The sequence below is a fragment of the Lagopus leucura genome, unplaced genomic scaffold, assembly GCF_019238085.1.
Source record: "Lagopus leucura isolate 7727_CA_CO unplaced genomic scaffold, USGS_WTPT01 Super-Scaffold_739, whole genome shotgun sequence".
Taxonomy (NCBI): Eukaryota; Metazoa; Chordata; class Aves; order Galliformes; family Phasianidae; genus Lagopus; species Lagopus leucura.
The window spans coordinates 20,476,936-20,616,653 of NW_024962255.1; the positions used below are offsets into that span (position 1 = coordinate 20,476,936).

Genomic DNA, 139,718 nt, shown 5'->3' on the forward strand with positions numbered 1-139,718 from the left:
CCTGTGTCTTCGTCCTTTTTTTTCTTTTGTATTGGCAATACCAAATGCAACATCAAAACACCCATCACTTCACCTCCATTTACATCACCTTTGTTTTCTTATGCAGCCAGGAGAAACCCCTTCCCGATGCCAGTGACTGTTCTGTCACCTAAACCAATCCAGACTGAAACTGGTGTTGCGTAAACAGGGCATACAGTGACATTCTCTGGACAAAACAACTACTTCAACGAGTTATTGATGGCCTTTTAGACTAACTTACGCCAGTGTTAGAGTGGCTCATCCATAACTTGTGGAAAGAAGCTGTCCGGAGTCGGTCTATCGTGTATCCTCTGTGTGTTCAGTTCTGTAAGTAATGTATAGACTAGATCAAATAGTGAAGTAAAATTTAGACTCAAATTAGGTACTACTGGTTGGAATGTACGCAAATTGAAAACAAAGGAGATTAAGGAATGAAGAGGGAATAAATAATTCCTGCTAAGTGGTACAAAGTTTATGCTTATACTTCTGCCTACATGCTTGTATTTTATAGCCTGCTAGCAAGGCATGGGCTAAAACAAATTGTATTGCAAATATGCAGTTAGCAAATAACTTTGCTGATTTCACTGTTAGAGTAGTTTTAAAAAAAAAAAGAAAAAAAGAAAAAAAAAGAATGGCGCTTAACTGGGAAAAGCTCCCATGTTAATATTTCAGTATTGTGACATCTCTACTTGCAAGGTATGAGTGAAAGATTAGTCACAGATATGTAGAAATGTCTCTTTCGTTTAATCTGGCTTGTATGTAGTTGCTTTTACGCTAGTTTGTATGATGTCAGCTAAACCCTTTTTCTTTCCCTTCCTTTCCTTTTCTCTCTTTTTCCTTTTTAAACAAACTTCTTATCTCTGCTGCTATAGTGTTCAGTCATACCACAGAGTATTTTATATTCATGTTAGTGACACTACTGTCTGTACCCCATATGGGTAGCTGGTCAGAAATCACATTGCTCACATAATTCTGGTACACTCAAATATAAATGAGAAAAAGTTTAGCAGTAAGTAAAAAACGAGGGTGCTAATAAGAGGTCATTTTGTTTAATTCCTTTTATTATTTTTTTTTCCTGGATGTAGTTCTGTTGGGGTATAAAGTATTAGATATTTGTACTTTTACTGTCAAAGTAATGGACATAACTTTTAGCGCATTCACAGCTAAGATCTCTGTACTTGTTTTTCAACTAATTTTAAATGTACTGTATCTTTTATTACATGTTCTCTTAGATTGTTTTGCTAGTAATTCTAACAAGGCTTCTTCCTTTCTGGCTTGGACTAATGCTTGTATGGAACTGCAGTACTGTGACTAAACATGGAGCTTAATGCTGCTATTGCTTACAACTGCTTAAACTTTGTAGTTTGGACTTTATTTTTTTCTGTAATAACTTATTAAATATAGTTGTATGAAGTACTGACACTTGTCATCCTTTGCATATGCTAAGGAAATCTTGGGGTATGTATTATGGGAATGCAAACAAGCTACAAAAAAACCCAAACACCAAATCCTCTACCTATTGTACAACTTTATACCAGATAAGGCTCAGCGCATACACACAGTACTCACTTCCCACATACACTTACACATGCACATTTCCCAATTACTTTGTGACTACATGGTCCACTTACAACAGTATTGAGTGCCTTTTCAATTACCTTTTCTGAATTTAACAGTTGCCACCTACCTTAGATAGTGCTTTCTAATTGGCAGTTTAATGATAGCTGCAAGCTAAATATTGGACCGATTGATTAAAAAATGAGAAAGAAGCACTACAATATTAGTTGCTAATGGTTTCTATGCTAAGAATAGGAGACAATCGACTCAGCAACATGGCTGTTTGGAACAACACAGAATGCTTCCATGAAAAAACTGTGACTTCTGCTATGTTGGGGTGAGAGGAGACACCACACGAATTATGTGTGTTTTATATCACTGCTTTCTTTTGTGTCTGCACAAAAACAGCTCAACAACCCTGCTGGAACGATCTGCACTAGAAATTACAGAGTGACTCCAATGCTATAAATTAAGTGCCCATTTGGAAAGTATATGAGAAGCTTATGAGGCAGTGTTCGCCAAACAAGTGTTGTGCACACTCCCTTAGCGTGCAGAGCCTTGCGACTTTGCAATATGTTGTTTTATCCTAACATTACCACCATTACCAACAGTAAGTTACTGTTAAGCACAGTAACTTACATACATGAAAGCAGAAAGCTCGGATGCTAGAGAGCAAATAATGTTCAGGCACTGACTTGTTTTGAAACAGGTAGTGAATGAGTACAGCTCTAAGGAGAACAGTCTGCCGACTGCTCTTCCAAAAGTGTTTTTAGAAGGCAGTGATCTGTAATAGGAATTCTAGTAAATAAATGTATGAAAACTTACAGATTTCTGGTTACTTCGTAGTTAAATTTGAGAAGGAAGCTCTTACAAATAGCTTCCAGTTAATGTGTGTTAAGCTGCTGTGTTGCAGCCTCTAGCTATAGAGTTCCTATGTAAGCAGCGCACTTCAAATTCTTCTGGACAAAACCAAATTTAGTTTTATTCCCATTCTCTACTACAGAAAAAGTTGCTGGAAGAATTGCAGCAGCCTCTCTGGAAATTTAATTCCCAGTCCTTCACTACTGCATTACTAATAGGACATCCCATGCTACTGGTGAGGTACTAATACCGTCAGTTTTCCCTCTTCAATTGATAGCATTTGACTCAGACAATGCAATGCTCATAATAAAAATGCTCTCACTAATTTAAATCAACGGACTTCAAAAGTATAGAAAACTGCATGACCCCTCCTGCTTCTTGTTTGTATGTGTTATTCTTGTTAGGTTTAAACTGAAGCAACTACCTGTATGACTACTGAAGCTTGTGTACTAAGCCTGGTTAGGTACCCTTCTAAGCTAAACCAGCAAAGCTTTTCTTAATCAAGGCAGCAAACCAAAAGCACAGACCTGTAGAAAAGGGAAAGCTTAGCTCTTAGAAGCCGTAAGCTGCTTTCCTCGTGATCCAAACAAACAATATCTAAGCAGCATGAGCACACAGAGAGACCTGCTGTACATTCTCCCAGGGAAATGGATTTTAAAACAAGTAACTATATTATTCTTGATAATTTATGTTACAGTCTATCTAAACATGTTCTATCTTAGGAAATGCCTACATCGATTTCTACCGGCCGGTTCATTTACTTCATTGCACCTAATGACCTGCAGGTGCATACTAGCAAAGCTGAGGTGAGGAGGAATGGGAAAAGGTTAAGCACTCCAGTTTTTCTCCATTTTAATCAACATTTTATCTAGAAAAAAATCAGTCTGGCAGAAATAAGTAGAAGTGTTTAACAGCCATTATAACAGATATTATGTAACTCAGAAATAGGGCTGAAACCACAACCAAGAGACCCTCTGTCCCTCTGACCCCCACAAGCACCTAAATCTTTCAATTACTGACTTATTTCTGCACCTTCACCCTCTCAGCCCAGAGAGCCTTGGTTTGAATACAAACATTCTTGGTTGGATGCAACAGCAGAAAGCAAGAGCCCTTCTCCAGTCTCAAGCAGTGTGAGCCAGTCAAGAGCACAAAACTCTGATATTTTACAATGAAAAGTAACCAGACTAGCCAGTACTAAAGCATCTTTCTTCTACTGTTTGAGCTGCTTTGGGTAATTCTACACCACATTTACTGTACAGGTGCCTAAAACTCAGAGGCATGCATTACACCCTGGTGCCCACAGTCTAAACAATTGGCCACAGTGACATTCAACTTCTTAATGCTACGTAATTCCACAGATTCAGCTTTGTGACCTTGACTTTTTTTTTTTTTTTTTTTTCATTTCTTGTAGATTTGTTTATCTGCTAAAACTTGTGTATTGTGTTCTTTTATTCAAAGATGATAAGTACCATTGGTTGACCAGAGCAGAAACAAAACACTCCAAAAAGCACTGAAAAAAGATCTGCTACACAGGAAAATGACAGTAAGGCCTCAAAATGCTGAAGAAACCTCACACAGTGAGATAAAATATGAAACAAATGATAACTCACACCACATGCATAAACCAAAAAAGGATAAAAAAGCAAATCCAGAGCTGGAACGCTGTAGTATTTTCCTGTTAACAGTTTGTAGGCAGAGAATGACCATTACTTTGTAGTTGTGCAATGAAAGCAGTAATCCCCACAGCACATACAATGTAGAAATGACAAACTTTTAGCAGTCTTGCTCTCTCTGATTAAAAAAAAAAAGTGAAAGTCCACAGTTGCTGTGTTAGGACACATTTTCCCAGTCATCAGTCAGCTGAATGGAAACAGTTCATTTGGAAGGGACCTACAAAGATCAGTGAGTCCTGTTGCCCAACCACTTTAGGGCTAACCATAATTTCAAGAACTTCAGTAAGTGCATTGTTCAAATGCTTTTTAAACACTGACAGGAATGTAACATCTGGAAAAACCCAAGAAAATCCAGTGCTAAAATTCCATCAGTCATACTATTTCAATTACTATTATGAAAAAAATTTTAATGTAGACCAAGTAGCCAGAATGACAAAAAACAAACACCACCCCCCATTCACAACCATACTATGAGCCTGAGCTCCACTGTACAGCATGTATGCAGTATAAAGAGTTAAGAGCAAGGGGAAAGATGAGTTTCCTGCAGTTTTGCCTTCTGTTAACACAGTATCTAAGATATAAAATAGGACTGTTTATAGAAACATCTTTTCATATGCCCTAAACCAAAGATGCCATTGCTGAAGAAAGAGGATTTAAGAGAAAATACCTTCTGTCTTGATCCTCATTTCATATTTCTGGATGACACATGAGATCAGGTGGGTGACAATGGCCTTAGTATTGAGAAGTGTTGCCAAAAACAAGACAGCACTTTTGCTCTTTTGCATAGTGTTTCAACTCCTGTATTTAAGTAGAATTTAGAACTATATTTATAGCAGCTTCTCTGCTCTGGAAACTGCTTTCACTTGCAGAAATGATGTTCTCTAGTAATTAAGTTGTATATTATAAGCTGCAGTGACAGCCACTAAGCAAAACAGTTTGGGCTAAGCCTGTCCGCTTTTAATCCCAATTTCTTGACTACTATGAATCAACCTCTCCACTTGTGCTCCTGTCAAGAGTGAAGAGTTCATGGGGATTGGCTGTGTCAGATCTTTTCACGGGGGAATTAAGCTGCATTCATAATGCCGCAGAAGCTACTGCAGAGTCAGCAAGCGGCAGTGCCTTTCTATCAGAGTCCTCTTAAATCACACTCTGAAGGAAGAGTGTAACAGAAATAGCATTAGCAAGAAGAGAGCACTTCGTATCAAGTATTCAAACAATCTATGCCCAGTTTTTGTGCCAATCTCAAAGGCATTGTCGGATTAAGAAGTCTGGAGGGTTTTGTTCTCCCATTTGATGGGAAACAGCTGTGAGAAGACATCCAGGAAAGGTAGTCAATACGCTGTACAGTCTGCTTCAATTTGCAAGTTCAGAAGACTTTGTCCCTGAGCTCAGGCTGTACTGCTGAGCCAGTGCCATGTGACAGCGAGCCTGCCCAGCTCCTGCTAAAAGGAGTTCTCCCTGGCTATCTCCAGCACACATGCTGTTCTCGCAGACTGAGCCTGTCATCACTAGCTGTACCACCTGCTTGGACTCCCGGGGCCCTTCTGCAACTCCTATTACTAAGCCATTCACTAGTTATAGATTCATCCTGGCAGTGAGACAAGGCAACCAGCAAAGACGCTATTTCTTTCTGGATGTGAAGAACATGATCTCCTTTCTGAGGTATCAGAAGGCAACTGGTGTCACCTCTCAATCCAACCCCTCCCCATGAGCAGTGTCTCAGCCATGCCCCAGACTCTTTCACCCCTCCATTCAGATCACCCTGATCTAACTCTGAAGAGTGAACAGAAGGCTTAACTGCAGGACTGCACAGCTGAGCAGAGAAAGAGGGCAGTATCAGGCTGCACTGCCTGGTAAAACCCAGAGCTACATGCTCCCATTTCTCCTACAGGAGCCATGAAAACCTGCCATAAACTGCATCCCACTTCTTGCTGTTTTGCAAGAGATGTGTGGGCTGCATCTGGGAGCAGCTGCGGATTTTATAACAGAGAAGACCAACAGCAGCTGACAATGTTCCTCAGCTGTGCATGGCTTTTCCTGCTTCCTGAAGGAAGTGCTGAAAATATGGCCTAGAGCTAGGAAAGAGTGACAAAGCTGGCTAGCATGTAGCAGGAGGGTGATGCCTGAGGTTATAAGGAGCTTATCTAGGCAGATCACCACTGATTTGAAGGTGCCTTCTATAGTTACAGAAAACTGAAAGGCCCATGCGATTCTTTACACACGTAGAGTTGTCTGCACAGATCTGCCAGTGACCCTTGTAATTCCATGTCCCACTTCAAAGAGTTACCAGTCTCAAATTCTTAAGCAAGATGTGAAAGAAATTCTGTTTTGTCAAATGTGGAGCAACTTGCCCCATAGAAGGATGATGCTGGAGTAAATTAGAAGTCCCAGAAGACAAGAAATAATTTTATATAATTTCTTTCTTTCCAGAAGCACGCAGGGTCTGTGGCTTGGAAAACCTAGCACTGCACAGGATTGTTGTAAAAGTGGGCTCTTGTCCCAGAACCTCAATGGTATGGGCAAAGCACATTTCAAAACAAGAAGGAATGAAATATATATTTAATGAAAATGCAAGTAAGTTTGCATAATGCACTTTTGTTAGGTAAACAGCGAAAGCACAGCTTCTTAGGAATAGCAAGCTTATTGTTAGTTTTGCCATTCTTCCACTGTGACCTGGGCCAGGCTGGACAATCTGTTCTTCAAGGGATAGATGTCATTAAAATACAAGGGAGGGCCTGCACCAGAATGCAGTAATTTCTCCCTTTTATAGGCTGATTCTTCCACAGTCAAGGACGGGGTGGAAGATGGCTTGTAGACATTTCCTAGCACAAGTGATTAAAAATAAATGATCTGATGCATCACTGCTCAGAGGAAGGGAGAAACTCCCTCACTCATCTAGCTTAGTGTGCAGTATAGCAAAGGACAGATTTTTAAAAATTCAAGACAAGGAACCCAAAGACACAAATACATTTCCCTACCTACCATTGTCCCAAACAGTCCTTCCTTTCCCTGAGGAGTTAAGCTGCTGTACCTTCTCCTTTGCAGTCCTGGGCTCTATTTATCTCTTATTTATAATGGAGCTGATGTAGCTCTATTTACTGTACTAATTCTTAGGGGAGCACATATCTTTTTCCCAATCCACATGCAAAAGCAATTCCATTTAGAATTATAGAATGCTTTGGGTTGGAAAGGACCCTTCAACTTCTAACACATCTTTGCATTGCCCACTTTGAGCTCTGTCTGCTTCTGAACCTTGTGGAAAAATGCACCCAAATTTAGAAAAGCTTGTGTAAACTCTCTGCCAACTAGCTATGTTGACCTGTGTTTCAGCTTTAGCAGTATACACTGCTTAGCCTCTTAGTTACCTCTAGGGTGTTTATCCCCATTAAATTATCTATGCAATGCATAAGTGATAGATTCTCACAGCTGAAGCAGATTTTCTGCCTGTGATTAGACAGCAAAGTAGGCTACCACCTTTCTACCACAAGGGAGTAAAGAAGAAATGCTGTTAAATTTGGTGAAAGACTTCTGGGAGCCACGATCTGAACAGCTATAGGAGCCAGAAATCCCCTAGTCAGCAATGCACTTAAATACAAGCCTGCCTGACTGGCTGGAATTACTTATGTACTTAAAATTATACACACACTGAAGTCATTGCCAAACTGGGGCCGATGGTTTGCTCTGGCATAGCGAGGTCAAAGAACCACTAACCTAGTGTGTACCAACTCCTATGGTTCTGTTGAAGTGCATAGGTATTCAGAAAGCTGATCTGATTTTCAAATAGATGTAACTGAACTGCTCGCTATCTATGTGCTTCAGTCTGCCCGAACCACACAAACGTTTTGAATATTTATAACATTTGCAAAAACTTTAGTTTCTTCATTTTGAAGAAAATATTAATTAGCAGATAGGGAAGAGCAGTAAGAATTCCTCCTTCTCAGGCCAGGCTATGACTTCCCACTCAAAGCTTGTGTCACTAATTGTTCTTGAAAATAGTTCTGTTTTATCATTGTATAAAGACCTCGGTACAAAGCAGAGTTCTGTTGACTTGGAATTACATAGAACACAGACACAGATCCTACCCTGAAGTGCTTTCAGTCTAATTAGGCAAACCAAACATATCACATAAGAGGAATGAAAGGACTGAAAATAAAAGACCATACAGGTCATTGTTACAAGCTAACTCAGCACAATCAGCTCCTACCTCTGTTTCCACTGTAGAAAACATTTATTGGTGTCTATTAATTCTGACACTTGACAACAACAAGGACTTTAAAATATTGGTTCTTTCCAACTGTTTAAAAATCTGAGGTTGAAAGCCTGATCCTTGTTGGAGTGACTGGGCCAGTTTGAGAGATTGTGCTTGTTTCACATGTAACTGGCTCCCTATCCTCAGCATTAGATTTTATTAGATCACTGCTTCAAAGACACGGCTATGATGTTCAATTAAGACTATGGCAGCATTCAAACAAACCTCGTACTCAGAAGTGCACAATACAAGAGGGTTCTTCTCAGAAATATCCCATTACATACACACTCATTTTCAACCGAGACTGAATTAGTCAAAACCTATTCAATGTACTTATGTTAACACTACAAATCCCTTTGGATTGCAAATCAGATTGGCAGAAACAGGAAGAAAAGGCTAGCTCAGACATGAGGAACAATTCAGGCATCCAAGCTCACAACAGTTATGACTCAATCGGGCTTGATTTCTGGCAGGCAGATTAAAATGCATTGTTTGTACCAAATAAAGCATGAATAACAGTATCGCCTTTGTCTGCCTCTTCATCATGCTGCTGTTACTAGAGCTGCTGGAGAAAATGCCCCCTGCTGGTAGTACTCGGGAAGAGACTTTACCTTCAGTTTGCTGCTTGCACGGGGTTTTATAGTGAGGCTGGTCTGGGAAGACTGCTCAAGTATCTCTGTGCTTCATTTTATCTGCCCAAGTCCTAAGGTATATATATGATGAGGTCACTGCTGGATTGCTCCTGTTCTTCAAGTTGCTCTGATCCAACCACTCCATCTGAAAAATGACAACAGACTTTTCTTAGTAGTGCAGTTGATGAATCAAAATCTAAAGGATGCATCTCCAACTCCTGCATTTACTATTCTTCATTGGCTTTATTCTTAGAAAAAGAGCTAATAAGGCTGCTATCCAGTAGGACAAATGGCCATAAGAATGCATTATCATTTCTTCAACCCACTAGGCAGGATGCTGTCATGCTTGTGAAATAATAGGGATATTCTCCATTTAGACTGAAAAGAAGCCTGACAGAATCAAGTGATGTAATTCGGGGATAACAATAACCTTTCTGTTTGTATTGTTTCTGTACCCACTAGAAAATCAAGAATAGATTTTTAAAGAAGCTGTAGGTAATTACTGTATATATTATTATATGCATTGTTACATATTACAGTTCATATTATAACAGTAGCACTTCTTTTTTAATTCAGCTTTTGCTCAGGTAAGACGAAGTACCGAACTATGCAGAAAGGAAAAGCTAAGAGGCATACAAGAACATTACTATTACATGTCCAGAAAACAAGTCGTGCTTGGTGAGAGACCAACCTGTATATTGAATTAGAACTGAGTAACTTGGTTACCTGCCTTAACTCTCAACGAATTCTGAAATCTCATGTCAAGTTTTTTATTCTTCTTTTCCTTTTTAATAAGCTGTGGATGACATACAGCAGGGCACTATTGTTTTGAGTAAAACTACCTCTATACTTGTTCCGGTGAACAAAGAAACTGAACAATCACAGGACTCATCCTTGCAGAGACCTGCTTTTCCCAAGCCCTGTATTGGTTTTCCTACTTTCCATTACTCATTACAGAAGGCTGAAAACTGTACCACCAATCACTGTATCACCTCAGCACTCCTCCTCCTCCTGGGAGGCACAATTTCAGCCTGTCTAGCTTCCAAAGTTTTATTTTAACAGAATCCACCTACTTCATTTTTTTTCCTACTTATGTCAGAAAGTCAGACTGCAGGAACCCATCATTTAGTAAATGTGGAATGCCTCCAGCAGTAACACAGCACACAAGGACTACTTTAGAAAATGTAATTATTGGGTTGGCATTTTCAACACATCTCTGAAAACATAACATGTTATAATTTGAGTCCTTCCTGTGCTACCACTTACCAATGCAGAAAAAGAGGCACTGCAGTGGAACTGCTCTTTAGTCTCACCACAATTAACACCTGCCACAGGAGATGTAAATTCCCTAGCAGATGGGTCCTTCCATTAGCACAAAGTCGAGGTTTCCTCAAACGAGGAGAAGAAATTAGAAGTAAAGACATAAGAGACAGTATCTTTTTCTACTTTTCTCTTTTTCTTTTCCCATTTCCCAAACACAGTAAGGTTTGTTTTGCTTGTTTGTTTTCAGGATTTACTTTTGAATCTTTTTGCTGATTGGGAAGTTTGTTACAACAAGTTTTAGACACAACTCCCTTCCAGTATTTTGTGTTTTCTATCACATTTATACAACCTTACTTACAAAGTCTGTGCCCTGTGCTGGTAGATGCCTCCTAAAATAGAATTCACATTTGATGAAACATTTGCTGTAGGTCTGCAGAGATCTGCCTGGTTACGTGATTGTAACAGCTTTTTGCTACTAAGCTGGCTAAGTATACAAAAGTAACTTCTTCCTTGATATCGCATTTCCAAACAAGTAATTCCACAAGAATTTTTATCAGTCATCCATAGGAAACAATAAGGTAGAACTCATTTCTGCCAACTCCCAAATGTTTCGGAGATTTTTTCCTTGCCCCACCACCCCCAAAATGCTCTCCAATAACATCTTCAGGTTTATACAAGGTATCCACTTTTCCAGATATGCTTCTAGTCCTCAAAATCCCAAAGAAAATGTTGAGAACTCAAGGTCTAATATTTTGTTTCTTCTTTGCTTAATTTTAAAATTGATGTCAGATTCTGGCAGAGGAATGGGTTGGACTATGAGGAAACAGCAGAAGTCTGTGCCAGCAGTGTAAGAAAACTTCTATCTATACTACAAAACATTCCAGTGAATACTGTAAGGTATGGAATTGTTATAGAGAGACCTTGGTGCTTCTCAGCTGCTTTGAACTTCTGTAAATGCCAGTGTACAAAGTCACAACACAAGAGCAAACATTCAGCAGAATCCTTCATTGGAGAGACCTACTGGTGTTATTGTGTCCTCAGCCTCAAATAAGTAATTAGCAGCTGCCCCCCATCTTTTAACGAGTCTGCAGCATGGGTCAGTGCCACAGCCACACGCTGCCCTGATAGCCCTTCCCATTTCCATGGCAGCCAAATTAGGGTTTAACTTTCACTCATCTCCCGTTTCTCAGCTGTGAATAATCCCGTGCTGCTCAGTCTCTGCTCCCTGCCCTAAGGCGTTTTACTGGGCCAGCTGACGACTGCCTAAAAACAAAACGAAAGAGAAAACAGCAAGAATGCTCCTGAGCTTAACAGTGCGGTGTGAGGAACAGGCTGCATCACCAGCCTTCGTCATCTGCAGAGATTAATTAAAGGATAACGTTTGCTGCAGAGTTTATGTGGTAATAAATAGCTTTTGTCGCTGATTAAATGCCAAACCAAAACCGATTAAGGCATTCGATAATTACAAATGCTGTTTATCGTCTTGAGTAAACCTGTGCCACAGATGCAAGTCCTAGCACACGAGAGCAACAGCACCTTACTCCCCGACTGCTCTGCAAGCAGCAAAGCAGCACCGTTAGCGATAGGCGAAAGGATTCACAGTCCAACCGCCCTGCGCTCAGTTTTGAGGCCGCTCTTTGGAAACCCACGGGCCCGCACGGCCGCGGTTCCGTTCGTGACAAACATCACCGTGCGCGCAGGGCTGCGCTGAGGCGGCGGCGGCTTCTGGAAGGCTCGGCGGGAAAGGCGCGTGCCGCCTAACTGCCCCGCGCCGGCCCGGCCCTTCTCTGAGCAGCCAAGGGGGCGCCCGAGAGCGGTGGTGCAACTTGGAGCTGTAGGGGGCGGCGGGGTACGGGCGCGCTCGCTGTGTTGAGGCCTTTCATGTTCTTTTTATTATTATCGTTTTTATTATTTTGGGCTTTCGCAGCCATCTGCCCGCTAAGCGTGTGTGTTCTCCCAAGCCTCGTGCTGGTCGCTGCTCAGGTGGGAAGGCTGAAGCAGAAGGTTCCCAGAGGTAAGGTGACGGCAACTGCTTTTCGTGTCCTTTGCTCCTCCTCATCGCTCCCTGACCCCTTACGAGCCCGTGTAAACCATCACAGTGTGATTTTGGGTGTTTTGCTTTATTTGTTGCCTTGATAAGTAACGGGCACAGCCAAAGAGTGATGTAACTTGTAGCTGCAGGAACACACAGTTCTACATTTTATAAACAATAATTAACTGCTGCTGACTGTACCAGCTGTGCAGAGCCTGAAATGCTGATCGCGTCTTGTAGCTTTTACAAGGGCAGCAAGGAAAGCAGAAGTACCAACTTGGAGTTCTGTGCCACATTGTGTTTTCTGGCTTGCAAATGAACTGATAATTTAACTGATCAGAAGCCTAGGGGTGAGCATTACATTCATTCCAAACAGTGGCAAACACCCGTGGGCAGGCGATGACCATTAGTTTGCCTGCTGTGCTCAATGCTTCTATGCACAGTCTGTTGTAAAGATAATGCTCTTGAATGTGGGTAGTATTTGGACTTTATCTTTACCCATACTGGTAAAGGTATTGAAGGCTCCAAAAGGAGCAGGAAATAGCACCTCAGTACTTGCAGTTTGGTTGACAAACCTGTGTTCTGTGAGTGATGATATTTGCAAGATGGAGGCACCAGGATGAACAGCTGCAGGTGTTCCTCAGCATTCAATAATTTGGAATGAGTGAGGATGTGGGTAGTGTGTAGAAACAAGGAAAAAGCTTTGAATTTTTCCTTGAAGTCACACTTATTTTCAGAGAGTAGCAGAAATGGTAAGTGACAACTCGAAGCAGTGATGGAGCACCTGGTGGGAAGGCAGGGCCAGGAGCTCAGGTGCATGCAATGTACCTGAATGACCGGAAGAGGTGGAGCCAGGATCCAGTCCTTGCCACACCTCATTTAAGGGTTGGCACTGGAAGTGAGGATACTTGTTGGAGATCCCTGCCTACCTGAGTCCTTCTAAAGGTAAGCAGCTCTTTGCCATCATTTTTCTAATCGTGGCTGCTGTTTAGCTGTGCTTGTCCTCATTTGTTGTACCAAAAACTTTGCCATCCTGCTGTTATTCCTGTACTTTCCATCACATCATAACATTACACAGTCAGATGTTTGGTTTTGCTCCTTAAATGAACTAATTCCAACACAGATTAGAGGTAGGAATCAGAATGTATTGCTTTCAGCGTGCTGATGTCTTCTTTACGTCCTTCTTCTCTGGCTATGGCAGAGATTGTATATGTTTCAACTGATATTTTTTAACTTGGAAGAGCATTTTATGTTGAAACATCAATGTCAGCTCTTCCCTTGGCTTGTTGTTACAGCTTGCTACTTGAATTCTTTATTTCTAGGAAGTTGCAACTGATAACTAAATCACCATAAATGTAGCATGAGTCACGTGAAATGGAGTCAGAATACTTAAGTGTATCTGGAGGGAATAATACTTATTCAAAGCGATATGCAGAAACAACAGCAAAAAGCAGAGCACTGCTAACTAGTTGATTCATATGCTGCTGGCACATTGATGAGAATTCCCGTTTTCTTAGTGGGCTATCTAAGCAGCCACTCTGCATAAACTATGGAGTGTAATTACTCTGACATATGGGAAGTTTCTGGCAGGCATAGAATTGGTATGGGCAGCAGCATAGCGTCGCCCTGTAAAGTCCCCTGGTACTGAAGACATGGCCAGCATGTTCTGCTAGCTTAGCTATTTCTGAGCTTCTGTGTGGCAGATTAGTTTTTCAGGGACAGTCCTTTGGCAGCGTGCAATGTAGCGCTCTTCCTTTCCCCCTGTTTCTGCTCTCCTTGCTTCCCTATAGTTCCTGTACTTTTTGTATGTGAGTTTGAATGTATGAATATGCTGTTCTCCTAGATCTGCTTCCTCCCCTGATTTATAAAAAAAGAAACTGAGCACTAAAAATTTTCCCTTAGCACATGGAATTATCTTAGAACTCAACATATCTGCACCTGAATTTTACTTTAGAACAAAGTTCTGCAAGTCATCGTATGTAAAAGTATGTGTTTGTTGATGACTTGCTAAATTAACAACAGGCATTGAACACTGAGTTTTCTTAGCCACACTTGTGCTGTAGCACTAAGAGAACAGCACAAGTTTTGAGTGTGTTACCTTTTAAAGATTTGGTGGAAGAAAGGAGAGAAAGAACCTAACAAAGTTTCTAAATTCAGGTTTGAGTTTCTTAATGTTACCTGGCTTTGAGTACTCTATTGCTTTGGCTATTCCTTCCTTCTATTTAAAGTCTTAAGGAATTGGTATAGTTGAGCATTAACATTAACATTAGTAATTATATACTAAATGAATTCAAGTGGCAATTTTTTAGTCAATATAAATTGAGTCTTAGCCCTGTTCGTTTAAGCAGCAAATCTGCTTATGTTTTCACAGAATTCCAAACTGCTCATCTATGCAGAGGCTTCAAATTTTGAAAAGCAGGTTCTTGTCCCACTCAGCTGCTGCTTTTAGTGCAATCAGTGGTGCACCAGTTCTGAATTATGGTGGTGTGTGGGGAGTTGACTCATTCAGCATGATGGTGGCTGAATGTGGCACCTGACTCAGTTGACTGGCACGGCAGTGTTAGCACTTTGAGAGGCAGCTGGAGTCATTGAACTGCAATGGAGTCTAACTGATAACAGAAAAATCTATCAGAATTGATAGAAATTATAGTCCTTGCAAAAAGTTTCTGCACTAGTATTTGAGATTTTTTTTTTCTTGACAGCTCTCTTCCCTTTACTTCCAAGTTACATACAAGTATGTAATTTTCAAGTGTGAAGTAAGAGGTAGATATACTTGTTGATTATCAGGATAAGTGCATCTTATTCCCAATTTCATGGAGGCAAGTAGCACAGTTGTGTGACTATGATTTTTTTGTTAACACCACAATTGTAATTTTATTTGTAATATCTTTGCTGGGTAAGGAGCTGTCTGGAGGGCCGGAGAGTGGTGGTGAATGGAGCTAAGTTCAGCTGGCGACTGGTCACCAGGGGTGTTCCCCAGGAGTTGGTGCTGGGGCCTGTCCTCTTCCATATCTTTATTGATGATCTGGATGAGGGTATTGAGTGCCCCCTCAGTAACTTTGCAGATGATGGCAAATTGGCAGGAAGTGTGATCTGCCTAGGGATAGGGAGGCCCCACATAGGGATCTGGACAGGCTGGATCGCTGGGCTGAAGCCAATGAAATGAGATTCAGTAAGACCAAGTAGCGGCTCCTGCACTTTGGCCACAATGACCTCAGGCAACACTACAGGCTTGAGGTAGAGTGGCTGGAAGACTGTGTAGAGGAAATGGACCTGGGGACATTGGTCGATGCTCAGCTGAAGATGAGCCAGCAGTATGTCCAGGTGGCCAAGAATGCCAATGGCATCCTGGCCTGTATCAGAAGTAGTGTTGCCAGCAGAAGCAGGGAAATAATTGTCCCCCTGTACTCAGCACTGGTGAGGCCACACCTCAAGTCCTGTGTTCAGTTTTGGGCCCCTCACTGCAAGAAAGACATTGAGGGCCTGGAGCGTGTGCCCAGAGAAGGGCAACGAAACCAGTGAGGGGTCTGAAGCACAGACCTTATGGAGAGCAGCTGAAGGAGCCGGGATTGTTCAGTCTGGAGAAGAGGAAGCTCACGGGAGACCTTATCACTCTCTGCAACTACCAGAAGGGAGGCTGTAGTGAGTTGGGGGTCAGACTCTTCTCTTGTGTAGCTAGTGATAGGACTAGAGGGAATGGCCTCAAGTTGCACCATGGGAGATTCAGGCTGGATGTTAGGAAATACTGCTTTTCTGAAAGAGTGGTCAGATGCTGGAATGGGCTGCCCAGGGAGGTGGTGGAATCACTGACACCCAAAGTGTTCAAGGAACATTAGGGCATGTTGAGGGACATGGTTTAGTGAGAACTGTTGGTAATTGGTGGATGGTTGGACTGGTGATCTTGTAGATCTTTTCCAACCTTGTTGATTCTGTGATTTTATTTGTACCTGGATTGTGCTAGGTAAAGTTGAATTTCATTTGGCTTCCTTGTGCTTATGATCACATGTGGTCCCTCCTTAATCCTGCTTGCTTAGTAAGGTCAGTATTAAGTGTCACCTCAAGTCTTTACCAAATGTTTTACTCCAAAGAATTCAAGCCTTGCTCTGACAATGTATTCCTCTGTCCCCATTTGCTTCTGCTGCCAATCATTAGAGTTTCTGAATTTCTCACTTATAAATCCCTTGTGAGATGAAGTGATACTACAGTGTTATGCCTTGGTCCTCCTCTGTAAAAGCAATGAAAAAAGAAATCTTTGTAACTTGATTTCCTGATATGAAGAGTCAGAAACCAGTTTTTGTACTCAGTACTCTGAAAATTAACAAATCATCCTTCTAAGAGACTTCAGTTTTAAACGATTGGCCTCATAGTTTTGACTTCTTCCAACCTCTGCCAATAGATTACATTTTACTGAAATTGTATTTAAAGTACTGTACCTGTTTAAAATTGCACAGTGGTACTGATAGGTGAAGCAAGGGATTACAAGCGATGTTCACGTGCATTGGTTTGTGCAGAGGCAGTGCTGACTGGGTACAACTTAAACTGAGATGTAAACTTGCATGTTTGTATCTCTTTGTGTTCAAGAAGCTTATGAAATGGCTTAACCTTAGCATTAGTCTGTTGTTGTCTTGCATAATTATTGCAGCTTTAGCATTAAAAAAAAAAAAAAGGAAAAAAAAAAAAAAGAAAAACAACACCAGGCTTCCAATGAGACTAGTATCCTTACTTGGAAAGACAAAAATCAACAGTCCTTATTCAGAGGGTGTTCACAGAACTGTCTGCTCAGAGAAGCTGTGGATGTCGCATTCCTTGGAAGTATTCAAGGCCAGGTTTGATGAGGATTCATCAGCCTGCTGTAGTGGGAGGTGATTCTGCCCATGGTGTGGAGGTTGGAACTGGAAGGTCTTTGAGGTCACTTCCAACCCAAACCATCTGGTGATTCCATGTGCTCCCTGCCTAAGTAACTTATAGAACCATGGAGTGGTAGTGAAATCAAGGATATTAGTAAGTTTAAGCATGTCCTTAAATCTAGTAGTTTTAAGGCAAAATGCAGGCTTATCTATAAATAATAGAAATCTGCTATGATGGACAAAAAGGATTAAGCATGAAGTAATTTCATTTAAACTGAATCATGAGCATACTCACCTTGGAATGTTAGCATCATCTTCAACAAATACTACACTGCAACAGGGGAAAAGCTGTAGAGCAAAATGTTTAGTGCTAAGAAGCTAACATATTTGAAGCTTTTATTTCTATTCTATCCTAGCTGTATACCCATTCAGCAGGTGGAGTGTAGTTAGAGGCATTCCAAAAACCTATTTCTTTAGTTTTGTTGTGAATCCAGTTTATACACTGTGAACCCTCTGCAGTCCAAACCAGGTAATGCTATACTTTTTTTTTTTTTTTAATATTGCATCCAAGAGAAACATTGTTAAGAGCATTATGATTGTATAGCAACTTCAGGAGGATAAATAACTATTTTACAGTCTTTTGTTGTCTTTTCCCCCAACAAGAACACTGCAGGAACCAGTTTACTTCTACTGCAACTAATAAAGTCCTGCTGAAAAACATGTAGTATTATGACTAAAAAGGAACCAAAAACCTTATTATTTCTGGGCACTGCCGTGAAATTACTGCACCAGTTTATCTTAAAGTACCTAGTATTCAGTTTCTCTACTTATAAAACACCAAGCCCTATCCTATCTCTCCTCCTTAAATTATTAGAGTTGGGAGCACAACAGAAATAGTGTGTGAAGCATTCAGTTAAAATGAATATAATGCTATGATTTCCAAAACCCTTAGTGTTTTGGCTTTTTTTTTTTGCCTATTCAGCCACAGTAAGAGTCATCCGTACAGAAAAAACAAACATGCACGTACACAACATACAAGTTACATATTCCCAGTTTTATTTTCATGGAATGCTAATTTAGTTACAGTATGGCAGTTCATAACTATTGAAATGTGACATTAATTCATCTCCAATGCTGCAGAACAGTCTTGATTTATATAGTTTTAAAACAATCTTATTTTACATAGTTGAGGTCTCTGGTGGTTTTTAAGCTCTGATGCTTAAGCACACAGCAAGCTACAAACCTTAGGTTTTATATTTATACATTTTTTTTTTGTTTGTTTTCAGACAACTGCTGTCTGCTGTAAGTTATCTATAATTTAATATTTATAAAAGTGCATATACTGGTACATATGCACATCTAGAAATGCACCTTTGCTACTGCCTCCCTTTTATAAAAAGCTGTTAAATGTACAGCCGTATTATTCTCACTCACTGCTATTAAGTCCTTTACTGTCTTTATTACATGATTTTAACTATTCAAGTCCCTCAAACTGGATGTAGGTATTTCTATGTATATGTTTTCCTAAAGAAAAAAATCTGTCCTATTCCTTTAAGAAGCTTTAAATCATGCATCAATTTAGTAAACAGTCACTTTAGCGTGGATTTTAAAATCCTAGACAGTGTAAAATCTACTTCTGGAAAATGTTTGTATATTTATTTTCTTTTTAGTTACAAAAAAATATATAGGATTGAAACATACTGAATACATGCATCTCTCCAAGTGGCTATATTCTAGCCTTATAGATAAATTAAAAAAAGTACACCCCTGCTAAAAGGATGCAAAAATGGCCTCAAATAGACCACTACCTGTAGTTAGTATAACTCATTACATTAAAAAGTTCAAGTTGGCTGTTCTCTCAAGATGGTGTCAAAAGACTGAAGAGTGTATTTATACTCAATATACAAAGGTGGGTGCACATACCTAGTGCCATTTAATTACTCTGTACTTTCAAGGCTTCTAGGCTTTGCCTCTGGTGATACAAGTTCTGAAATGATCTGAAGTGAAAGTTTAAGTTGAATTCTTTTAATACATGATAAAAGCAAGTTGTGTTTAAAAGAAAAATGTACACAGAGCAACCTAAAGTATTCACTGAAACAACTGTACAGAACTACTACAGATACAGAAAGAAATAGTGGACTTATTTCAAACAGAAATAACACTTGATAACATTTGTAAAAACCTGCTTTGTTTTATTCTTCTACCAAGTTAAGAATTTGCAGCCATTCAGAACAAGTAAAATTCAAACCACCTCACAATGTTTACATTTAAAGTTATTCTATACAGTGCAAATGTTTAAGACAGAATAACTCCCCGGTGAGACAGGTGACACTACTCAGTGTCAGCGTTTTGAAGATTCTTCAATAAGTATTTACACATTAAGCTAAAGGTTCACTATATATGCTTTGAAGTTTGCTGAATATCAGCAGAAAAAATTGTGAACTAGCAGCAGTTGTGTTACAAATATGATGGTTACTTTAATGAATGCATAAAGTTTTCGAGGCTGTATTCAGTGTCATACTGTTCTTGATCCCATAGTTCTCCAAGGTTTTCAAGCACTGATTTCATTGATGCTTTCCCAGAAGAGGTAGAGGTATCAGGTTTTTCATTTTTTCCATCCTTCCAAAAAAATAAGAGAGAAGAATGTTTTCAGGAATATTTACTGATCATAAGCATGCATTCTTAGTTTTCCTTTACAAATTATTCCTAAAAAGATTCTTTAACTCTGATGATTGGAAGTGTTGGAGCAATTCCAGAGGAGGTCCACAAAGATTAGAGTGCTGGAGTACCTTTCCTATCAAGAAAGGCTACAGGAGCTGGGCTTGGTTAACTTGGAGAAGTCTCCAGGGAGACCCTGCTGTGGTCTTCCAATACTTGATGGGAGCTTATAAGCAGGAGAGAAGCAATTTTTTTACGCAGTCTGATAGTGAATGGATAAGGGGGAATGGCTTTAAGCTAAAGGAGGGAAGATTTAAGTTAAATTTCAGACAGAAAGTCTTTATTCAGAGAGAGGTGAAAATTCAGAGGAACTGTGGATGCCTCATCTCTGGAAACATTCAAGGCTTGCAAGGATGAGGCCTTGGGCAGCCTGATCTAGTGGGTGGCAACCCAGCCCAGGGCAGGGAGGTTAGAACTGAGTGAACTATAAGGTCCCTTCCAACCTAAGCCATTCTATGATTAATTTGGGAAAATGCCTTCCTCCTGTCTTTCAGTTACCTGCTACTCATTATTGCACTTTAAGTGTTCATCTGAAGTTTTGCAATTCCAAGCTTTTCCCCAGCTTCTCTCTGGCTTTGGTAGCTATTTCTAGAAAACATTCCTTTACCTTGTCAAGAGTGAAGAGATCAAGAAGCTGTTCTGTTCCCATGCTCTGTAGGCTTGCATTTTCTTGGCTGATCACTGTGTTAGCAATGTTCATTTTGAACTTCTGAAGACCCATAATCTTCTCCTCTAGAGTTCCCCTGGTTATCAGGCGATAGACATTAACAACACGTTTCTGAAAGAGTAAAAACAACAGTTAGCTAAAAGAAAAAATAACAGCTTCAGTATTCAAGAAAGTGGGAAATAGTTTGGTTAACTCTTGGGTAACTTTATAAGTTTGACTGCTGTTAAGAGAAAAGAATGAGTACAGGGCTATGCTAGCACACAGTAGAGGCATCTGCAATATCTGTGCTGAGGAAGTTAGGAATTTTGCTGTTTGTCATAACTGTAAAGACTGTAACAACTAGTCACTTGTTCCCTGTCAGGCATCAGAAGGACAATTCTATGTGGCTTCCCTTCAGTACCTTGTTTTTGTTGCATTTGTTCCTCCACTAAAAGGTGATTCTTTCTCTGAATGCTTCTCAGTGACTCAGTATGGAAAAGGGAATCATACAGAGTTGGGGAAAAATAGACCCTTCAACATCTGACGTATGTAAGAAAGCAGTGACTGAAAACTAGGTGGAAATCCCTAGAAATCACTTTGGTATGTGCTATAATCTTAATCTTATCCAAATTTGAAGAGCTCAGCAAGAAAAAAATATGGGAAAATAAAGAGTTTTTCACCTGTCCAATACGGTGTGCCCGGTCCATGGCTTGCAGATCTCTCATTGGGTTCCAGTCATGTTCCACAAACACTACTGTATCTGCCCCTGTTAAGTTAAGTCCCAATCCACCAACATGAGTAGTGAGCAACAGAACATCTATAGATGGGTCATTATTAAACCTGAAAAAAAAAAAAGTTAAGCATGGTAAAATTCTTTTAAGGATGGAAATATGAACCTTAGCTGCCTGAGGTTCCTCTGTAGATCTAATACTGAATAAGTAGTATTAAAAAAAGGAGTACTTTATTACTAATTACTAATAAAACAAAATAAAGCTTGAAGTATCTAAGACTTCTATCCACTAGCAATAAAAGTATTTGTACTGTTGGACCTAGGCTAAATAAGTTGACTTGCAAGTCATGCAAGTAAATGCGGGCATAAGCATTATACAGTTCCTTAAAATTGTCTTCCAACTTCTATCCCTGATATTAAAATTAAGATAGACCTTTTTCCTATATTAACACATGCCAGTAATGTTGGGGTTTGGTTTTACTTCCATTAATACAGGAAAGAGTCATATTAAGTATGAAGTAAAAGATAGCTCTTACATTCCCATATCCCAAGTCTCTTAGGGTTCTTCACAGAACTGTAATAATCTCCAGGTGATATACAGAAAGGATAGCATAGAACACCAAGGTCATTTGCTAATTTATGCACTTGTTTTCATGTGCCAGATGTTATAAGGGTAACCACATACTTCTGTTTTGTCTGCAATTTGATGTCTTTACTCAGGTTATAGAGAAAAAGCAGATATTAGCAATTTTCTTCCTCAACATTGTTATTAAAAAGTCATCCAATTACTTTAAAGGCTTAAGTTCTGATGCAGACTCTTGCTATGAACATACACTTTCACAGGCAGAAGTGGGGCATTTTTATTTTTAATTTCTTTTAAATATAAGTTAGATAGTGATGGCCTGGCAGTACAATGAGGTGTCAGTTACAGACCATAAATAACTCACTGCAGTTGTCTGTATATCAGTCATGAATGACTATGCTTACCGTGAAACAATGGAATGCCTCTGGCCAGCAGGTATGCTACCATCTAATCGTAAGTAGGTGACTGAAGGTAACTGAGGTCTGAGAAGGTCATGCTCTACTATGTCCAGCATGCTCTTAAGTTGACAGAAGATAAGTATCCTGTGTTGGGCCACAACAGCTTCTGTACCACTCTCTGAAGATCCACCATTTCCCAAACCACAATCTAGCAGCAGCTTTAAGCAAAAGGGCATTAAATTAAAGCATACCAAACTGACAGTATATCTCATGTAAATTCTGATATGGATGGACTACCAAAAGTAGAAGGAAGAGAAACCCAATAAACTACAAAGGAAGTCTGCGACAGCCATTCAGATGACAGAGAAAAGTCTGATTCTACAGACAAACTACAAGTTTTCAAGATTCATCAGAATATTCATTTTCTTCATTTTTCTTTATTTACAGTAGAATTTGAAATCTTTGACACAACCTAATTTTATCAAACTAATAGTCTCCAGTATAGTAAATTGGAGTAAATCTGCAATGAGAAGGCCAAGAGTAAGAAACAGAAAATAACTACAGTTTCTTGCAAGGCAGCAAAATTTAATGTAAAACTCATTTTCTGTTCCACTTCCAATTTTGAGTTTTCTTGGCTAAACAGCAAAATAGGGCATAAACTTTAGAAGGAAACCCCTGGACTCTATTTGATCTGTTACTTAACTCACATTTTAAGACCAGTTTTCAGATTGATGGGATCTTAAAATCCTAAAGCATAGCATAGAGACACATTAAGGCACAATACACAAGTCTACTTACTTGTTTTAATGCAGAAAGCTTAGGTGCGTGTTGGATATCTCGAAGGGATGAATTATGAGCTGCAAGTTGCTCTGTAATTCTTTTATATTCTGGATGCTGGGTTGTTAGCACTAGTGCTGGATGGTTGCATAGCTTCCGTAAATATTGCAATGCCTTTAATTCAATTTAGTTCAAAGAAACTGTTAGTAACAATGTAGTTACAGCTGTATAGAAGCCACTTAGCCATATTCCACAAATTAGACTGGTATATTTCCATTTAATTAAATTTACCCTTTTTAATTAAGAAAACCTATATTTTACACTGAATCCGTTACTGTTAGGGCCATAATGATCTTGGTTTTTGTTACAGAGATGTAACATCCATGAGAGCAGAGAAAAGGTCAGAGGCATAGGAGCCGAGCAGAACCCTTTGAGAATTATTGCACCTACATAACTAAAGCTTAATTTGCAGTTCTGCAAGGCAGTGAACCTTCCCTTCTAACCTTAAGGTAACTGTTTGGTTCATGCTTTGCAATCTTAATTTTGCAGTGTAAATGATAAAACTGGAGGCTACTAAATTTAATCTTACTGTTTTGTACTCTTGATAATCATTTTTGGTTGATAGCATTATGTAAGATCCACAAAACCTGAATGCTAGTAAATATTAGTAAAAAAAAATTTGAAGTCATATTTACACCACTGTTAATACACTGTAACATAATTTAAGCATAACAGCTATACATCGCCTTCCAGGCAAATTAATAAAAAATTCTCAATATTTTACTTACATAACTGTAGGCTTACAGTCTAAGTTAACCATAATAATTTTTCAGTTATAATTAAACACAAATATAATTATCATAAATAAGTGAACAAGTTAGTGAAAATTGGGGAAGAAATTGTACCTGAAATACATGACCTGTAGCTTTAAGCTTTGGTTTTTCAGTTTCTTCACGTAGTGAAATTGAAGAAACTGTTTCATCAATGTCACATTTGGCACGAGACTTGGCAAAGTCTTCATAAAGCTGAACCTGTAGACCATGTTCCAGACAAAAGAATGAGTATGCATTTTCCTCACGAAAAAGGAAATAACATTTTTCCAAATTTAATTTCAAGTTCAGTTTCTAAACTAATGGAAAACAAGGAAAGCTATTTTATATGTAGCATAAGATCAAGATTAATAATATAATCACTTGCAAGTGAATTTCTTTCAGCTTGTGAAGTATTTGCTAAGAAAAATCTACAGATGCCAACAAATTTTTCTTGTAGAACTAAGCCAGAAATTAAGGTAAAGTGCAGTCTACTGGACTGCATGTAGATATTAATATTACTAGGATTTTTTTTTAGTCTTGTGGCCTCAGAGAATGTCAAGAGCTGATACAAAATTGACGTTGGAATACAGAACTGCTTGTTCTTATCTTTATGCTGTTAAAAAAAAAAAAAAACCTAAGCTTCCAGCTGACTTTTTAAACGTACCTGTAAAGGACTGAGAACACAGTAATAATCTTGAATAATTTTGGGTGGAAGATCTTGCAGTACATCCTCTTTCATTCTCCTTAGCAAGAATGGCAGAACTTGGCGGTGCAGTGCTTCCATTGCAAGAACCCCTAGTGAAGGGAAGGGAATGGAAACAAATTAAATTTTGTAGAAAAGAGAATCATAGAATGGCCTGAAAAGGACCATAATGATCATCTAGTTTCAACCCCCCTGCTATGGGCACGGTTGCCAACCACCAGACCAGGCTGCCCAGAGTCATCCAGCCTGGCTATGGATGCCTCCAACCTGAGCAATTCTATGATTCTATTTGTTTAAAACCATTCCCCCTTGTCCTGTCACTATTAGCCCATATAAACAGTTGTTAAATACAAATAATTCAAAACATTCAGAACACACAGAGAAAAACAAAAAAACCCACCCCGAAAAAACCAACACTCTTAACTTGGAATTGACTACTTTTTGAAAGGGGGAAAAAAACCCCAAACCCTGAAGACTTTGATTCTCACCAGCTTCTTGTTCACGACTGGAGCTTCGGGCATCTCTACTTGCCAGTATTGGTTTGCCATAACGAGCTGCAAATTGGCGTTCAGTACCCAAAAATCCTGGCATAAGGAAGTCAAACAATGACCACAACTCTAAGACGTTGTTCTGAACATAAAAGAAACATTTGTTAAATTCCTTTCAGAAATTAATTATTCCAAGTTATCAGGAACATTTCCATACATACTTAATGCTTCCAGGAGAATATTCCAAAGGTTCCAAACACAATTTTGAACTCCTGAAACCCAGGGGCTCTTCCATCAGTTTAAGTTACATACTCTTCAACAGCTAAGTGGATTTTCTACAGTATCTGATGTTTTAAGCCACACCCTCAGTTATGGACAACAAAATTCAGGAGATTCCACTGGTCTTAGTCTTGGATGGGATGGATACTCCAGACATAAATCATTAGGACAGAGCTCAAACTGTAGAGTTCTTTAAGTCAAGGTTCCTGTTAACTTCACTTGAAACATTAGGAAATACTCTTTTCCTGCCCACTACCTTAATAAGTGGTAGAGAGTCTTTGAGACCCACACTATCACGGCTCTATATGTAGGCATAATGGGAAAGAAGATTTACTTTTAAGCACTTACTAACAAAAAGCTTATTTTACAGCATGTACTTGGACCAAGAGAACTCTGATCAGCCGTAAATAAAACAGAATGCAAAATGCTCATTCTTCCTACTCACCAAGCTCCTTAGAAAAAAAAACAGCAGTTACCTGAATTGGTGTCCCAGAAAGAATTATCCTGTAATTGGCAGTCAGCTGTTTTACTGCTTTTGACAGTTTTGTTTTTCCATTTTTTATTACATGGCCTTCATCAAGAATACAGTAATTAAACTTAATATTTCTAGAAAATAAGAAAATAGACTTAAGTAGTATTTAAAATTTTAAGTTATTAAAACCTCAGAAAACAAAGCAATTCTTACCTGAAGAAATCAATGTCATTTCTCACAACATCATACGAAGCCACTATGAGATTGTGCCTTTTCACCTGATATTGTAATCTTCAGGAAAAAAAAGACATCGTAACTGAAGTGTCCCTTTATATTATTGCAGCCTTAAAAGTACCACCATATGTTTTACCATGATCACAAACTGTGAACTGCAGAATTCGGTATGATATTTTACTGTGCCTAAATCATAAACACAAAGTGCAAAATGTATTACCTTGCTCTCTCAGTAGGAGGTCCTGTATAGTGCAAAGGATTAAGATATTCTTTGGAGCAAAATTTTCCCACTTCATCCACCCAGTGTCCTGTGAGTGTAGGAGGGCATACCACCAACGAGGGAAGGGGGACACTGTCTACCAGTTTTGTTCTTGCATATTCTTGAGCCCTTTAAGAATATCAAAACAAAGTTTTGTTGTTGTTTTTCCACTCCTGGAGGTGGTGGAGGTTTTATTCTGTGATTTTTTGTTTTTTTGTTGTTGTATTTTAAAAAACAGAATCACAAAATAGTTGAGGTTGGAAGGAACCTCTAGAGGTCATCTGGTCCAACCCCCAGCTCAAGCCAGACCACCTACGCCAGGTTGCCCAGGACAACAAATCATACCCATAGATAAAACTTGTTCAAGTCCTTATGATAGAACATTTATTTAAGCTCACCTCAGGCAATGATCGCCTGCAAGAATACAAATGGACTGCAAAGTTTTCCCTAAGCCCATATCATCACAAAGAATTCCATGAAGTTTGTATTTATTGAGAAATGCCAGCCAGTTCACTCCATCCTGAAATCAGAAAATGAAGAAATACCTCAGAAGTAAAAAAAAAAACAAAATCAAAACCAAAAACTTTTGGCTAGCTAAGCTTCACTTGAAACAACTGTATTCCATTATTCATCACTGCAAAACTCCCAAGTGCAACTGGCTGGTGCATCTAACAGGTGCACAGTCTCCATAAGTCTAAAAAGAGATCCCCATAAATGCATCTGCTAGAGCCCATTCACTCAAATCAGAGGGGAAATAGACGTAAAAACATAAAGTAGCCAAATGTTATAATGAGGCCTGGCCTTGCAATAGCAAGCTGCTGCAGACAGCCTTAGCAAGGCAGAGACCTCATTGACCATTGGGAAAAATTACATGAGGAAAAAAAAAAAAAAGGAATTAGTATAAATTGAATGTATTACTTAATTTGGTCTTCCTCATCCAAGAGTCTAAAATGCACATTGCTCAGCTAATAAGAAAATAATTATGATTTAACAAAGCCATCAAAAAAACAAACAAACAAAAACACAAAGCAAAATACCTAACGCCCAAACAACCTTTCCATAAAACCCTACCAGACTGGAAATTACCGTTCTTGTTAAAGAAGTACAAGCTCTCACCTGCTGGTATTTTCTCAGCTCTGCTTTGATTGGTACTGGAATTTTATAGTTTTCCAGTTTTTTTCCATCTAACAATTGTTCCAGAAAGTGGCGTTCTTTAGCTTTCATTCGAATTAATTCTTCAGACATGTTTGGCGGATCTGGTATACCAGCCTAAAATAGCATTTTTAAAGCAGCAGTGTTAGGGCCATGGTACTTAACTCTCACACTGATGAAATAAAACCTCATACTAGCTTGGATATTTTAAATAAACAGATGGCAAACATCTGCAATCTTCTCAACTTTATATAAAATAAATCCAGGGAATTTTACAGCTCAGCAAAAGAAATTAAGTATTAAAAGCTAAGTGACAAACAAGAACAAGCATCTGCTAAAAGGAAGCCAACATATGTAAATAAAAAGAAAGGATAAAGAAAATTAAAGCAAGCACATCAACTTTGTTTATAAAACTCTACAATTACTGAACTTTTTTTCTGAGGTTAAATTAAGATTCCTCAAGTCAAATATCTCCCCATAAAAAAATGTACTTCCATATTTTACTCACTGCTCTGTTTCTGATTTCAACCCCTTACAGTTATTAATTTAAATTCCTTCTTTGGCCTCACATTTAAAATTATTAGCATTCAGAAGACTGCCCCTCAAAACATACCAGTATTTTCTCTCATTATTAATCTACTTCACATGACTAAGCTTGTATACTTAACACACAACATCTGATATCGAATCTCCTTATCTATCAATCAATTCATATTAAGGAAGTTCTTTATTTAAGTAAGTAATAAAACAAGTGTTCTACATTTTGAAGAGTTGCTTACTAAATTAACACAGCTTTAAAAAATGTAACCTACATGTATTCCAAAGTACAAGGATATGAAGAGAACTGTGTGCTGGAATGAACAGCAGCACACCAGTCAGATTGTTTCCCTAGAAATTCAGTTCTGCTGTGCTCATTTTCAATTTGAACATTTCAGTGTAAGCATACAGAAAGTGCTCCTTCCAAGGCAGTTGCTTATTATCAGATTTTAAAGGTTCTATTACACTAAATTAAAAATCAAGACAATAACACATCCTAAACCTATTAAGCTAGTAATATTTTTACATTTTAAAAAGGGCATATGAATTCTCAACTGTCTTCTGTTACCATCTGGTGGTGAAAATCAGTTACTTGGAAGCCTTGAAGTGCAATATTAAAACATGTTGGAGGTTTCAAGCTGCAGGAAGAGTGATAAACAGAAACAAATCTGTACTGCTTAATCACCACTGGATAATATTCATGATCTTGCCAGAAGCTGTGGAATTTGTTTTCTGAGTTTAGAAGAGCATCTTTGTTTCAGAGGGGATGGAATTATGTAGTTCAGCATGTCTGGTATGATGCTATATTTTTGGTTCTACGAGAAAAACAATGTTGATAACACACTGACGTTTACAGTTGCTGCTAAGCAGTGTTGTACAGAGCCAAGACCATCCCAGGGAGCTGGTAGAGAACAGAATTAGGACAGCTGACTTAAACTGGCCAAAGGGATATTCCATACCATCTGACATAGCGTGGAGAGTTTTGAAGAGGGTGAGAGTCCATCTGTGTCTTCCCTTGTTCGTGGGGCTAGCTGGGCATTGGTCAGGAGGTGGTGAGCAATTGCTTGTGCGTTACATATTTCATACATTCATTTATGTACACCTTCATATACATATACACCTTCATATATATATATACATGAACGTGTATAGTACATTCACATATATATATACACAAATGCATATATATATATATAAATGTGTACAGCATACGTATATAACATATACACACACATCTATAGTCATAACTATTATCCCTTTTTCTCTAGTAAATAGTTTTTACCTCAACCCATGATTCTACTTATTATTATTATTTTTTTTTTTTAATTCTCTCCCACATCACCCTGGCAGTCACCATACCCAGGAGAACAAACATACAACTTCTAAGCTGCTTTACACACCAAATTAACATATGCACTTTAACTTTGTGTACACAGTTGAACTAAACTTCCTATAAAGACAATTTTTATTTTAACACTGATTTATGAAATGCTAGCAAAGGGTTTCACTTTTCTCATTTTACATTATAAAGAATAAATCATCAGTTGCCTGATCTGGACTGAATTTCTAAAAGACAGTTATTTATTCAGCATTTAATGATCCAGAGGCTTGGGCTTTGTAGCTGATGTGAAGACAAAACGGTTCATATTCTCATTATACTTAGAACTTCAACTTACCTCAAGAGGCATTAGTCTAATTAGTGTTGCGAAGCACTGAGTAGCCATGAAACGTACACTGTCTGTCTGATCGCTCATTCTACCCAGAACTGGAACTACCAGAAGAACAATGTATGGAACAATACCTACATCGAGCTGTTCCATTACACCTGAATCATCTATTAAGGAAATAGTGTTTACACGTTCAGCATTATCTGACATTATCCACCTGGCAGTTTCACATACAAGTTATTAATACATTATTCAAATGAACAAGATTTCTACTAACAAAGGAATGAAAAAAAGTTGTCTGATCTACCCACTGATCACTTAGGGCCAACCCAGTGAATTCCACTACTTTGTGCATTTTGGTAACATTAAACATTAACTTCCTTATTATTTTTCAGTTTAGTTCATTTTTTTAAGCTTGTTCCCGGACAGTAATGTGGGTTTCCACATTCAGCATTCTTTAGAATATTGAACTGCTTCCACCAAAACTTCACTTGATAAATAATGAAGACTAATAGTAATAGAAACTAAAAATAACAAAGAATAAATAATGGAAATAAAGTTCTTATATTTGTTATCTACAGGAGACAATAACTTAACATTCTACCTCAGTCCCCTTCTCATTATTTTTAGGCAATGGTTTTTGTTCCTCCAAATTTTGCAGCTGAAGAGAGGCTTCTGCATTTTTGAGTACTCAATCAAGGATACATGCAAGCGCTTCAATTGCGCCTTCTTGTTTGGTGTTGTCATCTATTGCTCCCAGCCATGGTAGAACTTGCTCTAGAAATATATTCATTGTTTCCATGGTAGCTATTTTGCTCATAACACCTACACAGCGAGCAGCCATGTGTCTCACTGCAGTGCTAGGATGTTGAAGGCACATACAAAGATGAGGCAAATGCTCAATTAACTGAATAGAGGATAGGGGAGAAAAAAAAAAAAAGAAAAAAGGAGGTTACTATGACCTATTAGAAAAATATTGAATTAAAGTAAAAAATGTTTAAACCATTGTTGCATCCAAAAAGTGGAGTGCTTAAATTGGTTTCTTCACATGACCTCACTGTGCAGAACTGAAAAATTTTTTCAGAAGAAAAATACAATTCAGCTTTCAACAATTATTATTCCCTACTGCAATGAACATTCAGAATAACAAAATATTTATTACTTTAGTAAAAGTGCAAGTTAAAATAAAACTTAAATAAAAGACATGTTTAACCCTGGAAAAAATACAGTACTAAGCACTCAGAACTTTTTATAAAGAATCATTATAGATTACAGATGCAGATTAACAAGTCCTTCCAGCCTGCAAATTTGTCCCAGGCTGGTCCCATTTAGTAAACCTGTCCCATTTTAGAAAAACCCAAAAAGAAGCTGTACAAAACAAAGATCTAAAATGGTGTCAATGAACAGACTGAAGTGCTTCATACAAAAAGCTGTTTTTGAACTTCATTACCAGAGGATGAAGCTGAATATCCATTGAGGCTGCTGTTATTTCAAAAACCTGTAAAGAGTTTACCAACTCCTGGGCAGGAGCATCTCCTTTTTCCAGCAAAGACTTTCGATCTGTTAAAAACAGAAAAGGAGTTCAATAACATGATTAACATGCTGTCCCCATCCTTCTGGTCCCCCAACTCTAATTTTAAGTATAATTACCAAAATTATTTATGTGAATGTTGTTCCTTAATGAACCAACCATAGCATCCCAGAGATGAGGCAATCCCTTTGCCATTTCAGCACCAAAATGTTTAGCTATTGTAGATAAGGCAAATTCAGCTCCTCTTCTCTGAACAACATATGGTTTCTGAGCCTGGAATTGAAGAATTTTTAATGAAGTAGTGAGAACAGGATTAAGCTTAATTTACTAAACAAATGTAAACGAGGATGAAAACAAAGTTTCTGTGTTTTGTGAACAGACATACATAATATTCTATAGAAGTGCTGTCAGATTACTAATATAAGGTCAACTTATAGAAAGGTTATTTTCACATTCAGAAGTTGTATGAAAACTTGCTGTGCAGGCACTAAACTGTAAGATTACTTTGTTATTTATGTTAGACAACAACAAAAAAAACTCACAAAGCAAAACCATCACTCACAACTACAGTTTATTTCTCTGAATGATGATTATTTTTAAGGAGGCTCCCATCATTACCTAGGCATCTGATTTTGATGGTGGCTACTTCACACACATCTGCGTGTTTGTTTTTTTCTTTACAAATTATTTATTATTTTTTCAGGTTAAAAAAAGGCAAATCTTACGTAGCAGCTTATTTTCTATAAATTTGGGAATGTGGCTTTTACTGATAGGGCGTTTTAGCACTAAGTTTTCCAATTGGTTCCAATTTTAGAGCTAAAGGTATTGCCAATATAGAGGACACCAGTAACAGCAACGTGTCAGCACAACTTTCCAAAAGCAGTACTATATTTGTTATTAAGCCCTTCTCCTGCTCCCACCCTCTTCAGAGAGTGAAACTGTTATAAACACTAACAATTAAAAATAAAATCCACAGTGCTGTTCAGTGAGCACAGTTCTGACAAGCATCACATTAAATACTTTGGTAGCTTTTTAAGAATAAAAGGATAACAAAAAAGGTTTAGCACATCAAGCGTGGAAGTCAGGTGTACATCCTAAATGCAGATGAATTTTAAATAGTTTTTCATGCTTCAGAGTTTCCGTTGTGTATCAAAACTCAATGTAAGTAACAGGACACAGTCACAGCTCAGTTTAGGAAAATCCATTTGCATGGATTTATATTGAGACACTGATATCCTGTGCCAAATGTAAGGTTTTTCAGAAGAATTAATTTGCTTAACAACACGCAGAAGATTTAAGATGTTATCACCATCATTAATTAACATAGGCTGCTTGTCTCACAGAATCATATTTTGACTTAATTCTCTTGGGGTAAGGATCCTGGGCAACCTTTTTGTAGCACTGTTGATTTCAGTGTGTTCAAACCAATAAAGAGGAGGACTGAGCATACAAATTATAAACGCAAATTTTTCAACTTTACCTCATCAAGTTCTGTAGGAATGCTTCCACTGCTGCCAGTGGGGAGGTCTGCAATTGGGGCTTTGGGAGCTTTAGGAGCAGGACCTCTTCGACTTGTGATGGCAAAAGCAGCTTTCTGGTGTCTGTACAGTGTAATTATTCCCCTGTGCTTAGTAACTGTATGATGCATCCCATCTTTGTCAGAGTTGGGTCCTAAGGGAGAAGAGAGAATAGCTGGAAACAATTCAAGCTGTGGTTTAAAACATAGGTGGAAGTGATAGCCGCTTACAAATCATCTGCAGATCTCAAAGTGCTTTGAAAACCGTGGGTAAGTGTCACTGCTCTCAGGAATGGAAATAAGTATAGAGAAGAGTTACTTTGTTAAGAGTGTATTAGAGACTTGGCAAGGAAATCTAAAGTGCACTGCTAGATTAACTCTCATTCAACAAGAAAATCAAGTAAAAACCAGCATAATGTCCTAAAGACTAAAACTTTTTACCCTTTGAAAATAGTTTGAGAATTTTATCATGAAACAAAGAGCAGATGAGTATCTTTGAATTTCTTGATATTTCTACTTAGGCTAATCATCTTAATTTGTGATTAAATACGAATGTATTATTCTACTCTGAGATGAAGGAGAACACATTAGAAAGGAAGTAAAATCTCTAATGGCCAAACCTGAAAGTTGGCTGAATATTTTATAGATAGCAAGGTTTCAATTTGCACTGCTCATTAAATCCACACATTTTTAGCACTGGACAGTCACTTTAAGAAACTCCATGTCCACAGCAAGCACAATATTTTTTGTTAACTTCAAACACTGCCCTCATCTGTTGTCACCTTACAATTAGTCTACAGAACGTAACACAAATCAGACTTTTCCCCTTTCTTTCTGACAAGCTACTTCCTGGTTTCAAAACTGATTCCATTTCAATGAAAAGTTTCATGACATGGATTAGAAATTGATAGTGATAGGCAAATAACAGTAAGTAACTAAAAACTGGAACTAAGTTATATTACATTAATCTACACACCGTGTGGAACTGCAAGATACCTGAATGAAGTAATTACTAATATATAAAAGATTGTTGCTGGCATTTTAATATACTGAAAGCAAGATTCACTCAAGTATTACAAATACAAATTTTAGCAGTTCAGAGATAAGCACAGATCCTAGCAGTTCTACATAGCATACCTTTTGAATTTTCATTGCCACTCTGAGGCTGTGCAGGACACGCTGCTAATGGGGTGAGATGTGGGTCCACACAGAGGGAGTTGCAGAGATTTTTTATTATCTTGGAGTTGGGACAAGGAGACCTTGTTGTACACTGCTGAAGTAATTTTGCTATGCATGAAGCCACATAGTTTTGTACTAGCGTATTCTCCTCTTTTCTGATAGCTTCCATTAAAGGCTTTATAACAGGATTTAATTTTTCTGGCAGTTGCTGCAAATTCACAACTGCACACGCAGCAAAAGTATGGACTCGCAGATGCAGCACTTGCCACTCTTGATTTGTTTCTGTAACAGTCATTTGGACTTGCTGTCGTTTACTATCCAACTGTTGCAGAATTTCAGGATTCAGAGTAAAAGATGATGTCACTTCATTAAAAACAGAAGTAACCTAGTGAAGAAGAAGTTACAAATCATTTTATTTACTATAAAAAGGGAACAAATGCTGAACAACGTGGTTTTAGTGGCAGAACATGAGCCACTTCCAACATTCCATAGAAACCTCCATTTTTACCAGCAAATTACAGGAAGCGCTCCGAAACAGGCTCTGGAATCTTGAACTCCAGGTTAAGTGGAAAATTAGGCATATTAAGAGCATTTTAGTTCTGTAGTCCCAAATCTAGAAGAATTTAGATACTTCCCAAAAGATATCCTATGTTCACCAAACATATCCAGATATTTTAAGTCTACCTATAAGAAATCATAAGATACGAGTGAAGGAGTACATTACAAATACAATAGGCCAGAAAGGACGTGCAGGGTTCTGTGCATGAGCAAGTTCTATGATTTTCTTTTGAGATAGTGCAGGCTGATGTAAAATTTAAGGAAAAAGTCAACACAACATAAAGCTGGCAGCACTTGTGATATTTCCCATTTCCCCCCCCAAACCGCCAACTACTGCTGCTTAAATTTGTCACAGAAAACAGACTGCAAGCTACAAGAAATCATGGGAACACTGACCTTATTTTACAGATAGGATACATGACTCTGAAGTAGGTGAAAAATGTACATGAAAAACGGTAACTTTTGAGAGAGTGAAGGTGTTTTGGTGCTTTTTTGTGCTATTCTTATGCGCTTATTGAATTTATTTGCTTTTTACTTTTAAATGTTCCAGTCTTTCAACAATGAAGCGATACACATATGTCAAGTACTACACATGACCTTGATTAAGGGAATGACCAAGGGATGCAGAAATTGTATATAGGTAGAAGCAAAGCATTTTTACATCTAATGCATGGAGAACCATTCTACAAAAAGAGTATGATGTATTTTTAGAGGTGAAGATAGCCACAAAAGAAAGCAAATAGTTGTGGCATGCATCTTATGAAATCTTAAATTCAAAATGGGTATCTTTTGCGTAAGCATGCAACAGTCAAGCAACTGTATTACTAGACTGAAGAGTAAAAACTTGAGTTATATGAAAACTCCTTTAATCAGACAAAAGCTCTTATGATTCTGTCTAGCTTTTCCTTGGGAATCTAATCAATTTAGACTGGCTGCCAAAATCCCTTCAACCCCTATATGCAATCTTCTATAACTTTAAGGATATGTTGAGATTTCCAAGTTAAGCTACCACTAAAATATTACCATCTTAGACTCCGAATATTCAACATCTTTCTATTGTCTAATGGTGGCCATAGTGACACAAATCCAAACCTCCTCGTTCTTCTCAGCATACCTACACACCTCCTCTACACCAGTCACCTTTAATTTAAAGGTCTCACATAGAAAAGATCCCATCTTTTACACAGAATATTTTTTTAGAAAGCTCTTTGCATGAACTTACACATTTATTTGCAAGTCTTTTGATGGTTGTCTGAAGCATTTGCACTTGCATTCTTTTTTTCTTCTGCGTAGATTTCAGTAGTGCATCTACCACCAGGAATCAGAACAGTGAAAATTTTTTTTCTCTGCTAAGCACTTAGATTGGATTCTACTTCATTTTTTAAACAGTTGGTAAACATCATGGAGGGAGGTGGTGTGTGTATCTGTTACGCACCTCATGTCAAAGTATAAAGCTATCGCATGATTTCTGGGAGTTGCTGTCTGTGTAATAACTGCTGAATATGTATTGCAAGACAAGAACAGATCTGAATGAAGGGCAGGCATGCCTCTACTTACCAGATCATTGGCTTGATCTATTGTAAATACACTGCAGTTTATTCTGTTTCCAATGTCAATGTGCGCATCAGCTAACAATGAAATAAGCTGTTTACATTCATTCTGCATTCGTGTAAAAGGAACAGCAATTTCATCATAATAGAGGTGTTCAGAAAGCACCCCAAGTAAACAAGGTTGCACGCAAATCGCCACAGTTCTACATTCCTGTAAAAGAAAAGACAAAACACATAATTTGTATTTTTGAGTCATCAAGATTTCTTCTGTTCAGTTTTGAGTAATGAACAACAGAATCCAAATACAGAAGTTTAGGTACCAGAGAGCCCGTTAACATTTTAAACTCAAAACATTAAAGATTATGAACAAAATGTTCAGTCTGTCACTAAGAACTGGAATGACAGTAGAACACAGGGAACATGTTTATGCTAAAAGCAAAGTTGACACAGACAACATGCATCTTGAATAGATCAGTTTGTAGAAGAAATGTGAATGCATTTACTGATTCACAGTTCTGACAGTTGGCATTTAACTACTTGAATAGCATAATTTACTCCCCCATTGTCTAGCTATCAAGATTTTGGTATTTTAGCTTATCTACTGAAATTTTATTTCAAGCTGAAGTAGCAGATGATGAGCTATGGATTAAGTTAGTAAGTCAAATTTATTTTTGCTGCAGAAACATCCTACCTTTTGCAAGGCTGCCCACTCACAGATTACTAATGCAACACTAATCCTCTGCAAGGCAGATTTAGAATTCAAGTGGAAGAGCAGTAGCTGAGCTAATGATTCAGCTGGCTTTATTTCTTGAGTAACAGTATTTACACCGGGGTCACAAATACAACAACAAAGTGCTCCCAGCAACCTGACAAAAGGAGAAAGAACATTTGCTTCAGTGTTATGATCACTTGTCAATTAATGATTCAAACTGAAGATGACAAAGCACTTTACATAATTAGATTTTAACAGAAACACTTTAACAAAAAAGATAAGCTGCTTGTAAATATTTTTTCAGTTTTCCAGTAAACTGACTTTGCTGCCATCATCCGAGCTCGCATGACAACGTAATCCCTGGTTGCCGGATCTTCTGCAATGCTGTCTGCCCCAGCAATATATTCCTGAATTACTTCCTTGTTCTGGGTTTGACCTTGACGCAGTTTAGCAGCTGCCTTTTCCTAAGGAATGAAATTGAGAGAGGTTTAAAATAAATGTGTTTATAATAGAAGAGACGAATTTATATTCCATAACATTTCCAGTAACCATCTTTCCCTGAAAAAACTGGACTAACTCAAAATGTTTCTTTGATGGCAGACTCGTGAAAGCAGTTACCCATTCCAAGCCACCTCTCCAGTAATTCTCTATAGTGCAATTAAATGAAAGATATGGTTCCTTCACCTGAATATTAACTCTCAACATGTAGCTGAAAAAATTTCATTTTCAGTGAACACAAAGGAAAAATTAAATCTCTTCCAGAATCTTCAGAAATAAATTACTGTTTTTAGACTTGGTGCAATCCTACAACCAGATTCTGAGGAAATCGCTGCAGATACATAGAACCTCATAAATACTTGTGAAATACTAGATGCACATTGAGCATATACATGATAATACTCTGAATTCCAGCAGATAACTTCAGAAGAACTATTTTTCTCTACAGAATTGAGGTCTACAAGATAAGCAATATTTACCATTGTGAAACGCAATACTACTCCCTGTTAACACTTTCAGAACATGGCCATTACTGTAGCAGCTAATTACTTCCCTACTTTCCCCACAACACTTACCGAGATCATATTTCACTTACTTTTGATCTGGTTTTTACTTCTAGCAACATATTTAAATCAATTGGCAAATGAGATGGCTGCATCATTAAGCAGAGCCAAGCTCCCATCCATGGACAAGCAGCTGCAACCACATACTGAACAGATGCTTTGTTTAGCAGTTCCAGCCATACCTGGGGAAAGAAACAGGGTAAATCATGATTTATATGTGTTTTCACATAAAATCACATATGTAGAAACTATCCTGTTTCTTTTCAGTCTGTATTAATGCATCACATGGGCAGACTACAAAATGTGACACAAACAGATTATTCTTTATTGGTGCTAAAGCACAGAGGATATGAAGACATGAATACACAAACAGTATAAATCTAACTCACAAATACCTTATGAATAAGATCCAGAATTTCTTGGTTGCTTTCTAAGATACAGAACTGAAATATATGTCTCAACATGTCTTGCAGAATTGGAGTTAGCCACGTTGAAGAGCTCTGAAACAAGAATTATCACGATTGAAAAGATTCCAATATTCATCATAACAAAATGCTAGTAACTCCAATTCTCACCTGGTCTTGGGTAGAGAGCAGTGTGAATAATGTTTCCAGTGCTGCTTTTCGTACAGAGGATATAGTATGATGCAAGAACGGCCACACACGTGGGACCAACACTGTGAGCGACTGCTGAATACTTGTACATGAAGGGGTGATGGAGAGGCAGTGAGAAGAGGAAAAAATGAAAACAGTTAATTTTGTTTTATTCAGAAGAAAGAGACTAGCATATATTGGGTGATTTCAAGTGAAGGATCATATTACTACAACTTAAACATTTATAAATAATTTGAGTCAGGATCATTATTTTTCATGACAATACTGTTTTTTTCCTTATAGTATGAAGTGCTAGTTGATTTAAGCATGTATTTTTACTGTGTTGTTTCCTAAATTCTTCTTTCTCCTTTGTTACTTTGGAATTTATTATTAGGTATGAGTTACAATCCAAGCTTGTTTTTATTTATTATGCATGAACTTGGACGTCAACTGCTACTACATGATGAATTACAGATGGGGTTGCTGGTGGCAGAACTGCATTCTTAATTTTGTATTTGTGCTGAAACCAGCTTTGGCAGTGACAATCATTCAGAATGTGAAAGGCAAGGTGTGTTAAGCATAGCAGCTGTGAGTTTACCGTGTGTACGATGAAAGAACACGCTAACATGCATCCTTTACTTTGAAAATCCTGAATAGACAGAAGCTCAACACCGTCTTCAAACTTAAAGAAGGATTTGTTTTCCTGTTCTAAAAAGCTAACAATTACTGCTTTTAGCAATTACAAACTTATATTTTGAAAATAAAAAAAAGGCCTTTTAATACTAAGAGTTAGTAAGGAAGGAAAAAACTTGTCTTTGAAGAAGGGACAAACGTTATTCACTGCCATACATAATGAGAAATACTTAACATCTCCCCTTCGCTTTCTTCAGTGAATGTTCCAGTAACTTTATATGGCAATTTTTTCTCCTCTTTTTCATTTTGGAACAGAAATGTTTACCCACCACTTTATCTACCTTTATCAGTCACAGAATGACTGGTTGTACTATTGATTCAAGTTTTCATGTTCACACTTACTTTGAACTGTTTCCATAGTCAAGCTTTAACATCCAACAGTAATGTTATAATTGCTGTTTTGATGTAAATAGTTTGCATGCTTGTTTGGAATTTGTCAACGAGGAGCAGATAAGAAATTGTGGAAAGAATCACCATTTAAGTGCAGCTAATACATTTTACAAAATACCCAATACAATCAGTGGAGTTAGAAGCAGAGAAGCAAAAGACACATATAAACAACATCTACCTTTTAATTATTTTTGGGCCCACTACTAATGAAATGAAACTGGGAGCACTGTCCTAACCTTCCCTTTGAGGAAAAGCAAGAGTAAAATTAAAATACTGATTTAAATTAAGTATCTCCTTGGCATGTGATTTGAGCGCTATTTTGATTATTCCTATCTGAAAATAACTTGTGATTCATATTAAATAATGAAGTAATACAAATTAAAAAGTTACCTGCATTTGCGGACCTGAGGATAAGTCAGAAGAGAAGAAAGAAGGATCATGATACTGTTTGTCGAAGCTGTCAAGTCGTCCAACTCGAGGAGCGCGTCCCATAACGTATTAAGAATGAAAGGCACCTAGGACAAATAAACAGAAAAGGTTGTCAGACTGAAAGAGAAGATATTCACGTGCTAACTGTTATGTGTTACTTACTTTGCTCAGAATTTTGGATCAGAATTGATGGAAAACAGCTCAGTTACCTTCTGAGACTGAAGGTGGACCAGGCTTTCCACTACTGGTACTAAAGATGCTGCAGCAACAGCTCGGACATCATCATCCAAATCTTGGAGACCTTCAACTATTGCAGGCAACACTTTAGGCAATAATGTATCAATCATGTCCTGCCAAAAAGAGCAGAAGTATTTTTAAACTTAAACACAGCACACACCAAACAACTAAAAGGTATTTGTTATATAACAAGAGGCTACAAGTCCAATAATGTAATCTAAATATTAAAAGGTACCATTCATTAAGTAAAACCTAGGTTATAAATTTAAACATTAATTTAGCTCGGGTTTTGAATAAACAAGAACCCAATGTTTGCAGAATAATAACATGAGCTAAACTAAACCTCTCGCAGCACACAGCTTTGTAAACCTCACGCCTGAAAATATCAAAGCTAAAAAGGCACAGCCTCTATTTATAATTTTTTTGCAAGTAACTGTTAATGAGGTTACAATTGTACGACACTGCAAAACACCTGCTGATTTCTGCAGCCTGAATAATAAAGTTGCAGTCATACATCTTAACCCACATGAGATGCAGTGCAAGCAAGGTTCGTTTTCTCATATCTATCTGTTGTTCCAGCACATCCTCATCTTTGAGCAGAGCTTTCTGCTCCAAAGCTTGCTACAGTTTGTCTTGAGAGTTATTACCTGACGCACTGCCAAAGCATACTTAATTCCTAGGAGTCCACCATGTCTCACTTCCCATTGCTCCTGTGTAAGCAGCTTCAGGAGAACATCCACAGTTTTATGAACTCCAGTCTCGTTCATATGCTTTAGTACCACTCCCAAAGTCTGAGCACAAGTTTCACGTACTGGTGCTACCACCTAGGTGATGAAAGAGGCATTTCATTATGAACTTTGACTTATAAATTAATGAGTAGAATCTGACGAGCAAAATTGTTATACAAGGTGAAATATGTTTATCTGCTACTTTGTAGTAAGCATCTGTGAGCAGTTAGAGCAAGCACATGCAGTAGCACTGCACAAAGTGTAACGAATCTGCTGCAGTATCATCTCCTGCACAAGTCTGCTGATCTACCTGTTCACTCAGACAACTTACTTCATCTGAAACAAAGTCTCCAAATCTGTCTAATGCAAACACACAAAGAAGTCTAATAACCAAGTCTTCCAGCCACTCCTGATGCTGCTGAATCATCTGTAAAAGGAAAAAAATGAATATCTGGTCTGTATTTATTCATAAGGGATTTCCAACATTCTCGTGTTTGCTAAATTTATATTTGAAAAGGTATCACAATGTATGTTTAAATTGACTGAATGCAGTCATCTTGCACAATTAAGGCAGAAGAGTCAACACTGATTTAGCTCTGACCTGGCTTATCGCAAACATCACAATGGTACACATAGTACTTTCATCAAAAGGCTCCAAAGCATCATGTAAAGTACACCGACGACTTTATTCCTACGCAGCATGCAAAAGTAAAGTCACTCAATCTATCGTAATGTCGCTGTGTTCTAGGCAAATTACAGTGTGTTTGAAGAGTATTCAGAAATGAACACGAACTATGATGCAGTGCACTTCTCAGTCAAGTCTCCTCCAGATTTAGGTAATTACATCAAGCTTGTTTTGAGGCTCTAGCATCTTGTTAGAGTTCCAACAGCTTTGCGACTCTGAACCCCAGAGGAGAAACCCCGTAAAAGGAACTACTCACTACTACTCTGACACATCTTTCGCACCTCCACTGTTCATCTACTAGATTACCATTTCTCTTAAAAATTACGGGAGCTTCTGCTTTCTCTGTGCATAATGTATACTGAAGTAATACTGATCTACATGTGATATATATATCTCGCTATTCTTCAGCACTCTCTAAACCACAAGCTCTCTCTGCTGCTGTTACTGCCCTATCAATGTGAATGAGACTCACTGTTACTAATAAGCAAATCACTCTTAAGAAATACATTTTTTTAAATTTTCCTTTAAAATACATGGGAAGTATGTAAATACTTTTGTGTGTTTAATCAGTTGAGGTGGTGATTTGATCCAGATTGTTTTGAGTTGAAAGACCTCATGGTTTGTATTCCCTCAAAATGACCAATCTTCTGCAACGCTTAAGCATTTCAAGAAGTCAGTTTACTAAATCCAATTCAAGAAAGCTACATATTAAATTTACATGACCAGAAACTCACCTCTTCTAATGAGCTGTCTCCCATTTTACCACCACTTTTACCATGAGCTTTGAGTATCTCTCTCAGTCCAGTACCTGCACCATGTCGAACCTAGAAAAGTGAAATAAAATGTCAATTTCAGAAGATTTAGGAACAGAAGATTTTTAAAAAAAAAAAAAAAAAAAAAAAAAGCTCCACAGTGCAACTGGTTACACTAGGTAATTCAAACTTTTTTTTTCCCCTAATAGAGATATATGCAATGCCATAGAGTTAGTGGTACTTCATAGACTTGTGGACAAGAGTAGCATTTTATTAGATAAAATTAGATTGTTTTAGAACAGGGTAGTATTTATTAAATATTTGTCAGTTTATGGATAGAAGCAAGTAAGAATTGTTTCTGTTTTCTATCAGAAAAAATGCTGTTATCGTATTTGCACAAATGTACCCAACAAGGCACTTGCTACTATGTTATAAAACACTAATTTTTGGAGAAAGATCAACAATTACAAATACAGTCACCTCATATGAATCTCAGGTACTATATAAAACACTCTAGTTAGCTTCTAGATCACTGCAGTTTTTGGCTTTGGAGGAACTGAGTGACACAAGGAGCTGCTCAAAGATAAACCATTTTTACTAAGCTTCTAAGCTAAAGGAAAGCAGTGCTCTTAGTAGACTTCATATTTCTTATAAACTGATCCCCTCAGTGGATATTTTGGGATCCACAACACAAATTTCTGAGAATTACTGTTCAGCTTAGCTTGTAAACCTACCTTGCTTGGCCAAACATTAAGAGAAAAGTGAACAAATGTGGCAAAGCAAATTATGGCAACGTATATGCACCCACCAAATATAAAGAGTTGAATGTAGAAAGAGCTTTGGAGATTACAGAATACCAGCAGAAAGGTATGCTATGGCAATACCTGTTTCTCATACTTTTGATCCCTAGCTAGCTACAACTGGATAACCAAGAAAAACTAGCACAACAGCTGCACAAAAAGTTACAAAAGCAAAAATTTGAGCCTGGTTTTCACTGAGAGGCCTTTGCACAGGTTAGAGCAGAATCTACTGTGTTATTTTTATAAAGAGCACCTAATATACATGCTTGTTGATAGTATATTTCACGACAGTCACAACGAGAGCCAAGTGGCTGGTAGATTCTCCAAGTTATCTGAGAATTTTACGTGAAATATAAACAGAAATATGTACACCTCAAGGGCTGCTGGTGAAATCTGTAAGCCAGTAAAAAACAGCCAGAAAGCATAGTCTTAAAATCTTAAGTGTTCATTATACACCAATCACTTGTGTATACACTTGTTTACACTAGTTTTTACAAGCCAAAAGAACACTTTGTTGAGAATTTAACTTCTCAGCTTCTGAAAATAAAGAACAGCAGCAAGAAAGAAATGCATCAAGGAAATAGCAGTAGTAGGATTCAGCACATCCGACTTCAGCTGCTTATAAGCTAGACAAGCAGTCTGAACAAGTCATCCAGACTGCCTATAAACATGGCAAGAATATGCCAGAGGGCAATTTAAAAACATGCATTTTGAGATAGCTTAACCTGTTCTTCCATTGAGAACATATCATAAAAGTGAATCTGTAATGATCTACTTCCTTGTTTCAGGTCTGCACAGCCCATATCAAATGTACTAAGATGGCTATGAGAGTGTCTGTATTTCAGAAAACAAGTGGACTTCTGTTTCAGCTGTAAACAGTCTGCCCTGAAATAAAATGAGGCTTATTAGTTTAGATACAGTGATGTGCCACATGGATGTAGTTAACCTTTTTCTCAGGGCCCAAAATACTCATGCTGGCTGTGGATGATCTATCTCTGCTTTTCCAAGATTGAGGTCAGCATGGGCACAGCCAACCTGATATTGGTGAAACAGTGATACAGATAACACCTAAGAATATTACAGTTGGTGATAACATTTGAACTTTCAGAAAGGTAATTTTCTTTTTACAAAATTGAGGTTAGTTCACAGTAGCTATTCCCATCTTCTGCTCAAGAAAGAAAACCCTTTGTCAGTTACTTCATATTTTTGCTTGGAATTAATATGAAAGTTTGTGGAAAACAGTACAGGGATTGAGTAAATGTGTGAGCGTAACAACTGAATTTTGGAAATAAGCAGTCTCGAATACATAGTTTTTGTAGTTGGAACTTAATGTACTTCTTAAAAAAAAAAAAAAAAAAAAGTAAATTGCTTCTCATAAATGAAGAGGACAATGATTTGTAGCCTATCCACTGTTAAGGTGATTTCTCCCCTCTTCTAGATGAGAGTTAGATGGATATGCTACTGTTGTCAGCAGCACTTGCACACTATTCCTCAAAGTCTTGATAAGCCTGCTTTAATTACTTGATGTTGTTTTGCTCAAATTTCAATACTTCCGAAATTCTCATTTCATTTCCCTTTAAGTAAGTCTTAAAAAATGCTTAAGAAACTCTGTAAGACCAGGCTGGTCTCAACTACGTAATCTATATTTATGATTCATGTAAGTTTTGCTACCAAGCAAAATGCTCAAGTCCTAAGCATAGAATTTCTATGTCTAATTTCTAAGTCTACCTCTTATCAAGCTCATATAGCTACACCATAGATACTGTGTGCGTCTTACCTCCCAGGAAGGGTTAAAGAGATCATTGCACACCTCTTCACAAAAACTTTCCAGAGGCCATTCATTTGCCTAAATTCATAATAAATAGTTAAGTAAGTTAGTGATTCTTTAAATTTATGCATTGTCTTTGAAAAGCAAAATAGGCAAATCCCAGTTTGAAATTAGATAATGTAATTGGATCAATTAATCAAGCAATAAGCACCAACTCTTCAGTACACATTCTGCATTACTGAAAATAAGAAGCATATCTGTTATTCTAGAATTTCTTATAAGAAGGCTGACGTGGCAGTGGAAAAAAAAAATTCTGATACTAACATTAGGAAGTTTACAGCATCATAAGGACAAAGCAATTGGAAGGCTAGCAACCAGCAGCACCTCAATTTACAGTTGTCATTTGGTTATTAAGCTTTCATAAATTCATTTTCCAATCACTGTTTCACAAATAAGAATTCAACTACTAAGCTATGTTAAGAAAAACTTATTTTGAATTTAGTCAAGATAAAGTCACTGAAAAATAAACTTCTATGCAGTACTTGTATTCCTGTATAGCATTTCTTAAAATTTTTCAGCTTTTCATTCAATTGAAGCAAATGTATTTGCTACTAAATATAGAATCTAATTCTAAATCATGCCTAATTAAAGTCAAAAGATTAAATAAAATGTACATGAACATTTAGATCAAATTATGTATAGCTCAGTGTAATCTTCTATCCAAACATTTAGCATTTGACAGTTTAATACCCAGGTCCAACACCTGTAATCCACCTATTCAGGTTCACCTGGGTCGCAAACTAATACAGATGGATTAAATGTGTCTTCCTCTCAATGCTGCATACAGCTTGAAGCCCATTTGCTACACTACATACTAAGGGAAGCTGTCAACGTCATTCTTTCCTCTCACTCATTATCCTAAAATGACCTTATAGTTTGTGAGCATAAAGAATTTTTATTTTGTTACTCTGCTAAGCAACTGATCATTTTCACTAACAGCAGAACAGAGCATCATACCTCTTCTGAAGCATTTTCTACCAATGTTTTTGAGTCTGTGGCAGGTTGGTTGATGACAACACTTGCAACTTTCCTTCTCTTTTCTTCTGGTTCCCCATCCGTGCTATCATTGCTGAGAAGGAACAAGTATAAGTTTATAGACTGAAAGTATGCTGTATGAAAAGCAATTACTTCTACAGCTGAAGTCTCAGACACAGTCAAGCGTGGAAAGAATATGAACAAAAAAGTGTAACGCCTTCTGAAACATGCAAAATATGTACAAAGTTGCAGGTAACAGAATTGAGCCGGGAGGCCAAATTAAAATCTTTCTCAGCTTTACCCAAGAAATACAGAGATTCTTTAAATAAACCAAGGAAAAATAATTCTGCTTACTGCTCTTTATAAATACGGTAGGTACGATAACATGTCACTAAACGCCTGTGACAAGGAACATGCCATCATACACGGGAAAGTCGTATCTAATATTTTTACTGTATTAATTCCCCCATTTTCTTGTACTATTCTCAGTGTGCATTTAACAACAAGGACAAACCAGACATTTTAAACTGCAGCATGCCATTATTTCAAGATTTCAAGCCAGGTTTATAATAGTCTACCAGGAATAAGCACAGCAGCACCTTGCTTCTATCAATAAAATTAGCATGTAGAAGTTTAAGAGGCAAAGACTGTAGGAAGTTTTTCAACAGATCAATCAAATCACAATTCAAGCGTAACAGAAAAAGAGAGCAAAACAGTTTACTGTTATACCTCTTCTCGTTAGCTTCCACTGCATCTCTAGATCTTTGCTTTGCAAACAGCTTAGCCATTCTTTTGGCTTTATTCTTTTGTCTGCTGCTCATACCAGCTCTAAATTCTGAGTCAATTAACTCAGCGGCCTGAAGAGTCTGAAAGAGAAGCCATTCATTGTCAGCTCGTCTTACAACAAAGGTCCTGAAAAATCCCCAAACCCACATTGTTCTCAACTTCCCCAATTCTCCTTTAACTGAAACTCAGAGCAGCAGTTTGACATCAAATAATCCTAATGTGGAAGTATGGGGTTTAAGGGTTCAAGAAGCCAAAGCATATCATATTAGAAGTTGATCATGTTTAAAATATAAAAATGTTTTAACTGTGGAAGCTGAAATAAAGCAAACCCACTGTATTATTCTTTGCAGTGAAACAGCCCGAGGTTTTACCTACAGGTTGTTTGTTTACTAGTGAAACTGAAGAAGGAGAATAGTCCAGATCTTCATCATTGAACAGATCTTCCGTATTCATCCCAATTGCAGCACCCATATCTAAGCCAAGCTTCTTCTGTAACAGTTTCCTCTGTCGTGCTATCCGCTCTTTGGGATCAATTTCACCTTCAAAAAGTTTTTCAGAAAGGCAGATGTGTCAGATTTCCAACCAGATCTGTTAGTGAAGTCTTGCTCAGTGAAATAGCATAAAAACAGAAGTCACGGAACTAATCTAAACTGTATTTAGATAATATATCAATAAAACATTTTAAACCCAATCATACTGATTCCTAGGAAGAACCTTCTGATGTTAAAGCTACAGAACTACTTCAAGTGATTTTTGAACAGAAAATAGCTCCCATGCAATTCATCAAATTACATTTGGTCCACAGACAATAACAAAAAGAAAACAGCTTCTGAGAAAAAAAAAGAAGTTTTTTAGGAAATTGCACTTTGAAAAACATTAATGCTAAAATTAAATATAAATCCAGGAACTGATTTGAGAGCCTGCAATGCGTTAATCAGCATGTGCATCTCTGTGGAATGCTGTTCTTCAGGGTTGATTTTTCTTTTCTGCTTTATTTTGTTTCCTCAAAAGTTTTTCTTTTTTCTCCTGAAAGCAATGGACCCTGAAGCATAAGCACGATGTTCCCAGGGTGCTGGAGTCTGTTAAAAATCCAATCCTTAAGTCTTCATGTGTCAAGCAAGGCACACTTAGAAACTTAATTGAAACTACCTCAAGAACACTGAATCCTAAATATTTGCATTACTTAACATCTAGAAGACTTTAGAGTTTGTATAGAATTAACCTTCCAAATTAGTTTGCTTTGTATCCATTCATGCTGCCACCTGCTTGAAAAGGAAAGCTGCTACAAAACCCAGAACAGAAAGCAACCTTTATGAATTTTCCTGTCAGTTAAAAAAACATCAACTAAAGCAATTTTAAGTTACTTTAAGTCATTTTTAAAGATATTTTATATCAATTTCTTAATTTTTCATTTTCAATATTATTTACCATGTCATGTGATTATAAGGCAGCAGGATAAATAACATATCTGTGAAAAACCAAACTGTCCTATTCGATCAGTTTGATTACTTAACAAGTAGGTACACTGCACAGATTGCAGCATGCACAGGGGTAAGTAACTGACAGCTCTGCAGCCAGTCTGCCTTCCTATCTATGGCACCACTTCAGGTGGTGCAGAAACTGGAATCTGGACTGGAAATAGGAAAGTACAGTAAAAATACGTATGTATGTATAGAATCATAGAATGGTTTAGGTGGGAAAGGACCTTTAAGATCATCTCATTCTAGCCTGCTACTACCGGCAGGGACACCTCCCTCTAGACCAGGTTGCTCAAAGCCACATCCAGCCTGCTTTGAATGCTTCCAGGGAGGGGCATTCACAACGTTAGTGGACAACGTATCATACATATCTTCAAAATAATTTTATGGCCCTTTACAGATGTAAACTAATTCTCAGCTAAAAAGCTGCAGAAAGTTGTCAGACAATTCACTTGAAACAAAAGGTATCACAAAGTTACTAAACACATATTCCACATTTCTTACCCATACTCTGATGGAAAAGCAGCAAGAAGATCTCTAACAGAAGCCTTAAGTTAACTGATACTAGATAATTTCACTTGTTCCATACTCACTGCAGAGAAATATTATTATCCCTCTTTTCCACTAGGAGACCATGAAAACACTGATGTCTGTATAAACATTTAAGTGCCACAACAGTGTAAATCATAAGACCACCTGGATCATACTATGGTATTTAACAATTCTGAAATAGCACTGAATATTTGAAATATTTGACCTTCTGACCTCAACAGTGTTTTGTGAAGTCTCTCCTATATTTCAAATCTTAATGCTTTTCAGTTAGTCACATCCTACAAGCTATACTGAGAGCACTGTTTTAGCAAGGAACAAGAGATCATATCTCCTGAAGCTAAAAAAAATAATAATAATAATAATAATGCCACAGAAATGCTAGGAATCCGCTCTCCTCTCCCCCCTACATGTACATTAATTCTAGTGAGAGGAAACAATACACACACACCCTCTATAAAAACTAGTATATATAAAAAATAATTCAAGAAAGACAGTACAAACCAGTTATGTTAGAGCAGATTTTCTTCCTTGTATTTCCCCAGCATTCTGAGAAACCATGGATGAGTAGACTTAAAAGACAGCTACAACAAGCCTGTTCAGACCAACGTTTTCTAGCTTGCAAGTACAACATAGAGATATACCTGATTTATCATCCTGGACTTCAAATTCTGCACCAGCAGATCCAAGGAGAGATGCACCGTGTTTTAACAAGCGGCATATATCAAATCTGTCAAAACGCAACCGGTCTGTTGAAGGTGAATCTTCCATAGGACTTTCTGATCCTGGTTCTAAACAAACATTGAAAATAACATTAAGGAAAACGTGATGAAGACTGTTCTCAAAATTTTGGCAGAATAAGATAACAGTCAGAGAGGAAGAAATAATTTCACTCCCCATAAGAACTATCAGGTATACAGCATTTTCATTCACAAAACAAAGACTCCATTTCATAAACACAAATTTTAGTGTTTCTCCCTTTCTGAGTTTAGCTTTTTAAAATCTTGGACAATGACAGACACAGGATTTTCCACGTTCACATAAGGCCACCTTCAGTTTGAGATGCACATGGCTCACGCGTAGTTCAAGCCTAAGTATCATGCCAGCTCTGCCTCACGTAACCAAGCAGGCATCCCCGATAAGGGAGCAGGAGAGCAGACAAGCTGCAGATACTTGTCCAGTTCAACGGTGATAAGATGGTTGATCCTCATAAGGTGTCTTATCATTTCCTGGTCATGAATTCATTTCCGAAGTATTCCCTTGCCTCAAAACTTCAGTACTCATGCCTCGTGGCTTCCAGTCATGCATAACTTAGTGTCCATTCCTACACAGTCTGGTGTGCTCACATCCTGAATTAAATCAGCACTACAAATACCACTATTGCCTACAAGAAATGCAGCTTTTATTTTGGTAATTTGTCTCTTGCTTACTTACGAAAGTTTGTTCATTTACAGTAGAATAAATTTAATTGCATATTAAGCACCATACAAAATGAGTAATACCTACATTTCTTCAGACCTGAAGCAGGTAACATTTCATTATATATATATACACACATGGCAGAGTCTATAAATAAAGCTACTACGTATACAGATATACCAGGACAGAGTCAGCATAGCTCCTGAAAAAACCCTCTCATTAACATGATTATCAACATCCTTAAAGAGCTCTAATATGCAGATAGAGGAGATCTATGGTACTATGAAATCCTACAAGGACTCTTAAGAACAACAAGATAGCAGATAAAGTGCAACATTAAGAACTTAAGCTGTGACTACACAACACAGATGTGAGACCTGGCAGTTAACAGTGAACGAAGATTTTGGAGGCACTTGCTAGATTTCTGTAATTATCAGCTTATGAGGCAGTGACAGAATTGCCAACTGGGTACTGGGCTTCATCAGAAAGGACACTGAAAACATGACAAAGCACATCATTTTGCCACTACACATAAATACCAATACTCTAGAGATGCGAGTATACTATGGACAGGTGTGTGCATCTCAAGGAGAACACAAGTAAGAAAAAGCACTGAAATTTACAAATAAAGCTGTCTAAAAGATAAAGCAACTGTCTTCTGAGAAGAAACTGAAGACAGAGCAACTTCTCAAGGTGCAGAGAAGAAAACTGTTGAAGGAGTGCAAATATAGCAAACGTTTATAAAAATAACAAATGCAGTGAATAAAGCAAGTGCAGAAACTGCTTAGCAGATTCTATAGTAATGGAATAAGGAGGCACTGAATGCAAATAATGTGAGAGCAGCTCAAAGCACATAGGAATTTTGTTACAATGGAAGCAATGTCCCTAATACAACAACTCCAGATACAAAGTAAGCACAGATGGCAACAAGATGCCATGTCACCTCTCAGAAAGGTGCTTTCAGAAACTGCAAAATATGACAAAATTGACTGGTTAATGAAGTTTTCCTGTTTCACCAGTTAATCACAAGAATCACAAGAATCACAAGGTTGGAAACGACCTATAAGATCATCCAGTCCAACCGTCTCCTCATCACCATTGCCACCACTAGTACTAAACCATATCACGCAATATTATTCCTCTTATATCACGCAATAATATTCCTCTTAATTATATGGAGTCAAGCATTTTGAGGGTACAGAGCAGAAACACATGAATCTTAGAAGAAGCAAAGGTCATGCACAGTGCTGTAACTGAATATGAACATCTCGAGCTAAAGAGGTAACTACAGCCCATGAATACAAAATAAAAAAGCAGGTTCATCTTAAACAGAATTGCACAGCTGCCTTAAGACTTTTTATATCACAGTCAGTTTGCATCACTATACATAATTCATTTATGAAGCACCTTGCTTTGATCTTGGAGTTGGATTCCACTCAGGTACATTTTTCACTATTGCTTCAACAGCCTGGCCAGCTGCAATACGGGTATCCCAATTTGTGCTTCTTAAATACACTAACACCTTGAAAGAGAAATTAACAAATAAATTACATTTTGTTAAAAAAAAAACAAACATACTTTTAGAGCATCTATCAGTTATTACACTCTGGTATAACACTTTTACTGCTGTAGATCAAGACAAGATTCAAAACAATTACAACAAAGGGCAAAAAAAGCCTCACCAAACAAACCATAAGCGACCTTCGCTGTATCGTTCACACTGCTTAGCAGAGCCCTTGCCATAGCCAGCCCTTAAGAACTTGCAAGTTGCCTTCAGTTGGATCAGCCAAAGTTAGCCTTGTTTTATACTATGTAGACTTCCCTTTATACAATGTACCTCCAGCTACCAAACAAGGCTTGAAACTTTTTTTCTTTCTAAAATTGTTCCAAGAAGAACAATAGACTTCAAAATTTTACCAAAGAAGACCAAGATGGATCACCAGCTACAACATATGCTCCTCTACAGTGATTTCCCTTCATGCCTCAAAACTGGAAGAATTATTTCTTTCACTGATGGTAGTTTGATATTCATGATTCTCTGACCGTTCCGTTGGTACCATAAATTGTGGTGAGAGCACCTGTTCAATAAAAGCAGAACTGAGGCCGCTCAGCCATCTCCAGCTGCCAGAAACAAGACTATTTTTGGTGTTTTTACTGGACTTGGCCAGACTGCAGTCTCAAACTAATGGGAACCTGTTTCCATTTTCCAGCCTTTTTAAAGACATGCAGCTTCCTATAATATCAATCCTGTACCACACAAGCAACAGTCTTTGAAAGCAGCCGCAAAACATTTAAAGGGCAGTAGAGATTTGGATTTTCTATAGAAGAAAATCAGAACTTTCAGCAAATGCTGAATACCAATACTGTATGCAAAGTGAAACCTGACTTATGCAACCTTCTCAGAGACTACCAAAACAGCATGCTTTTAAAGACCCAGCCTCCTAATTTTCTTTTCCTTTTTGTCATAGAGCTCCACAAAAATACTATACTTTCAGCTGCCTCTATCCACAGAAACCACATCCTAGAAAACTCATTTTAGTTTTTTTAGTTATTTTTGTCCTGCAGTTATTTTAGTCCTGATAGCAGTCTCAAAAAACAAAACAGAAAGACAGAAAAAAACCAAGATGCTTACTTTAGATAAGAGATTGTTCAGTTCATGAGGGTGCAGTTTCACTACTTCCCCGAGTTGCTGTGCAGCTGCTTTTCTTGTCACTGGTGTTGTACCGGTGTCCAACAAAATAAAGAGACGATCAAGCCTGAATGATTGACAAAAAACGAAAATGTTACAGATTTATAGTTCAGTTGGCCATTTCTATTTATATTCCTCCAGATTTTCCAGTTTATCTAATGCAAATAGAAATGTTTGCCTGCCAACTGACAGACTGACAAATATACCTATTCCTAATAGAAACTGTTTTTGCTCCAAAAGCACACGTAATCTGGTAGGAAAAAAATAAATGATGGAGAAACTTTTAGAAACTTTAGTTCTAAAAAACCTGCAAGTTACAAGAAGAAAATGAAATAGGTTCCTTTTCTCTGAGACAGAACGTTTTTAATTTTGAAAGACCAGTATTGTTAGGATGTAAGCAATCTTCAGCAAATTCTGACAGGCAGAGAAAGCAAAGGGCTCAATCATCCATACTGTGAATTAACATTTATTTTGAAGACTCACATCTATAGTTATCCTCGGCTTTTTCAGGATACCAGGAATTTTTAAATTTTCACCAATGTTCCCTCTAATTACCTGAAACACACAAGATCTAACCTGTTCTTGTATTTACAAATTCAAAATACTCTGATACCTCCTGCCCTCCCATAAAATACAGGGACCAGACTTGTTTTCACAGTAACTTTGTGAAGTGAAAGAGACCCCAAACATCAACTCTTAAAACAATTACTATAGTTCTCTTTACAGAATGCTGAGATCCATGGGACACAATGCAGCATGAGGTCTCTACTGAATATAAGTCTGGATGTGGCACAATCAGAATTGTCCCTTCTATTCTTAAAGGTAATCATAAGAATTCTGTTCAAATATCACATCACCACAGACCTGGAATTTACACAACAGTGAAGCTCACGCAGGTCCACCTGATTAAATAATGCTACAGGTAACCTGACAACTCCCCTTCCTCAAACACATACCCCAGGTTTTTGCAAATACAGGAAAAGGATTAATGTAATGCGTGCTAGATTTTTCCTACTAATCACCTTTCACCAGAATTGCTTTTCACATTATTTCTAATAATAATAATAATTAAAAAAAAAAAAAAAAACAACAACCATGTACCTCACTGCCTTTTGTATTTTCTTTTACACACTTGAACTGTATCTATTCCTGAGAATACTTTATAATTTGATGCAACAGAACAGCAATGCAACAGGCTAAAATGTCATAGCAGTATAACAACTCCAAAACCCATGTGTTCTAACAACCAGAGATACTAGACTAGGTATCCATTAAAGAAAAGTTATTTTCTAATCAAATTATTTCAAATCATTTTAGTATTTTAGGCACACTTCTGCTATCCGTGAACTTTGAAATAATTCTCTTCCTACTACTATAAGAGACAAGCAGATTTCACTTTCTGTAGATAAAACTGAAGTTTCAATTGCTATAATTTAGTAGTTAGTAAATTGTTTTAATGCTACATAAAATCAAAATCTAAACATTTCTAAACCAGTGGATTTGTGCTATTACAGAAAGACGAAAACAAAAGCTTTAGGGATCACTTGTAGCACACTCGTCAGAAATAACACATCCTCAGGAACTTATTTATTTACTGGTATTTTTTTCTTTAATATGCTTGACAGTAATAACCCAATCTGATTTATGACAATCTGTATTATTTACTGCAAAACATGCTACCTTGCAGAGGAATCACAGCTTGATCTAGCTTGCTTGCGCCCTCATGCTTATACTCACCCTTTTTGGCCTTCAGCATTCCATGCTCAAGAACTTTGCCATTTAGTGCCACCCACTCCTTCAACTATCAGAGTTATCTTTTTTCATCTCCACATTCAAGCAGAATGAGCAAACTTAGACCACTTCCTCAGCAAACAACTCTTCACGTCTCAAAAGAGGAAATGACTGATGGCCTACCCTCAGAAAAGCTCAAGCTTAATTCCAGTTTTAGTTATAAAACTAAACAATCACTTGTAAGCCCCATAACTTTTGTAGCTGTATCACCTTTTTAACTGCAGCAGACTATGTTTGTAATCTGTGATTTTAGACTGTAATAAGTTCACTTTACATATAAAACTAAAACAAAGGTGCTAGGCATATGGAATTTGCAAGCAGACAACTACATCTCACCAAGAGGACAACAATGATACATGAACCTCTGTGAACTCATGCAGTATGAGCTCATTAGAAAGGAGGCACACATCTTTTTTTGTCTCAAATGAGAAATCTGAAACTTTTCTTATCATTGCTTAAATGCATCAGCAAGACAGAACTTGGAACAGAAATTCAAAGCTATTATTCAAAGATATTATTGTATTACATTCAAATACCTTCTAGGAAATTCAACTTGAGCTTTTACACTGACACAGAGTTCATCACACATACTTCTGAAACAGAGACTCAGCCCAAGTGCTTAAGAATAGGCATCTGGGACACTTCCAAACGAGTCCTGCACATGGGGTTTGCAGGCAGGATGTAGGGGCACCCTTGTCATTGTGTAGTGGACAAGGATACATTGACACTAGACATCTAGGCACATGAATCCTCCCCACAGAAATACTCCAAGTAATCAAAGCCAGAACTTTTCAATAGAACACACCAGCTCTGATAAAAGTTGAAATCTTAATTCCAGCACAGAGCCACCCAAGAGAGATACTCGAGAATAACTAGTAGGGCTGTAATCAACTGGGAATAGCCATCCCACATTGGATCAGACTCTTCCACTTCATGGCAGCTACCACTCCAACAGTTTACTGAATAATCCTAAAGGTAACAGAACTGTAACAGTGAACAGTCTCATTTGCAATACTGCTCACCAGAACAGCAGGTTGGCTGGGATTAAAGATGAATTTCCCCTTTATCAACACCGACACACAGAATGATCACACACGTGGGCTCAGTTCAATTAACTGAAGGGGGTTTTGTGAATAGAAGTACAGAGAAACTTTGTAACTGACTCCCATATCACTAAACCTAACAACCCTTTTACCCTTTCAGTCTTTATTGCAGCAAAGGCTACAAATAACAACCACAACAAAGGCCACAACAACTACCTCAGAGGCACTCCTCTGGTAGCACCGTCATTCCGTGACCCACACACAGTGAAGTTTTCTGTGAATTTGAAAGTCTGTCAGCTGTTGAGGTATTAGAAAGCTAATAGCAGGGTAGTTAATGACCAGATATCAACATTATCCCAAAACTTTTTTCCAAAAGATTTATGCAGCTGACTTGTGGAAGGATCCTGCTCAGCCCAGGGTAAATGCTCTGAAGTACCACGAGTACCCTGTCCGATCAGATGGGGAAACTTGAAATTTGTTGACCTCAAATGAGTTTAGGCTTTGAACAGACAGCAAACTGATCACTGCTGCCGATGAAGCCATTGGTTTGGACTCTACATCCGTTTTGTGCCAGTACAATTAACATCCAGGACACAGTCACTGACAAGGCCAACTGGTACAGAACAGCTCGTATCCATCCTAGCAAGCCTCCAACACATAGAAATTGTGTGACTGTACAAAAACCCTTGTAAGGTGATCCCTGAAATGCTCTACTTGGAGCTCTTGCAAGACTGCTAGCTGGCACCCACCAGAAAGGGAAGTTTCCAGTATAAACCACATTTTAGGATCCAGAAACTTCCCAGCCATTATTTCATAGCATGAAAGTAGCCCCAAACCTAGAAAACTTAAACCAAACTAAAAATTTAGACTTGATGGGTTTGACACTCATTGCAAAGTTCAACTTAAGCTGTATGCAGATACTTGAGTTCTTCCTGTTCTAATAATCAGGGCTTTATTTCATCATTTAGTCCCAGCTTGGTCTGCTTCACAGCTCAAAAACCTCATGCCACTGTTAAAGCATGTATAAACTGTTAAACAGTCAAGAAAACAACTTCCAGTATAGGCAGCAAGGAGAAAACCAGTGAATGAATTTCAGAACAAAGAAAGGAAAAATGAACTGTAAATAGTTGCGAAGGTAGGCATGCAGACACCAAAAATCCTCATTTCCTATAGAGCAGTGAAAGGCACACCTATATGAAATGAGAGCTCCATCATTACACTGGTCACAGTATTATGCATTGCGTATGGAGGCCAACTAAAAGCAGAAGTTAACGGTTTCTTATGGAACGTATATTTGATATAACATATGAACCAGCGTTAGGTTATACAAGCTTTATTTGTTAGCTGTTACATACATGCCTACATCCAAACTCAATACCAAGAAAATAACACAGGAAATCAGAAAGCTGTAAAGATATTCAAAACAACACAAGATGTGCATTACCAAGTGACATAGAGAACAGCTTGATAAAAATTCGTTTTAACTGCTGGAACAGGTTAGAATTCTTATCAGAGTGCAATCCTTGGTTTCCACTTTCATGTCAGTCTGTTATGTGTCTGAGAAATTCTACAGGTCTGTCTCATTTGGGCAGTAGTGCATAGCACCTCTGCTCACCCCCACGATGGCACAGATGCTCCCTCCTACAAACAGCAGCAGGAAGCAGATCCACGCTGGGCTGTTAGTCCCCGTTAGCATGAGCAGAGCTCCTCTCCTTTCAGCTAGAAGTCTGGTAATTACATCAGTTTATGCACCTGCTTGTTCTGGTTATTAGAGGGGAGAAGGTATGATGCAAACTGCAGAAATTCTGAAAGGAATATAACTATTCATCTTTCTTTAAGTCACAATGAAAGCACACTTCTTGATCAGCTTAGTTCTTGGTTTTCATGCACAAAATAATAGCTTCCAAGGGATCAGCAAAGTCCTTTCTCTAAGAAGAGTCAGTGATAAGCCCAATAGAACACTTCTAAAAGGTATACAGGATCCATAGCAGTTCTGGATAATTTTGCTATCTTCTAAGCATTTAAGTCCCCTATTAAACTTCAAATTTTAGATAAGTAATTTGTTATTAGGAAGACACTGCCCAACAGTTCAATAGCCAAGACCAATATATAAGGTCCATGTATTTTCCAGTGGCTTTACCACTACATCCTTCTGACATTTTTTTTTTTTCTTTTGAATTGAAAAGTATCTTTCCAGTCTACATGCTTCCAGTTATACACAAATCCAAGCAAACTAAGACCCTGGAAACTCCAAAAACTAGCATTAACATCATAGGGACCAAACACAGACCAGCTTGCAACAGCAAGTTGTCGTGCTCCCCCTTACTTGCTTAGAAAGTGTCTTGAAATTACTCTGAAAGGACTGTCTTCAAGAAGATATTGCAGGGTGAACTTAAGGGTATACCTTTTAATTTAAAATTGTTTAGCATTAGTGCATCTTACCAGCTTCATGCATTTAAAGATTTTGTTTTTTTTTCCCCTTCACACTGAAATAGCCCTCAAAAGTAGCCCTGATGATGATATATGAGCTGCCTTTAAACAAACTAAAGAAACTGAAAAGTTGTATATTAGATATTGAAAGGTACCATCAGCACTTAATCATCTACTGAAGCTCAACCACTGAGTAACCCAGGATTGTTGTCATTGTTGCTGTTCTTCCCCCAAAATTGGCAGTATTCGTTTTTCAGCTGAAGTATCTCAAAAGCTTATTCACAAGGCACTGGGTTTATTCACCTACACTTTGCAGGAATTGAGCTGAAGCAAAACTTTTCACTTCCTTTTTTTTTTTTTTTTTTTTTTTTTTTCCTCCTCAGTTCCACTGTCAAGATTTTTTTTATTGGTTATGCAAACATTACACTAATTCATTTATACTTTTAGACAGGAAAAGGGAGCGAATGTCTACACAAACTGGCTTTTGTGTAGAAAGAACACCACCTGCTCAAACATACTTCTGAGGTTCATTTGTCTTTTCAGCATAACACTACCAAAGAGATGAACATATATGAAGAACTACTCTGCAGATGTTCTGCTTTTAGGTGTATTTTCTAGTATCTCAGAATTAGAGTACATCTTCAGTTCATGTAACAGCAGATTGACAAAACAAGCATGTATATATAGAGAGAACGCAGATGAAAATGTCAGCAACTGTTTTGTCAGTGGATCACAAGTAAGTGGTATTTTCTGCTTGTAAGATGACCTTATTAACAGAAGAACTAGGCTGAAGATTTGCAGTTTTGCGGTATTTCAAAGCATCCCCCGGATTTACATAGATCACCCAGACTAAGGTTTTAAGGAAGGTTTCCAATTCACTAACCAGCAGAAACTGAACTGGACTGGAAGAAAAACCACTTGATAATTTGTTTTGAGCATGTTAAAACACTCCTCCCTCCGCTCCATTTCTTTTTTTATTTTTTTCTTTCAGGTGTCAATACAGAATTTACCCTCCTAGTTTAACCTCCTTGAAGTTTTTACGTTAAAGTTGATGTCTGGTAAACACGCAGTGACGTCTACAGTCTTTAAGGAAAGATGATCTTCTCCTTCACTCCCCACAGCTGTACATTTAGAATCATTCAACAGTGAAAGATGTTGGTCCTTTAAAATACAGAAGGGTAGCTATCTGGAGGAAAAATAATCCAGTCTCTACAGTTAAATGGAGCTAGTAGAGAAACTGGAACCACACCCTCTACAGAAACGTGGTTATGAAGCATACTACAAATAACTGTTTTGAACACTGTCTGAAAGGGAAGAATTTTAGAAATCCAATGTTCTGAAATAAAAGATGAATATAAGAATTGTTGAATTTACAAAACTAATTGATACTACAGTATCAGGTGCATTTGTCAAAAGCCATGTAATTATTAAGTTTTGCTGTATCTTAAAAAACAGTCTGAGATAGAAGGTATGCAGTATCATACCTGAAACGAGAGAAACTTAGGAGTTCCTCAGGAATCAGCAAGGTGCTACAGCATCCCAACGAGTAATTCTTTGACACGATTTGTATGTGGAATTGAAGCAGTTCTATACCAACTCACAAGTATCACAGCACTTTTATTAAAGCTCAACGCTTCATGTTCACTCGTGTCACATTTTGATCTTAAGACTACACACTGAAGCAATGCATCATATGACACAATTAATGCATCAACGTTTTTAGTACTTCCCAGGGAGGTTTAAGAACAAACCCTATCCAAACCAGAAATTTGCTTTCATATCAGTTACCAACCAAACAGACGTTACCGAAATCTTTGCAAACTTCACTGCTGTTTTTCACTGAAGCTGTGTAGTTTTACAGAAATACAGAGGCATTGTTAACTGGGTTTGTTACTAATCTTTGCAACTGACAGAGCCTCGGCATACAAACTTTTCGTTCCACCCCAGCATTCCAGTTAGCCCCCATATCTCACATAGCTCAGCACAGTTAATTAAGTTGACTGCCCCTCATCTAATTAAATTGTAATATTAGTCTATTTTACATAATTGCTTATAGTGTTAGATTACATAGTAGCCTTGTTACAGCAATCTCTTTCTATTCCAGGTTCTTGTGAAAAGCATTACAAAAAGTTCCCCAATACATAAAGGGCTGATAGAGATGCAAGTAGAACAAGATTAAGGCAATACTTTGAAGAAACTACTAAGACCCAGCTAAGGCACCTGCTATTGAAGCCTCAAAAGACACAGTGCTACTGAAAAGTTTGATTTATAACACATCTGATTTACAAGCACACACACCTTTACTCTGCTATACAGAGCTATATGCTTCTTCATGTACAGCTTCAGAAATAGAATTTACATTTGTTACAGGACCTCAGAAGTACACAGACACTACCAGCATGTGACTTTGGTCTAATCTATCACAAGGTTAATTTGGATTTATGTTTCCTTTCAACTGTTCAGTTTGGAAGCTTAACACGTCCATTTCACACACAGAGGAAAAAAAAAAAAAAAAAAGATGGCAGGAATTTAGGCTCAGCAGTTTTAGCAGAACAGCTCTATTAAGACATACCTCTATATCAGTGAGCAACTTTAAGAGCTGGCACACCCCAGCACACATGTGTGTAAGCAGATACTGCCCTACATCTTGAAGCTGGGCCAGAACACACCAGCCACTTTTCCCCATGAAGCCCCTTTCATTTCGGTTACTCTACAGCTGGGACTCGGAAGGCAGAACGCTTTATCCCCAGTTTTCGAGACTCGGCAGCGTCACCCCCGCTTCCCCCCGGTTCTACCCTGCAGCGGCGGGATGAAGGGAACCGGGGCAGAGCCCTGAGCCCGAGGGAAGGAGTGGGGGGGGGGAGGGGGGGCAGATATGAGAGAAGGAGGATTGGCCGGGCGCGGGACTCTCTGGGCCGGGCAGCACCCCAACGCCCGCCAGCCCCGAACCCAACGGGGCGGCCCCACGAGGCCTCCGCGGGCTCCGAGGGAAGCGGGGGGCAGCCCTCCTTAACGCCCCCACCCCCAGGCTGGGGCACACGGAGAGCCGCGGCGCCCGGGCCTCCTTCTCCCGCCCTTCCCGGCTCCTACCGACCTGGAGACGGCCATGGCCGCCCGGCGCGGTGCCCGGCGGGAGGCGAGCGGCGGGACGACGGGCGGGGGACCGGCGCCGCGGCGGCAGGGGGGAAGGCGTGGGGCCTAGCTGCGGGCCTCTCGTGCGCCGCGCCCGGCCTCGGCCCCGCCGGGGCTCCGCGGGCAGCGGCTGAGCGCGGCTGTGGTCGATAGCGGTCGGGGGCTCGCTCCGCCCGAAAAGGCGGCGGCGGTCCGGGCGACGGCGGCGCGCGGCCCTCGGAGAGCGGGTTAAAGCCTCAATTCCCCCATCGCCGGGGCGAAGCCCAATGCCTGGTTTTATACGAGCAGCCATCTTGTATTTATTCCCTTCCTCCATGATAGCCGCTTCCTGATTGGCAAGAGCGCCCGGCCGCAGCCAATGAAGAGAGCGCTTCCAAGAGCGGGGAGGGCGGGCGCACTCAGCACCCGGGCTGAGCAGGGCCGGCCGCGGAGCCCGCCGAGCCGGCTGGGAGCGGGGCGCCGGGCTCCGGCGGGCCGCGCCATCCGCGCGCGGGAGGAGGGAGGAGCGCGAGGGCGAGCTCCGCGGTCCCCATCCCCGAGGAGCGAAGAGGGGCGCGAGAAGGCGCAGACGCGCGTTTCCAGCTCGGCCCGCCGAGCGCCGGCGCGTCTCTGCCAGCGCGACGGGAAAGGGCGGCGCGAGCCCGGGGAGCTCATGCCGCGGCCCCCGCTCGCTGAGGTGCGCCGTTCCTCGGCCTTCGCCCCGGCGATGCGGCGCCGCCCAGGAGCCCCGCGCTGACTGCAACTCCCGGCGTGCAGCGCGCCCGCCGCCGCACCTGCGCAGCACGGCCTGGCGGGGCGGGTCGCTGCCGCTGCTTCGCGGCCCGTCGGCGCTGTGGAGCGGTCGTTCTGTCGGGGCCGAAAGCGGAGCTGGGTGCGGAGAGCCGCGTCCGGTGACCGGTTTCTCGGCCGTTCTTTTCGGTCGCGGCGGTTCTCGTCGCCATCGACCCGGCGCGGCCCGGTCACGGCGGCCCTCCCGCGCTCTGCCGTGCCCCGAGGCGCTGAGGGCCCCGCGCCGGGACGGCCGCCGAACTGAGCGGGCTGTGCCGTTACCTCAGGATCCAAGGGAAGAGAAATCTGGAAATCAGACGGAGGAAGAGTTTTGGAATTAATCTGCATTAATGAGCCCAGACTGGGATGTAAATAGAGCTGACACACGTAACCTTTCATTTGATGAATTGAAAACAATCATAGATTTCTTTTTTCCTATGAGTTATGCATAAACTTACATAAATGCACTGCATAGTGCCACTGGGTGAAGTCTTCATTTGCAGCCCCCTGCGGTATGCACAGCCTGATGAGCCCTTAGAGAGACGTTTCTGCTTGCCCCCAGCCTTCCTGAGGAGGGGTTTGCTTTTCTCTGTGGTAAACTCCCAATATGGAATCGTTCCTCAGTAATGCGCATATCTCACTTAGACACAATTCCATCTGCATCCTCGCCCTCTTTGTATAGTTCTTTAACAGAGACACAGCTACACGCTACCTCTGGCACATGGGTCCTGCCTGCACCTGAGTAACCCAGGAAGGTGCCCCTCCAGAGCACTGGGGAGCAGAACAGCTCTCCCTGCCTGTTCCCTCTCCTATTCTTTGGTGGGAGATCAATGGTAATGAGGAATGGATGCTGAAAGCAGCGAGTCCAGAAGTACCAACCACCAGCAACACGAATCAACTGGAGGCCTCACATCACAGAACGTGACCAGAGCAAACCCCAGGCTTCATTTTCTGTGGCAGAGACAGTTTTTGTCACAGTGCTGTGCTCAGTGACCCAGATAAAGTCTGTTTCGTCACACGGAGCTGAGGTAAGAACTACCTTTAGGTAGCACAGTACACATCCCATAGCAAAATATAAAGAAAAGTACCTGTAGCTTTAGATGGAGGTCAGAAAACTCTTACTGAAACACTTCTACTCCCAAACTACTCACACCTCCCCCCTGCCATCAAAGAACCAATAAATGCACTTCTCTGCTCCCAAAACTAAGGGGCCTCTCATGATGTGTGCGTGTGCCTGGGTCCCAATGCATGACCTGAGGTACATAACACCTCCTGTTCCCTGTGTATACATGACATCCAATGGTGGGTGCTTGCTTATTCAGCCACATGACTGGGAATAGCAAGGAGGAAGTAGGGCAGAGAATAGCAAGGGTAAGGGTGGATCTGTTTTCCTTCTATGTTAGATGCTATTGACAATGATGCATGTAGCAAACATCCTGAATAATATTTCTGCTTTTGTTTAGCCAGGAGCCAGCAACTGTTCTTTCCTGCCGTGCATGAAATGACCCTCAGGTGCTATTTCCAATATCTGTGCAATTCTAGCATCCCATTTCCAATTTCCATGTAACTCTAAGATCCAATGTCCTCTTAGGTTCCTTAAAAACATTTTGTGCACTGTTCCAACAGTACATAAGGTGAAGTACCCATCAAGAATGCTACAAAATTTGTTTTGAACAGCTCCATAGCAGTTATCTTACCTGATAAAAAGAAGTGCAGGGAAAATATTGGTGATGGATCTTACAGACTGAATACTTGCTGAAATGATGATAAACCAGAGTCCACGTGAAATAATCTGTAAGAGAAAGAATGATCTAAGCATTTTAGACTGAAACACAATTCATCCAAGTTTCACATTATATATTTTTATATTTTGATGGGGCATTTGTGAAAAGTAAACTTGTATTTAGCTGTTCACTTATATCTTCAGTAGTTCAATCTATATCCTACACTATGAAAACCAGTTCTTCTTTATCCATTCTTTATGTGAATTCTTTTTGCACATTTTATTTTCCCCCATTTTTTCTCAAGAAGTAGCTACGCATTCTCTCCTGTTTCTTTTTGTGTATATTAAGATTATCTCTCCTCTGTAGATCTGCTGTGTGCCAGTATACTCTCTGAAACCTCTTCCTAAATTAGATAAAACTTATTAATTTGTAGTTGGTTGGTGTGTTTTGGTCACCATTTCTTGCATTGATCTCAATTATTTTTAGTTTGTGTGTTCCTTCTCCAGCCAACTGTGTCCACTTGTGAACTTTTGTTGCTTTCTCTGCAAGTTGACAGTAATTGAAACTGTCTTATTTACCAGGTGCGCCCACAGAGCATGGGAAAAATATGCTGTGCAGACAGGAGCTGAAAGAAGCATAGTGTTGCTGGTGAAATCCCTCCAGATTAGGATCTGACAAACAATAATCTTCTATATATTCTAGACTCCTAATTTTACTTTTCCCGTTGACTTTTCTTGTCCTGAAAGTTTGTCTTGCTTAGGATCACAGCAACCTTTCTGTAACTGTAGGGATGACATTTGGTACCTCCTAGTCTGGTGAAAACACATAATTGCATAGAATCATAGAATCATAGGAGTTGGAAGGGACTCTTAAAGGCCATCTGGTCCAACTCTCCTGCAATGAACAAGGACATCTACAGTTCCATCAGGTGCTCAGAGCCCCCTCCAGCCTGACCTTGGGTGTGTCCAGGGATGGGGCACCCACCACCTCTCTGGACAACCCGTGCTGGTGCCTCGCCATTCTTGCTGTAAAACACTTCTTCCTTACCTTTAATTGTATCTCCTTTCTTTTAGTTTGAAACCATTTCCCCTCGTCCTGTAACAGCAGATCCTGCTAAAGAGTCTGTGCCTTTCTTTCCTACAGCAGCCCCTTAGATACTGGAAGGCTGCTCTCAGGTCTCCTGGAGCCTTCTCTTCTCCAGGCTGAACAGCCTCAGCTCTCTCAGCCTGTCCTCACAGGGGAGGCGTTCCACTCCTTGGATCATATTTGTGGCTTTCCTCTGGATGCACTACAACAGGTCCCTCCTGTACAAATTTCATAATTGTTTGCATGTATTTCAGTAACTTTCAATTTGATTTTTATAGTCTCTCGTAAATATTGTCTGAATAGAAGCTAGTATAGGATTTGTTGCACGGCCTTCTTCAAAACCTCCTCAAAAAGTAGCAATATGCACACAGCCTTCCTTTGAAGTCTTCACCATGAGTAAAGGCTTCATATCAGAGCATTGGTCTGCATTCAGAGACTGAATACTGACCAATAGCTCCTGCAGTCCAAAAGGTGCCTCAGAGATATCCATGAAATGATATCTGAGGGACATCCTGACCGGTATTTCAAATTAGGACGTTGCCACACACAGCTTTTGTGAAAAATGTTTGAGGCATTCCAGTTTCTCAAAATTAAACAGCATTAAAATCAATCATTTAGTTAAAACCAAACATCCAAAAGGTTCCAAACGTCACCACATTTACATTGTGAAATCCAATGAATTAACATTCATTTACACACTTCACATCTGTGAAAAGTCCTCATTTTAGCCTAGCTGATATCTGTGCCCCCGTTATAAACAAGCATTTAACATTTTGGATAGCTTCTTGTTCCTGTTGCTCCTGTTGCATGACTCTTAGGAGATAATATAACCATTTCATACAGTTGTTTTTCTTTTTTTCCCCAAAAGCCAAAGTTTTCCAGAAGTTTTATGTTTGCATTTAAATCCTCCCTGTTTTTACCTCTGTCTAAGCAGTGTTAGCAGTAGCTATAGCACCTCCTCTGTCAAGAAAGTGACTGAACTATATGCACATTCACTAAACATGGCTTATGAACTCTGAACTATTTCAGGGTTTGTTAACAATAGTAATTCACATAGATATTTAGGAGAGCAGTGAGCTCAATTTATATAAATAAGTGTATGTATACGCTTATAATACACACACATACATATATATAAATGATTCATATCCAGAAAGCTCCTCCCAAATATCTGTTGGTTTGTGGGATTTATTGAAAAAAAGCATCAGATAAAAATGAGAGCCATAGAGTCAAAGAGAAATGGAAATAATATGGTCAAACTCTTTCTGTAGATCTGCAGGTATACATAAGCCTGGGGAAAAACGCAACATGGAATAGAAAGAACACTAGAAAGAGACTTTTTATTACATTTTTCCATTGCATAAGCTTGTGTAGTTGCAAGTTTTGTTCATCTTATTAATCTAATCCCAGTAGTCAAATTTTCTCTTTTTTTTTTTTTCCCATTAGATAAGGCAAGAGGGACATTATCCTGTGCAGCCTGAAAACGAAAAACAAAAAGCATGTAATACCAGTGTGCACAAACTGAGTACAAACAACATAAATAGAAAAGCAGTGCTGTCATCAGGGATGTACGGATGTAGAAACACGCTGTAATGCTGACTGAACAGGAACAGAGGTTTCACACCCAGTCTAGCTCTTTCCAAAGCTGTTGCTTTATAAAGATAGAAAAGAAGGCTTATCTGTGGCCGTTATTACAAGCTCTGCTACAATTACTGAGCTTATATTAGATTGAAAAATAGGTTGGGTGAATACATCTTTACTGTACTGAATGACAGAAAACAATATTTTTAATTTGCAAACACTTCTCAGAATGTATTTTAGGCCTATTAAAGATTTATGATGTAACTACTGAAAATCAGAACTCACCACTGCTATTAAAAACTTCAGCATGATGTAGAAACACTCCACTTGAGGGGGGATTAACAGTTATCAACATTAGCTTGTAGCCTGTTATCTTCTCCTTAAGGAGTTAATTTTGTTTTATAGGCTTTAGCTTGGCAGTACAACTTTCAAAGTGAAAAAATCTCTGTATTTACGTTAAAAGAGGTTGTTTTGAGGAACTGCATGAAAGTCATCGTCGTCTGTGTCAGCTTTTAAGTATATTTATTTTGGGGGCTCTTTCATCTTCCTTTGTGGAACATTCAGGCTTGAACATTGCTTACAAAGGAAGAAAACGACTCTTGCTTCCAAGCGTGAGTGCACTGGCTTACTTCCTGTCTTTGGTGAAGCTGCTGCTTCAAATTTCTGTGTTACTCTAATTCATAACTGTAAGTTTAATGCAGTGGGCACAATTACAGTAAATTTATGATGCATTTTGATACTGGGAGCGTGCAAGAAGTCAGCTATGCACTTGTAATATGTAAGTTGGATTGGATTCTCAAATTCCTCAAACGATGGGATTGTTTTCAATGTGTGAAACAGATTTGTGGCATAGTTTCATATTTGATTGTCTGAAATTCTCATTGGATTCTGGAGGGTGTATCTTCAGGCTATTATACTACACCTAGATATTTAAAGCTTAAAGGAAAGCCTTAATTAGTTTTATCTGCCACGTGATTTTGTGGAAGGATTAGAGGCCTGAATGCTGCTGTATGTGCTTGGTAGCTTACACAAGCACAGTGCTCACACTGCTGGAAGACCCAGGTAAGAAGTTAGTAGGAATTCTTTCTCTAACCTGTGTCTGCTTTTTATACCCAGTAATCTTTGGCCAGCTTTTTACATGTACATCTTTTGCACATTTCTTCTCTCATGCTGGTAACTCTCCACCTCCTGACATTTTCCTTTTCACTCCTGTGATCATTTTTCTCGCTTATTTTCTGCCCTCCCTTTCCCCTCCCCGTTGCCTTTTCACCTCAAGAAAAAAGGGCAATATTGCGGTCTACAGCAAGTTTACTTCCTCACCTGCTTCTCTGGTGACTGGAGCTGAAAAGAAAGATCTGTGGGTTTGGTGCTTGCTAGCCACTGGAACAGGAAGGAACACTCCATTGACAGCTGAAGCAAATATGAATCAGCCTAGAGAGGAATCACATACCAGTAGTTGGTAACAACACGAAAGCAATTTCTTTTTTTATTCACCTGTATGCTTCACTGCCTGATGAAAATCAGCTGCCAATTGAATATCCACTTCAGGGCAGTAACAAAAGGAATTTTTATATGAACTCAGAGTTTAATAGTTACATATAATGAAACTCTTACAACTTCTATCTTTCTTCAAGATTTCACACTTGATGCCATAGGAAAACAACATTCTCCATAGAAGTCCTGCTCTTTATTGCTATGCCATATTACAGAGGTATTTCTAGGTTCACTGGGAAAAATCCATAAATGAGGTCAACAGGGTTTCATGATATTTTTGTAGAACTATGAAAGATATAAGAGAAGGAAACTTATTTTAGTCAGTGCCACTGAAATACAATATTCAGCTAAAAAGAACAAAAAGCATTCTATTTAATTCCATTTTCCACCATGTGGATCAATTAGTAATTGAATACTACAGAGACTAATATGCAGTAATGACTCAGCTGAGGAACGTGAGATAATTTTCAGTAACATTTTATGTGGGTTTAGCTCTGCCAAATTCTGTCAAGAACAATAGGGAGGGAAAGCCTTGTCCTAAGTTCTAAAAAAATATTTATAAAACCACCCTTGGCTATTTCCATATAGTCATCACAAAGCCATTTATGGAAACGTCATATCTATTAATTTTGCTTGAAAAGAGGAATCCAGCATAGTTATGAAAGTGGTATTTATTTTGTCAGACAGCAGAAACTGCACTGTGTGACTGCACTTATAACACTGGACTCTGGAGTGCTTTATCTTCCTAACATGCTAACTTTCAGTGGTGGCATAGGGAACATCTTAAATCCATTGCAGTCTTTATGATTGGTCTTGAAAGGGTGCTGCAGCCATCACTGATTCCATTACATTTGTCAGTGTGAACACGAGTACTCAGTATAAATCTCAATTTCCACCCACTTGGGGGAACCACCATAGGCTGACAGCTCATAGTTGGGTACTGGCAACAATCTACTGGCAACAATCATTTGCAAATGTGTGTGGCACAAACATCACCTGTTCATTATCATTAGCCTGCCTTATCAGAGCCCTGTTCAAGCTACAGCAAACTTCCATTGTGCTGTGAGTGACGAGCACAATTGTTAAGTAGTACACCAGGGATGCAAAAATGCCAGTATATCTTTACATCAATACTCAAACTATACCTACTTAGAAGATGCTCCCTGATTTCAGAGGTAAGTTGCTCAGGATCCTGCATGTCGTCTTCTACAAAACATCCCATAGTATACTCCTGCCAACTCTTCAAGAAAGTCCTCATTATTTATCTCTAGGGAAAATGACTGGAGTGAAAAATATCAAGCATCACTGTAGAATTACAGAACCACAGGTTTTTGCAGTATTTATAACTAAATCATTTTAGAGACTAAAATACTAACTCCTTATACCAACTACAGTCTAGAGAAAAAAAGGTGAGTTTATAAACAATTTTCTTTTACTTGCTACATAAAGCAGCCAAAAAAATGTAAATCCTAAATGGGATCATGCATTATTGTACTGAAGAGGAATATTATTATGGGTTACATTTTTAAGCCTCGTGCACCAATGGCTCTTAATCTGAAGAAGGCCATTCCATCAAATTATTAATATTCACAGTTTATTTTAACAGATAATCTTTACTGTCAGTGCTGTGGTTGCATTTCCAGCTGTTTTAGGCAGCCTGGGCCCTGCTGTTAGGGGCTATGGAGACAGTGTCATGGAGCTGGCTCCGTGTAGAGCCACTTCAGATACATTCACACATATATTTTCAAGATTTAGAGGACATAGCACATAATTTTCATAGAACTGAGCATCAGTTGTACTCCTGCCAAGCCACTAAGTTTTGACTGAAGGTAGCCAGTAGGAGGTCACTGGCTACTACCAACTGCTACGTGGTGAGCTGGGAGGCTTTCTGCATTGCAGCACCCCGCACACAGAACACGCACATTCGATGTAGCTTGCAATGGGTGCTGTGTTTGGATTGCTCACAATTAGCTGCAGGGGTTACAGCACTAAGAGCCATTCTCCGTTCCTGAGGATGCCTGCTAATCACAGTACATTCCCTGGCAATGGAATATTCCATGCTAACAAACTCATGGAAGGTTTTAGTCTGTGCCACTGACACTCTCCTCTAACAATTCCTAGCATACTTCAGGAGGTAAGACGCATTTCAGGGACCAGTCCCAAACAGAAACTATCAAACAGTCCTGCAGGAGCTGACCAAGGACTACTAAAGGCCATCATCCATCCTAAATCCTGAGGGAGTTGCCCCATTTCTGATCGTGTGAAACTTTGCACTGACCAGCTCTTCAGCCATACAGCACCTCTGGACTGAAGTAAGAAAGGATTGACTGTAGGGTCATTTCAATCCTAAAGACGTACTTCAAATCAAAAAACATAAAGAGCAAATATTTGCTCTTTGTTCACTTTATGAATACTGCATACATAGTGTAAGAAGAGAACAAATACTTGTAATAACATTTCATAAATCTTAATTTAAAAAAAAGATTTTTTTTTTTTTGGTTGGCATTATTATTTTAAGAATCTGGATATATGGTAGCCCAAGTTTCAGACCTTCCTTTCCCCTAAATAAAGAAGCACAGACAAAGACTTTCATTTTACTCTTCATTTTAAAAGAATAAATGAAGGAAGAAACGTTCCTTTTTCTTAACGTTTAGTTCCAAAATCACATTACATTCAGACACCTTCATTCCTGAGCGCATATGAATGAGGCTCACAAAGCTAGATTTAATGGGAAATACTATTGGCTAGCTGCTGTAAAAATGAGGGAATGATTTACTTCGTATAATGAACAAAGCCAAAGTTGCTCTACCAGTTGCACAGGCAATGAAATATTTGCACTTTGAATTTATATGCACAGAATCCTTTTAGAACTTTTTGCATGTGTTAAAAATCAGAAGAGTTGCCAGCTGTTCTAAACTTCCTAAATCTATTCCTTATATAGTAGTCATAGACCCTTGAATTCAGAAGTCTGTTTTATGCTGCTAGTCAAAAGGCAAAACAGGTCTATGGAGTTCTTGCCATGAACACACTCTTTCTGCAGTGTTCTAGTGTAGATTTATATGCTCTTGCTTTGCTTTACAGCTGTATTGCTTTAAAGCAGTTTCTTAACTGTAGGACTTGAGCTGCAGCTGGCATCATTTTTGTTACTTTCTGTTACACTACTATCCTGAGGCCCAGGTGAAGTGGCAATTCAGAAGAGACTGTTGCAATACACCACTCTGAAAGCAACTTACCTGAAGAAGTTAGTTTTCCATTCTGATTACCTTGCTGTGCTGTAGAAGAAGTCAGTAGAACAAAAACTGAAGAATGAGACACACTTGACTGACAAACATGGAATTGTAAGAACATAAGTAGAAGCAATCTTGGACAGCTGAGAAAGGCAATCTGCTGATAAATGTGAGCTGCCTCGTTTGGATGTGTTACTAAAAAAATTGTGAAATTCATCTGCACTGAGCCATTCTGAAGCATTTATAATTGAGGGAATTAGGAAAAAAACCAACACAACAATATAGAATATTCAGGTTGCTGAAAAACAAGTTTGACATTTGCACTGTCAAAACTCCAAGTCACCTCCAAGTTCTCAGCAGCACAAAATTGCACACCTAGGTCAGTTCTGTTGATGATACAGAAAAACTGGAATTAAACTGCAATGCTGCAGAGATTGTTAGCAATAACTGTTAGCAATAATAACAAGCTGCTATTATTAAAAGATGAATTTGACATAAATTTATTTCATTCATTTCATAGTGCTTTTTCTATAACCTTAACGGTAGTTTATCTGACAGTGCAGTATTTTGTTATGACTTTAGCATCTTACTATTACATACATTATAAATAAATGTAAAACAAAAGACAATTATCACTCAGAAAGTTGTATAGTTTAGAGTACATGGCTTCAATTTTGCCAAGAGGAATGACTACTTTCATCCCATGTATACCAAGACCTTGTCTCCAACTACACTTAACAAATACCCTAATAAATATAGAAGTAGAAACAAATCTTACAATAGAGATCAGTTCTCTACTACTGGAGTTTGCATTTCCCTAACATGTACAAAAAACCAAAACCAACCAAAGAACCCTGGCCCACATAAAGTAAAACTGATTGATGCAAGCTTAAGCTGAGGAAACAGTGCCTTTCTTTAATTCAGTTCCAGCTGTAATAGTCTCTTGGAGGTACATCATAAGGTGTTCTCTCCTCCTCTTCAGGTCCATAATCTAATGGCAGACCATAATTGTAATCAACTGTTACAACTGGTAATCTTTTGCCTTGTTCCATTTCTCTAGTAGTTTCAGCTTCAAAAGTTTTTATTTCACAGTCTAATGAACTATCTTCCTGGTGTACAGATGAGGATGGATGCATTGTGCATGAAGAATATGGTGCAAATCTGCTTTTTCCTCTGCTAAATTCATCTGAAGGATGCACTCTCCTATTGTCTTCAGGACAGCTTGCTCGATTACTGTAGGAAGAATAAACATGAACAGTGAAGTCATTGAAATTAAAACTGCCTAGCCCTAAAAGAGCAAGAATCAGATTTCTACTTTTGTTTTTATCCTCTCTAATTAAAATTTCTCTACTAGATGTTAGAAATATTTTTTTTAAATTTAGTAGGTAAATGAAATAGAAAATGCTTTGTGTTTCAGCTGCTGTTTCTAATTAAAATTGCCTATTTACTGAAGGTTTCTTAGGGTCCATTTTTGTTCCTGAACACATTTTCATTGTGTGAAAAATACTTAACAGCAGCTGTCTGTTACACAGTCTCAAGCAACATTACACTGTGTATTTATCTTGCAAAATATTTTTGCATTCTTCTGCAACAGAAGAATCTACAAAATATCATATTTAATTTTTGTTATGGATTCTCTTTGGTACAGTACTTTGTAAAATAAATGGTGTATAAAGCTGATTGAGAACAATCTTTGTAATTTTTAATCTTTGCCTTCACTAAACCATAGATGAATATTATTGGAAGGGATGTCTAGTAATGTCTAGTCCAGTCCCCTGCTCAAACTCTTTCTTGCCATATGAGGTTGCACAGAGGTCCAGCTGAGCTCAAGGTATTTCAAAGGATGGCAATTCCACAGCTGCTCTAGGCAATGCATTTCTGTATCCTCAAAGAAACAGCCTTTTTCCATATAGGCTACAGAATTTTTGATGGTCTAATAAGAGTCTGTTGCCCCTTATCCTATCACTGCACACCATGAAAAAGAGTCTGCCTCACTCTTCTTTGTACTTTCTCATCAGCTCGTTGTTAGACATCACTAAGAGTTAAACATACTATCAGCAGTTCCTTTTTTTGCTTACTGAACACGGTTTTTTCTGTATTTTGAACACAGGTTTTTTTTGCATTTTATAATAAGTGAGCTTGAACTCTCCTTGTTATTCTGATGACTTAAGTGAGGAACTCTCAGTTTCATAACTATTATAATCTATATGAAGCCTGATATAGATGGACTACAATTTAGTCACATTACTTGCTTAATGTTCAGATTCAATGGTTTAAGCAAAAAGAAATTAACAAATTTTTACACAACAGGTAATTTGTATTTTTTTAGTTGGATACTGAAAGAGTAACAGTATAAATCAGAAAACAACATAAAACCTGGTATTTACCTATAGCTTCTGTTGAAGTCATCCTTATCATGTCCATAATCTCTGTGAAGCGAAGGAGATGAGGAGAACTGAGGTTCTGATACATTTTCATGGGAAGAAAAAGGTTGATTTCTGAAGATAATCAAAATAATCATGTTAAGAGGAGTACAAACTACTGTAGGCTTTTGAAAAACATCAGTTAAAATTACTTCAAATAATTTAATAGCTATTAACATTTCTTCAAATGAAGTTTTATTACAAATATCTTAATCCTATTAGTTTAACACATCAAAATAGTACCCTCATGGTGCTGATACACTGCCTGGTTTCACCTGTACAATGAAAAAGATTAAATCAAGTTTTACTAGCCCAGCAATTATCTGAACTATGTTCTGAAAGATCAAATAAATATTTTGGAATATATTTGCAAGAAACTTAACTACTAAATCCATTTTACTAAGTGATATATGCTTTTGGAAGAATACAATGCAAAAGGAGCAACACAATGCAGTCAGAAGCAAAAGGATTTCTACAAATGATTAATTCATGAAACAAGGGAATGTCAAACTTCCTTTAACATTACTGTTATCTCAGTTTAGATGAGAATATAAATAAAAATTTATATCTTTTGTCTTGAGGAGTGCTGTTTAAATTTGACGAAGTTTCAATTCAAGCTAAATCCAGAAAAAGTGAAACACGAGCTTTAAGGAAGCACAATCTTGTAGTTTAGGTAAGGTGCCTTCAAATTTACAGCACTGAAACTTAAGTCAAATACATCCAGACTTCAAAATAAAAAGTTGATTGTTAACTAACTGATCATTCGTGTGTGATTTTAAACAGATGACTGTTTCAAATAAATGTATTTAAAAGAGTTTAAAATTTAATTTAGAAGTGCTGCTAGTTCTGGTCTTACTGTTAAAGGATAATCAAAATTATCATATATGAAGAGTAATACAAATTACTGCAGGCTTTTGAAAAGTATCAACTAAGACTATTTCAAACTGCAGTGCTTTCAATTGTACCTGTCTGAACACCATTCATGTGGCAGGTCATCTTGAACAGTATGATCACGGAGGGGTCTTGACCTTTTTTGTCCTTGCCCTCTATTAACATAATCCAAGTCTTTTAACTGAGGCTGCTCCTGTAAGTCATCATAAGGCTGATGGTCATGAAAAGGTCTGCGCCTTTGCACAGGACCTTTATTATCATAATCTTTGAGCTGCACCTCTGTTTGTAAGTCATTGTGAGGTTGGTGATCATGGAAAGGTCTCGATCTCTGCCCACGGCCCCTGTTAACAAATTCAAAATCTTCCAGTTGCATCTGGGGCTGTGACTGATAGTCATGGAATGGTCTCAGTCTTTGGCCAGGACCTTTTTTGACACAATCTGACTCTTCTGACTGCATTGGAGTCTGAAATTGATCACGAGATGGATGATTGTGGAACAGCCTTTGCCTCTGGCCACGGCCCCTGCTACCAAAATCAAAATCCTTTGACTTCATATCTTCCTGTGAATCATTGTGGGATGGACAGTCAGGAAAAGATCTCTGCCTTTGCCCATGGCCTTTGTTAAATTCAAAGTTCCTTGATAGTCTCTCTGTCTGTAAATCACCACGAAACTGGCATCCATGAAAAGGTCTCAGCTGTTGTCCAGGTCCCTTGTTACTGAAGTCTTTCAGCTGTGTGTCTTCTTGGTAATCATCATAAAACTGGTGATCAGGAAATGGTCTTTGCCTCTGTCCTGGTCCCCTATTGTAGTCCCAGTTTCTCATCTGCATTGGTGCTCGCAAGTTATCCTGAGTCTGATGGTCATTAAATGGTCTTCGTCTTCGTCCAGGTCCCTTATTAATGAAATCAAAATCTCTCAGTTGTGTTTGTCCTTGCAAATTATTATGAGAGTTGTCATCATAAACTCTTAATCTTTTCCCAGACCTGTAAAGAATTTTTTTCTTAAATAGAACATCTGTACTTATAAGTACAAGTTATTAATGAAAGTAAGTTTTTTTTAATCCAAGAATTGATATGAAACACATTGCAAGTAAAACATGTATGTATCAAAGTTACTAAGAATCTAAACTCTAAGCAAAATTATAAAACTTTCAGACAATGTCAAATTAGAAGATATGACAAACATTCAACTATGATTCCATAGGGCAAAACCAGAGATATGAAATTAATTAAAAATAAGACGCAGACTGCTGTAGAATAACAAAGACCAGCAGGCATAGTAAAACTCTAACATTTTCCCAAAAGAGCTGCTCACCATTTCCTAATAGCACATATTCCCTATCTTCCCTTTATCTTCTCATTACTTTTTCTAATTCTGTAAATATACTTTGCATGAGTAAGCTACATGAAAACAAAATCTCTTCTAACTTAGAATATTTCAGTGCTTTCAGTGTTTCAAAACACCACATCTCTAATTGTTAAAATCAGCTGATCCTCTTGTAACATTGTAGTGGATTGCCACTATAAAAACAGCTCACACACACTAAGGAAAAACCATCTTTTGCACTATGGGGTTTTTGGCTTTTCATTCCAGGTTTCAACTTATTACCCCTGAAAATCTTCATTAGGGAATTGTTCCACAGGTCCTTCCGCTGCATTTGGTGGGGGAACAATATCTTCATCTGAATCCCATACATCCATTCCAAGGTTACTGTAAAGAATAAAAACATCTCTCATAAGCTTCCTTTTCTCCCAAACATACTGAGAGAGGAAAAAAGAATCACAAAGATTCTTCAGTTGAGAATTACTGATTTTCTTAAAAATATTAAGTTAAACTTACAGACATTCAAGATTTTCATAGCAAATTTCAATCTTGTGAATCTAGTTGAGGAAGGGCTGTAGAGAAAGCCTAAACTTCATATATTTGCAACAACATCAAAAATGTGAGACAAGTACCATACTTCAAAAAATTCAGCACAGAACTAACTTTCTTAATCACACTCAGTCACACCAGCAATTAACACAGTAAAACAAGAACAAAGGGCACTAAACTAAAAGGAGCAAAGTCTGTCAGATATTATTTTAAAATCAATGCGATGCTACAAGTTGTAATTGTACAAATAATGTACTGAGATGTAAATGTTAATTATTCTTAGGTGCTCCGGGGTGTACCGGATAAAGTGTACCGGTAATATGATAAAGACAAGAGATTCCATATGCGTCAGGAATATAAATACTAAAGGCAGGAGCTTCGGGAACAATCTTCCACCTTACTTTCTCCACTACAACTGGTTTTTGTTGTTGTGGGTTTTTTGGTTTTTGTTTTTTTTTAGTTTGTTTGTTTTTAAATAATCTAGTTCCACCACACCATCAACAGCAGGCAGAGCACAGAGCTTATAATGAAATCTTAGCAGTAGCTCTTCTCAATTTATAAGAGAGCACAGACTCAAATAGTTGGGATAGTATGATACAAGTGCACCAATACCCAGTCGTATTCATCAAAGCCATATAAATTCAAAATATAAACAAAGGTACTTTATGTTATTCACATCAGAAGTCTTGCAGAATTTATGAAGCTGTTTACAAAGTGTTTAAGAGGGACAATTTTGGCTTACAAATGTAACTGAACTTTTAAAAATACGTCCTGGAAAAATCTTAAGTGCGCAACTAAAAGCTTTTGCTTACCTTCTCATTGGTTGTGTTCTGAGATCTGTGAGGTATACAAGACCATCCATGCAATGACCCCTAGCATCACCAAAAGCTAAAGAAAAAGAAGAACACGTCCAATGACATGTGCATAAACTGGGTCACAAGAAGATGAAATAGCAGCTTTCTATTCACCATGAAATACTAAAAAAAAAAAAACACATTAATACAAATGCCACAGCAAGCTGTAATTGTTGAAGCAATTTTATTCTTTTAAAACTGAAACTAGTAGTGGTAGCAACCTATCACTGAAAAATTCTTCAAAGCAAAAGCCAAAGAAAAAAGAATTAAAGAGCTGAAACTTCCTGTCATTCAGTTTGCTAACGCTCAAACCTCATTTGAAAGAAAATCAGCAGAAAATCTTCTCTGGAGACTACCACAGGAGGTAACAACACGCAACAGCAGAACAGCACACTACAGCAGAACTGTAGCATTTGTGAATACAATTATAGTTAAATGTGAATTACAACCCAACATTTGTCTGAGTTCAAAGCTTGTAACATACCTTGGATTGCTGCCTCTGGATCCCAGCCTTCAACGTCTATAAGATATCTAAAGAAAAACTTGATTACTCTGCTATCCCAAAGGGATTATAGACTAATATAAAGTCACTATATCTTTTGTAAATACTGATATTTTTTTTTCAACCCTTACCTACATATAAGGTAGCCAGTTCTATTAATTCCATTAGTACAGTGGACACCAATGAGTTTTTCTATCAAAAAAGATAAACACAGGCTTTAGTAGTTCAGAAAATGAAATTACTTGAAATTAGCTTAAGACAAAAAAAAAAAGTGCTGAACTTTTTATTAAGTCGTTGTTGTTTACAGAATGATACTGTCATGCTTGTAAAATAACATATCATCCAGACTTTGTCTTCTTCATGCCAGATCTCTAGCAGCAGTTAACTCATTATTTCCAGACCTGTGAAGACTGCGATTAACTCCAAAGAACATATGAAAAAGGAATGATATCAGAGAAAGCTGCCAGCCTCCAGTTAGAACTGCAGTAATAGGAAAGAGTAAAATACGGTTTTGAAAGCAACCTTGGCCAACTAGCAAATGTAACACTAAATAAGTTAATGTTCAAATTCTTTTAAAACTTACAAAAAGAAGAAAAAAATGCATAATATCCTTAGTATCTAGGAGTATGAAATGCATTACAAGAAGAATTAATTTAACTGGACTGAAAATTCAGGTGGTTACTGGGACAAATCATAGAGATGAAGTATTCAGGTTCACAGACACAGACAAGCACTCTGATGGGAATCAGTTATGTCAAAAGAAAACATATTTTCTGAAAAGATTATACTAATCAGCTGTAGGCTAAAAGAATGAGTTACTACTATTAGGCTGTTTCAACTGAGGTATTTCCAATAAGGGAAACAGCAATGTGGTTTGCAAGGCACTGATAAAAACCTCATCCAGACTATTTCACACACCAATACACAACAGAAAAAAAACCCATCAAATTAAAATACATATTTAAAGGTCCACTGTGCTTGTCACAAAAAAGGGCCTATTTAGTGAGACTAAATAATATGTAAGAGCAAAATTTGGTATAAGAATATTAACTGGTTAAGAGTTTAAATCTAGATTTAGAAGACAAACTTCAAACGTCAGAAGCACAAAGTTCAGGCAGGGACAAAGTACTGACAGAAGGTCTCTAAAATGGACTTTGATAAATTTTTTAATGAGATCCACTATCACTGTTTGCCATAGAACAGGACAGTCATGCTATTGTGTAAGTTTATTCTAGGTTGGTGTCCCAAACAGTAAAAGAACAAACTTTAAAAATTATTTGTAAGTAGAATCATGATTAGTTACCATGGAAATCTGAAACTGAGGGCATGTTACAATGCATAGGTTAACATAAAAACTGGAAGCTCACACACCACTGAATTTACATAATTACATAATTTTGCTAGTGCAAAAACACAAAAACCAGCAGCAGATCCACACTGTGGAAATACTGACACCGCATCTGCAAAATGATTTTTAAAAACTGCTAGGACACGATGGCAACAATTCAGAAAATTGCTGCGTGTGACTAAATGGGCTTCATTAGATTGCAGATCAGTGCCCAGTGCCATCAGAGAAACCCTGTACTATTTTCAACATCCACAGAGAAGCAGCAGCTGTGACACTGAGTTTATGGGGAAAAATCTGAGCCAGATTCTATTGAGTATTCTCTTTGTCAGCTAGATGGAGGTAACCCATTTAAACCTTGTGAAAAAGGTGGAGTTCAGATGGGGGCATTCAACATGCACTGGATAGAGACTTCCCCAGCACAATTAGAGAAGTATAATATAGAAGCCTAACTACACTGGGATCAAGGAGTACAAAAATATTTGCAATTATAATAAAAAAAAAAAGTCTATTGCTCAGCAGTGGTCTGTAAATTACCAGAAATTCATAAGCAAGTTTTTCTCACTTGGAGTTTCTTTGCCACATGACAGATACAGCTATTAAGAAGTGAATTGTTACTTTTGAGAAAGGTATGTTACAAATACAAGACATAAGGTATATTACGTTTACTACCGCATAATAGTAAATTGGAAAATGCTGTGGAGTGCTTTCAGACATCTGGAGTCCCAGATGCCATAAGGCATCTATTGTAATTAATAAATGATGCAGCTAGCACCAAAGTATTATTATTTTTTAGCCTTTTACAGCATAAGATGCTGATATTTACCATTTCTTGCATTTTCCCATAGGAATTTTCGGACCCATTTCTTGAATTGTAGAATAGTAGCATTATCAGGAACTTCGAGTCCAACAGTATAAAGTTTCTTATACTGCACACTTCTAGGTAAATCCTAGAAACATGAAGAAAAACATGGTAAAAATTACTGAAATCTTGCATTAATGAAAACCCTAAGCTGTATCTAAAATATCAGCAATGCAAAACAGTAGTTTCAATGCTGCATAGAAACTGAAAACAATCATGACATGACTTCACAAAGAGCCATTCTCAGAAACCAATATTTACATTTCTGTTGTACAGAAACTCTTCTATCAGATAAGGTCTTTACATCTACCTATCCCTAAAAATAAGATGGCACATGAATTAATTAAAAAGAGCAGATTATTTTAATTCCATTCCAACACATTTAACAATTATTAGGAATGTCTACCCTGCTGAATCTACCAGCAGTCATATTCACACATCTGTCCCCTTAGTGTACCAAGCCAATGCACATTTGAAGATCAACATTCAGTTATAACATGGCTACTTATTCTCCATTTCAATAGAAGGCAATTAAAATTCTACGAGCTGGTCAACTAGTAACAAATCTATCATGAAGGAAGCAATTTCAAGATGTATCCTTTTTTTCAGTGGATTCCACTGGAGATGCCTCCAATCTCTTTCTTACAGTGCCTAGCACTGAAGTCTTCATCCATTACTCTGAGCTGCCATAGCACAAATGAGTCACCGATGTAACTAGCAGGTAGGAGGAGCTTCTTCCTGTCATAAAGCATTCTGTTTCTATTAGAGACACGAAGTAAGTCTAGATGGCTCAACTCGTCTATTCCAATTCAAGGCGAGTAAATGCAAAAATACTTTAAAACAACGATGGCAGTAACTATTACAAAATTTGCTATGACTCTTACAAGTACCTTAACTTCATAGTATCGTGTGGTGTAAGTTAAATCGATAATTAATCCGAGCTCCACATTTAGGGCTTTCATTGCAGCAATTAAGTCTTTTGGTGTAAATTTCTGGGTTGGGGTAAGCCTCTGGTTAATTGCCTACAATAACAATGGAAAAGGATCATTTGCTTTTTGAGTTCTAATAAGACATTTGCTATATTCAGTTTATTTAAATAGGAAAAGGGCAGTTTTCAAAATGGAATGTTTGCAGTATCAAGAGCACATCTACGTTTTATACAGATAAAAAAAAACAAAATAAAAATTTGTTTCTGTTCCAATGAATAGGCAAGAAAACACGGAGGAACTTACACTTCAACAACATTAACAAAAAAGCACTAATTTAATGGACAAAAACCTTGCAAAATGCAGCATATAATAATTTTATATACATACTGATTAAGTAACTAACTAAACAAGGAAGCTCAAAACACTGCAATCCCTCCCCCAGAACTTCTTTTGTCCTGCACAATAGCACAACATTAACAGCATATTTCACATAAAACATCAGAAGTTGTGATGCCAGAGTTCACTTACTCTCAAGGCTTTAACCCTCTCCCCACAAATGTTACGCAGGCATTTTTATCCCTGCTTCAACTCTTGTCAGAAAGTACTTGTGTGTCATCTAGCACTGGGAAATGTTAAATAAGTCTAAAATACAGTGGCATGTTGGTGGATAATGATAATCATTAATTAATTAATTGTATTAATTAATTTCATTTGACAGACAGCGCGAAAATTGTTTACTCACCCTATTGTAGCCTGTGGTTTCTGACATGTGTTCTCCGCTCTAGGTATGAAAATGCCTCGTGCACAAATCTGGATTTTCTCTGAATAGGGAGCTGTCCACTGTGAGAGCCTTTTGGCTCTGTCACCACCAATAAAGAGTGGCAGAACAGATGCAGCAGCCTCAACCACCTCTCAGTTCCTTTGTTAATAAGAAATTCAAGTAGACTGGACTCAGAACTAATGGAAAGGAAGGCAGCCACAGACCACACACCTCTCAGAACCACAGATACTACAGGGTAACTATTCTATCTTTTGACTGTACAGATTCTTATCTAAGATGCTAGCACTTTGAGTGGAGTCTGGAAACAGAGAGAGGAATTCTAATTTAAGAATGAACAGCAGAAAACTCCTATCTATCAAAGCTGGTATATGATTAGAAAGCTTGCACTGAAACAGTAGGGCTGAAAGTGCATAGAAGTATTCATTCCTGGGTATTTCAAATGTTGGTGTACTGCTGAAAAACTGTGGAGGTTGTCTAAGTGCAAACCTAACAAAGACTAGTCACAATCATCTCTCAACTACTCAGAACTATTTTTTAATAAAATCTGAAACTGAATTCACGAACTTTGAGGTGAAAACTACTAACCTGCAGAAGTCTGTGGCAGAACTTGTAAAAAGTTTTGTTTTTTTTGCTATGTGAACTCGCACTTAAAATCAAGTGAAAACACATCCTAAAAAGTAAGACATCTATAAACATTTTGCTTCATCGTGTGACCAGTTAACTGTGTTATGAAAAGCTATTTGAGATGCTATTCGAGATTTTCTGAAGTACTCGACAAATCCTGCTGAGTTTACCTGCCCTTTTTATGATCTCTGGTGGAGCTCCTTCCAGGCTATCAGAGAACTGCAGGGGAAAGGTAAACTAACAACCAAGTACCTTCCTCTGAAATTTGAGTGACAGTTTAATGCTATAATGGGATGATAACAGCACGGTGGCAAAGTCTTAGGCTACAGCAAATGGGAACAAGCTCAAATGCAGCAGACTCAGATGCAGAAATGAAGGAAAAAGGCTATTTACCTTTGGAAGGCCTCAAGCAGGCAGGGATCTCTGGCAAGAGATGCCTTCATCTCCACTGCCAACCCTTAAGTGAGGTCTGGCAAGGGGTGGATCCTGGCTCCACCCCTTCCAGTCACTTAGGTACACTGCAAGCACCTGAGCTCCTCTGGGTTGGCCCTGCCTTCCCACCAGGTGCTCAATCACTGCTTCAGGCTGTGACTCTGCATTTCCACTACAGATGGAAAACTAGAAATATATGGAGTGCAAAGTGTGTTTGTGAAAAAAATGGTGCTGGATCAAGTGGAATTACAGGAGCTGATAATGCAAAAAATCTCTCTCCCACCCCAACAGTAGAGAAGCTAATTACAGATCTATTGTATCTGACTTCTACTGATAAGTAGATCTACCCTCTAGCAGTCTTGGTAGAAAGGCACATGGCTACTGCATCGTTCTTTACAATTATGCAGAGCAAGTATGACCAACTAAGACCTTTGGTGTCAAAGCAACCAAACCATCATACTGAAGCTGGGAAAGCAGCTAAGGAAGTAAATCCTGCAAGCACTTCACTTCAGTCTAACAGAAGTGAAGTGAATGGTGACTGAAAATGTAACGGGCTCTAATATGCCAGAAGAAAAAAAAAATTTTAACTACATGAATACTAGAGTGCAATCAGTAGACAACAGTTAAGACTTCCTTACTTTTAACTGCTATGGTTATGTCTAGCCATTGAATATTAAAAGAGCTTAGAAACTTTTCTTTCCTGTGTATCTGAAGTAAGAACTTGTATGAATTAATTTATACAGCATTTGTGTTGATTTATACGGAAAGGCAAATTTGCAACCATGTACCTCAACCCATCAAAGAACTGAAGTCTCCATGTTTTGTTCTGTCACAGAAAAATTTAGAGATCTAGCTTAGTGTATTTAATGGATTAAGGCTCTATTCCATGTTATTAAGTATCTAATGGAGTTACTAACACAAAAATAGAATAAATCTATGAATACTGTGTTTCTCCATATCACTGAAGCTTACCAGTAATCTAAATCTCTAATTTTAAAAGTACTGCAGTGGTAAGTGTATTTTAATAAGTGCTTCATCTTTGAAAAATGGTATTTTGGTTTATACTGCCTAGACTGTTATTCATATCACAACCCCCTCCCATGGCAATAATCAGACTTTTCTTCTAACAGTCATGAAGTAAGAAATAAGATGTTGAATTTAGGCCACTAAATTAGTGATTAAATGACTTCACTGACTGGTTAGAGATTGTCTGATTTACAGAAAATAAAAAGACTAACACTAAATACATCAGAAGAGTGAAAAAAATATAGATAATTATGTAAATAAAGCCACTGGTAGATGACTGGATTGATTATTTAAACAAAATATTTGCCCATAAATCTTTTTTGAAGTTTTTGTGAATATTAATGCTATTTTTCATTATTTTTGTACTGTATTTAGTAAAGACAATGTGTAGTTACTGTTTATACATACCCCTTTTAAAGGTACTTTGAACGCAATAAATCTAGTTCCTGGTATAGGCTGCCCAACCGGTGTCAAACTCCTCCATCTGTAATGAAATAAATATTTAATTTTAAAATATTTTTAAATAACAGATGTCAACAAAAGACACAAATAGCTCTAAGTAAAACTTCTAAAATAACGTATGTCCTCTTTGGATTAAAACTTCTGTAAAGCAAAGCACATAAAAAGCCCTTTTCTTTAAAACTGTAATAGCAGTAACTTCAAACCATATGAAATATCTTACAAATACCAAGCAACTCTGCTGTCACATTTAGCAGTAGATTTAATGTAATAGTTATTTAAAACTTCAAGCATAAAGACACAACAGTTACCTTTTCCTGCCTACAGTGGGCACCTACTAGCATAAAGCTTTAAGATTTCCAAAAAGCACAATCAATAGTTCCTAAATTTCTTGGTCACATAAGCAAGCAGTTGCAATAGATACGCACAAAAGTTTGAAAAAGATGTCCAATTAGATCCTTGTATGTATGTAAAATCAGCTTTCTAAAAAATTATCTTCCATTAGTATCCTGTTTCACCAACACTAACATTATTTTAAAAGTCATAAAAATTCATTTTGTTATTGTACTACATATTTGAACACAATTAATAGCTTAGCATTCTTCTGGGATAAATGAAACAGGGAGCTGCCTAAAAGATGCTAGGAGAACATGAACAGTGTTACCACAGGACTGATGGAGAAGGAAGCTTGTTTAGCACACTACACAACTTACATAAACAAACTCCTATTGTTTGCAAGCCTAAAATCAGGAGTCATAATAAAATGAATATTTATTCTCCATAAAGCACTATGATAAAATATTTTTTACAGATCATGTGCATGACATACATTAGAATTATGCCCCCAAATCTGCAGCTGTTACAAAGTCGTTTCGCCGTATTGACAGCATGTTCCAAAACAGTCTTTCTCCTTCCTTTCTTTTTCAGCTTCCAGAAAACTCCGTTCCCTCAGAACGTTAGGGAAGCACTTACAGACAAGGAGCACCAACATAAAGTAGAAGAACAAAGTACAAAAGGTAAAAAAAACCCCACTTCTTACATTATGGTCACCAGAAAGTTTTCAATGGCTGAATCAATTTTTAACTTGGCTGAATCAAACATTCTTAGATACAGTGTTACAGCCTCACTTAAATTATTTAGATGACAACGAAATGCTAAGTTTATTTTCATTTAAAAGTATAAAACTTTTAGATTTTGCAAATACATTCACTTTGTAGTATTCTTCTTTTTCAGGGCAATATTTTTCACTGCTCTTTCTCTTGGTACTCTCAAAACCAAAGAATATTTGATAGTAGAAAAATTAAGCAAAAATCACTTTAGTAACATGAAGACTTACGTTACAACAATCAAAGTCTTAGTAATTCCAAATCCACAAAGAAATGGCATTCACTGATTTTACACAGTGCTGAAGAAAGTTTTCGTGTAGCACATTTCAGAGATGCCAGTATAAGAATACATTCATGACTAGAGGACACGTTCTATGCAACATGCCTCCTAGTTTAAGATAGATAAATTCAATAGGAATTAAGATCGCAAGCAGTATAAGCATACAGAAAATACCCAACCTAACAAAACCCACAACATAAGTGTCCAGACTGCAAGATGTGGTCAGTTAAAAAAACTAATTGTACCAAAAAGAAGTTTAATCAACCCTGTGCATAGTTTAATTTTACCTTGTTCACATCATAAACCACTGTGATTCTATGATCATCTTAAAAAGAAGCTAAATGCTGTGAACCATTATTAGATGTACATTTGATCTGACCTACTGTTAAAGTAATGAGAAAATCAAGCTTAACACCAACTCCAGCCTCTGGCTATTTTTAATAACTCAGGAAATTAAAAATTTTTGCTCTCAAACTTACAGGCAGAATCAGAAAATGGGCTGCTTCTGGGAATAGAGTAACTAATATGAATACCAATAAAACACACAACATGCTTTACAGCAGTGGGATTCATTCATCAGGCAGCCAAAGGCCATAATTGCACATACGCATTTAGAAACATTTTGAAGGAAGGCAGAAGTAAAGTATCCCAACCACAGAAGACCAACCAGCTCATGCAGGGAGACAGCTGGATGCCATAGGCTAGAAACTCAAGTTGCCTTTAACCAGCTTTACCTTGGAAAACTGTATAAGTGGAAATCTACTGTAACCAATGTAAATTCCAAGTAACTAGAGATCAGCAAGAAATGCTAAAAAAAAAAAAAAAATCTTAAAAATCCTATTTACAAGACTCAACACCATCATCATTCCTGTAGCAATGATTAAAAGGTTTGAGTGAAAAACACTGAACTGGACATAAAGAAGCTGAGAAGATAGTAGGAAGTTTCCACAAAGAGCCAGTGGTATCTCCCTGAGACACAATGTGTGCTTCTAGGCATTAGAAACATTCAGGTATTTACACTACAGTGGAGACAGCTCTGGCCATAGAACAGTCACATTAGAAAGACACTGTGATAGGAGTATAAAATGGAATTGTAAATTCAGTAAATCATTGCAGCTTAATAACCCAAACAATAATCAAATAAAGACAGACCAGGAAGAAAATTAGAACTTCTGCATGAAACACAACAGCTGTCAAAATACAGGCAGGAAGTCATCATACTCTAAGGCAAACTGTTACCTGACAAAATGTGCTATTTCTGGACTTTTCATAAAATGAGTAGCCAGGTCAAACACCCTTCAGAACCTCGTTGTGTAAAAGAACTGCAAATCAAATTCTGCTTTAAGTTTGCATCAAAACAGCTGAGAGGTTTTTTTTAATCAACCCAACATGGTGATTTTTTTCTGGTCTCTATACAAAACCACAACCCCAAATTTATTTGTTTGAATAGAAAAGTACTGAAGAGAGAGCAGCACTCAAATACAAAGTGACATACTGCAAACACACAACCTGTTTTTAATTATGGCTTTATTTCTACAAGTTTTCAAATAAGTAAACAATCCATGGAATACATGCAGAGTAAGATCTGAAATGTAACGAAACAAAAATTAATGAATTGCTTAATTCTTTTCCTTTCCCACTTCTCTATCATTTTTTGTCTTCGTCGCTTCCCAACCATCATCAACAGTCTCAGAACACAGGCAGAATTTTACCAGCCATTCCAAATAAGAGAATCACATCTCAGTTGAAAAGTGTTAAACTCCAATTAAACATAACTCCCCCTTCCCTCTGAAATCTCTGTGACTCCTTCATGACTTCCAGTTAAATAAGTACAATTATTATTGCTACTACAGACTGTAGTTAGCTCAACTATAAGTGACTTTATATCTGGTTTACATTAAGATATGTTATTACACTTATCCATTTTTGTTTAAATGGAAAGCATTGTTTTATGGCCTTATTTTTTGTCTAAAAATCTTAGATGTGCAGTAACAGATTGATTTGCTTTCTTATAACAAACTTCATGCATCTTGTTAAAAGTACGTTCACAACGCATTGGTAGAAATCACTCAATTTTGTCTTTTTAATGAAAATACTCCACTCCTTGGATTATTACTTTTTCTAGACTCTAGGGGAAACATAAAACAAGGTTATATTTTGGCAGATGCTATTCAAAGCAGAATCTGAATTGATGAAATTATACCCACAGTAGGACTTGGGATGCTGATGCACCACATGTGTAACCCTGTAAACCATCACAGCACTTTATGAAAGCTCACTAGATAGCTTGAACACATCCTACTGGCTGACTCCCAGTAAAACACTGTAACATACAACTACCAAACAACAGTACCATTTCAGACCCTGGGGGAAAGTGGAGCAGAGCAGGACACTTGAGAGTCCCTCTCTTATATTAAATCTCATTTTGTTATGAAATCACCTCCACAGCACTATTTTATAGGCTTTGAGGCTGCAATGGATACTGCACATCTTAGTTTTGCTCCAAAACTTTACTGGGAAAAGGGAGAAATGACTTTTGCTATGAAGGAATATGGAAAATTGTACTTCCAGGCTACTTTCTCTCCTCTTTGCTGGAGCAAAGGCTGTGCAAAAAGTGCAACATCAAGCATTCAGGGCTAGGGGAAAGCAACAGGTATGCAAGAACAAGAAATGAGACATGTACTGCAGACCCAGTGGCAACATCAGCTATTAATACTTCTTCAGGTGCTGGCACACTCACAGTTCTGATTCCAGCAACATTGCACAGTGCTGTGATACAACCCTTACATACAGTCAACTTTAGTTATGCTGCAGACATAGTATTGTAAAGTGACAGTAATTAGCTGACCAATTTTTAAAAATACACTATTTTTTTTATTTGTACCATCTCTAGCTAAAGCCTGAGCCTTCAAATTTATCATACTGCTTTAATTGGCAGAAAGGAAAGTGGATTAAAACTGTTAAGAACTGCATAAAAAATGGAGGCAGTAACAAAGACAACCTAAAAAAATGCTGGCTGTCAACTTATCTCCTACCAGGCTTCTCCTGCACTATTGTTACCAAACAAAATAATTTAGTGTTATGTTCACAGTGATACAATAGAGATTTTATTTCCATAGTTAAATACTGTCTTCATGTTGCAGTGTACCTCAATCTTACTTCTTCCAAAAGCTGGGAACACTTTGGTATCATGAGCTTTGTCACATGATAACACTATCTTTAAAAGCAATTACTCTACAGCAGATGTTCTCCTCTCCGTGAAAGATACACAGGTGTTAGTTTCTAATCAGAGAGGCCAGAAGTACAGGCCACTGTTTCTTCCATGTTTACAGAAGAAACGCACGTAACCTAAAAGCACCTCAAGCTCAAATGCCATGGGAAAAGAAGGGAAAAATGAGTAAATGACACATTCACAACATTTTAGTAATAATTTTTAAGTATGAAAAAAACAAGCAGGAGTTATTCTTACAGGCTTCCTTTATTATTGCTTGCAAGCCTAACCCACTTTCAGGATAACTTTTTGTGTTAAAGTTCTAACTGAATTTTAACAGAAACTTTCAAACAAATAAATGCATGCATAGAATTTTCTAAAATTTTATTCTATTTTTAATCTCTGAGTATGTCTGCTATTGAAATAATCAGTTTCTAGAAGCTAATTCTAAAAGTTTGCTTATTGTTTGTTTCTATTCACTGCTTTAGACCAGCATGTTTTGCAAGAAAACACTTTTTGTATGTCATTGTTCCTCTTAAGAATGTTCTCAATAAGGTTCCTCTAGATAATGTCCACCTTTCCCAAAATATCATATTAATTCCAAGTTACTGTCCTGTTACAACATGCTCGTATGTCTCACCACACCCTCCTATCACAAAATTTGTTCAAACATCAGCAGTAAAACATAGCTTAAGCTTTTAAAGTTGGACTTCCTTCAATTTTCTTTTTTTCTTTTTTTTTTTTTTTTTAAAGAGCTCAATAGTGGGACCACATTTGTTTTAAATGAGAATATTCAGTGGTGCCTATATGCACTCCCACTAAAGCCATCAGAAAGCAAGTAGAATAATACATTATTTTGTGTTGGTTTTTTTTTTTTTTTATTTTCACTGATTGAACATTTTTTTGTCATCCTATTGTAAAAACAAAAAACAAGAGACAGAGGATAACGTGTTTCTGGACCTGTGTGTTCTTTGATCGTGTGCACGCAACCAGCTGCTCTCATCTCATCTACTCTTCCCTTACTCTGAGCAGTCAGGATGGGCTACTCTCTCATTTACCCAGGTAAGTATGCATCTGGGGGTGAGTAAGTTAGGAAGAAGGGACTGCATTTGTCTGATGAAGGAGAACGTTCAGATGGGCTGGAGCATCAAACTCACCTGGGGGATGACAAGCTGTGTTGTTCCTGTCTTGGAAAAGATACCTAGCTTACCTGGCAGTACATGGCAAAGAAGCACCTGGGGCAGTGAATGCCCCTTCTCTATGGGCAGGGCTGTGCCCGCTCCTGCCTCTCGCTTAGTGTGAGGGATACTTACCCCTCGGGGATAGTGTTCTTCTTTACCATGCTGAAAGCAGGAGCAGGCAGAGCAGGAGACAGCGGTGAAAGTGCGCACTGCAGCAAAGGAGAGAGAACCGCGCAGTTAACACGGTGCCTATCTCTTTCTCCATCAATGGGCATTTTCACAGGGCTGACTCAATATAAAGTAAATGAAGCAGTCAGCCGCGGCTGGAAGCCATCCTGAAAAAGTTCTGCTGCTTGCAAGCTACTCTATGTTCTCCACCGCAACTGTACAAGAGGGAAAGACAACAACTCACCTCTCCTCTCCAGGAGACCAAAAGAACCAGAGAGGAGAGGCGGCGGGTTTCTAACTCTCGCAGCAGCGCTGCAAAGGTGAAGATGTTCCAGGCAGACCCAGAGCAGTCCGCTCAGCCCTCGCGCTCCCACAGCCAGAACTCGTCTCGACTGGAAGCTCCGAGCATCTGCAAGAGGCGAGGCCGGCCCTCAGCAAGCTGAACGACCACCTGCCCCGCGCGAACCTCGGCGGGGCCGACCCCGCGGCGGCCCGAGCACCAGCAGCGGCCGCCGAGCCCAGCGGGGCGCAGAGCTCCCCCTGCGGCACAGGGCCCATGGTCGCCGCTCCACAGAGGACGCCTGAGGCTGGGTCGGCTCAGGGCGCTTGGCGGGAAGCCGCCAAGCCGAGAGGAGGGATTAAAAAAAGACACGGGGGCAAAGGGGAGGTCGCGGCCCGACGGCTGGGGGCCGGGCTGTCGGCGAGGGGCCGGGCCGTGAGAAGCAGGGCGAGGGCTGCAGCAGGATGCGGTAACGAGGGAAGGCCCGGGCGCCGGGGCGGGGAGGAGCGGGGCTGCGGGCGGCCCGTACCCTGACAGGATTTCCCTTGCAGAGGAAGGCTGGAGCGAGACGGGCGGCACAGAACGTTCCCGAAACGGTCTCGACTGCGCATGCGCGGCGGCTGGCCAGCTTGCCGGGAGGGGGCATTGCGCCTGCTCCTCGCGGTCGGGCCGGCGGGTGCCGAGCGCGCGTGCGCGGCGGCCGCGACCCCTAGGCTCGAGCGAGCACCCGCTCAGTGTGCGTGACCGGCCGGCCAATGGGACGCGGCCGTGCGTCTGCGCATGAGCTGGGAGCCCGTGGGCGCAGGGGGGAGGCTGGCAGGCGTGCGTGGTGTGGAAATGGTAGGGGTAGGGGTAGGGGTTGCGTTTACTGCTGAGCGGGCGGAATGAGACGGATGTGCTTCCCGTAGCGAAACGTTTTGCGCTCGTGGGGAGCGGAGCTCGAAGGGAGCTCTGAGGGAGAGCCGGGTCTGGGGGGCGTCCTTGCCCGCCCCCTTCCTCAAGTGTGCATGTGCTGCTGCTGTGGAGCTGCGGTATTGCGTCTGCACCGCCAGGAAGGAAGTGTGCGGAGGAGGCCGTGTCTGCTGGCAGCGAGGTGGTGTTCTGAGAAAATGGTGGTGTATCTTCTATCTAGACCGCTGCCGGGGCGTGTGAAACGCTTGTTTCTCGGATGAAATCATGACTTGGGTGCTTACTGCAGTGCAGCTATAGAAAAGCCTGGTACCCGCTGCCTGCTAGGTGTCACCAGAGCTTTACTACACACCTTGTTTTTGAGTACAAAACATCCATTGATAATAGGAGAATCCAGATCGTATTTTGGGTTTTCTTCAGATTTGTGAGGGAGAGCTGTGGAGGCTTCTCACGTTTCAGCCGTCATGTGCAAAGTGGTGAGCGAGGTTTCACTGCGGTGCTGTCAGGAGTTCTGCAGCTCTGGGTAGTGCTGTGCTGTCCCTTTTAGTTCTGGAAACAAACAAAAGTCCTGTGAATTCCAGAAACAATGTGAAATTTTTATTTTTTATTTTATTTTAATCTGAGGGAAGCATGAGACCATGGAGCGACTCGCAGTTGTTAAGAGCATAGTGCTACAATGAGGTGCTTCTATTGAGAGGATCCTAAACTCTCGAAGTTCTCACATTTCATTTCTGAAGAGCAGACGAATTTCTTAGAGTCAGATGTGAAGTTTTCCTCCTAAACCTAATGCTTTAAATTACAACTGGTATCAGCTGTATAGTATCCCTTTGTTCTTCTGGAAAGCCATTGTGCTCCTCAACAAGAGCCTCACACTGCACTGGTAAGCAAGGCCCAGTGGAATTCAATTTATTACCTCATAAGATGCAAAGCCACCTTGAAACAAGAAAGTTCTACAACTGCAGTTAGATTTAAAGGAGGCAGTTTTGATAGTGTTAGAGTAAGAAAGGTGATGCATTTGATCTGGCACAGCGTTTTTAACAAAGGAACTTCTAGATTCTGGCTCTTTTGAGTGTTGAGTTGCCGCATTGAATTAAGTTCAACAGGCAAACTGGTTAGCAGTCGTTCTGCCAGATTGTGCATACAAGACAAAACGAAGATGGTATTGAGAATCCTTTGCTCCACAGTTTTTGAAGTATTTGATGGCCTCAGTAGATTTCTGGGGACTTCTGAATTGTTACCCTGTGCACCTTGCCTAACTCATATAAACTTTGCTGCAGTCTCCTGATAGTCATGTGCATTCTGTAGTCAGTAAGCATATCATCCATCTCTGTAAAAGTATTTTCAATTAGCTAAAGAACATAAAGAATGCTCTGGGGGGAAAAAGAAATCTTTGAGAGCTTAAATAAAGCACTCTGCTGACATTACTTCTTAGTACAGTATAATAGGACTTCACTGTACAGGAAGGCAGGAGTACTTCATCCTTTTTATTTCTCAGGTAATTAAGATGCTGTAATTCATGTGTGTTGTCTCAGAAAGCTTTACTGTGGATCAGTGAACGACGGCAGTTGAATGAACAGTAGTGATAAGCAGTGTTACTTTTTAGCTGTTATGTAGCTTTAACATCTTTGTAGGATTGAAATGTAACCTATCGGGGTTCTTATACCCAATTTTAAACTGGTAGTAAGTTAAAACTTACTACAGTTTTCTCAACAAAGTATATAAATGTGTACTAAAGATAGGAATGAATACTGTTAGCAGAACAGTTCCCTAGTGATCTGAAGGTTGAAAATTGTATTTTGCAAGAAAATATTTTTGGACCTTTTCAGAAAAACATTCTTGAAAGTGAAAGTCGTTCCGTTCTTGGTTTTAGTAACCTTTATTTAACTGTTCATCTTACATTTTTTGCTATTTTGAATTTAAGTTGTAGTCTCAATTTGCATTTCTCAGGAGGCAGAGAATGTGCTTTCTTCTCCTATAGTTTATACCCACATTTAATCACTATTATCCTTTAATTGTAGTTCTTATTCAACTTATTGGGTTTTAAGTTATTTTTCTGTATAAGAGTAGTTATTCTGGATGTGGTGGTTTCAGTGTACCTGAGCAAATTGAAGCATGATTTGAGCCATACGTAATTTATTGCAGTTCTCAAATCCCACTAAGAAATTTTTCCAGCCATCTAATAATTACTTTAGAGCTTTAGGATATACTGTTTCTTATTTTTCCTTTGTTGTGTTTTAAAATATGGACAACTAGAATGTGTTCAAATGTTGGTTAGGTCTGTACTGTATAGATCTACAATCCTTTTGTAAGTTTACACTGTTCCTACAGAGATTATGCCTGCTCTTTTTGCTTCAGTTTGCAATATACAACGCAATATCCCTGATTAATTAGATGTTAAATATTAGTTTGAATGTGATGTATACATTACAGCAGTTCACTGGTAATAAGTCTCTCTTTTTTTGCTGTAATTGCAACAAACCTGGAAGCTCACATTGAAGTCTGATGTTATTAACCCAATATCTTTTAGGATGTAATTCTGAATCTGAAATGCTGTGGATCAACAAAAACTTTGTTATTTTTATTTACCTTGTATAAAATTTGAGTAAATAAAATTCTATTCAGAAAAAAAAAAAATTAACAGAAATAGGCTTTGTTGTGTGAAACATAAATTTGAGTTGTAACCACCAGAGGGAGCATGCTGTATAGTCAGGACTCCCTTAAAAGTGCCTGCTTGTGACTGACAGATTAATTCACATTCCCCATTATTTTCTCATTGGGAAAGAGTGCAACTGGGAATTAACAATCAGTGTTAAATATTGAGTACCAGAAAACCTGTGTATTCACTTTAGTTTGTCAGTATTTTTATTTCATAATATAAAAATGTGAGCAGTTAATCAGTTAAAATGGGGGGGGGGGGGGCCCGGCCCCGGAGAAGTGGGATTTCCTTGTACTTTTAAAATGTTGAAAGCTTTTCCTGATTTGTTTTTCATAGCTTACTGAAGATGCTGGTAGACCACAAATAGAAGAACCTGTAAATCAGGACCTACAGGAAGGTAGTACAAGAAAAATACTTATTTACATACTTCCTGCTATTGTGCAGCAAAACTTGAGCAGTCAGTTAGAAGCCCATTAGTTTTCATTTTTATGTGCTTTCACTGAATAGTCCTATTGAACTCAGTGGCAATTCCCATGGTTGAAGCTAGAGGTTCCTACATTTGATTTCCTTGTATTCACCTAACAGCAGTGACACCAGCTCCAAATGGTAGGTGAGGTCTTGTGTGTGAGGAGGGGTGCCTTCCAAACCTCTATACTTTCACACCCTTGAATGAGAAATCCATGCTGCTTCTTCCCATCCCCATCACTTCATCCTCTCTATTTTGCACCCATCTAAACAGTACACTGACTGAAGAATGCAGAAGAGACACAAGACCTGTTTTGCTATGTACAAAATGAAGCTGCCATGATGCACAATGAACAGAAATGGCTTGTGGAGAAACCTAATCTGTGGGTTAAGTTCATCTCTTTGTACAAGTAAGATTATAAACTTTAAAGATGTGGCAATTTGATGCAATTTGTATATGACATGCAACTGTTGCAGACAGGCTAAAAGGGATTTATTTCTGTAGCCTGGCTTCTAGCAGTCCTGAGTATGTGAGTATGGGGGCCAGTTATCCTAATATTGATGCTTATGATATAAAACCAAATTGTGTTTCAGGAATGTGTTAATTTAATGCATGCAATTAAAAAAAAAAAAAAAAAAAAAAAAAAAAGGGTATTTCTAAATATATTTTTGTTACAAGATTTATTGAGTTATAATGCTGACCAGAAGGGTCTGGGAAAGCATTAATGGAGGAAAAGTATTTAACTAAGTATTTAAATACACTGTACAAACTTGCACTGTCAAAGCACAGAACAAAATACTGACTTAAATTGAGCTACATCCATTTTATCTCAATTCACTTAGCATTGGCTCACTAAGCGTGATACGTTCCAGGGTGTGTGTTGTTGTGCTTCATTAGTCTTGCTTCAGTGTGAAATGATCTGAAAAGTATAATCTCATTATCTGCAGTTAATTGTTGATCATTAGCTTGTACTTAAGTCTTGTCAAGCTTGAATTTCAAGATTTAAGCTGGAGATACTTCTCCTATATTGGCATTTCTAATTAGAAAAGCAATATTTGTTAGACATCTCAAAGTTGTTAACCTGTAATTCAGCACTGAGCCTGCTGAAGTTGAAGAAGCATTTTGGCAACATTCTAAGAAACATGATTTGAGTTTTGGGTGGTCTTGTGTAGAGCCAGGAGGTTATGGGGTTGCTGGTTTGGTGGGGGGGGGTTGGTTGTTTTTTGGTGGTTTTTTTTTTGTTGTTGTTGTTTTGTTTTTTCCCAGCTGATGTACCCATTTTACTGTATGATAAGACAAATTGTTCTCCTGTTAACTGGAGTGTTAACTGTTAATGTACATGAGGTGCATTTAGAGTGAGGTTTCTGTACATCACTGTACACTTAGTGATATTGCCCTCGACTATAAAATCTTGGGAGCTAAGGTTTCCTTAGGACATAAATTTTTTTGTTTTATTGAGATCGGAGGGGAAACCTGTATTTAAGAATATTATTGTATATGTAACTTTCTGGGAGGAAAAAAGGGTGTATAGGTACCATCGTCAGTAGCTGATGAAAGCTAGACGACTGTGTGTCCTGGTTCTGCTGAAGTGCAATGCATGAGACCTCGTGTTAGATTTTAGCTAATCCAAGTGCGTGTTTCACACATGAATCAGTCTTCACAACTTCTCTGCTTTCAGAGCAAATCAAGGATTACAGTGCCCCCTACAGCTCTGCGGTTTTTGTTTTTTTCTTTGAATCCTTTGGTCGAGCTAAATGCAGATACTTGCCAGATACACTACCAGTAAAAATAATAGTGGCTCAGGGAAGCCTTTTTTATTGTTCTTTATTTTTTCAATTTTTAAGAATGATCTTCAGTTTCTAGTTGATTTTCTCCGTTGCTTCTCAGAGATTTTCATCTGTCCCTGAGCTACTTATTTCTGTCTTATTAGCACTGGTGCACTGTGATGTTGGAAATTGCTGGTTGTGGCTCTCCTGAGCAGAAACTAAATTCAGCTAGAGAAGGGTATGCTGAGAAGTCTGTGGTGACTGTGATTTCCCCTTCTTGACCACTGCTTATTGAAGCACGTGCTCCTGGACATGTGATGGGGATGCAGCTATGCAGCTCTTCCCTAGTTGATTTAAGTGGAGCAGGAAGAGAAACCCAAAACAGGAAAGACTGATTTAAATTAAGACAACACTGGCTTAAGAAGAAGTGACCATAAATAAATGAGAGCTGATAGACTTGAATTCTATGAGCTTTAAGTCTTGGAAGACCAAGGGTTCAGAACAGTATAATGAAAGGAATTATGTCGCATATTTGTGTATGATAAGTTTTTGGACTTAACCTGAATATCTCCTCCAGTCTCATGCCTTTAATGAAGCTTCAGTCTGTGAGGAAGTTCTCTCAAAATTTTAATGAAAGATTTCATTCCAAATAGTTTTCCTTGACCTATAGAGTTCTTTAGAAGTCTGTGATATGTCTCTGTTTTTATTCCTAAGGGTTTTTGCAGAGACTTGGATTGTGGAGATGGTTGACCTTTTTCTTAAAAAAAAAAAAAAAAAAAAAAAGAAAAAGGGCTGGAGTGGAAGTGGTAGAGATGTCCAAGTCCATGACTTGGAAGTTTTCAGGAAGTTTGGGAGAATTGAACGTTTCTCCTTCACTATTTCTTGAAAGCATCCTCCTTCAGGAAAATGCTTAGGCATATGTTTGTCAGCTGCTCACGTGTTATAACATAGGTGAGGTGCCTATGAGGTAGAGAAGTATAAATTTTGTTTGAAAACTGTAGTTACTATGGCCAATTAAAATCAAGAGTATGCATGGCTTTGCTTTTGGGTGAGGAAAGGAGATGACCTTTCAAATCTTGACCATCCAAATACATTTAGAAAAAAATTTACATGGCTTTTTCTCTTACGTCAGCCGATTTGGACTTAGATGTTCCTTTCTTTTTCTTAATGAAAAGGAGAAACCTCTATTCTTTGATGTCACACAAAATTATGCATGCTTCATGCTGGGCAGCTGATGAAGGGAGCATTTTCTTGTCACACCTGTTTCTCAGCCAGTAAATTCTCCTTGATGCAGGTGGTAATGAATCATATATTTTTCAGTTTTATCAGGATTCTCATCAGTTAGGATTTCACGTTCAGAACTGTGGGAAACTTCAGTGTGATGACTTAAGGTTTCTGGTGCTTTCTAGTTAATTTTTTTTTATAACAGTAAATCAGACTCTGAGATGTTCTGGACTCATTAGATCCAATGCAGCATGGAGTTTACAGGATACAGGCTGGAATTCTGATGTGGGTGTGTGCTGATCTTATGCTGTATATCCCATATGGTTCATTAATTGAGTTTCAAATACCTACCTGGGACAGTAGATACCTGGTAATCTGGTGAAAATATAGGAATAAAGCAAAATGATTTTTGCAGGAAACATCTTCATTCACAGTACTAATCAGAAAAGGCCAGTTAGATTTTTGTGCCGTAGAAAAAAATGCATATTTTTGAAAAATAAAGAGGGCACCAGGAACAAAGGAAGCATTACAAGCATTAATGTACCCTTTTACATATAAAACTTTGTTCCATTAAAAGATTCGTGTTCAGATTAGCCGCAAGGTTGGCCTTAGCTTATGCTATTGGGCTAGTCAGAAAGATATACAAATTCGTTCAAGGTTTTTGGTAAAGGCTCTAAAAGTTAATTGAAAAAAAGCATTTTGAAATGGGGATGATCTGTGAAATACTGTAGCCTTGGTCTTGCATTCTTTCACAGTATGTGGGATTCAGGGAATAAACCGTTCCAAAGTACTTTTGTCTTAAAACAGCTGCAAGAACATTTTAAATTTGTTGCTGAAGAAGAGATTAAAAATTGTAAATGCTTCCAGCTGCTCTGATTTAGGAGCACTATTGTTAAACTTCTGCTATTTTCAACATGCATACCTGTGTTTGTAGGAATACTTCAACATATACAGGACAAAATGTACTAATGTTATTCTCTTGCTTTTTTTTAAGTGACTAAAACAACAGGGCTTATGCCCTGACTGTTTAGGATGAGTATCTTCATTATTAATGCAGTTCAAAGTAAATTGATTTCTCTTAATTGAAACAGATATTTGTAATACCATGTTTTGGACAGCATTGCTATTGACATCTTAAAGTATTGCTTTGACCTCAGGAAAATTTTTTTTTTCCATGTTTTACTATTCATAATTTATTTTTTCCTAGATCACAAAATAGTGTTTTCTTTAGTGGTGCTGCATGTCTTTATTTTCTGATCCTGGTTGAGGTTATCAGTCCTCTTTTTGGTCTTTAGAATGCATTTGAAATTAAACATAGAATAGAGAGGAAAAATGCTGAAGACCTGGGCTTCAAGATAATCCTGCCAGAGGCCTCCGATTCTTATTGGCAAAGATAAAGCTAGCATGAAGTGATAGTAAAGAAGGGAAAATTTCTGTAAAATGCTCTGGAGAGTTTCAGTCAGCATTGTTTTTTAATATAAATTCTGTTTATGTTCATCTGCAATACTTCCCCTCTCTCCTTTTTTACTTCTGTAAACTCATGGCTTCATTTGCATTTGTTTGTTAGGTGTTGGTTTTGGTGTTTTTTTTCTCAGCATGAAAGCCAATGACAGAAGGAGTCACGAATGATAGAGGTAGATTCTGTTGTGACACGGAGACTGAGTTCAGCCAACTTAAAATACAGGTTATAATACATTGGTGGGACAATGCTGCCCTTTGATTTTATAATTTCAGTTCTTGAGATTTGTGAGAAAGTAGACCAGTAAATAATGTCACAGGTGTATGCCTGATACTTATTGAAAATCAGCACCTGTCAAATCTGAATAGCCTAGCTCTGAGACTCAGCTAGTGCCCTAAACTTAAGCATCTGTTATCTGTTGTATTTAAACCGTGAAAGAGACAGAGGTGGATGGTATTAACAGTGCTTTCTAGGAGGTTAGAAGACTTTTCTCATACTTTCTTTTTTTCTGTGGTTCACATTATATATTCCATGAGATGCTGTGGGACTTCATGCTGAGCTGTCATTATTTTTAATGAAAGATGAAATTCTGAGACAGAGCAAGAGTCAACAAAAGCAATGGCACTCCATTTCTGGTTTGGGAAAAAAATCTGGGCTCTTCAGTGTTCAGCTTTTAAGTTACAATTAGAAATTGCTTAAGCAAATCTGAAATAGTGGTGGATATTTCTGGTGTTGAAAATATAGTTTGGCTGCCTTCAGTAAGCTATCAGATATGAACTTCTGTCTTTCTTTATTTTAATTAAGGAAAAGCTATAGCTCTTGGTTTGTCATTTTAAGACTAGATATGATGCAATATTTATCATCTCCCTAGAAGAGTTCTACTGATTAGTTACAACGTTTTGTTTCTACCATTTATGTCCAGTTCATCAAGTTTCAGCTTCCTGGAATTGTCTTTTGTTATGCCTGTATCTGCTTGTTTAGGACCCTATGTTAGATATACTCATTTTGAGAATTTTGTTAGCAACACTTTCTGTTTATAATGTTAAATTGAGTTTCTTGACTCAGTCTTTAGAATCTAAGATTTATTATAAATTTTTATCAAAACTTTTTGAAGCTTTTCCATTCCTTAGATTCATAGATAAGATTTTTTTAAATACATTAAATATTTTCATTGTATTTTGTCTTTATGCCAAGATTAGTGCTGACTTTCTTGGTTCCTAAACTTTTGTGCTGAGGATGGGTGTACTTTGTGAGTTAGTAGCTTTTGTAGTCTATTTTTATGGAGTCTTTCTGTAGAGTTTCCTGCCAGTGTATATGTTTGCCCTTATTGTTGCTCTGAGAGCCAAAAAAAAAAAAAAAAAGCATGGATTTCTGAGTCATACTGTAAACTTAAATGGAAATAAAACCTGTGATGTCAACTACTGCTCTGAAGAATTGATGCAGATATTGATAATGAGGCATAAACAACAGACACAAAACATTGTTAACTTATTTACCTAACAAAAACATACTGCACATGAAGTGTTTAGCAAAATTAAATGTATATCCATTACATCACAAAAATTATTGACAATTAACTGCTTTTAATGTATAGAATTTCTGCATGTAGTCAGACCTACTTGTTAAGTGGAAGGCACAAGAAATCCTTTCGTGGATACCTGTTGACTAATTTGCATTAAGAGGTATTTCTCCGTTACCTCTATTAGTATTGGCTTAAATCCTGAATGATTTCATTATCTACGTAAATGCTTAATCTCTTGGAAACCCTGCTAAGCTCTTGCCTTCACTGAAAGCTATGATAATTTGTTGTAGTTATTTCTGTATTTAAATAAATTGTTTTCAGATTCTATGAAATGTTCCTCTGTTTTCCTTTGTAATAATGGAGAAGTACCAATTTCATCCTTTCTATCATGTTATTTTACATTGTTTTGCTGTTTGCTCTTAGTAGTTCCTTCAAGCCATACCAGGTGTTTGTTGGGGCTTTTTTGATGTGTTTTTTTTTTTTTTTTCTTTCAGTTTGTTGGTGCAGCCACTGCAATTGTATATTTGTGAAAACTGTAATTTGTGCTGCAATTACTCTACTGGCATGAAATATTTCACTTATTCAAAATTGTCGTGCATCTTTTTGAAAGGAACATGGAACCATTTGTAAAAGGTTGCAAAATGAAGTGCTGCTTTAATTCTAGATGTGCTATGGTCTTACTGCATATATGTAAGAAAACTAGCAAGCCTTTTTAGTTTTTTCTTTTTCCCACTGGAAGTCTATTTCATTGCCAGTATGTATTTTCTGTTGCTTTAGAGGAAAAAAGTGCCATCAACTCTGGAAAATGCAGAATATTTCTTTTGGAATCTCATAATAAAGTTGAAAATAAGCTGAACAAGCAGTTCAGTGCTCTTGTCCTCTCCAGAATGCTGACTGCTTGGTCAATAGGGAGGATGTAAAAAGTGAAATTAATCAACAGGAAGATAAAATGGTTTCCTGTTAAATATTTAAAAAAAAAAAAAAAAAAAAAAAAAAAACAACGAAAGCAAAGACAAAAAAACCCCCCACAACCCTCATGTAATATAAAGAGGAATATATAAGCAGAGAAATAAAGAAGATGGCAATGGAACTGCTTTGAGAATTGCTTCTGCACTCTTGCAGTTGAGCTAATCCAGGAAGTGGAAAAAATTCTTCTGATGTATCTTTAGCCTTTGTGGTCTGTAGTGCTACTTACTTGCTACCTTCTTACCAACAAGTTCTTCCAAGTCTCGGGAGGCTTCACAAAAGATTCTCAAAACAAATATGCAGTGATCTCAGTGATGAGGGAGTTTCTCTTTAGAGCCATAATCTGAACTCAGATAAAGCAGCCTGGTAAGGACTTTTCTCCTAGTAGAGAGACTGTTTCCTAGCAGGATCTTATCCTATTTCCACGTCTATCATTGAATGCTCTTTTGGATGCATGGCTCTGTGCCCACTCCTTCATCTGTTGATGAAGATAGTTGTTTTGGTACTCATAACCTTTGCTAGAAGAGTATGGAATAGCCAAATCCTTGTGGATAATTGTCCTTATTGCTCCACAGTGAGCATGCACTAAGATAGGATAAGGTGCAATACCAGATGTGGGAAGCCACTCTGTGATACGGGCACTTTCTCTGAAAACTGTTACTGTGGCATTTCTGAAGAAATTCTGTCTTTTGAGATCTGTGAAGAAGCCATCTGGAATGCCATTTACCCTTCTGTAGGATCTGTGCATTTAAACATACTGCTACATTTAGCTAAACACTGCTTTAGTCACTGTTTAAAAACAAAGAAGCCTACAAATTTCTAATTAACACGTTTCTAATGAATACATCTTACCATTGTGTAATACATCATTTCAGAACTACAAAATAAACCACTGTTGAATGTTGCTAAATTTCATGTAGGTACATTTTCCAATGCTTCTTCAACACCTAGGACTTATGTTCGTCTTGACAAGATGGTAGACAGTTTTGTCTAGGCCTGGCTCTTGCTGTGTATGGCTGGTCCAAATGGTATCTGAAATTCCTTCCAACCTTTCCTTTTCCATGATTGTACACTGAATTGCCATTCTAATGGCTGTTAGTCTTCCTATAAGCAATGATTAACATGAAAAGATTCCTACAGACATGTAATCACAGTTTCAAGTTGTCATTTAAATGATTCATAGACTATGGAAAATGCACACTTTCTTTCATGAGAATTTTAACAATGTTCTATGAAAATGTTCTTGTATCTTATTTTTTCAGGAGAGTAAGTTCACACGTTCCAAGAACAGCAAGTTGCATTTCTGGACAGTTTGAGAGCACATACATCAGCTAATATGTATAGTAATGATGCAAATAACTTGCATGGTGAATGTGAATGTTACAGTGAATAAGCATAATGAATCTCAAGTTTGCAGTTTTAGTACCTGTATTATTTATTTATATTATTTATAATGGAGACTGAAAATAGCACAGCATCTTGTTATTGCCACTTGGTGTTTTAAAAATTTGCTGCTCTGAAATAAAGACTACTAACTGGGCACTACTGTTCAGTCAGATAAGGCCTATCTGCTCTAGAGGCTGATTTTCCTGTGAACACTTGGAACCACTCATAAATTAAGGAAGCATGCCATATTGCTTGAAAAATCTTTTATTTCTAATTACATGCCAGTCTGCAAGATATGAACTTTGAATTTCAGCTTCTAAATGAAATGAATTTCTGGCAGAAATTAGGACTATTTGATAGAGGTAATAAGCCCAGATCATGGGAGACAGATGAAACTTGGTGTGTTACGTACAAAAACAAATCTTCACACTTGAAATTTAAAATCTTTTGAATTCTACTGGAATACCTGACTGAATTGTAGCTGTCAGTCCTTGTAGTTAGAGATTCATAAAGGTCAGGTGGTAATTACTGTTTTGTAATTACAATTAAAAAAAACCAAAAAACAAAAAACTCAGAAACAACCAACTATGGGATTTCATGGAGAAAGTCTAGACAGAAGGTTAGCCACCTTAAGGATGAAGACAAAACTTTCCAGAGGAAAGTATCAGTAATTCATGCATGCTGTCACTGTACTGATGTAATGCATTGTCCCTATTCCTTGGTGGAACAGAACAGAGCTTGCTTTCCCTCTGTAGCTTCCAGAAGGTTTTCCACAGTTAGAGCTTATCCCTGAAACAATGGATGTAAGCTAATAGAGACCTCAGATTTTCATTTTCTAGCCTTCTGGGAATGATACTTTGAGCAGCCCACATGATGTTTGGAGTTCTATATCTTGTTTCAATTGTAAAATGTATACATTATTAGTAAATTAATTAGTAACTAAAAACTATTACCTTCTGCCCTCGCAGCTATTATAAATAATCTAAAAGCTTGTGGCAATAGCCTTTTGCCAAAAGCCAAGTGTTCTTCTAATTGAGTTCAAGTATTGAAAGGATTGCATGTATCACTTTTTTTTTTTTTTTTGAATGAGAGCAAAATGAATTCATGTCTTTCCTCCTGCAACACTTCTTTTGTTCTCAATTTCTTTGTTACAGCTGTGCACTGGATACAAGGTTGTTGAAGTGTACAATGTTGAACATATGCTGTGGGTACAATTAGTTCCAAAGCCCCTTCCTGCATGATTTCCTTCCCACTCAAACCCCCTCCCCCCAGTTTGCAGTGTTTGGGTTTTTTTTTTTTTTTGGTTGTGTCAGCATTCCCAAAGCTGCTTATATATATAGTGTCATAGAAGTAAGGGGTGGTGAAGTGGAGAAAAAGTCCATATACCTCCAGCTCATATGCAGTGGTGATAGAAGACTTATTAGGGCCAGTTTAAATATTAAAAAAATAAAACAAAGCATAGTATACACTGGGATTTTCTTATTCAAAACTAGTTTTATTTTTAAAAATAAATTGAATGCATAGCACTCACAAAGATTCCATTGTTTTGGACATTCTGCATTTAGGAGCACCATTCTTATTTATGCTATAGAAAACATTTTGGTTCTAGTAGTAAGAACAGTGTATCTTTAATGTACACTGGTAAAGCCCTTTTAAATAATACATCAAAACTGTTCAGTATACATTTTCTCTGCAGTCACTATGAAGCTGTAGTGTCAGAAAAAAAAAAAAAAAGACAGACTAAGCAATAAATTAAAAACAAACAGCAAGTAGTGGATTTCTTTACAGTTGACCTAATGTCTTAAAAATTGTCAAATAAAAATATCCTATTAAATGTAAGTTGGTTGTATTAACTAACTGAATAATCCCCCCACCCATTATCATTCCAGTGTTAAGTATTAGTTAAATTTTTATATATCAAATGCCTATGGGATAACTTTACTAATACTCAAAAAAAAAAAAAAAAAAAAAAAAAAGCCTATACTGATGCATCACAACTAAAGATGATGAGTTAGCTGATGAGATTTTCCAGAAAAGTTTGCTACAGGCATCTGCTGTTACTTCAAGTCATGGTCTATTACAAGACTGTACATTCATAGTATCAGAGGTAGTTCAGAGCACTGAGGACTTGGATATAGCATTGCAACAAAATGAAACTGGTAGAAGGAAGTCCATTTCCCTTTTACATGGGTAACAATGCTGAATAAAAAGCATGGCATCTTATGAGGTGGAAAATCTCAACATAATGCTACTTTCAGACAAGGGGAAATATTCATTAATAAATGGAGAGGTGAGGAAAAAGATTTTACACTTAAAAGTAAGAATTGACCCTATGCCTATTTCAAAGCTGATTCTCAACAATAAACTTTTGTTATCCTCCTAAACCCCTCTTGACTTAGACTTTTATGCTACAAAAGCCCTCAACAAAAATTGGGATTTATACAGAAAATAGAACAAAAGGAACAGGATTTATTCTCCTCATCAATAAATAGATTTTTTTGTAGCATGTTATCATTCAATTCCAGAGAGAATGAATGTATTTGCATTCTCTCCATTCTGAACATAATGAGAAGGCCCTCTCTCCAGTGACAAAGCACTCACCTTAATATTGGTAGCATATCTTAACTGCCCCTATTTTCAAAGTGGTCTTTGTGAGATCCCCAGTGGGATGGTACAAGTTTTGTAAGTGTTGCTACTAAGATGAGCAGAAGATGGAGATGGTAAGAGAACAACAACAACAAAAAAGCCTTAAGTTTACAACCTATAAAGATATTTTAAAGTAGTAAGAATCCTGTCATCCAAATTTCCTCCCATATTCTACCACAGGAGAGGCTGGTACTTTTTATTTTTTAAGCAGTTTTGCCCTACTATCTTCATTACCATTTTCATCCAAGAGTTGGACAAGTGAAGCTTTCTACTCTCAGACAGCCTGCTCCACAGGAGATAGTGTAATTTCATAAAGTTATGTGATTAACATCTTAATTGTGGTAAAGCAGTTCACTCTGCAACACATTTTGACCCACCCATTTAGAAGAGTAGATCTCTGCATTTTCTTCTGGAATTCCCAAACAGAATATAAATTTGCCCCACTATTACCTGAGAATTTCCCTCCACTGTAAGCCTGACACAGATTGGATTTCTATTTGACTGCTTTTTTTTTTTTTTTTTTTTTTTTTGTAGAATTGATACTGTCAGTACAATTGGAGGATGCTTGGTTGTTGTGTGTGCATGTTCATGGAGGAATCACAGCCACTGTAACAATCTGGCACAGCACTAGCTCGGACGAAACTTTCTCTTTTCTTCAATCATTAATACCTCACTGCTGGACAGTAGTTCACATCTACATTCTGTGAACACTAATGCATCCCTTTGGTACTTGATGTGTAGATGCCCTGAAAAAAAGCCACTCCATTTGCTATAATCTCTTCCCTTTCTCCCTCAGGTTATACCCAATTAAGCATACAAACCAGCAGCGCAAAGTAATGAGTAGAAAATTCCCTGAGTTAGTATGAAAGAGTTACTTTAAACAAAAAGGACAAGGAAAGAAAAAAGAAGGAAAAACATAGCATCTATCCTGTGGGGTACAAAACTTAAAAAACTAGCCACAATACCAGTTAACTCAAATGCAAATATCTAAAGCAAATATCCAACACAAAAGCAAGAGCATGGAGTTATCAAAATGAAATTTGTTTCTTCCTCTGGTCCCTACATATTTGGAAAAATCTGGCATTCAGTGGATTCTTAAGTTTCAGTAAATTTAAAGTAAACGTTAATACTGTATGGTGGTATTACATAAATGTCTTCAAAAATAATACTGCGTATCTCCTTCATTAAACAGTAATTCTGTAGTTAGTCCACAGCCATTTTTCTTTTGGCTAATATTTCAAGTATGTGCATTAGAAGCACAGACTATTCTGAGTGCCTGAGTAAGAAGTTACTATGCCCAGGTATACACATTCTTTCAGATGTTCCGTGTGCTTAGTTTAAGCAGTCTGCATTTGAGCTCCAGTACTAATTGTCAATCCAGTTGCCTCTTTTTCCTGGAAAGACTTTTTTTTTTTTAATACAACTTCCTGCCCTCAAACATATTTGAGGTTAAACAAAAACAAAATAACTCTCCTCAATGCAACTTCCTGCCCCCCATAAACAAGCACAAGATCAGTTTTGTATTTATCACCTCTCAAAGCAGGGAGTAACACAGGAATATCGTCCATTCACTTGGTAACTCCGGTTGTAGGAGACACTTATACATGGCTTCACTTCTAGAGGAACAGCTAGTGACATGGCAGCACCAGTCTGTACATGGGATCGAGCCTGGACACTAGACTGTAAGGCAGCAGGGCAAGTCTGAAGTGGATAAGATGCTGTGTGATTAGCTGATACTATCTGTTGACAGTTTTGCTGTTGTGATGTCTGATGATGATACTGTAATGAAGACTGATGAGCTTGGAGATACTGTGGTATGTGTGGTTGAACATTAGCCTGATGAGCAGTTGGACCTGGGGTCTGAAATACAGTATGTTGAGCAGACTGAGAGTGTTGTCCTTTTTGCTTATTTGCTTCCTTCACATCATTATCATGTGCACTAAAACAAATGGAGAAGACAGAATACATTAAAATAGATATAAAGGTCATTTGAACTCTTGGATTAACTGAAGAGCAGTAACAAATGCTGTGGTTACCAGAAAGGATCCAAAGCTGAAGAAAAAAAATTTTTTTTTTTTTTAGTCTGCCCTTTAAAGTTTGTTTCTTTTCAGGATTTCACTTATTTTCCTAGCAATTCTAAACCAAGTTTTAGTGCAATACAAGCAATACGGCAGTATCTAAAATAGTCTCCGAGCAAGAAAGTCTGCTAGTATACTGCAGTTGAGTGCCAGATCATTGAAAGTATACTTACTTGTTGTCTCTGTCTCATTTAAATTTGGTAACAGAGTAGAAGTTTTTCTTTAAAAAACATGATATTCTGTCCTGCTCTGTACTTCAACAGTTTAGTTCACCTGAGTTTCTTTTGATTTATACCTTCCTTAAACGTATTTAGACTTTTTCTTTCACATGCTCTTATGCTGAGGTGAAGCAAGCAGGTGCCAGCTGCACACTTCTATCGGACCTTAAGTCAGATAAAGTTTTGGTTCTGTATGTACAGGGCTGATCTCTTGAGCTTGGTATGGTTCAGCCCATCAACAGTCTTAATTTAAGAGACTGCAAGCTTTTTATGGTGCACTACAAAAAAGACTGTAACCTTCCCCTGTCCTCCCATATCAAAGCATTCCAAAGTGATACTGAAAATGCAACACATTTGCATGCTCTAGGTACCATTCACTTCATTACATTTGTTGCTGAAGAAAACAGAGGTCAAAGGTGATAATGTCAACCTTATTTACAGTTTTGATTCTTCCAGATTCAGAATTTTCGGTACTTTAACAGTGCATAATTGTACTTACATAAGGGCAAGAGCAAACCTCTATAGGAGGACAGCAATTACTGTGGGCACAGGTTTAGATCTTGAGCTTTGGAATATAAGAACTGATTTGATACCCTTTCCCAGCAAGTTTCAAGTTGGCATTTGCTGGTGTTTTGTGTGATGTCACTTGCATTGCTACATGGTAACACAAAACTAGATGCAACCACCCAGCTGATTTTTCTCTCAGTAAGTTGGCTTTTCAAACAATTCCATGTTTGATCCAAAATCTGCCTGGAGCCTCTTTTTAACTTCCAAGGCACAGTCTTAAGAGCAAGCATGAGATCCTGAGCCTCCCATACTCTTTTTTGCCTGTTAATGGACTACAGAGATTGGGAACAAGCTATTTAACAGATTCTCTGAGCATGTTATACCTAAAAATATTACTTAATACATAAGTATATGTAAGTATAAACAGATATTTAAAAAAATCAACACAATGTTAGAAGCATTTAGGCATACCAACAGTTTGGTACACCGGCCAGAAAAAAGCAGCTATTAACTTACATTAAAAGGCGTTCAATACATGGCACTAGAAAATCCCAGGAATATGCAGTAAGATGATGCAGTCGAGTAGGCCATGTTGGTGAGAGGCGTAAGATAATCCTTGAAGAAGCTACACATGCAGTGGCAACTAAAGAAGGGGCATAATTTAAGAATGCATGATCTAGAATGAAGAAAACATAAAAAAGATTCATTTAAGTTGGACATAATCTGCCAAGACAACAAAGAAGTAATTACCTGAAATACATAACTCACCCTGCAGTGATACTTCAAGAAAGTAATCAGCATATTTTGCCATATATAACTTAGTCTTCTCCAAGCAAACCATCGGCCAGCCATCATGAAGATCAGTTTCATGGACAGCAATAGAAAGATAATAGTCGATGAAATGAGCAGCAGTTGGGAGGCACAAATTCCACTGAAATGTTTCTAGCAACAGTAACTCCATATGAAGCAAATTCTGTTTTGTTAGTACCAAATTCATATTAGTCATACATCCCAAGCTGTTCAGTTGTTCAAGTTTGGGAACACTGTCTTCCTTTTCTTCAAATTTGCCTTCAGATGAACAGAAAGAGGGGGAAAAAGGGTTCAGCATGCATGAACTACAAAACACATCGCATCTACTGACTGTTGTTGGTCATATTTCAATTCTAGTACATCAAATAAGCTTTAGACTTTTCCACAAATGCAAAGCTCAAATGGAAGACTTACTTGGAGACATAAAGTAGCATGTACTATAAAGGACTGAATTTCAGCAGATAATGTCATTGTGCTGGATATCATACAGTGCCATATTTCCTGTTGATCCATCTGCCCATGAACCAGTTACTGTTTGCCAAGTGCAGAAGTAAGCTATGTTATGACATCCATGGCACTACTTATATTAAGTTTTTGTCACCAAACTACTGTATTATGAAGTGATATAGTGAAATACCACTGCCATGGGACCTAATCACTCTCTCTTCCCCACAAACCCTGTTTGGTTTTAGAAATCATTAGAGTACAGCTACCTCTCTAGTCATTTTATCTGCTCTGTTATTACCTGTTATGCTAGGTGCATTTTTAGATTTGATAGCAGATATGCTGCTCCAGCATTTCAAAGAAGTGGATTTCAGCAATGTACATCTGAAAAACCACATTGCCATATAAACTTAACACTGCTGGTAGCTTCAACCTTCCCTGGACTTTAACTTGTCAGGCCTGTATGCTTTTAGCCTGAAGCAGAATTGTATATGTAGAAAATCCATTAATAAGGGAAACAAATGTCACATTTCCATACAGTTTGCCATATGGTTGTGCTATTTAAATTTCACTGCAAATTCTTTCCATCTTACACCCACTATTCAGTACTACAGATATGTTGTAAAAGCACATTTTTAGAGACTTTTGCAGGACTGAACATACCAATCGTTTGCTTTCACCCCACTAACAGTGAGAGGTATTTACACAGGAGTTAAGGCCATGCCAGCCCCAGCCTGTTCGTTTTTGTTTTCCACACTTAACTAATTACAGAAATGGAAGCTTTTCAGGACTCACATATTCATTTCTCTTATTACTTCTACAACTTTATCAGGCATAGTGTGATCTGTCTAGCTTACCATACTGTTTGAACAACTTGTTTGAGCCACACAGGACAGAAGTTCAAAGCAGCATTTTGGTTTGTGCTTTCCATACTAAGTCACACAGTGCTTCTCAGAAGAATGTGTACTTCAGGCTCTCATAAGCACTATTTGCAGTTTGTTACAAAGGATAGTAAAAGTGATTAAGAAAAAAAACCAATAATCCTCTTCAGAACATGAATTTAATTTGAAGATCTGGCATTAGTTCAGAGACTATCCACTTTCTTAAATGGATTATACTGGTTTCTGAGGCCAGGTTTTTAATACTCAGAGCCCCATCCTCTGCCAAAGTGGCTGGTGGTATACAGTCAAAATTTACCCCCAGAAGAATTCCAAAACAACTCCTTTTATCTTTCAACTGTTCTGTTGAATAGCTGTACTGCTGAAGACAGAGTGCACTGAAAGGAAGCAGTATACCAAAACCAGAAAACCAGAGCACAGAGGTGTTAACTAGCGGACAGGGCCTACAATGTGACATATCTTGTTTGAGAAAATGAAAATAGATTCAGAGAAATGGGTTAGCAGAAACTGAACCAGCAGTCAGCTCTGCTAGCACCACAAAGCTTGGGTGCTTGGTTTAAGAACAATTGCCAGCAAGCATGCTGCAAACTACATTCATATATTATTCGGGACTTGTAAAAAGGCTCCAGAAGTGCATAAAGATGGATACACACCACAGGATTCTAGCTGAGCGCTATATAAGCAGCAGCACAGTTATTAATGAATGTTTGTAATTAATTCTATCTTCAGAGTACTGTGTAATCACCAGTGTATTCACCTACATTACATTTTTTATGTGACACAGTACAGGATTTACTTTAGCCTAGGCTTGCACAAAGAACAGCACAATTTACAAAATCTGAAGTATGCCAGACACATGCAGCACCATCAACAGGCTGCAAAACAGTCTACATATGGTTTATTTCATTTCTTCCTTTATCACAAGTATCTTAATTGTTTTCAGCACTGGATCCACCTATTTTGACATGTTCTTCAGAAGGCAGCCTTTCCATTCCTGTAGCTTCCCTCTGAAAAATTCATCTTAGAATAATTCGTATTTCCAAACACAAACACTGGTTTTTAATTGCAATTCACTTTTTCCCCTTTGTATTATCAGGTGCCAACAGATGTCCAAACAGAAATCTAAAGAAAGGTTTATCATCTGGGCCAAATTTAAGTACGCAAATCTAACCCTCAGTCTTTTATAACCACTTTGTTTCCTCTGCCCCCTGTATCCCCACCAGGTTACTCCCTGCACTTGGCCGAACCACCTATATTGCTCTCATTCAACTATGGTACTACATACTTACTTGCTAAAAGTAAACAGGAAAGAGCAACCACATGCAGCTGCTGTATGGATATGTCATAGCGATCCATAAAGAGGTCCAGCAGATACACAGCTAGATGTCGTGCAGCAGGACAGAGTCTGAACCGATTGCTCACAATGGCAATCAGATCTGCAAAGTATCTTCTCAGATGTAACTGGGGAGATTGGCCTTTGTAGGAGGGCAGCTTCAGCTCCTAGATGGACAGCAGCATGCAATTTTATTAAAACCACCATTTAGTGTACACTGGCATCAAACCAACATAGCTGGTATTCTCACATTTATTATGGAACTTGCAAACTACTTCTTTCCTCTTCTTTTTGTTCCCCTAGCTTCAGTATCTCTTTTCACAGAGCAAAGATTATTTGTGGTATTACAGAATTAAATATTTTGGTTCTGCATAACATTAGTATAACAGTGTAAGGCTTAACATATTTTCACCAATCAGCTAGAGTGACTGCTGATTTTACCTTCTCTACTGCAAAGGCTTCTCCAGCAGGGAAGCACCAGCATTATGCAAGGACTTCTCAGATGCTTCAACACGAAGTCCAATAGCTTAACTCAGCCCTCTCCTGTTACAGTTTGATCTGAGCAACCAGACTTTGTACCAAAGCTGGTTGTCCTGCAGGTGCCTTTGTGAGGGGGGCAATGACAGCTATATCTGAAGCTGGGAACTGGGAAAGAAGCAGGGGAACACCATCTCTTCCTGCATGCACTTCCGACCCTGACTTAATCTGATCTCACTGATGTTGCCCTGACACTGATTACAGCACGCTCTCAGACACTGAGTTAAAGGCACATAAACCTCACACAGCCTGAGATTTGGAGAGGGGGACAACACCAAAACCCTACCAACACTCCAGAGAAGAAAAGCCTTTAGCACTGTGTTTGAAATGCAAAGTTTGGGCTGGCAGAAGTAGAATCCGAGGGCTCCTGCCTACATCCCCTTGGTGCAGCACAGCAGCTCAGCCGTTGTCTGCTGTCACGCATACTTTTATGAGTTACACTGTGCATTGCAGACTAAGTAGGATTTTGACTACAAGTAGATTTCCAGCAGAACAATCCAATGACATCAGGTTAGAACTGAGTCACCCCCAATTTTCCAAGTTTTAGCATCAATTCAAAGTTCCGCAGTGTTTTATAAAATCAGGAAAAAAATTCATCATGACCAAAGCCATTCATACCTACCAAACTTCGGAATTTCACAATCTGACTTAGCTGTAGTAACTGTAACTCTGAGAGCACATACGTTATCCTGTTTTTCTCGTGTTTCTCCCCCTCCACAAGTTACTTTGGCAGTCACACCTTTGAGAACGATAATCCTCTCCGCAAATGCCACAAGGCAGCAGAAATAGGCTCAGTCACTATCAACTCGTTTTCCAGTCAAGATGCTCTCTACCACACCAAACCATCCCCAGCAAGCAACTCCCAGTTAGAGCTGAAGCAATTCTGAACAGCCCCTAAATGCTCCCGATGCTGTGCTGGCGGTGCAATAGCATCACCATTTCCCTGACTTTGAGCTCGGAGCCGTTCGCACATCTGAGCAAAGTCCTTTTCCTTTTATACCGGACGAACAGAGAACAGCCCAGCGGGGCAGATCAGCTGTCAAGACCGAGGGCAGGCTGAGCACACGGCACCGCGTGTCCCGCTCTAGAGACACGGCCCGAAGGTCTCAGCCCACGCCGGCACCAACGCCGCTCGCCCCGCTCCACCCCGGCCCCGCGCTGCCCGCTCCCGCCGCCCACCCCCGGCGGCCCCACCTTGTAGCGCAGCGCCTGGTGGATGTCCGCCGCCAGCTGTCCGGTCCACCACTGCGCCTCCAGCTCCATGGGGGGCGGCGCGGCGCGGCCGGGGCCTGGGCGGAGGGGAGGAAGCGGCGCCGGCTGAGCGCGGGCGGGCGGGCGGGACGGGGCGGCAGCGCCACGCTCGCCCCTTCCCCGCTCGCCCACAGTTAAGCGCGATCAGCTGTCGCTCTCGCCGCGGGGCCCCGCGGCCCCCCGGCCCAGCTGGCCGTCATGCGAGCCGGCGGCACAACTGAGGCTCGTTAAGCCCCGCCGCCGGGCGAGGAGCCCGATCGCGCTCCAACAAAGGGCCGGCGGCGCTCCCCCTCCCCCACTCACCCTACGCAACGGCCGCGGCAGGGCCTGGCGCGGGGCACCTGAGCGCGGCGCGGCGTGCCAAGAGCTCCCCTGCCATCACGCGGCACCGCCCGCCTCACCCATTGTTAAAGGGCCGAGCGGGGCGGCGTGTGTACAAAGCCGGGCAGCGGCCGCCCCGCCGCCAATCGCTAGCTGCCTTACAGCGCGGCCCGCTCGCCAGCCGCCAATGGGAGCGCGGCGCTCACAGGGGCGCGGCGAGCCCCGCTGTCCGCGACCACGCGCGGGAAGCCTTTGGGCCCGCGGAGCTGCCGTAGCCACCTCTCGGTAAGGAGCCGGGGGAGGGGCGGAGCCGTTACGCGGGCCCGCCTTGGGGCGGCCTCACTGGGAATGGGTCCCGGCGGCGGGGCGATCCGGGCGCTGAAGTGGGCGGTGTGCGCCTTTCCTGCGGGCCTGCCCACTGAGCGAACGCTCTGAAGGCGGTTGGGCGTTTCGATTCCGCAGCTGTGGGGTTCTTCGTCTTGTGACGTTGGGACGGCTGTACGAAGGAGTTCGGGGCAGCGCGGGGCTCTGCTGAGCCTCGAGCGTGAGGTGTTTGGGAGAGCCAAAAAGTATGCGAAGTTATGTCCCACTGGGTTAAATACCACTAATAAAAGTTATAAAACTTCATATTTACGTGCAGATAGCAAACTTTCACCTGTTACCACTTTTTCTTGTTTTCTCTGGCTCAGCTGTGAGCTTTTCGTTGCCTCTTTTTGCTCGTGTCAGTGCTGCACCTCAGGCTGTTAGTGAAGTGGTGAAGGAAACGCACCTTTTGGGCTGCAGAAAGCCGTGACCCTCAAGTGTGGGACTGACCAAATCGAGGAGGAAGGTTTGCAGCTGGGTGTGCCCTCGCTTAATCCGTGCTCCTGCACCTGAGAGAATCGCCCTCTGCTCTGCTGGGAGTTGTTGCCCAAACGAGCTCCTGCACCTGCTCCAGAAGGGCTTTTTCCACCTGGTTTCCCCTGGTTGGCAACCTGCTCTAGAGGTCTTCCAAAATATTCGGTTCTTTATAGTGGTTTATGTCTTAAAGTTGTTGTCAAATATCCAAACAGATGCCTAACGAAGGTGTTCAACCTGGTACAACAAGTCATGCAAAGTGATGGAGAATAAATGCTTTGGATGCAATTTATGTTGAGGGGGTAGATTTAAATTTATATTTCTGCCTGTGTTTAGACATGATTCTTTTCCTTAATTAAGAAAATAGAAACCAGCTGTTTGACAGAACCAGTTTAATGACTCTGTAACCAAGACTGAAGTAGCCTGTTCCTACACACATATATTCTGACTTTGGTGGATAATCACATGGATTTCAGTAAAATTCCTTTTCTTCTGGGGAATGGTGCTGGTATTTGGAAATCTTTGTTTTTAAGGCACATTTTGGTATATCTTGTTCTGTTGTGTAGCATAGCTTCCTGAAGAAAAAGAAGTTTGAGAGGAAAACTCAATTGTTTGAAACGCAAGTGCGTGCTCAAGCTGATTGTAATATTTGCAGAGCAAGTATGCAGTTTTTTTTTTTTTTCAGGAATTATTAATTCCTGAAGAAAGGTAAAATAAAATTTGTATTCCAACTCAGCCACAGGTTGCTAATGGGCTTGTGGTCATTGACAGAATCTTTAATCTTTGAAAATGTGTTGTCTGCTTGAGAAAGAGGAAACTAATAAATTCTGATGTGCTGAAACCTCCTGCAATGGGCCCAAATAGGGACGTTTTCACTCTTATGTCCTGGGAGAAATTGCTGTTATTAGCACTGCTGCTTTCCTTAGAGCTTCCTACAGACTGTGTGGATTAGTCTGTTCCTGAAGTATTAGGTGGAAAAAAGGACAGATGCATGCTGGCTTCTTTCTCAGTTGTCTGACCTGTGTAGGAAATATTGTGATAAAGCTATGGGCTATTTTATTTATATGTCTTAATAGGAAAAACACTCACTTGTGGTTACTTGCTGTGCTACAGAGCTGAGCTGTGGAGCTATGCATTTCAGATCCCTGTAATGCTTCATTATTTCAAATTTTGCTAGGCACAAATTACAATGTATTTCAATTAAATTATTGATCTTGCAAACAGTTTCATGTGTGTCTCCTTTTCATCCTCTTTCCAAACCTATTTTCTGACTGCCTCACAGTCTTGCCTGAGGCTGGAATTGCTCTGGTCATGCGTTTTTCTGATCTCACAGACAGCAGTAAGGTGAGATCACAATCTCTATGAAGAGTGCATGACAGTGCTTCACTGTTCTTATGTTGGATAGTTTATTAATGTTTGATGCGTGGGTCAAGCTTTTTACTGCCTATAAACCACAGACACTGAGAACTGATAATTGAAGACTGTGTTGTCATGCCTCTCTTCCATTGTTTCTTTAGCTGCAGTAATCACTGATCATTTTATCTTTCCTTACAGGTCATAATTTCTAAACCTCCAATTGTTATTCTTCTCTGGGCACATCTTGTTTGTTCATGTCCTTCATAAGTGCACGACCTAAGCTGAAATGCCGTGTAGTTAGCTCAAAGGTATTTCTCTTCTGAGGTGGCCTCTGTTCTTTTCTCAGAAAATCATCCCATTGAGAAAGCCAGAGCACATCTGTACAGCTACATTGTTATCTGCAGGACCTACACATCTCTGCACCTTAACTTTTGACTGGAAGAACTGAGAACTTGGAGTTTCCAAATTTTATGAGGTAAGCGAATTTGCTGATTGCTTTCAGAGTCCAGAGCTGTCAAGGTTTAGAGAGTTTAAATGGAAATGGAAATATTGGTAATGAAATGTGGATAGGTTACTGCAGCTTCTTTGCATGTCTTATGACCTGTCCTAAAAGTGGACAGGTGCTAAAAGTTTAACTGGTGCTGATTTTATCTGCTTTTGGTGTTCATTGCTCTAAGTATTCCTGCTTAGTCCTCCTATATGTAAGCCAGGACAGAAGCAGAACAAACTTAGCAAGTTCTTAGAAAAAAACAGAGGATATGAATGATTACTTTCATTAGGTATTCATCTGGTAGTAGGGCCTTTGTTGGTAAGAAACTGGAAGTGTGAAGTTTTCTACTTATGTGTAGTATATGGAATCTGTGAGAACAGAAAACTGTAGATAAATGTTAGGAAACCATTTTAAAATGCGTATTCTCTTTCTGTGTATGGCCATGAATCGCCTAAGAAAATATTTGTGTCTCAAGGGGAAAGTAGGATTGGATGTGAGAGCTCCTCTATGTGCTTTGAAAAAGTGCTAGGTAACAAGAAACAATGTTATTCTTGGAATTCACCAAGAAAAAATATGACCTTGAATGACATCCAAAACAGCGTAGAACGGAACCTGTAAAATCTAGACTAAAATGCTTGTAACATTTTTGTGGAATCTTCTAATGGGAAAGCTACTGAAGTTGTAGAATTTATGGACCTGTAATTCACAGATTATAGTCCCAACACAAATTCAGACATGATGGGTGAGCAGACTTGTCTTTATAGTTACTGGGAGGTTCTGTATGTCAAGAGCTGGTACATATATTTCTGTTTAAGCTACTTCTCTCCCTACATTTTTGGTGGTTCTCATTGGCCTCTGGAAAAAGGAACATCTTTTAAAGTACAAATTGAGAAATTGCAAGTAATTGCCAAGTACAGCAAATACTCTGATCTTGAGAACAGCAGTCTCTCTACATTAGAAATGTAATCCTCCTCCTAATATAGAAGGATCCATTTCTGTACACTGTATTTAATGTTAATGGCACATTAACCACAGAGTCTAACAGTTTCTAAAGACTGACACATTGTTTTAGTTTTGTGCCTATTGTCTTACATTTGTTTTGATATTTTCATCTGAATAAAAAATTGTAACATAGAAACGTTGTTTCTGAAGGGCTGTGTTTCTGAAGTTACAGTATAAGAAAACCTCAGTTTTGTGAAACTTATTTAAAAAAAAAATCTTTAAAAAGAAAACTGATCCAAGCCTAGTTCCTGTGTTTCTTAAGGCTGGGAAAGTTAGCTCTGTTTTCACTACTGTGTTTGTTGATCTTATTTTCAAACAAAGGCTGCATTTGATGACATTCATAGCAGTAAAATTTCAGAGCCATTTAATTAAAAGAATGAATCATTCTGAAGACAGGACTGTAGCTGCTCTCGGAGTTCTTTGCAACACGGTGGTAGATGAAATGTAGCACGTCGGTTAAGTTGTAACACTTTAGAAGCATTAATGTGGGGCTGTCTCCTACTGGAAGTAATCTGTGGCTGTGTTTGTAAATGCCTGTATTGAATGTTAAAGGTACTCCGTGGGTAAGATTTTAAAAGTTGTCTAGGGATTTGGATTCCCAGAACAGCTACTAAAATGTGATTACTGTGTTTGAACATAGCTGATAAATAACCTTTGGAGCTGCTGTCTCTAGTTATTAATACAACTATTAAGAGAAAAGGCACCCGAGAATTCTCTGGCTTGAATGATACATGCTTTTTCGAAGGATTTTGATAAGCAGTTTGGCTTTAAGTGTTTTCCCACCCTCTGGGAAGCTATTGCAAAAAAAAGTGTGTCTGTGAATGTTTTGTTTGGCGTTAAGATAAATATGTATGTTTTTGGTAATGTGTTGGGTGAAGAAAACACTCATGTAAGTGAAATAGTGCTGATGGATATAATTTGCACTGAGGGGTTTCTTTTTTTTTTTTTTTTTTTTTTTTTCTTCTGTAAGTCACACACACAGTTTAGGAAATAACTATAAAGACCCAAAGATTTTTTGCATCTCAAACATATGTACATACTTCCTGCTTGGAAGGCTTCAGCTCATTTGACTGGAATTTAGGAAAGACTTGATCTTTGCAGTGCTTCTTATTGAAGTGTTTGACTAGTTGGTTGTCAGTTCTGTATCCAGGCAAAAGAGGAAAACTTCACAGGTCCGGTTTCTTGCTAATGAAAACCTAGCTGCTACTACTGAAAGTAACCATCAATACATATATATTTCTTTTTTCTAAAGGCTTTCTGAGTTTAACTCTGTTCTGATTTTCATGTGCAGGGTGAGGCCGGAATACTCAGAGCTCTCTGCTTTCTTTTAGATGAGGGAAGCCTGCTATTAGGTCCTTCTGAATTTCTGAATTTCCTTCTGAAGTGCTGAACCTTATTCTGATGCCTTGGTAGTGACGGGGCTGTAGTTTGGTGTTGTAGTATGTAGAAACAGCGTACCCTAATCTGATCATAAATCACAATGGTATCTGGGACCTTGTTCTGTAGCAGTGATGACTATGGTAAATTCTTCTTCTGATATATCAGAGACTCTTCAGGTAATCTTTAGGTCTTACTATGATAAAATAATTCAAGACATATTTTACTGCCAGTCACATGGTCATGTATTGAGGGAGCAGATGTCTGTATGTCTGGTTGATGTGTGGATATGCCATTCCCCAACTTTATGGACAGACACTTCACCATTGCTTCTTAATGTCATTTTATGCTATTCAATGCATAATTACCTAGTCCCAAAACATCTAGCTGAGACATGTTTTTAAGAGACATGAGTCAGTACTCTGTATTTTCACTCATTGCATTGTGAGTCATTACACCCACTGTGTCATTAACAATGCAGAGACAGACCTCCATCTGGATAATGTTAAAAGAACTGTGATGACTTGCTTAAAAAGTGTATTAACAATTCAGTTGAAAGAACATCTGAATAGAATGGTAAAATGAATCCTAACTGTTTGGTTTCACAGTACATTATCACTGGTACTCCTGTCTGAGACTGTGACCCTGTACTGTGTTAGGGTATTCATTTGGTACTGTTTGAAGAACACACTTGCAGGCTTGCATAAAAGCTGTGCCCATAACAGGTGCTTTATTGGTTGAAACTGATCAGCACTTACTGTTTCTTTAACACAGTAAGGAAGCAGACTGTATCAAGATTCTGCTCTAGAAAGAAATGGGCAATCTTCATCACCCTGTGTGAGAGATGAGTGGAATTGATGAGACATTGCCCATTCAGCACCATAAAAAACTTCAGACATGGATAAACAGAGCTGTCTATGACCTCTGTTTGGTGGATTTGCAATTTGAACTGGGTTGTATGCACAATTCCTTATAAACTCACGTGTTTACTTTCTTGCCCCATTCATAATTATGTTAAGAACAATGAATAAAAACCATCTCTTCCTACTGTTGGCAAAATGGAGTCACATTCACTTACTGATTTGAGTGAGGAACGTTGTATATGAGAAAAACTATATCAACCTCAGTCTGAAGTTACAAATATCAGCATGGTAAATAAACACTTCTATGTCAGCAGAGTATTTTAAATTGGTTCAAGATTATCTTTGACAAGAAAACAAGCTAGCACTTAATGTTTCTTCTCTGACTAATAGCCTCAGTCTTAAGAAATGTCAGCTTGTGTTTTTTTAAGTGGCAGTCCAACAATTTCAAAATAGGTGGAAAAAGTCAATTTTTGTGTTTGAGTCATTGCTTTGCTTAGTATGTGACTGCAATTAGAGCAAGTATTGCTTATAAGAAATAATTTGATGTTGCTGGGTGTTTTATATTTGCAAAAAAATCTGTTGCGCTTTGGAAGTTTTTCAGTGGTTCCTGCCTGTTTTGTTTTGTTTGTTTTTCCCCAAAACCACCAGAATTGAATTGAATTGAGTTCTGATCCCCTGTAAAAGTTTTGCAAACATGAATGATTCAATTTAAAGTTACCCCATTGCATGGGTTGATGTTTACATGCCCAAAGCTAGTTTTTTGTAATCAGGTGGTGCTGTAGTGGATCAAGAATTCTGGATTGCGGAGGGTGAATGCAAATGCAGCAGGTAATGTTGGTGTGAATACATGGCTGTGTGTGATTGATCGAGGTGGGGAGCATATGTTGGAATGGAGGTGGAAAAGAGCAGAATAGGGATAGGAATGGCCAGGAACTGGTGAGTCCTCTGATGATCAGAGCAGTGCTCAGATACTGATGAGCTTGGGTGGGGTTGCCATGGAAAAGTTGGCTTTTGAAAGTATATTATTGTTCATTGTTAGATCAACATGTTATGTTAGATCACAGACTACGTATGGAAAAAAAGCATGTTAGGCTGTAGTGATTTTTCCAACCGTTTGATTATTTTTTTTGTCTGACAATGTTTGTTAAAAATTTCAAATGAGAACTTCTGTAATTCTGATCTAGAAGTGGAAATAATGAATGAACAAAAAATAGATTTAAATTTATGAGATTATGAAGACCAGAGGAATGATGCTACAGAGACAGAACCACACATACTGGAGTCAGTTTGCATTATGGTTTAATTAAATATTATATTCAACTTCTGGATTCCTACAAGTGGTTTTAAAAATGTGTTACTGTGTGACCCAAAGCTTTGATCTAGTATAACATCACACTGACCTTTCAGCTTTGTTTGAAGAATTTAATTGGTTATGCTAGTACTGGTTAGAATTATCTGTTAGTACTCAGTTACTTTGTATACGAACAGGAATCATCTGTTCTCTAAGCAGCCAATGTGAGGCTTACTAAAATTATAAGGCCACTGTACTCTGTAGTTTATACTGCTACCTTTCCAATGAATTCAAAATGTGATCAGGTTTCCACTACTGGCTGGCCCAACAGGATATAGATCTGCAGTCAGTGACTGGGGAAGCCTGGTCTGACAGATGCGTAAGAACATTTTGTGTTTCTGAGTTTCACTTCCCTGTTCTGTGAAGAATTCAGCTGTGGTTCAAATGGTTCAATGAGACTTATGCAATGCAATTACTGGAAACAAATAATCTTGTAAAGCTAACTCATTCCAGTGTCTCCATTAGAATCAAATGAGTAATATAAGTTGAGATGGCATGCTTCATCTTAAGGAGAATATAAGGAGGAGCAACCTTTACTGTAGTTACTGGAGGAAAAAAAAAAAAAAAAAAAAAAGACAATGGAAGCTTTGATTATTCTACTGTCAATGAAAAAGAATAAAATTATTTTTAAAGGATAGAATAGTCCCCTTTTTGCTTGACTTTGTAGAACTACAATAGTTTGACTGAACTCAGAGAGAAAAAACCTCAGGAGAAGTAATAAAAGAATCTACTGTCTTTTGCTTCTGAGTTCAACTTAGGTCATGCTGAATATTATTTCACAGCCTTTCTCTAGTGGTTTGTCAGTGTTTTTCAAAGCCAAAATATATGTTTTAGGCTGATTAATGGTCTACCCTTAGATGAGGGCAAACAGTTAAATATTCTGAGGTTGCAGAACACAGTGAATTGAGAGCTCTCCAGCTTAGCTACAACATCCTCGCCACTACAGGAGAAATTTTATTTCACTGTCCCTATTGCCTTTAACCAAGATTTTGTGTTTCCCTTGAGTATACATCAATCACAGTGCAAAATTAAATAATAGCAATGCGTGTTCACTTAAGATATAGTTTAGAGAATATATGGCTGTGAGCCAGCAACATATGATCAAAGAAATCACCATGGATCTGTAATGCTCCACAAATCATGTAGTAGGGAAACTGTAATGTAGGGAAAGTTATATGCAGTGCATACATCTGTTTTCAACTATTTTGAAGTTTGGATTATTGAAACATAAATACGCACAAGTATATTGAGGTTACTTTTACGGTGTTATGGAATGGGCTTATTTCTATGTATCATAAGGAGCAGCTGAATAAGCTGAAGAGTTTTGCAAAAGAGCAGTGTTTGTCCTACTGTTCTGTTTCTAGCTTCTTTCTGAAGTAGCAGAAAAAATGATGTAATTCTGAATCAGGATTTTCTTGTGAACAACCAACCTACTTACTTCACTAACAGCTTGATATGAGGAGAAGATGTCATTCTGGAAAATGCAGTATAACACAAGTTATTGTTCAAGTCATTTAGAAAGAGTTCTCAGGAGTAACATTCCAGTGTAATTGCTCATCTGTCAAGGGCCTGCCCTGAAAGCATTGCTTAACTTTGTCCTGCTGCCAACTGGCTGGAAAAGAGTGGAATTAATAAAAACCAATATATTCAAAGCCTGTATTACCATACTTTAAACATGTCATCTTTGAACATATCACCAAGGTTTAATTTGATAATAATAATACATATTTTAAAGTTAGATGTTGGTTACCATAACAGTTCTGTTCCCACCAAAGTTACTGAAAAATTTGTTTTGTAGTTGTCAAAATCTGTACAGTCTTTACTGGGTAATTTGTTACCTTCAGTGCCTCGTGCACCAGGAGTAGTTCTGGTACCATTCCTGTTCCCTGCTGTGAGAGTAGCTGCCATGTGAATAGCTGTCTATCAGACAGAACCTATTTATCTGGGATATTAATGATGATATAATTGAGGAAAACAAATTCCTTCCAAAGCTGAAGGGTGAATGGTTATGTATACACGCTGTTTTGAGGATACAGAGAATATATTCATTGTCTGAGTAATCAGGCACCTCCACCATCAGGAGTGATGCAGGATAGGAACTATTGGTGGAAAGCCAGATATTGCTGCTTTCCTCCTTGTAGCTTACAGCTCTGCATTGCATTAATATCCTGATATCCTCAGTAAGTTACCAGCTATACTTACACTAACTGCCATAGGCTGTTGGCAATATGAAGCCAATGGATTTAGGAGAACATCATGCTTCTGGCTGCTGCAAGGACTGGCATTTCAGAAGAGCGTGGTTAGGGGCTGCTGCCAGAACTGATGTGATTCCTGTGTGCGATGCTCTGCTCAGGAGTAATGGAGGCACTGAGCTGAAATCTGCTGTACTTGCTTTGGCCCTCTTCTTGGTAAATGAAGTGTTTCTGTTTATAGAGCTGTCAAATCTAGTACTGCCACTTGCCCTTTAATTTTGCAATCGCACCTAGTGATTTTGCTCTTTCAGTAGTATTCATGGGGCATCCTGGTTTATACAGAAGGAGGAAACAATATATTAAAAAGCAAAACAAACAAACAGAACCAGAGCTCTCTTCCTAACTCTCTTTATTCATTGCTAAGGATTTATTCCTACTAAGGGAAAGCTTCTAAGCCTATGTGTAGAATTATATTTCATCTCAGAATCTATGTTTATGTAGCTTAAAAGCAGACATTGGGTATTGTTAGCAAAAATATCTGGGTAAATAACACATGCGTATAATACAAGGGCTGCTCTGAAAGTAGTGCCTCCAGTGTTATTATGTCTGGCCTATGAAACCAGAGGCTGATGTTGGTGGTATGGCAGCAGAAGCTGAACCTTACTGCCAATATTCCATTACATGTCGCTGTGTGACAGATGGCAGCAGAGGGGCAGTCTGACACAACGGTGTCTGATATGGAAATGTGTATGAAGGAAAGGTGTGTCATTGAATTCCTCCCTCCATGCAGAAAAAACTGCACCCATTGACATTCAGTGATGCTTACTGAGTATTTATGGAGACCAAGCAGTGGATGTGAGCACAGCAAGGCAGTGCATGGTGGGTTTCAGTGGTGGCAACAGCCGGTCATCTCTGCTCTTGCAGATGTATGTGAGCGCAGTGTGCAGGCTCTTATTCATTAGTGGCAATAATGCATAGCTGATGGTGATTGTTATGTTGAAAAACAGTGTTTTGTAGCTGGAAATTTGCTCTGTCAAGTAGTATTATTGTGCTTTTTGCATAGTAGGCATTACTTTTTGGAACAACCTATGAAGTTTCTTTTAAATGAAGACATTATGTGCAGAAAACAAAGCCACACTGTCTCAGAGTAATTTAGGACTAAGAATAATGGGAATGAAATAAAAGCAGGCAGGTTTTACTTCACAGGATATTGATGTTAACTGCCCTTTGCACAAAAATTAAAGACAAAAATGTGTGTGTGCTTCTTAGGGAGTTAAGTTCTAAGGATAAGCTTAGAGATGCTGAATAGGTATCCGTGATAGATAACAGGTCATTTGCAATAACAGTCTTTGTGGGCTCTTAATATTATGAAGTATAATGTGGTATGAAGCTGTTTGCCCCACTGTGAAAGAGAAGTCAGTTATCTTTTACCTACTATGGACAAGAGTGTAACAGAGCAGTTGCTATGAAGAAGCCTGTCAGGTTTGTTTATGCACAAAGTATTTTGAAGTACCTCACTTGAAATGGGGTTACGATATACAGAACGATATCTTAAGAGGCATGGAAGTGATGAAATTTTCCCAAGTTGAAAGTGATTTCAACTCTGAGAATGCATTGAAGTGCCTTAATTTCAGGATCATCTTCATGCTTGAGTGAAGTGGTAAATTCTTTAATCTTGTGGTCATTCTACCAACTGAACCTTACTAACATTTTTAGCCATTTTGAATGTGCCATTGTGATTACTGATTTCAGCTAAAGAGCAGTGGAGAATTGCCAGTTTTTCACAGATTTAGCTATTATGATTATATCATTTATGCATTTGTCACTGTGATTTTGATTCTTTTGCCTCTGTTGAAACTATGTTATGTATCTGTCTTCTAAACTGTGAAATTAAAGAGTACTTTACCAAACACACTTTTAGAAGCTGTCAGGATTGTTTTGGAGTCTTGATAATTTGGGATTCTTCAGAGCTGACAGAAGGACTGCAAGAATATACATTCATTGGTATTATTCTAATATCTAATACTAGCCAGAATTTTTAATCTTTTTAGCCAGAGTTCTTTTTACCTCTAAAAGTATTGAAGACACCTCTTTTCCTTACTGACACATTACCATCTTCAATTTAAAAAAATTAAATGAGGCTGAAAGTTGAGGCAGCTAAGAGCAGGGAGAAATGTTTTGGAAAGTGGTGTGTGACTCAAATACCTACTAAATTAAAAATTGCTGACTCTTGATCTCAGTGGTTTGGCCTCTCCCCAGATAATTGAATGGACTGGTTGAGAATCACTGAATCACGCCTAATGTGGCAGGAATGACTGAGTAAGAGCTGCCAGTATGTGAGCAGGGAGGTTGTGGTATGCTCTGGAGGATAACATCTCTGTCCCTTTAAATATAATGTGCGCTGATCAGGGAGAGTCTTAAGAGCTGGATGAGTCCATCAGACCTCAGGGCATGGGGCTGCCCCTGAAAATTTGTATCTGCATTCCAGGCAGAGTTTAGGGAGCCCCCCTGAACCAGGGAAAACTGGCAGGCTAGGCTATGAGGACTTTTTTTGAACACTTAAGCTATGTGCTTAAATATTTGATTTTGTTCCTAATGAATCATGTCTTGGCTTGAAAAGGCTGGTGTTGCTATAAACCTCAGTTGGCTCTAAAACACTTATCCTGGAAAGTCTCCTGTGATGCCCAGATTGAGTGGGATCTAGTGAAAAGCCATGGTGAGAAACTAGTGCCGGTGCCAGTATCATCACTGAATGATGCAGCCTGTGACTAAATAGCTACACTCCCAAGTAGACAGCCAAAAGCTTGTGAAAGCGCTGTACAAGACTGTACTTTCAGGTTTCTGTTGGCTCTGCCTTCTGGCTTTGTACATGTATGTTTTTTTCAGTCCCAGTCACCAAGAATCTATCTCAGTTGCCATGAAATACTAAGGTGAACTCCTTTGGAACTCCCTTTGGTGCCTGTCTATTTAAGCTGCACAGTTCATCTGCTCGCAGTAGCTGACAAACTGGTGGCTTAGAGCCCCACTGACTGAGTCTTCGGAACAGAAGGCATATGTATTTGTGTGTGGATGTGTGTGAAATTGGGTATGCATACAGTGAAATGCTGCCAAGCAGCAGCAGAGCAATCAAACAAGGAGCTTCTGTTGCTGTATCTGTTCTCTTGAGAGTCTTGTTATAATCAGTATGTAATCACTGTGAGGAAGAAGCAGAAGATTCAATCCTCCTAGAATTTATGCATTTAGTTAGTAACAGAGCTGGGCAGCTTTCCTAAATCTAGTGAAATTTAAGCTGGATAATAATAATAAATATCAATGCACGTTGATAATATGAATTTTTGTTTATTGAATTAACAGTACTTGTTTTTTAGTTTTCTCTTCAGTGCCTGGACATGAAAGCATGGATGTTATGGGAGAGGGGGATGAATATATGGAAAAAGAGAGAAAAACCTGTGAAGCATGAGTGTTCTGAGCAAACTGAAAAGCCTTCCATCTGAGGTTTGAGGAACTGGAAATTTGTCAGAGCTGAGTTCAGCCTCGAGCTTATGCTCAGCGGATAGATATGTTAAGCTGGAGAAAATGGACGCGTATGACAACCTGACAATTTATAGTAGATGAATCTTAGCCTAAGACCAGCTTGCGTACGTGCTGGTGCCTCAGAACTCGCACTCCTATTTCGGTTTGTCATCTTGGCAGGCATGTATGGGAATAGATTTGGAAACAATTATTTTTTTTGACCCCTAGGGGGAACACTAGGACCAGAGATGAAGCATGACATAGGCTGACAAGTAGCTCAGCCCTCTGCATCTTCTCATTACCTGCTTTCTGAAGACAGCGCTCTATCAGATCAATAATAATGAACTAGTGAAAAGAGAGGAACTGTGGGAAGTGATATTTTGACTTGAATTAGATGGGCAGAGTGCTGGGACGATGAGAAATCCTTTCCTGCCATGCTGATGTCTCCTGCGCTGTCCTGTTCCACACTCGGGGAACGGAGGGGAACGGAGACAGAACATTCTACTCATTAGGGTTATGACTCTTTATTACAGCTTAGTTCAAGCTGAACCACTACCCCTCTCTAGTCTGACCTCTTCTACTGCAGTTAGAGCTGGCTGAGCCCTCGGAAAACTATGGATGTGTTGCCTGCACATTCTTATATCATTTATTTATATAATATATCATATCTCTGCTTTAAATGAAATTTCTTCTATGTTCAGTTAGGGTAGTGCTTTCACTAAAAATGGGAAATTGCTTGCTGGCTTCTCGTTTATTGCAAATCAAGGCAAACATGATCTCCGTGATTCCGTATCTCTTAATTAGTCTGAACTTGCTCTTCATCATGACTATATTCTTTCAAGCAAAATTTTGCGTGAACACATCTCCAGTAAGTTTCTGATTTATTTACTTTTTAATAGTTACAGTTAAATGCTTTGGCTACATTTTAAGCTTTATAATCTTGAAGCTCTGTTGTGGGAGAAAAAAGCATATAGATTTCATTGGGAGACTGAATGTCCTTCATGAAGATCATCTGGTGGTGGTGAGAGGAAATCATGCAGTCCTTCAAGAAGTAAATAAGGCTTCAGGCTGGGATCAACATCCCACCAGAATTAAAATGTTACACTTAGATCTCTGCATGTTTATCATAATCCATGACAAGTTTCCTTGGAACAAATACACTGGGAGAACTGAAGAATTTTGTCTGTTTTGGAAATACAGAACAGTAGTTGTCTTGCCGCAATAAAGCAGTTTCAATCAATAGGGATTTAGCACATTTTTCTGCATGTTTAGTCAACAGGAAGAAAAAGGTCAAGATGCTTAAGGAAAATGTAGCACGTAAGTGATTGAAGAGCAATTGAGGTTTTTTTCCCTCTGACAGTGAAGTACAAGATGAAATAGAAAGACCATGGGAAGGAAAGTGCAAAGTGTCCTTGCGCTTGGTGCACTGAAATCTTGGTGCACTGAAAGCTCCATTTCTAGCCCATTTCACAGGGTGCTCTTTTTAATTGCTTTTTACAACAGGATGTTAATGTTTCCATAGTTATTGGCTTTCATCTTCTTTGGTAGCTTGAACTGAATGTAGCTGCTTTAAACTCATAGCTACAATGCAAAGTATTCTTCTAGGGCAAAATCATTATTTATATTTTGTTACAGTCTTTCTTCTCCTGCAAATCCAAGTCCTATGTGACATAATAAATTGGACTGCTTCAGTTAATCTTCAGAATCACCGCTGAATCTGAACATACCCAAGACAAAATCTACTTTGACCCCAGACAGTTTAGAGAGAGCCTCCCTCTCCCACTGCCACCTTGGCTTGCTCAGTCTGATGGGGAATAGTCCTTTCTTCTGACAACAACCATTTTGTGGCACTAACAGAGATCAGATGGCTTCATTAATGAATCTCTCCTGATTTTTTTTTTATTTTTTTTTTTCCTCCATCTCCAGAGCTATTCATTTGTATTTTAGTATTGAATTGCCTGTGTTAAATCTTGCAATGCAACCTAAGGTAGAAGACTTTCACTTAAAGAAATGGACTCCTGCCTTTTGGCATGGTCTGTTCCTGATCCACTGCTTATCTGAGCATTACCCATGGGGCAGAGAAATGCTTCACTTCTGATTAGTGCAACTACCTCTGTAGCTGAGAATGGCTAGTGAGCTTCAAGCCGGCATAAACTCCTTACTTATTTAACTTTCCTTATTTTATAGAAATTCTTCCACTCAGCATAGGCTGATTACTGTTCATCCTGCTGGTCCTGCTATGCCATTTCAAACAGTGACTGATGCAACTTGGCTTTTCTGCATGCCTGGGTAGATGCAGTTCCTTTCCAACTGGATCCAAGGAAGAGATACCATCACAGAATGAGACTTGTTTTCCAGGAGAACTTTGATATTGATTAATCCCTTCTGTGAAGTATTCAGCTCACAGTTTCATTTCTTCAGATCATAATGCCCAAGGCAGAGCTCACAGTTTTATTTCTGGAAAACTACTTCATCCCTTCCCCATACTACCATGTCATGTTTTGGCAGTTATCTTACAGTCTGTTGTATTGCAGTATGTTGCTCTTAGAAGACAGTGGTGATAAAGGTGGTTGGTTTTGTGTGGTGTTTTTTTTTTTTTTTTTTTTTTTTTTTTTTTTTTTCTACCAATAGATACAGAGTAACCAAGCAGCAGGAAGCAGTTTCATGGCAACTGTTATATGCCTGTTTTGTGCTAGGGCTTTGTCCAAAACCTCTGCTTTCTTTTAATTTAAAAAACAAACAATAAAACAGCAACAAAAAAAGCAAACAGCCTTATGTAATGGCTTAGGTATCCTGCAGCCGTGCTGTCTGTAGGGTTTTGCAAGAGTCTGATAAACACTCCTTGGTGTTTCTCTCATTTGACTGTGTCATGCTGTCAAAGTCTTTGACCTCCACCACTTTCATCAAACTCTTGTAAAACCCTACACGCAGTGTGGCTGACCCAGTTTTTCCTGTGACCTGTTCTGGAACCATTGGTTTTCCATTGTTTCAAATATTTTAAACAAAGGGACATTATGCTCAGTTGAGTGCAACATGGGTATCACAACCTGCGGCTTTGGAAAGTTGCTTGCAACTGCCTTGTTGGCAACATATCAAAATAGAATCGATGCTAGGGATGCCAAAATAACCTGTTCTACTGCTCAACAGGGTTTCAGTCTTCCTTATTATGCACTGAATTTGTTACCTACATTACTGAATGTGCAACTCGTGCAAGCTTTTACTTGTGTGAGTTGAAAATGCTCTTAGAAGCTTTTACATAATTGTGTTCTCAATCTGCAAAATGTTCACAAAGATGTGATTTCTCATTGCTACTGTGGAGAAAAAACACGTGGGCACTTTTGATTACTTTATTATTGTTTTTGTTCCTTTTTTATTTTTTATTTTCTTTTTAAGAACAATGCATAGATGTTATTTTTTTCTGCTAGGATTTCTGAACTCCAGAATGCCAAAATCACAGCTCACAAGAACTACCTATTCTATACTGATCTTCCATCCTTAGCACTTCTTCTCTGAATACATAGACTTCTTTAGAGAGATTAGGAATTTCTTAATATATACAATATTTTTTTCTATACCTCTTTTTTTATATTCAACTTATTCTTCCTGTACATTGAAATATTTCTGGCTTTGTATCTTGTGTGCATGTGGTTTTGTTTGTTTTTTTAATTCAGGGTGCAAATACAAAAGTACCTGATAACTTGGTTCTCACATCCAAGGTACATAAACCTGTTACTGCTGGGAACGAGTCCCTCCACTTTACATTACTGCCCATAATTTTCTTCTACCTATAAAAAGGCTGACCTTAAATTTTCAAGCAAGGGATGGAATGAACCATATACTGACAGGCTGAATCATATCCACTCTTTTAACTTTCCACAAGTATCTTTGCTGCTTCCTTCTAAAATGAAGCAACTTTGATCTGGCTGCCTCATATATCATGTCACCATTCTCACACTACTTCTTCCTTGGCAGAAATATTACAAGAATTGGCATACTTATCTTAACTATTCCTTGGCTTCTGCTAAGGCAAATATCCATCATATATTTAGAGCTTATCTGAGTGTTGTATGTATCAAGCCCTTGATACAATTATTGATGATGCAATGTGCTTTCTTAGCATCCTCATTTTCTTCTGCTTTTCCTGCCCATCAAACTCAGAGAAGGAAGCAAGACTGTTTCTGTAGAAGACAAGGAAGCAAGACTGTAGAGGATGTAGTTGTAGATTGAGAAACGCAGTTCTTGCTGCTCAGAGTGAGGGAAAAAGTATTCTCCCTGCTTTGAAGATGGGAAAGGGAGTGGTAAAGAACGGTATGGGGAAGCTGCAAAGGTGCAGTGGTAAGAATTAATGGCCAGTTTCATTGGCAAAGGGAGGTTGAAACCCTCCCAAGGGGGTTGCGCTACTGAGCATTACTGACAAATGATTTCAGAAGAGAGTGAAAATCTGCTGATGGTACTGAGTAAAAAAAGTCAAAAGAACCTCTAGTTTGTTTTTAAAAGATGTGGAAACGTTTCATGCTAATATCATGTGACTAAATGGTCAATGAAATTCATGTAAATATATGTGAAGGTAAATATTTGCACATGATAAAATCTATCTCGACTTTAAATACATGATGATGAATACTGGTATGGTTCAGAATACTTGGTAGGCAAACCCATAAAAGTATGAAATTAATGCTGAGTAGCCACTAAAAAAGAGACGGAATTTTAGGAATTATTGGAAAAATACTAAATAAGAAAATGAAAGAATGTATACGCAAAACAATTATCTATATGAAAAAAATTAAATAGACCATGATTTTTCTGCATAGATAAAGAATGATAATGACATGAATAGTACATAAAAAAAGAAAATGTTTGCTCATTTTGTCCTTTTATCCAAGAGCTGAATGACATGGGATGAAATTATAACTGTCTGACATTCAAAACTGATCAATGTGGCCTGGAACAGGATTGACCAAACTCACTAACAGACTGGCTTGCTTTCTTACAGAATTCTTGCCTCATTCAGCACATGGGAAGAGCAGTGTTTACAGCTATTCCTTGTATTGCTTCTTTCTCATTGCTCGGCATGATGCTTTTACCTGTACCTTGTTCTCTGCACTTTAGTTAAATCCTTTAGGAAGATACAAGTGTGAATGTCCTTATGCGTCCCTGATGTTTACGACATCTATCTCTTCATTATTACTTGTCTTATCAGAGTCTTTTAGGTTGTATTGTCTTTCACTTATGGAAGTGGAACAAGGGCAAAAAGGAGATACAACTGGAACTGTTGTTGGGTGCCCAGTTTAAGAAAATTGCAAAATAGTTCTTCCCAAAATTGTGTGATAGCTCAGTTGTACATATTAACAGTGTTTCCCATTGGCACAGATAACAGATTAAACTGCTGTGTACTTGTCAGCATTGAGACTGATTCTGTCTTATTCAGAAAACAAAGGACTGAAAATTTGAACAGATAATAGGGTATTTCCGTGGACCGGTTAGCATACCAGGGGACTTCTAGAAAAGGAAGGAGTACAGCTGTGTTTTCCAACATAATATGCAGCTGCATTAACTGTCCCTACTGTTGTAATCCCCTGTCCTGTCTGCTTCACATTTCCTGGCTCATAAACACTGTCCTTCTTCACTACACAGCCTATTTCAAATCCACGGTGAGCTGTTCTCTGAAATTGGAACAAGGGTGGCATCACAGGACATCTGTACAGAGAAGTGAAACTAGGGGTTTCAGAGGCACTTTAGTGATGTTATTCTTTGAGTCTTAAGGACTCACTTTAAAACATGATTTCCCAACTTCAATAAAAGTGCCCCAAATGAGAGTCATTCTATCAGCAACATATTGACTCATTTCTGTCACTGGCTTGTGGTTTCATTCTCGCTTACAAACACTTGGCTGTGTCTCAGACTCTCACCACTTCTAATTTTCTGCCTCAGCTTCTTCACATACCAATTCTATTTTTTTTCTCTGCCCCTTCTGGTTCTTGTCAGTAAGATTTTCCTCCCTCTCATTTTCCTTAGCTATGACTGCTTGTCTTACTATCTTTGACTCAGTAATTTATCTAGTCATAATGTCCCGCTACTCCTGCCCATGGCTTGTTGTTCCCCTCTTGAATTTGATTCAACAATTTCCAGTCCTGGTCTAACCTGCCATCAGTAGCTCCCTAACAAAATCTCCCTGGTCCCTCCTCTTCTTTTGCTTCTTTCCTGTTATGCCCTTTATCCTAAACTTTACTTGGATACTTTTTGCTGAGACTTCCACAGTACTGAAAAGTTGAGATTCATCTTATTCTCAGAGAGAATGCCTCTTCCAGTTGCATGGAACTGATCCCATAATAATGAACTCCAACAAGTTCATCATGGAGGCAGTTCAGAGTCTTGCTACATAAATCTAATCTTTCTAATCAGATAATCTGATAAATGTCCTTGCTGGAAGTGCAAGAGAATGCTGGGTAGAAGGGAACAGCTGGAATCCTTTTAAACCTAATTGCCTCCTGTGTGCCATTATATTTTTCATGACATATCCACCAACTGGACACAAAGTGTGGTGTGTAGTCCACCTTTTAACTTCAGTTTTGCCCTGCCAGGAAGGGAAAGAAAGGTCGTTAATCCTCAACTGTATTTATGTGCGTAGCACCCCACAGTTATAATGCAAGCCCACTTACCATTATTCTGAGGTTGCTAATTGAGAGGACCTCAGCAGATGTGCCTGGTATTCTCTGAGGTCCAGGAGGTATCCAGTTTCCAGCAGAGTTTTATGAGAAACGTGAAGGTCAAGTAACTTCCCCAAGGTTATGCCATAAATGGCTCAACTGGGATTAGGACTCAGACTCTCCTTACTCCTAATCTTTTGCCTTATTAATCTCTGCAGTCTCTTTCTACAAACACTTAGCAAGTTAATGTTTGTAGATTTACAAACAAAATTCAATGGTCAAACTCAATTGAGGGAATAGATTTCATGAAAAGACAGATAATGAATATCATTGGCAAAGCTAACTCAAAACTGAGATGTGAAATTATTAAGACTAGATTTTGCTTGTGGGAGCTATCATTTTAATGACAATATTATACTTCCCTCCTTGATCTCTTATTTTTCAAACACGTACATCTGGCTACTCGCCCTTATCACCTGCCAATACGTAAGCTACCAAAGATCACGAGATCAATTGGTTGAGTGGATATGCAGAACGAAATGGTAACAAAGTGGATGTTTCTTGGCTTTCTTTCATAAAACTCTTCTTTGATATGAACACTGAGCATTTAAGATTTTAAAATAGTTACAGTTTAGTTGTTTTCTTGATCTGTTGAGAGGGATGAGATACTCTGTCTTGAAGAGGTAAACTAGCAATAGATTTTTAGTTACGATGAGGAAAGTCCCTGATTTTCCCTATCTGTATCTGAAAATTGTAATCAGTATTATGGAATATCAGAGCCAGCTGCCCTTAATTAAAGGCTTATTTTCCCTGTACAGAGACACTTCATAACAGAACAACAAACGTGGTCACACACACAGTCTGCTCTGTTTCTGTAAACAGGGATGGGTTTAATATGCTTGTCTGGAGAATTGCTTGGAAAGCCTTGTGGGATACGGAACTAAAATAACAGCTAACACATATCACATAGATTAAGGAGTGCAGGGAAAAAAAAGTCTTTATTGACCTTATTGTGAACTGCGTCAAGGTAGGATAACTTATCTCCAGTCATTAGGCAGTGAAATCCAAGGCCACAGTGCACAATTAAAAAGCAACCTGATAGCTGCTGTTTCCAATACATCTTCTGAAATACCCAGAAAGAGACAATGCATTTTATCAAGGGATTGAAAGGTTTTGCATTGTACGTTTCTACTTCAAAATTAGTCTGGTACTATATGACCAGGAATGCTGCATAAAAAGAGTTTGATCTTTACCTCCACGTTTCAAAACTCACTGCTTGATACTAATGATCTCAGTGAAAATGCCGAAGGTGGATGAATGAATGTGGAAATTGGAATCATTTGCAGTGTGACTAGATGCATGACATTGTTGGGGGTTTATGCAGAGAAACTTCTATTGTGCTACCACCTTTGCCAGGCCTGAACTGCAAGGAGAATTTGACAGTTAAAGACACAAAACACAAGATGATTCAAAGACTTGCTGACCATATAAAATCAACAGATTACTATTAACAGTCATATAATAAAGACTAAAGTTCCATTTTTAAGCTTCACTGGGAGCCAATAAAACAGATTAAGACTAGATAAAATAGGAAAGACATTGGAAAAGACATTCAGGAATTAGTAAATAGCAAGTGATCCAGGAATCAGTAAATCTCAAAGAAGCTATGTTATGGCTTAGAATAACTTGGTGATTTTGGATCTTTTGGTTTGTATATCTGCGCCTTTTGTAGTGAAAATTGACACTGATCTTGCTAAAGAAAGCAAGATCAGTAGTCAGGAAGTATTTTGCAATGTTGCATCAGAAAGACAGTATATGCAATGGTCTGTGGTTTCTAGTTGGTTTGCCCACCAAGAGTAAAATCTTCCCCATCTTGAGAAAGTCATGGAGATTGCCTTGTTCCCTCAGCTTCTCTATGCATTAAACATTTCTGTGTTTGCCAGGCCATCTCGTGTCTCACCCAGGCATTTGAGATTGCATCTTCCTGCTTACATGTGGCTTTATTACTGACAAAAATTTCCTTGGGGTCCTCTATTAGTATCTACTGATGCAGAAGATGCTCTTGTGTTACAAAACTAATCTTGCTAGCTCAGCACTCTGTCACTGAAAGCCACAAAGTCAGTGTCTTCCACAGTCAGTTTGGCATCTCTTTCTCAGGGAGATTTGTTTGTCCATTACTTGTTTTTTTCAGAAGGCTGTGGCCTGACATCTGAGCTAGCTGATCAGTGTAACCTATCTCAACATATGGGAGATGGGGCAGGATGCGTGGGTAGCTGAATACTTTTTAGTTGTAATGATGCTCTTTCTAGATTCTTGGTCTTGAGTGTTGCCTTAAGTCCTGATCCAATTTGTTGCTTTCTGTACCTCATCCTATTTCCTCTTCCTCTCAGTGCTGGTTCCTAATCCTGCCCTTGATCTGCTCAGCCTTGCTTCCCAGCTCTTGCCACTTTCATTTCTGGCCCTGGTTTCTGCTGTGAGTTAGCTTGTCTGACCATATTTCAGCTGTTACTGCGACTCATCCTAAAGACACTTACATACACTGAGACTAGAGTCTGGTCCTCACTTAACAATGCAAGCTCTTTAGTTTTCATATGACTAAACTTAGCTGAAGATAAAGAGAATGATTCAGTGGTGTTAGTACTGCCTAATCAAGAAATAGATATGTGGAAGTTCTACTTCTGGTACCAAGGCAAACTACTTAACACAATCAGTCATATCTTTGAGCACATTAGTCTTGATTGAGGTACTTGTGATAGAGCCGTAAACAAAGCGATAAACTTTGTGGGTTTTTTTCATGTTTCTAGGAATGCCTCTTCTGTCTGTTGTCTGGAAAGATTCCTCCATCCCCAAATGGTAATAATGAAAAAAAAATTCTTATTTTACATAACACAAAGGCAGAGTGAGGTTTCCACCACAGGTTTCAAAAGAAGATCCAAATCCTTAAGAGCTTTGGCTTAGTCGTACTGCAGACTCTGTGGATGCAAGTGATCTGAAAATCTGCAGTAAGAATAAATGTACGCGGGATACTCTGTTCTAACTGAATATGTCTGTTTGGTGAGTATATTAAAGTAATTAAAAAGGTGAACTGATGTACTGAGTTATGTAGCAGAGCATCATCTGGCCCAAAGCATGTTTCAGCAGAGCTGTAGAGGAGCAGAGCACATGCTTTGTGCTACTTTACCAGCTTGCACTCTTTGTGCGTAGCAAGTGAGGCTCAGGGTCGTCTTGATTCAGAGGCTGTACCTTTCTGTTTTAATAATTTCATTTTTTTCTTCTGTGAGTTTGTCTCATAGCTTTTTAAATGCATGCAAATTTTTGATATCCATAGCTGCTGTGAGAGTATATTTCCTGAATGTGCCCTCAGTTGCACATTGTTTGCTTGTTTGTTTTGAACTGGGATTTTTATAACTTAATTTCATGCCTTTTAACTTTCTCTCCCTCTCTCTCTTTTTTTTTTTTTTTTTTTTTTTTTTTAATACGAAATTGTGATGCGTCAGCCTTTATTCACCTTTTTCATAATGCTTCTATCATACTGGCCCCATAGCAAGGCTATATGTGGTAGCACTGTGATGTTTACTGTTTTGTTCTCTACTCTTTCTAACAGCTCTTAATATTCTATTTTCTTTTCTGATTATTACTGGGTATGCACACATTATTATCAAAGGCTATCACATTTCAAAGATGTTTCTTCTGGGTTGTATTAGCCATTTTGGAATCCATGATTTCCTACACAAAGTTACTATTGCTTTTTGTTATGTAAATACTGACGTTGCACTCATTTGTACATTTCACTTTCAAGTTTATTGTCCATTTCTACAGCATCACAAACACTGTTTGCAGCACATCGCAGAAGATTGTGAATTGAATAACACTGTCATCATAAAATTTTACCACGGTTCTATTTCACTCTTCTGTTTCCCGTATGGAATGTGCAGGCCTTAACAGAATTTTGTGAGACTTCCTGGTAACTTTCAAGAAAATTGACTTTAAATTCCAAAATACTATATTATAAATCCGTGTATTGTTGTTTTCTGGGCCTTATTTTAGGAGTTTTCTATTTCCATTGTATGAAATTCAGATTTAATAGTTCATAGCCCTCAGAAATCCTGTTAAAAATATCCTCTGTTTTAAGTGAACAGTTATACCTCAGTGTAACTCTCTTAATCTCATGTAATGATTTCATTCTTTATTCAATTAGAATGCTTAGTCCTGGTCTTATTGATTTAGTTACTATTCCTTTTGTTGTTTTTTAATCTTTTCTACTGACACTTGGAGACAATGTAAAACAGTCTTTTTTTTTCTGTAAAGGACTCTGATACAGAAAGATTTACAAGTTTGTATTTGCAGAATGCTAATGATTCATTTTGCTTTTCTCTCACAGTTTGATTTTCTGAGTGCTCATTTAATCCCTTTTTTTATGTGTTGGCTCTGCAGAGTTCTGGGAGACTTCCTGTTTTTGATGTTTTTCTTATGATGTGGGCTAAAATGTTCCTTGTTTACAGCAAAAAATGTTCTGGGTTGCTTTGTGACTCTGTAAGTAAAATTTAACCTCATCTAGTTATCTATTTCAGCATTCAATATATTTTAAAAGATAAATTTTATCAAATTTAATGCACTGATATTTTTCCTAGCTTATCTGTAATGAGGTAAACTATATTGTTATGTATTGTTTGTCAATCGCAGCTACTACTTTGTATCACCAGAACAGCTCGAGATAAATTGTTTTTTTTTTTTTTTTAAAGAACCAAATTCTGAATATATTCATGAAAAATATAGCAAAAAAGATATCTATCTTTGTGATACAATTGGTTGGGCAGTATCACAAGTGGTAGAGGTTGGAAATCTGTGGACAAAGAGACCATGGACTAAACATAGATGAAGGAAATTTATAGGTGGGAATTGACAGACTGCGTTGGTTGGCCAACTGCCTCGAGTGTGGTCTTTGAATTAAAAGCAAAAAAAAAAAAAGAGTTGAGATGCCTCTGGTATTTCCTTTAAGAATATCAGGTTTGTAGGAATTAGCGAAGATCTGTTGTGAGCCAAGTTATCGTACTGCTAGGTAGTTGTTTCCAATTCTTGTATTGACCTGTAAATAAAAAATTCTGATCTTACAGATAGACAACATCAAGGGGTCAAAGAAAATGCGTTTATTCTGTTTTGTCCTAGTAAGGATTGGATTGACTCTGGGAGATGGTGTGGCTCTAAATAAGCTTTGAAGACTTCAATGCCTTAGCATCTTAGCAATCTTAGGGAGATTGCTTTTTCTATTACTTTTGAAACCTTGGCTACAGAGATTTTCTATCTATGCTTAGTTGCTCTAATGATTAAACAAAAGCTAATGGCATATGTAAGGGAAAGTTGGTAATTGTTTGTTCTTTCAGATGCACAGAGTAATTGTAATGTACAAATACAGCTGAAGTTTCCAAAATACTGCACAGTTACACGTTTCTGGGAACAACAGCCAGTACTCAGAAGAAAAAAACTGACTGCAGATGCCAGAGCAAAAAAAAAAAAAAAAAAAAAATTTTCTCGTAAAAAAAAAAAAAAAAAAAAAAAAAAACAGCTATGGGAAATTTAATGTTTCAGAGAACACAGACTTTCCTGAAGCTGAACACCTGTTTTGCAGGATCTCACATAGAAAAGTGGACTGAATTAAATTTGTCTTCTGAAAAAGAATGAAAGAGTGAAACAGGCTTCTGGGGATTCAGCCCTTGTTTTTTAAGAACTTCTGAATTTGCCAGTGGTGCATACATGTGCATCCAGATGTTGATGCATTATGTGTGATCTTTGTCTTCAAGAAAAAGAATACAAAAACATTCTAGTTCTCAAGCAGCATTTGATCCTTGAAATAGGGCAGTGCACAATGCTACTTGGAAAAAAAAAATCTTAAAATGATACTGAAGTCCTAAAAATACCTAACTTTGAATTCATGTATTCTATCACAATTCATGCCTGATGCCACATGAGGTTTGATTAAGCATTAAGATATTTGGAAAATGTGTGTGCTATCCCAGCACTGGGCATGTGCTTCTGAAACACTTGAGAAGACTGCAGTTGAACTTGGATTTGTTGGTGGCTTTTGGTTTAGTTTTGTTCTGAGGATGGCAGTTTCATTCATTTCATTCATGGTCATGTCCTCAGTAGTGAGCATATGGATTTAGAATGGAGGCACAGCATGAGAACCTTCTTTTAAACAGTTGCTTGTGTTGTGGTTTACAAGGGGTTCTTAACACTTCCACAAAATGGGAAGCTTGCTGACTAATACTTAGGAATTTTGGAGGAGTTTTTGGATACTAACTCATATGACTAAAACACTCTTTCATTAATTTTGGGAGAAACTATTACATAATGTCAATTTTCTGGATGCGTTTGGCCATTTTTTGTTGTTTTTCATCAGATCGTCACCTTTCACTATTTCAGATGTTACTATACAAATTTATTGTGATAGCAACGTGTTTTGACTTC

The 139,718-nt window shown here is 38.4% G+C and overlaps 3 protein-coding genes and 1 long non-coding RNA gene across 5 annotated transcripts; 1 reads left to right on the forward strand and 3 right to left on the reverse strand.

Moving 5' to 3' along the window:
- Positions 1-18,167: 18,167 nt before the first annotated feature.
- On the reverse strand, positions 18,168-61,129 carry BTAF1 (B-TFIID TATA-box binding protein associated factor 1). Of its 2 annotated transcripts, XM_042862974.1 has the most exons (38): positions 61,084-61,129; positions 52,669-52,792; positions 51,444-51,558; positions 49,262-49,408; positions 46,966-47,129; positions 46,534-46,670; positions 45,787-45,898; positions 44,779-44,847; positions 42,184-42,273; positions 41,096-41,191; positions 40,684-40,860; positions 40,009-40,149; positions 39,761-39,885; positions 38,270-38,390; positions 38,090-38,194; positions 37,727-37,876; positions 36,955-37,097; positions 36,613-36,787; positions 35,929-36,132; positions 33,772-34,198; positions 32,599-32,789; positions 31,238-31,391; positions 31,038-31,147; positions 30,293-30,494; positions 29,597-29,745; positions 27,348-27,500; positions 26,630-26,751; positions 26,193-26,360; positions 25,952-26,029; positions 25,743-25,872; positions 24,988-25,129; positions 24,461-24,591; positions 23,890-24,015; positions 23,006-23,158; positions 22,214-22,425; positions 21,177-21,336; positions 20,458-20,628; positions 18,168-19,751 (listed from the first exon to the last, which is right to left on the reverse strand). In XM_042862974.1, the coding sequence occupies exons 1-38, from the start codon at positions 61,095-61,097 to the stop codon at positions 19,605-19,607; spliced, it is 5,535 nt and encodes a 1,844-aa protein (XP_042718908.1). In that variant the 5' UTR covers positions 61,098-61,129; the 3' UTR covers positions 18,168-19,604. The 2 variants fall into 2 exon arrangements, with proteins under 2 accessions (XP_042718908.1, XP_042718909.1); XM_042862975.1 differs by lacking the exons at positions 18,168-19,751; positions 20,458-20,628; positions 21,177-21,336; ... (1 more) ...; positions 23,006-23,158; positions 23,890-24,015 and having other exon boundaries at positions 24,465-24,591; positions 24,988-25,083.
- Positions 61,130-71,469: 10,340 nt separating this feature from the next.
- LOC122175675 lies at positions 71,470-90,294 on the reverse strand. Its single transcript, XM_042863543.1, has 12 exons — positions 90,192-90,294; positions 89,912-89,988; positions 83,951-84,026; positions 80,641-80,772; positions 79,715-79,838; positions 77,675-77,735; positions 77,526-77,572; positions 77,000-77,075; positions 75,924-76,025; positions 74,390-75,298; positions 73,389-73,499; positions 71,470-72,234 (listed from the first exon to the last, which is right to left on the reverse strand). The coding sequence occupies exons 2-12, from the start codon at positions 89,938-89,940 to the stop codon at positions 71,922-71,924; spliced, it is 1,980 nt and encodes a 659-aa protein (XP_042719477.1). The 5' UTR covers positions 89,941-89,988; positions 90,192-90,294; the 3' UTR covers positions 71,470-71,921.
- Positions 90,295-91,091: 797 nt separating this feature from the next.
- On the forward strand, positions 91,092-100,782 carry LOC122175677. Its single transcript, XR_006177475.1, has 3 exons — positions 91,092-92,016; positions 94,129-94,189; positions 94,532-100,782. It is a non-coding gene; the product is annotated as an uncharacterized LOC122175677 (long non-coding RNA).
- Positions 100,783-104,050: 3,268 nt separating this feature from the next.
- CCNJ (cyclin J) lies at positions 104,051-113,331 on the reverse strand. Its single transcript, XM_042863544.1, has 5 exons — positions 113,248-113,331; positions 111,473-111,683; positions 108,799-109,098; positions 108,547-108,706; positions 104,051-107,166 (listed from the first exon to the last, which is right to left on the reverse strand). Exons 1-5 carry the CDS (start codon positions 113,314-113,316, stop codon positions 106,755-106,757), a joined length of 1,152 nt encoding a protein of 383 aa, XP_042719478.1. The 5' UTR covers positions 113,317-113,331; the 3' UTR covers positions 104,051-106,754.
- Between the last annotated feature and the right edge of the window lie 26,387 nt (positions 113,332-139,718).

Bases quoted from the DNA above. Each gene is read 5' to 3' on its own strand.
- BTAF1 (XM_042862974.1), bottom strand. The intron at 47,130-49,261 runs GTATATCTCTAT...AACTTTTTGAAG, and splicing joins AGTCCAGGATGATAAATCAG to GTGAAATTGATCCCAAAGAG. The intron at 32,790-33,771 runs GTATGCTATGTA...CTTCTCCCTTAG, and splicing joins TGGCAATGAAAATTCAAAAG to GACCCAACTCTGACAAAGAT.
- LOC122175675 (XM_042863543.1), bottom strand. From the start codon at position 89,940: ATGGTAAAGAAGAACACTATCCCCGAGGG. The intron at 80,773-83,950 runs GTATGTATAAAC...TTGTTATTGTAG, and splicing joins TCAAAGTACCTTTAAAAGGG to GCAATTAACCAGAGGCTTAC. The intron at 76,026-76,999 runs GTAAGCAAAAGC...TATTCTTTACAG, and splicing joins AGAACACAACCAATGAGAAG to TAACCTTGGAATGGATGTAT.
- CCNJ (XM_042863544.1), bottom strand. From the start codon at position 113,316: ATGGAGCTGGAGGCGCAGTGGTGGACCGGACAGCTGGCGGCGGACATC. The intron at 109,099-111,472 runs GTAAGTATGTAG...GTTCATCTGAAG, and splicing joins TTCCTGTTTACTTTTAGCAA to GCAAATTTGAAGAAAAGGAA. The intron at 107,167-108,546 runs GTAAGTTAATAG...CATTTGTTTTAG, and splicing joins TGTATTGAACGCCTTTTAAT to TGCACATGATAATGATGTGA.